General features: G+C 35.0%; 1 non-coding gene and 2 pseudogenes across 1 annotated transcript; 1 reads left to right on the forward strand and 2 right to left on the reverse strand.

Annotated features, from left to right (window-relative positions):
- Positions 1–3,601: 3,601 nt before the first annotated feature.
- LOC101434748 (GPN-loop GTPase 3 pseudogene) lies at positions 3,602–73,250 on the reverse strand (annotated as a pseudogene).
- LOC111765298 (small nucleolar RNA SNORA38) lies at positions 71,358–71,486 on the forward strand. The gene has a single exon (XR_002797683.1). It is a non-coding gene; the product is annotated as a small nucleolar RNA SNORA38 (small nucleolar RNA).
- A 40,026-nt stretch (positions 73,251–113,276) lies between the features above and the next one.
- On the reverse strand, positions 113,277–113,375 carry LOC111765302 (U6 spliceosomal RNA; annotated as a pseudogene).
- Positions 113,376–144,179: the final 30,804 nt, after the last annotated feature.

A 144,179-nucleotide genomic window follows, 5' to 3' on the forward strand; every position in this document is an offset into this window, starting at 1 on the left:
GTTATGAACAGTGTTGTTCAAATATCTGTTTGAATCCCTGCTTTTAGTTATTTTAGACCTAGTGATATAGCATGCTCAAATAGTCTGGCCAAATTGAAGTGATATCTTTTGACACCGTAAGAGTATTTATTCTCCCTTTTTGTTCTACTTAACTGAGAATTAAAGTGATACATTCACAAATTGCAAGTGTGAATTAAAAGTAAGAAAAATAGTATTATTATCATCAATTAACCTCAGTCTTCTTAAACTGGTGGGAGTTACAGTAGAGAGGTAAAAAATGACTGAATAAGTGATTGTGGGAGGAAGGACTAATTTCCCATTTAAAAAGCTTCCAAATAAAATGTAGACATACTTCCTCATTCAAGAGGTGAAGCTTAATTCCTTTCTTCTTGAATGTGAGTTAGACTTTGTGATGCTTCCAAAGAATGAATGAAAAAGGAAAAATAGTAACTTTACAATGGAGAACTGATAGACACCATCTTAACCAAGGGATCAATGTATATATCACCATAATAAGTCACACTGATGTCATGTACTCACTAGATAATGTTATAAAAAAGACACTTTCTCTCTGTGATGGTTTTTCCAAAAATCTCATAATGTCAATCCAACCATGAGAAATCATTAGACTAACTTAAAGGGAAGGATATTGTATGAAATACTTGACCAGCACTCTTCAAAACTCTAAGGATCATGAAAACAAGGAAAATACAGAGAAACTCTTGCAGACTAGAGGGGACTACATAGACCTGATGACCACATGTAATGTGGTATCCTGGATAGGATCCTGGAACAGAAAAAGTATATTAGTAGAAAAACTGTCTTAATCTAAATAATATCCTCAGTTTAGTTAGGAAAAAACAACAACACCTTAATTGTGGATATCTTCCTGCTCAGTTTCCTTTTAAATTATTTTTCCAAATGTAAAAACTAAAGGAGAGGGTGTAGTAGTTTGGTATTATTTATTAATTCCAAAAATTGATATTGGATTATATTTGTAAACTGGACTGTTTGCACATTAGATTATATTGGATTCAGAAGTTTCACTTTACTTGGTTAAATAATGATTAAGGCTTTGACTGGGCCACATCAATAAAATGTTGAGTCCCTGCCCTCTTGGTGGGTGGGGACTCACATATAAAACTACACAGCAGAGCTGAAGAGTTAGTTGGAGTTTTGATGCTTGAGTTTTGATGTGAAGCCTGGGGAAGTAAAGACACAGAGAAGGAGGACACAAGGGAGTTTTGAGCTAGGGTCCAGGAAGTAAACACACAGGAGAAGAACACAGAGGAATAGAGACAGCTCTACAGACATGGTGAGAGAGACAAAGCCTAGAGAGCCTGATGGCCTACAGGTGACACTGGAAGAAGCTGGGACCATGGAGCCTTAAGAGGAAGAGGAAGGCTGAATGTCAGCAGCATCTTGCTCCAAAATGTGGCAACAGACTTTGGTGATGGAGCTCACTTATGCTTTATAGCCTGGTGACTGTGGGCTTCTACCCCAAATAAATATCCTTTATAAAAGCCAACAGATTTCTGGTTTTGCATGAGCACCCTTTTGGCTAACTAATATGTTGGGGAGGGGGGTGAAGGAAATAATTTAGCTGATTTAGTACCAAAAGCAAAAGCAGCCTTTCTTGAAACACTCAATTTATCACCATGATTGGTCCACCTGCCTCAATATTTCGGTAATGCCACCATTTTTTATAGTCTGTGTATATATGGATAACACTTAGTAAGCAGAGAAGTAGAAAGTGACCATAGCTTTAAGTTATTATTCTATTTCTCTGGAAAACTCTACTTTGGAAAATGGCCAAAAAGAAAATGGAGATTGTGAAGTTCAAGAAACAAGATCTTTCTTTCTCCTCTTTTCCCCAAATGGCTAGAAATCAAAAAGGACAAACACCTTCAAGACCAAGACTCACTGATGAGGCCATTAGCAGCTTCTCCTCCTGACAGAGAGGTGGGTGGCCTCTCTGATCTTCTGTAGCTTAAAGGATGATGTATCTGTTGATCTGTACTCAGTCTTAAATTAACTCTGACAACAAACAGACATTTAAGTTAATGAGAAAAATGTTAGAAGCTTTTCTCTGTGTGTGAGTATATGATTGCAAGATAATTTTATCAGTGTTCTTTTGAGAAACTTCTTAGGTGACTCAATACTTCGTTTAGAAGGTTAAAGGAACAAAGATTACTTCATATGTAAATATCCACAGTCAAATGTCATAGTGATATCTGTGCAAAATCTTCCTCATGTTGATGAATATATTATGATATTTTTATTCCTTATATTGGGCAGCAATTTTACTGCAAATTAAATCTAAGTGATGTAGTAATATTCTAACATTTATAATCTGTGCATTTTTTTTCTTCTTTATATTTTTCCTAATAGTCTTTGGAATAGCTAAAATATAAATTTCCGAAATGAAAACTTGCATTTTGGATCATTTCTATTTGCTTTAATTTATCAATAAATTATTAGACGATGAATATCATGTAGAAATAAAGTGAATTGGAGAAAATGGCTAAATGAAAACCTGCATTTTTGAGTAAATGTATTCTTTACACATAAATGTAACTCACACAAAGTTTCTTTGATATCCAATTTATAGTTAAGAACATACAAAATTGTTTAATTTTAATTCTAAGGTAATACTCTGAAATTCTCTTGATGCTGACAGAATCTATGGCACCTTCTCATTTTACTTTTACATTTTATATTAGCCAGTTAGTTGTGCACAACAAATACATGTAGCTGGGTTTAGTCTATAATTGTTTTACAGCCTATTTTTAAGCACATCTAATGGAAAATGGTCTGCTAAGTTCTGAGGCAACAGAGGAAATTGTTTTGATATACCCAATTATTGAAAATTTCCTCTTTAATTATCTAAGTTCTACTCATATACTAGTATTGAAAATTTCCTCTTTAATTATCTAAGTTCTACTCATATACTAGTTCTACTTCTCTAATACGAATAAATGCTGATTAATTATAAAAGGCAGTATGGTAACTGAATATAAACTTGTGAAAATTGCTTTTTCACAAATATGTTATATATTTTTCCCAAATTGGTATAATTGTTAATATATCTGGCATATTTTTTAAACCTGCCATAAAAATATTGTCATGGGACAAAATATTTTAATTTTTTCAGATAAATATTAGCATTTAATTAGAGTATTTTTATGTAGAATATTTAGGTGTGTAACTCACCCAAAAGTTTCTTTTTACACTACCATACCAATAGATGATTATATGTTTGTATAATGTAGGTAGAAAGATCCTGACCTTTTTCTTTTTTTTTAACAGTAGCATTGGTGCTGATTTATATTATATACAAATCTTTGTGCATTCATTTCAATTTTGACTTTTAAATTCTAAGTTGATACTGATAAAATAATACCAAACGATTCCACTTTTAACAGCAGCAGTTTCAGATTAACTCAGAACTTGATTCATGCATGCTGCTGGTAAAAAGCCAAGTATTTTTTTCATTAAAACACACAGGTTTCTACTATTGCATCCTTCTATAAGAGAAGAATGTTCTGCAGTTTCAGTCACAAGCTCTTCACATATATACAGTTACATTTTAGCAAAATCTTCATTCATTCTGGCATGCTTGAAAATATTCGTCAACATAGAAGATGACTCATCTTCATGTTCCTTTGGTTCTTTACATTCCAAATCTTCTCCATACTGAATGGCAAAATCAATATGCTATAATACAATGTTCATGCTTTCTTCGTCTGACTGATAGTAAGGTAAAAATCGAACCGTGCTGTAGTCATCGATCAGTCCACGAATAGCATTTGGTAATTTTCTGAATTTTGCACTTCTTAAGCCACTTGTAGAATCTCTAACAAACTATATACATCATGTATCTAGAAACTTTTCAATCTCTTTTTTAGCTTTCTCACTCAGAAGATCCATTTTCGTCATGATGTTAATTTGTGGAATTTCTAGAGAGATCCTTGCACTCAGGGCTGCCAAGATGCCAGAGAGAAACTTGAATGACTCCACCAGAAACTGAGAATCAACAAAGAAAACACCGAAGACTCCGAACTCCCACCGTTCCAGCTGCTGTACCAGCTGTTTCATCAAAGGCAGGTGAGTGGACAACTCAATCTGACCTGGACAATCAAAAAGGATGTAGTCATCTTCTACATGGCCAAGACGGTTCCCCACTCAGTCAAAATTATTAACAAAGGACTCCCCAAAACACCAATCCTCCCCTGGCCGAACCGCAGAGTCATCCTCCGTCACGTCGTCGACCTCCGTCAGTTCCCGGATGTCAGCCATCCCGGAGGAGGTGAGGGGTTGAGCTGCGGGATCGAGGTTGACAACCTGGACAGATGGAATGAGGGTGCTGGGCCAGGGAGGCACAGTAGGTGTTCTCTCGCTGTCGGGGCACCGGGAGGAGATGCCCGGCCAGGGTCCGGCGTCCGACTGGGCGGAGCGCGGTTTCTCGGTAGAGCCGGGGCGAGGGTGGCGGTGGCGGGGGAGGCGGTGGGGCGACAGCAGCTGACCCGCGTGGCGCCAAGATCCCGGCCTTTGAAAGGAGAAAAGGTGAGTTCAAACCCCTAATTTTTTCATTTACTATCTATATGATTTGGGGAAATTAATCATTGTACCTCTGTTTTTTCACCTGTAAAATATGGATACCAATGTTTAGCGCAAAGCTTAGAGGGTTTATTCATGACACATGTGCAATGATGTAAAACAATCAGCATTCTTATTTAGGTGTCATCCATTTATTGCATGGAAATTATGAAAACAAAATATTATTTATTTATTTAGTTTTGCTTCTGAGAAATTAGAAGAGCTGTTTAGGGGAGTGGCTGTAGCTCAGTGGTTGTGTGCCTGCTTTCCAAGTATGCGGTCTGGGTTCAGTCCCCAGTACTTCCTTAAAAAAAGAGCAAACAAACAAACAAACAAAATTTATGGACTATAGCAAAGGCAGTGCTGAGAAAGAAATTTAAGCCTATATTAAAAAAGAAGAAAGACTTAAAATCAAAGATTTAACTGAATACCTGCAAGGACTAGAAAAAGAACAGCAAACCAGTATCCAAGCAAGCAGAAGGTAAGAAATAATAAAGATTAGAGCAGGGAGAGGATGTGGCTCAAGCAACTGAGCACCTGCTTCCTGCATGGGACATCCCAGATTTGGTTCCTGGTGCCTCTTTAAAAAACAAACAAACAACAAGCAAACAAACAAACAAAAAAACCAGCTCAGAGGAGCTGATGTGGCTCAGTGGTTGAGCGCCAGCTTCCCACGTACAAGGTCTGGGGTTTAATCCTCAAGCCTGGTACCTAAAAAAGAAAAAAGAAAAAAAAAATCAGCTCACTATTTTTCCCCAAAATTAAATACTCATAAATATTATGCAAGTTTCTAAATTTTGTCTAAGGTTATAATATTGAATTCTGTAAAATTCCCCAAAAGTCCCAGTTATTTAGTATTGCCCTCTTTGAAAGAACTTCCATTGACAGAAGATAGGGAACTTAAGTATAATTAGTATAATTATGCAACCAGATCGATATATGTGTGTGTGTGTATACTCTTACTCCAATTTTAAAGTTTATTTTAAAATTTCATAGTAGCTGCAGTGTCTGCATCTTGAAGATTCTTATTGGGAGATATGACCAGAGGATATTTTTCAAATATCCTCATTTTCAAGAAAATTAATCTAGAATATATTCAGAAATATGTAACACTTCATAAATTCCTTCATTCTCTCTCTTACATTTTTCTCATTATTAAATAATAAAAGAACTAATTGCTGGTTCTCTAACTTATTGTTCTTAAAGATAAATAAAATTTGCGTAACTTTTTTTTTTTTTTGTGGTACCAGGGACCTCACGTGGGAAGCTGGTGCTCAACGACTGAATTACATCAGCTACCCTGAGTTATTTTTCTGTTTGTTTGTTTGTTTTTTGTTTTATTTTTAGGAGGTACCAGGGATAGAACCCATGACTTCATATGTAGAAAGCAGGTACTAACTGCTTCAGCTATATCTATTTGCTAACATGTTTAATCAGTCCTTATTAATACCATCCTAATGGAAAGATTCATAAAGGTAGTTTTTCTTTCAACATCCAGAATCAACTTTATGACAGTATATTGATAAATACTCCAAAAATGCACATTGCAAATACAATTGAAATTCTTTTTCTCTAGAATCTAATTTCAGAATTTATTGATAAGTCCATTTTAAAACAATATTAAATACAACTGAAATCAGAAAGAATGAGGTGAGTATTGGTAGATACAGATTTATAATGTAACATTTTACTTCTCCATTGGAGGTCAAATCTGATTTTATTGATGTAATATATATTGTATGGTTAAATTTTATCTGAAACAATAATTCTTTACTGATTTAAGTGTTTTTCTTCTTTTTTGAGGGAATCTTTTTTTTTTTAAAAAAAAACTTAACTCTGTAACAATAAAAATGTTTCTTTGTAAGTCAGTCCATGAAAAAATCCCATAAGCTATGTCATGACAGATTAATACGCAGTAGTTAAGAGTCAGATTACTTTGAGCCTGCAGTCTGGAAAATAATTAAGCAATATATAGAAACATTCTGTTAAGGAATTCAAAGATTCAGTTGGGTCTGTGGATTAGTAATGACATCTTTACTACCAGTTTAAGTACAGGGAGCCTAAATTCTCAGCCATCTGCTGTTTTGGATCTGTTTTCCAAGAATTGCTGAAATGATAGCTAACAGATTTAGAAAATATATTCAGCATGTAGTGACCTAGTATGTGACAGTATTCATATGCCCCACTACAAAGTGGCTTTAGAAAAAATCAGGACATTGCAATGTATATCAAATTACACCTGTGAGAAAAAAGTACTGAAATAATAATATTTCAAATAGTATTTTCTTTATTTTCAAATATGTTTTTCCCTAAAACACAGATGCAATAAATCAGGTAGTTTTCAATAATTGTTTTATGTTTTTTCTTGTGTTGTGCAAAAAACTTGTTCTCTAATAAATAGAAAGCTAAATTTCTAGAACCTTACTTTTTAAAGTGTATAGTAGAATACATTTTACTTATCTCTTCAAGAGTAGGTTTCAGCTAAAGGCCTTTCGACAATTCTAACTGTAACTTCCATGGAAAATATAAAGAGGATGTTTTTGGCTAAGTTTCACCTGATTGATATTATGGAACAAAGTCGGTCCTTATCATTAAGTTAAGTTGAACAACTATCATTGGTTATCTGAAAAAGACCATAGAATATGCTAATTCATAATGGTCAGCATTTTCACCCAGCTAAATCAAATTAAGGATGGGGATTAATAAGTAATAAGAACTAACCCAATATCCAAATAATCGACTTGTATATTAAAAAAAACAACATGTTCTTATCCACAAACATTCACAGTTCTGTACTTTTCATTTATCAGAAGACATGACAAATATTGAAGCCTCAGTGAATACTTGATAAATGAATTAGCAGTATACGGAAGACCCATAGTCAGATATTTTGACCGCAAAACCAGTTCTCTTTCCCTCATTCTGTATCCATTAAGCTCTTTCGTTGTTGAAGACATGGTAGGTTGGTTTGTTTCTATATGTATTTTCTTAAGTCTACAAAGGGAGCTCTGTACACAACAGGAAATATTGTTCTTGCTAACTGTTTTCGAAAAAAGAATTTACATAGGAATCATAAGATGGGGTCTTAGCTCTGCCATTAAAAATTGAATGTTACCTGTTCTTCCTGGACTTATGCTTATACCTTTGGGCCTCTATTTTTATACCTATGAAACAGAGACAATAATAGTAGATACTTAGCAGAGTTCTTGTAAGGACTAAATAAGGCATCACATGCAAAGGACTTTTTACAAAGTAAGTGCTCACTAAATGTTAATATATCAACCTAATCATTATGTGCATTTCGAGATAAGAAAATTGTGATCTGGAATCATTGAATACTATTTCATACTGAGGTATTTCTTTTGAAGTTTTTATACAACCCTGTCATTACAATTTTGTCATTATAACACTACTGAGAGGATGCTATCACTATCCCGAGTGCATAGGCAACTTCTAACTGTGAGTCACAGATCAGCTGGTGAGTTCTTAGAACTCCTGAGGACAGAATGAGAACTCTCCCACAACTGCCGCCTCCATATTTGTCTGTTTTATCAACTCCTAACAAGTAAAATATTTTACAGTTCTATAACGTATAATTTAAAATAAACACATATTTCTGGTTATATTTTATTTTTTAATAACTGGTAAAAGTATAAGATCTGACCTAGCTATAACAAATGTATATGTTTAATGAAATGGCCAGTTTTACCTTTCCTGACTGTAAATTTGTAAGCTGACCATTTAATGTGTACATAAAACTCTAATGCCACTGCAGTATAAAAGAAAAATCTGTTAAAATTCTATGTGCCTGCTAAGAAGGAGTTGAAGAAGGACAACCACCACACCATGGAGCCTAGAGTGCTTACAACTGAAAGTGGGAGGATTGCATCCAGCATCCATGTGGAATCTGAGCCTCCTCTTGACATAGAGGTGCAATGGACACAACCAATCCAATGTCCACATAGAAAAGGTGGCATTGGATTGGGAAAAGTGGACATGGTGGCTGATGGGTATGGGGAAAGGCAGGAAGAGATGAGAAGTGGAGGCGTCTTTGGTACATGGAGCTGCCCTGGATGGTGCTGCAGGGGCAATCACCGGACATTGTAAATCCTCCCAGGGCCCACTGGATGGAATGGGGGAGAGTATGGGCCATGATGTGGACCATTGACCATGAGGTGCATAGTGCCCAAAGATGTACTTACCAAATGCAATGGATGTGTCATGATGATGGGAATGAGTGTTGCTGGCGGGGAGAGAGGTCGGGTGGGGGTGGTGGGGTTGAATGGGACCTCATATATATATATATTTTTAATGTAATATTATTACAAAGTCAATAAAAAAAAAGATGGAAAAAAAATTCTATGTGCCTGAGACATAACTCTCAAATTAATTAAAATATTTTACAATTAATCTGAACAACCTAATATATGTATTCATATAGAAAATACATTTATTCTATAATACATCATGTGCTTAACTTCAGAAAACTCCAATAAAATTATGAATCCAATAAAGTTTCCCTAAGAAAGCATATGCTTATTGTTCAATTTTAAATATCAACTATACACTGCCGCCCAAAATAAAAGACTTCTAACAAGACTGAGTAATAGGGACAAAATTTACTCTCCTGCGTGCATAATTCAGAAACCCGATCAAATTCATGAAACATTTTTCAGGCAGAAAAACTAGCAGTGCAGGACAGTGATTCCTAGGAGAGGGAGATCTAACAGTGTGACCCCTATAATTGCCACAGCTTACCCTGTAGAGGAATTTGCAAGCTCCTGCAAAAGGATTGGGAATGCAAGTGGAGTATACAAATCTCCCTGAGTAGAGAAGTAAGAGATGGAAGACTCTGGAGGCCAGGGAGACTACAGTTCACCAGAAAAATAACAGGAGAGCTGCATAGTAAGAGAGCTCTGGAAATCTGAAGAGGGTCCCTTTTGAAGCTTTCCATGAATACTGTTCAAAACATAGCTATGATGACACAACATGAGACTGAGAAAAGAACCACAGAAAGGTGCCAAAGGAACAATAATCAGAGCCCACATGGGGCTAGAAATAGTTCATATCTCAATCAGCAAGACTGAAGAAACCTGAGCATTTATAGAAGATCAGCTAGAGTACTCAGAATGGTACTGCCTCACTACCTGAACAGAATTAGGCCTAAAGATTTTGAGTTTATCAAAATGGAGGCAAAAGACTCTCCAGGGTACTGATTCCTAACAGTATCTTTGAACAACAAAAATCTGGCAAAACCATCTTATTTAAAACTCCAAAAGAGAGTTAAAGGGTTGCATTAACTGGACAAATAATCAAGAATACACAGCTTTAAAAATGATCAGAAAAGCTCATGGTACACTTGCTGGTACCTCCTCCAACCCTTCCCTAGTGTGGTGTGAAGCTGGCCTCGCTCCCATTGTGGAACCCTGTCCCTGTTCCTGAGAAAACAGAGCACTCCCTAGGAGCATCCTGGGGTGCCTGTCTATTAATGCCAATCTACTGGGTAGCAGTCTGAAAGACTGCACCAGGAAATTCATCTTTGGCTAAACCTCCCAGAACTCTCCATGCAGGCAGAAGCAGCTTGCTTAGAACTAAAGTAATGTAAGAAACAATTAAGTCAGAGTGGCCTGGGACAAGAATTACTGGCTTTAAGACAGACAATAGTGCACCCAGGAGTGGAAAATTTGTTTCACAGGGAATGGAGGGAACATTAGGGTGCCTATAAATGGTGTGATTCCTGAGGCCAGCAGTAAGCATGAGCCCAGGACAAGACACAGGTTTAGAAAAGATGGAGAGGATCCTGCTCTTCACTTTCACTTTGGCTGGTCATCTTGATAGGAGACCTAAACATTGAAGCAGAGCACCAGCCAATGCAGAGCCAATTTGCAAAAACTGCAAAATGTGCTTTTATGCATTGGTTTGTTTGGTTGGATTAGCTTATGACTCTCCAGTGTATCTCTTTAATAGCACAAAATAGTTACAGATTTAAGGAACAGCCAAGAGTTTAAAGCCAAGAGTTAATAAATTAAAATATTAAATGTAAAATATACAACAAAAGGTTACAATACAAATAAGGAAACAGGAAATAATGGCCCATCAAAAGGAACAAGATGGGAAGCGGACTTGGCCCAATGGATAGGGCGTCTGCCTACCATGTGGGAGGTCTGCGGTTCAAACTGTGGGCCTCCTTGACCCGTGTGGAGCTGGCCCATGTGCAGTGCTGGTGCGCTCGAGGAGTGCCCTGCTATGCAGGGGTGTCTCCTGTATAGGGGAGCCCCATGCGCAAGGAGTGCACCCCGTAAGGAGAGCCGCCCATCGCAAAAGAAAGTGCAGCCTGCCCAAGAATGGTGCCGCACACACAGAGAGCTGACACAACAAGGTGACACAACAAAAAGAAACACAAATTCCCGGTGCTGCTGATAAGGGTAGAAGGGGTCACAGAAGAACACAGGGAATGGACACAGAGAGCAGACAACTCGGGGAGGGGGGGGGCAGGGGAAGGAAAAAAAAAAGGAACATGATAAAACATTCAGAAACCATCAACAAAGAATAGACTTTTGACATACCAGAAAAAGAGAAAAAGACTAAAAAAAATGATCTTCAATATGCCAAAGGAAAACATAGACAAAGTCCTAATGGATATCAGGGAAATGGTAAATAAACAATGTAAGGCTCTCAGACAGAGAGAGATATTTTTAATGAAACCAAGCAGAAATATTTGAATTGAGGACCACAATAACTGAAATGAAATTTCCAAAGGAAGTTTCAATAGCAGATTGAACCGGGCTGAAGAATAATCAACTTGAAGAAAAGAAAATTGAAATGACTCAGGATAAGGAGCAGAAAGAAAAAAAAAATTTAAAAGAATGGACAAAGTCTAAGAAACCTATAGGTCATCATCAAGCTTAACAATATAAACATTAAAGGAGTTCAAAAGGAGAAGGAATGGGCAAAAGGAATATTCAAAGAAATAATGCCAGAAAAGTTCTCAAATTTAACAGAAGGGGTAAATACAATAAATATTTAAAACCTCCAACAAATGCCAAACATGATAAACTTGAAGAAGATCATGCTCAGAAATATTGTATTGAAACTGAGGCATGCACAAGATGAGTGTTCTGAAAGCTACATGAGGGTCATGTTCAAATAAGTCCCAATTAGATTAAATGATGATTTCTTATCAGAAACTGTGGAGGCAAGAAGGCATTGGATGAAATATTTAAGTGCTTAAAGGAAACAATTGCCAAACAAGAATTTTATATCCAGCAAGTGTCTTTCAAAAATGAGTCAGTGATTAAGACAAGATAAACAGTAAACAATACCTGAGGATTTTGTGCCACAAAACCTGCTCTAGAAGTAATGCTATAGGAAGTCCCTCCGACTGAAAGCAAAGGACACCCGAGAGGAGACAATGAGGCAAAAAGAAACAAAGATAACCAGTTATGATAAATGCCCATACTATTGTAATGTACTTTCTGGTATATAACTCTACTCTTTATTTCTTACAGGTTATAAAATTCAAATGTAGAACAAGTAATGATAAAGTATGGTTTTGGACAATTAAAAGAGATATACTTTGGAACAAGTACATTGATGAGCAGAGAGGTATAGGAAAAGAGTGTATGTATGGTATTGAAGTTAAGTTGGTATTAAATCAAACATGATTGTTGTCATAGATAAAAATTTAAGCCCCATTGTAACCTCCAAAATACCTGAAAAATATACACAGAGAAGAAAATGAGAAGGTGCTCAAATGGTACACAACAAAAAAATAAAATAAATATGGCAGTACAGTAGATATTAGTAAGATTTGAGAGTAAAAATGGTATGATTTACAAATTCCAAATAGCAAAATGCAGAAGAATGTCCTGCATTATCAGTAATTACTTTAAATGTAAATGGATTAAACTCTCCAAAGAAAGATATTGGCAGAATGGAAAGAAATGCTGTCAATAAGAGATTCACTTTGTCAAAGACAAAAATAGGTTGAAAGTGAAAGGATGTAGAAAAAAACATGCAAATAGTAATCAGAGGAGAGTGGGGCTGTCTATATTAATATCTGATAAAATAGAGCTTACATAAAAAATGTTATAGGGAGGAATAAAAAATTTTCACTAAATATTGACACAGGAATCACATCAACAAAAAGACAAAAATTATAAATGTTTATGAACCTAACGGCAGAGCTTCAAAAATTTGTGAAGCTTGCATTTACAGATTTGAAAGGAGAAATAGACAGTTCTACACTAATAAGAGACTTCAATGTGCCACTTTCAATAATGCACAGAGTCAGAAGAAACAAGATGGTATTGGTCTAAAAGGTCATTCACCAGCTCTCTCACAAAAAAATCTGAGAAGGGGCAAGATCCTGCCTGAGTGAGCTATTTTGGGAACCCACAGAGCAGGAGGCTTCAGGACATTGATCTGGAGGGAGCTGGACAAAGAGATAAAAAGCTCAAGGGAAAACCATGAGTTTCTGGCCCAGGTGGTGGTTGGAAATAGCAGGTGGCTAAGCCCCATCCTTAAGGCAAAAAGCCATTGTGAAACCCCTGGCTCCCACCAGCCACCAAGTGGGAGGGAGTGTTCTCCAAGAGTAAGAGGGTCTTGGCAAAGAGTGGAGAGTGGTTTCCTTTCTGAGGGTTTGGTTACCTGGACCCCCTTTGAACTTTAGGGGCATACCAGCTAGCAAGAGGTGGCCCCTGGGAAAAGGAGAGAGACAAATCAATGCAAGCAGCCTGATTTACCTTGCCTACCTGTGAGGGAGGAATTTGGGCTGTGAAAGGGCTAAGTCAGGTGATTCACTTGTCTGGTGCTGTAAATGAGGTTTGAGAGTCCTTTCTCTGCAGTGAATTAAGATACCAGGGTCCCAGTTGAATTTCAGAAGGGAACTTAACCTCATCAGGAGAGTTGAAGAGAGTATCTGATCATACAGGCTATCATATCCTGCTGTCCTGAGAGAGACAGCAATAAGAATAGAAAGGGGGCAGGGACAGACAAGTTCCTAATCAGCACAGCATTTTTTTACCAAATTGGAAAACTATGAAATTTATTTGGAAGGGCAAGAGGCTCTGAATAGCCAAAGACTTATTGAAAAAGAACAATCAAATTGCAGGAATCACAGTACCTGACTGCAAAACTATAGTGGTCAAAACTTCATGGTTTTGGCATGAGAATAGACATGCCAATGGAACCAAATCGAGAGTTCTGATATAGATTCTCGCATATACAGTTCATCTGCTATTCAAAAAGGCCACTACCCACTCAACTGGGAGAGAATGGTCTCTTCAACAAATGGTGTTTGGAGAACAGGATATCCATATCCAAAAGAATGAGAGAGGAACAATATCTCACACTTTATACGAAAATCAAGTCAGGATGGATCAAAGATCTAACATAAGAGCCAAGAGCATAAAGACCTTGAAAGATAATGTAAGGAAACATCTACAGGACCTTGTAAGGGGAAATTGTTTCATGAACTTCACACCCAAAATATAAGCAGTGAAAGAAAAAATAGATAAATGGGACCTACTAAGAATTAAAAACTTTTGCACAACAAAGGAGTTTGTCAAGAAAGTGAAAAAGCCTATCTGATGGGTGAAGATATTTGGTAAGCATATATCTGATATAGCCTAATATCCAGCATATATAAAGAAATTCTATATCTCAAAAATAAAAAGACAAACAACACATTTGAAAAATGGACAAGTAACTTGAACAGACACTTCTCCAAAGAATAAATACAAATGGCTAAAAAGCACATGAAAAGCTACTCAACATCACTAGCTATTAGGAAAATGCAAATCAAAACTACAATGAAATATCATCTTACACTCATTAGACTGGCAGCCATTAAAAAAAAACAGGACTACAAGTGTTGGAGAGGATGTGGAGGAAGAAGAACGTTCATCCACTGCTGGTGGGATGAAGACTGGTCCAGCCATTGTGGAGGACAGTTTGGTGGCTCCCCAAAAACTAATTATAGATCTGCCATATGACCCAGCAATTCCACTTCTGTATATAACCAGAAGAACTGAAAGCAAGGACATGGACAGATAATGCACACTGATGTTCATAGTGGCATTATTCACAATTGCCAAAAGTTGGAATCATCCCAAATGTCCATCAACAGATGAATGGATAAACAAAATGTGGTATATACATACAATGGAATATTACTCAGCTCTAAGAGGGAATATAGTACTAACACATGAGATAATATGGATGAATATTGAGGATCTTATGTTGAGTGAAGCAAGCCAGGCATTGAAGGACAAATATTACATGACCTCACTGATATGAATTAAGCAAATTGACCAGACTCAGAGGGTCTGGAAGATAGGTATACAGGAAATAAAAAGGGAGAAGGTTGTGACCACTGTCCATACAGGTGGAATCTATAAGATGGAAGTGAATAGTAGTGCAGTGAAGGGATGTGACAGGAGTGTAGTGATACTATTGGATTGGGTGGTGCAAGTTTGACAGGGGTAGGATGGGGAGCATCTGTTGGATGTCCATGGAACTGGGGGAGGGCTGGGGGAGGGAACAGGTGAACACTGGGGATTGGCAGGTATGTGGTTGAAGTTATAATGTTGGAAAAGCTTTTGTGGCAATATGACAAGAAAATGTTACTGATTTAGGGTGTTGGATGGGGAAGCATTTGGGGCAAGGCACACCTGGAACACTCTTCTAGAGAATGTGCTAGTGATCCTTTTGTCATAGTGAGTTGTATTATTGGGTAGGTTTTCCACATAATGGGTGGGAAGGAGTTGGACTCCCATCCTGGGGAGGCCCAATATGTTCTCAAGCAAGGGGTGGGTGTCTCTTGAGTACGTGGGCATTTCCTAATAGGGGAGGGCAGACCGGTGTGTCAAGCTCTAAATGTTGATGCAAGTAACTATGAATCTTGTCCTTCAAGGAGTAAAGCATGGTGGTCTCCATGAGCCCCAAGGGAAGGGGGAGGGAGGAATAGAATAGATGGAAGAGGAGCTATTTAGGGGGCACTGGAAGTGTTCTGCATGATCTTGCATGATGGATACAGATCATGTTAAATTTCATAAAAAATTATAAAAGGGTGTGGTCTAAAATGTTAACCATAATGTAAACCATTAACCATGGTTGGTAGCTCTGTTTCAATATTTGCACGCCAGTTGTAATAAATGTACCATCCATGTATATAAAGGTTATTAATATGGGAAGGGATGAAAGGGGGAGGATGTTGGATATATTGGAGCCCCCTATATCTATATGTGACTTCAGTGTGACCTAAAACTTCTTTGAAGACAAAATGAAAAAAAGTAAGATACTAAGGAAGAAATGGAAGAAAATATCACTGTATGTATAGGACAACAGATATTACAGTAATAAAAGGCTAAACACTTTTTAAAAATAGTTTTCATTTTTTTTAATATCACAATTTTTTATTATATTTTATTTTTTAGTTATAAAAATAAAATTATATTATTATGTATTTTATTTCTTGTGTTTAAACCTATCATTATTATTTCATTTTCCTATTAATTGTATTTGGTGATATTCTTGGCTGCATTTTTTGAGAAGTTTTGGATCATAGAAGGGTTTCAACTGTGGCAGGGGAGGATCATTGGTGTTGGTTGTCAGTGATGGGGGATACACAAGAGGAAGTTCACCTGGGCATACATATAAGGTATATAAATGTGTTCACTTGTCTGTGGGGCATTGTCACAGTGGGTATAGATTCACACAATAACTGAAAGAATACTGAATTCCCATTCTGGGGAGCTCTGCCACATTCTCTAATGCAACAGCAACAATCCCCCAAGTATAAGGGCAATGACTACTGAAGAAGGATGGTCCATTAATGGGCCCTTGATATTGATGACTATTCTTGTGAGCCTTTGTTCTTGAAATTGCAACTCAGTCTAGTGTTGTAGGGTGCCTAAGAGTTGCCTCCTGAGAGCTCAAATGTGGCCTTTTTCTAAGCCAAACTCAGTGTATAAATGCATTACCTTCTTGCCAGCATGGGACATGACTCTCAGGGATGAACTTCCCTGGCACCAAGAGATTATTATCAAGCATCAACTGGCATTGCAACTGTAAAAAGACCTTGAATAAAAGGAGGGAAAGGTAAAGACAAATGAGTTTATATGGATATGAGACCTCAAAGTGAGTTGGGAGGTCATCCCAGAAGTGACATTTATTCACATCTCAGTGGGGAATTAGACTGCCAAAGTGGATACTACCCCAAATAGTGGAGCTCCTGAGGGCTCTGGGGACACCTAGATACTATGGTCATGGCAGATAGCTCCAGAATCTGGTGCCTTGCTAGTGGGTCCTACTTTGGAATTTGTGCTCCTAAATGTGAAAGAGTTGGACTCAGTTGTGGCTTCTCTACACATGCCTCTTCTGTCCCTTCTATTTGAACCCATAGTTGATGCTGGGGTTGGTAGGTGTGTGTCCAAGAGACTTGAATCTTTGGGCTGTCTATGTGCTAGCTGGGCCAAGCCTCAGTGGAGTTGCAACACCTACTTCCTAGTTTTGGGGACTCACCCAGGACAACTAATAAGGAGGTAAGGGTGGACAATCACCATACTAAGGAACTTAGAGAATCTCCAACTGCAAGTAAGAGTCCCATTCATCATATGGAATTGAAGCCCCTTCTCAATTGGAGGTGGAGTGGGCATCACCATTCCATAATCTTTAAGATTGGGGAATAAAATATGCACTAGAGTGGACTTACTAGTATTCTACTATAGACTTACTGTGATTCTAGCAATGGAAGAAATTACTTTATTGATCTGGAGACAGAGGCCTCTGCAGGTGCTGAAGGCAGGGAGACAGAAAAAGAGGTATAATGTGGGGGCATTTTTTAGACATGGAATTGTCCTGAATAACATTGCAATGACAGATACAGGCCATTATATATCCTGCCATAATCTGCAGAATTGAGTGGGAAAGAGTGTAAACTATAATCCATGCTCAGTGGCAATGCTACAAAATGTGTTCATCAATTGCAATGAATGTACCACACTAATGAAGAAATTGTTAATGTGAGGAAAAGTGGTGGGTATGGGGAGTGGGGCATATGGGAATCCCTTATATTTTTTTATGTAACAATTTATGTAAGCTAAGTATCTTTTAAAAATTTTTTTAATGCATTAAAAATAATGCACATAACATCTAGACAGAAAAATCATTAAAAAATAGAGAACTTGAATGATATGATATGCCAACTACATATGTCAGACATATGTAGAACATTTCAGTAAACAGCAGGTGCTTCTCTAGTGCATATGGGCCATTCTCTAGGATAGATAAAATATTTGGTCACACAACAAATATCAATAAATTTTAAAATATTGATATCATGTTTTTTTTACAACTGCAATGGAATGAAGCTAATATTGGAGAAAGGACTGGAAAATGAACGAATAAGTGGAAATTAAACAACACACTCTTTTAAACAGCCAATTAGACAAAGAAAAGAACCACAAAGTAATATAGGAACTATCAAATGAAAACATAAGTCAGTTCAGAGTCATAACCTCACAACTGGAAGAAATAAAAAATGAGTAGTAAACTAAGCAGAAGTGAGGAGTTTGAAGGAAATAAAGATTAGAGTGGAGACATTAAATAGAGGGTTAAAAACAGTAAAGATAATCAATGAAACTAAAGGTTGTTTCTTAGAAAGATTCATAGTCTCAACATTTAGTTAGACTGACAAAGAAAAAAAGAGAGAGGATACAAATCACTAAATCAGATATGAAAGGGGCACATTATTACTGACCTCACAGAAATTAAAGGATTATAAGAGTGTATTATGAAAAACTATACTCCAACATATTAGAAATACACTAAGTAGCTAACTGACTCAAGAAGAAATAGAAGTTTCTTAACAGACACATAAAAAGTAAAGAGATTAAACCAGCAATTGAGATCACCCAGGAAAGAAAAACCCATGAACAAATAGTTTTTGTGGTGAATTTTACCAAACATTCATAGATGAATTAATCTCAAACCTGCCCAAAATCATCCAAAAAAAAAAAAAAGTTGAAGGAGAGAGAACACTTCCTAATTCATTCCATGAGGTGAACTATATAACAAAAACTGCAATCATAAGATAAATAATGGACTAAAGTCAATATTATAATTATAATAGTACTATTAAATCAATTGCAACATAAAGGCCAAACTATTGGAAAATATAAATACTAGGGAAAACTGTGTGCGTTAGCTCTACATCTTTGAACTCTGTATTTTCTGTAAGTTTTCTGTAAACTTAAAACTACTTTAATAGTTATATTAACAAAAACCTTGAAATTTAGAACTAGAATAATGGTTACTTTGCATGAATCTTAAAATCAAGTACCTCAAGCATTGTTATTTTGGGCAAGATATTCTTTGCTGTTGGACTCCCTTGTGTATTGTAGATGTGTAGTAGCATCCTTTACCTCTTTACACCTCTTGCTGGTAACAAGCATTGCCCTCAATGTAACAAACAAGAATGTCTCTGGATATTGACAAATATCCACTGGGTAAAAGAATCACCTCCAGTTGAGAACTACTGCTTTAAGGATAAAACTTGATCCAGAGAACATAGTTATATCCAAAGACAAAGCCCAGAAGTATGTATAGGAATAAAAAATGACCCAGAATCGAACAACTTAAAATTCAATATGTCTGGGATCCAATTAAAAAATTCTCAAGCAAGAAAAGAAGCAGAAAAATTCAACTCAAGATGAGGAGAAAAATAAATTAATAGAATTTGATGCATACATAAAACATATTATAGAAGAAATCGACTTAAACTTTAAAAGAGTTGTTATAAGTATGTTCCAGATACTCAAGAAAGCAGAGGAAATATGAGCATATTATGAAGAGATAGGGAAGATGTAAAAAAAAAAACACAAAATAAAACCAAATGCTATATTTAACTTATAGTGTCTGAGAAGAAAAATACATTGGGTGAGATTAACACAAGAATATACACTGCACAAGAAAGATTATTGAACTTGAAGGTATAGCAAAATAGCAATAGAACCAATATAAAATTAAACTTAGAAGGAAAATATTGAGCAAAAACACCAAAAAAGAACATCAGTAGGAAAACTTCAAGGAGCATAATGTACATACAGTTGGAGCCCAGGAAGTGTGGAATGCAGAAAACATAACTGATGAAATAGCCAAAATTTTTCCAAATTTATGAAAAACAATAAACATATTCTCATAATGGTAGATTTAAAACCAACCATATAAATAATCTCATTAAATGTAAATGGTCTTAAATACCAAATATAAAAGACAGATATTGTCTGATTGGATTAAAAACCAAGACTCAATATACTGCCTTAAAAAAACCCATGTTAAGTGTAAAGGCAGGCGGCAGACTTGGTCCAGTGGTGAGGACATCCGCCTACCACATGGGAGGTCTGCAGTTCAAACCCCGGGCCTCCTTGACCCATTTGCAGCTGACCCACGCACACTGCTGATGCGCGCAAGGAGTGCCCTGCCACGCAGGGGTGCCCCCGTGCAGGGGGGCCCCACACGCAAGAAGTACACCCCGTAAGGAGAGTTGCCCAGTGCGAAAGCAAGTGCAGCCTGCCTAAGAATGGCACCACCCACACGGAGAGCTGACACAACAAGATGATGCAACAAAAAGAAACACAGATTCCCGTGCAGCTGACAACAGAAGCAGACAAAGAACCCAGCAAATAGGCACAGAGAACAGACAACCAGGGTGGGGTGGGGGGGAAGGGGAGAGAAATAAATAGATAAATAATAAATCTTTAAAAAAAAAAGTATAAAGGCAAATCACAGGATGGGGAAAATACACCATGCTCATGCTAAAAACCAGCAAAAAAAATAAAAAACAAAACATGGCTCTAGAGTGACTGTCATAATAACAAACCAATTAGATTTCAGAGAAAATTATGTTACTAGATATAAAGGTCATTATTTTGTAATGTAACTGTGTCAATTAATTAGGAAGACAAAACAATTCTGAAAGTTTATGGACCTAATGAGTGAGATTCAAGACAAAGTTCTACATGATGCAAAACCTGATAGAATTACAAAATTAGAAACAGACAAATCTGTGATCAAATGCACAAATTCTGTGAATGACACAACCAAAAATGTTCTCTCAAACAATAAAATAGAAAAAAAAATAGATAATCTGAAAAGCTATGTATCTACTTGAGGAATTGAATTTGTAATTGAAAATCATCCCACAAAGAAAACACCAGTACCAGGTGATTTCAATGGATAATTGTATCAAATATTTAAGAAATAAGGCCATTTCTGCACAAACTCTTCAAATATTAAATATAGAGAATAACGCTCATTTCACTTTATGAGTTTGCTTAGATATTTCAAAATAAGATGAAGACATTACAGGAAAAAGTAAATGAGGCAACAATATCCCACTTGATATAGGTGCAAATATTCTTAACCAAATTAAAGCAAATCAAAACCAACAATATATGAGATGAATAATACATCATGGGCATGTGGGATACTCCCACAGATTTAAAGTTGGTTTAATATTTGAAATTAAAGCAATGTAATCAATCATTGTAACACACTTAAAAATAAATCCAGCATCATTGTGGAATCTAAGCCCCCTCTTGATATAGATGTGGAGTGGACACAACCATTCCAAGGTCCACAGGATGGAGGAATAGAGTATGGATTAGAGTGAACTTACTGATATTCTATTCATGATCTATTGTGATTAGTAATCTAAGAAAATGTGGCATTAGTGTGGAGAAAGTGGCCATGGTGACTGCTGGGGGTAGGGAGTGGGAGGAAGAAATGAGATGTGGTGGCATTTTCAGGACTTGAAGTTGTCCTGGGTGATGCTGCAGGGACAGTTTCCGGACATTGTATGTCCTCTCATGGCCCACTGGGTGGAATGTGGGAGACTGTGGGCTATGATGTGGACCATTGACCATGAGGTGCAGCAGTGCTCAGAGATGTATTCATGAAATGCAATGTATGTCTCATGATGATGGAGGAGATTGTTGTTATGGGGGGAGGAGTGGGGTGGGGAGGAGTGGGGTGAGGAGGGTGGGGGGTATATGGGGACCTCATATTTTTTAATGTAATATTAAAAAAAAATAAAGACAAAGAGTATGAAAAAGAAAGGATTAAAGAAAAAAATACATGACAATAACAAAAGTTGCAAACATAATAAAAAATGTTTGGCAAAATCCAATATTCATTGTCTCTGTAAACTAGGAATTCAAGGATATTTTTTTAATCAGTTAAAAAAAATCTTAGGTAAACTACAGAAAATTTCATACTTAATGGTAAAATTCTGAATTATTTTCTCTGAGGATCAAGAACAAGGCAAAGATGTTTGATCTTAGCATACTATTCAGCATTGTACTAAAAACTGTATACAATAAAGAAAGAAAAATAAATAAAAGTCACTGATGTTGCTTACAAAGAATTTGTCTTTTTTTCACAGAAGATAGCTATTTCATATGTCAAAAATTTTATGGATTTCATAAAAATACTGCTGGAACTATAAGAGAATTTAGTAAAATTTTTGGAAGAAATATCAATAAACCAAAATCATTTGCATTTGTTTAAAACAGAAACAAACAATCCTTTCAGCTATTCAGACTAATTTCAATTTTCCTGTCTTCAGTGTCACTGATTCTTTCTTCTGTCTTCTCAAATCTGCTGTTAAAACACTCTAGTGAATTTTAAAATTTCTGCTATTTTATTTCTCACTTCCACAATTTCTATTTGGTTCCTTTTTCTGATTTTTTATCTTTTTATCGATATTCACTACTTGTTGATTCATCATTGTCCTGATGTCCTTTAGTTCTTTGCACATACTTTCCTTCATCTCTGAACATATTTAAGACAGTCAATTCAAAGTCTTTGTCTATTAAGTCCCATGTCTGGGTTTCCTCCAGGGTGGTTTCTCTCAATGTCTTTTTTCCTATAAATGGGCCATGCTTTCAAATTTTTTTGTATGTTTTATAAATTTTTGTTGAAACCCAGACATTTTGAATATTGTAATGTGGTATCTCTGGAAATCAGGCACTCTGCCTCTTCCTCCAGGGATTGCTGTTATTATTTGGTGAAAGCCATTGTCATTAATTTCTTTAGTGACTTTGCCAAACTATTTTGCAGGCTGTATATCTTGTCATGTGCTATCAATGAAATCTCTGTTTGTTATCCATTATCATCCAGTGACTTGACAAAAGTGTTCTAAATGGATCCAATAAGAAAAAGTAAAGGAAAAATAATGCTCTATTTAAATCATCTAAACATCCAATGTCAGTTTGATGAAATGAACAACCTCTGTGGTGACCACTCAATATTCAAAAGCTGTGATTAAAATACACAACACCCAATTTTGGATGACAAGGTCCCTTTTGCCCACCCTGACACCAGCATGCTGCACCAGGAACCTGGACCCCCACTTCCACAGCTGTCTCAGGACTGAAGGATAAAGGGTAGTAACTGTTTAGTGAAAATCCAAAATTCACAGAAATTTGCCAACTTCTTTCTTCATCAAAAACTCCCTTAGACACTGCAAGTGGAGGACTAGGCTCAAGAGTTCCAAAATAGTTGTTTCCACAATTATTTCTAGCTCAATAATTGTTTTAGTAGAGGGACCAATTCCTGGCACTTCTTACTCCACTTTCTTCTTTAACATCATTGCTCTAGTACTTAAAAATTTTTTGAACCGTAATTGCAATTTCACTTATGAAAAATGCAAATAATTCTTGGCAATATATCACTATATTGACTGAATTTTTCATTTAAAAATAAACCTGTGAAATTGTATTCACACTAGGCAGAAAAGATAATGGTATTCCTGAATTTTGTTGAATTTTGTTTTTTGTTTTTATTTAGTGTCATATATCAGGGGTAATATTGCAAAGTTCCTTTCTTGGGTGGTTCTTCTAGAAATAATTCTCTTGGCTTTGACCTGCTGAATTGTCATTCAGAAACTAATGCTTCTTACATATTGTTTTCAATTATTATTTTTAGCACTAATCATCAATATAGTATGCATGATAGCCACTGGAAAAAAAAAGAATTCTACTTTCATCATTTTTCCAATAATCTAAGCAAACACACACACATAAACACACACAATGAAACTAGATATAGGACACAGTAGGTGGAATTCAGAATCAGATTTGATTGAGTTTTCTACTTATATGAGTGTAGAATCAATTCATTCACATCTCTTCTTTAATGTCTTTCTAGCTATACAGGTTGAGTTTCAATATAATTCACTGGGTGAAATTTGTTAAGAAAAAAAGTGCATGTAGTACAAGCTATGTATTTGGAAATATGATCTATTAAATTATCAATGTATCTATTTTGAATAACACAGGATAGCTGAGGGAATGTGTTGTGAATTGAGACATTGAGATTCTAAATTGTAAGTTCTTTCAATCAGTTAAACACTTAAAATTTTTTCAATACCAATGTTAACTTGGAGAAAATTTAACACAAGGTCACATATTCAAGAGTAAATTTATTTTTTTGGTTGCTTTTGTTATGTTATTATTTGAATTGATATAGAAGGGAAAAGAGAAGTTATTCTCTAGAACTCCTTGTTTGACCTTAATGAAAATGCTGAAAAGTAATCTCAAGGATTACCTTAACTGTGGTTTAACATTTCCTTTGCTACTCATACTTCTTTGGCTTTGAAGACATTTTATTTTGAAGAAAGTAAATCACATTTTAGAATTTTACCAGTGACATAATATGTTTTGATAAGAAAAGATGTACCAATCTTTCAAAATATTTGAGAAAAATAAATTTGTTGTCTTTGATTTTGTCAGCAAATGAGAGTAGAAGGTATGTATTCTGCTATGAAGAACACTGATCACTAGCTAGCTGTAATCTATAGCTATAACTAGATTCAGCAAAGATATATTGAATCTATGAACTATTAAATCTGTTCCCCTTTGTTTAGGAAGGTGGTACAGTGTATCTATGCTGTATTTTGAAATGCTGTCTTATTTAGCAATGGTGATTTAGTTATCTTGTTCCATAAACAGAGTCTCAATCTATTTGCTTGAAGGGATCCTCAGAGTTATCCTGTCCATGTGATGGGGAAGATACATGGGTGCTAATTCTCAGGAGATCCTTTCCAGCTGTGCCAACTCTGGCCCCAGAGAAAGTCCCACAGCAGAAGGATACAGATGGAAATCTGACCTATAAGCATCCAACAAGGCAGGCCATCACTGAAAGCATCTGCTATGCTTTGTACCACACAATGCTTAACAAGACGTATAGAGGTAATAAATAAATGGTAGTTCTTTGAATGGTGTTTGTTTCTTCATATCCTCTCCTGTAAAATGGAGATAACAATATTTCTTTTAATTTAGCTAAATTATTAGGACATGTTGGTTAGGATTAAATGTTTGAATGCTTATCCATTCATAAATAATAATGATAATATTGATAAAATATAAATAACATAGATAATTTAATTCTATCAATAACCTTTACTAATTTTGGACCAGATACTGCATGTATTCTATCATTTAAATCTGGCAAAAGTTCTCTAGGATAAGTACTATTGTTATTCCCATTTATCACTATGACTCTTATCAATATTGGTACTTTAATCACTCTTATTCTATAAAAGTATAGCAAAGGAGAAGTATAGCAATGTATACCAAAGGAAAAGGTTCAGTAAGCTTTTTCAACAAGGTAGCTTATCTAAAGATTTCCCGTAGGTGCTACCATTTCCATTATGAACTGCAAAATTGCTTTTGAAAATTCATGAACATACTTGTCTTAATTGGTAAATACTATGCACATAATTTATTTTAATTAAAAAACAATCAAATTATCTTACCTATTATTGATTTATTTCTACTATCTTGCATTGAGTTTCTCTTAGTATATTTTTCATGGTATTTAAAAATGTTATAACCAAATACATGTTTGGTAATTTTGATCTTTTGGAATTTCATGTAAAATATTTTGTTCATTTTTCCCCAAACAAAATATCAAACTGAAATCTTTTTTCTCAGACTTTAATGATACCAGATTTAAAGCCTTAGAAGCCATAAAACTGTAAACCCAGGAGGAAATTACCTAGCACAAACACACCATTGCACAGATGAGGAAATTAAGGTCCAGAGGGGGAGTGAGCATTGGGCAAGTTACATGGCTCATTGCCTTATTGAATATCACTAAATCACATCTGGTGATCTTTTCTTTCTAAAACCAAATAATTAACATATTCATTCCCTTACCCTTGTACGACCTGCCTAATATTTCTTCAAGTTAGCGTTCTTAGCCATTATGTATGTGGTAGTAATTTTATTAACATATACTTTATATAGCATTTAGTATATGCAAGGCATGCTTCAATGTATTTTACAAGTAAGTGCTTTACAAATACTTGCTTTGCAAGTATTTAGACATATTTAATGTTTATACCAATCTTATGAAGTAGGTACTATTATCACCAAGTAAAAGATGTGATTAATGAAGTCTAGAGAGATTTTGTGACTTAATCTAAGGTTACACAGCTAGTAAATAGCAGAGCTGGGCTTCAAACCCAGGCAGCCTGGCTTCAGAGGCATGCTCCTAATGATTACATTGGACTGGCTCTCCTTACTCACACTGAAATTGCAATACTGGATGAAAATAAATGGAACTCAGATGGTGATTGACATTATTTTAAAAATGTGAAAAAAAAAAGATCTAGAATTCAGTTTCTTGTATTTGAGTATTGGCTCCATCATTTCTTTGCTGTGTAGCACTAGAGCAGTTTTTGAGTTTCACATTTTTAATAATATGAAGAGCAATTATATTACCATTTCATTAAATTACTTGAGAAAATATTAAGAAGTATGTGGAAGTTCTTTATTAACTTTGATGCTGAAGGAAATGGTTAGTTATGAGTGAAAGACTGTATGGCATATGACATGTTGATACTGAAGCATTATTGAAGAATTCTAATCCAACCTGAATTTTCACAATTAATATTTTTTTCCTACTTAAAAATCGAGTTTTTAGAAAAATGTGGAAACAAATATTGGAAAGGTAAGAAGGAAAATAAAATAGCCACTTATTGTAGAGGCAATGGAAGCATGCCTCTCAGATCAAACTCAAGAGAACATGCTGAGGAAGCAGTTACCTGACAGCCCCAGCAGAGCTCCTTTGGCTCTGCTACCACATTTATCTGAGCTAGGCCATGCTTCCCCCAGAAGCTCCCTGTGATGATTGAGCCAAGCCTGAATAAGAGTATTGGCATTCCTGCCTGATACAGGACCCTGTGACAGAGCAACTTTTGCTTGGGACTTGCCTATGAGCCTGGAAGATTTTTTCAAACTTGCATGGAGGTCTGAGGCTAGAGGCTCTTTCTACCCAACACTTGCTTACCCCTTCCTTTCATAGAAGGAGATGATCTCATGGTCTGAAACTCCTTGCCTTCCCCAGTTCCCTCCCCCTTTATTCTTCAGAGGCTTCCCCACATATGTAAAATTATCTTGGTAATTTCTTATGAGAGGTCCCAGTCTGACCTCTTATCCCACCATCTAGAGATTATCTGCAATTGCATTTAGTGCAAAACAGGAGTGTACTGGAGTCAAATTATACTAGCTTGCAAGAGCCAATTGTGTGGATCTTTTCCCAAATCTGAGTCACTGACTTCACATTGAGAACTTGAAATCAGCCATTTTGGGGGCATTCACAATAAAGAACTTTTTTTTTCTCGAAGACAGCCAATTGTCAAACATTCACCAGCATACTACTAGAGTATATCTTTTATATATATAAAACAGAATTGTGGACATGTTGGATATATTATTTGATGTGCTATTTATCATAATTATAAATACACTGGTAAATAGTTTTCTTATGTCAATAAATATTCTCCTATTATTTTTAATGGTTTCACATTATTCCATCTTAAAGATAAGGCATAATATATTTAACTAATCCTCTACTGCTGAACATTTAAGTTAGTTCCAACCATTGTTTTAATAAAATATATTGCCAGAGTGATCAATATTACATTTTCTTTCAAATTTTTTATTGTCCGTATAGATTAATTTTAAAGACTTTTACGTCAAATAGTAAAAAAAAAACCCTAAAGACTTTAATTATATGTTCCCATGTTTACCACAAAGCAAATTTATGCCATCATAAACAATAGAGTTTAAAATTAGGAGCACAGGCTCTGTGACCAGGCTGTTGTGCTCAAACCTGACCCTACCAGGTATCAGTTCTGTGATGTTGATGACTTTGTGCCTCAGTTATTTCATCAGTAAAATTGATGCTATAATAGTATTTACGTCTGTGTGAGCATATAATAAGTATTTAAAAGGATCAGAGAAAGCATAGCTCATGTAATAAGCACTATAGATCTGTATGTTATTATCAAAAGTGTTATTATTTCAACACATCCCAAAGCATGAATGGAGTTTTCAGGTAGTTTGCTAGAAATTTGCTAGGAATTTCATGTGTTTGTTTTTGTGCTGGGGTGAATAGCTAATGAAATAATACTTATAATTTGTTTAAAATAGTCTTTGACACATAATATTCAATAAACATTAGGAACTATTATTATTCCCACTAACTATATATACATTTTATTGGCCAGAACTTGTCACATGCTGATGCCTACCTTCAAGAGGGTGAGGAATTGTTAGTTTTACCATATCTAGTCATAGTGAAGAACCAGATGTTCTGGGAAATACTTATAACATATATTGCACTCCCAAAGATCCACTTTGCCAAATTAAAGCATGATCATTCAAAGTAGGAAAAATTTTACTGGAGTGTAAATGAAGTGTGATAGTTGTATTTTTTCAGATTATATTCACGGTTAATTTTAATATTCAAAATAATATTTTGCATTAATTCAATATATTTCTAATAGAATAACTTCATTCATATAAATTAAAATATTGAAAACTTGCTTGACTGAGTCCCTCTAACTCTAAAGAACAGTGAATTCCTGATACAGGTTAGATATACAGAAAATGTATTGTCTTTGATGTGAAGAAAGCATGTGCATTATTCCCATAAGTAAGTTCCTGATGATTTTTGTGACCACCGTGGTAACTGATTCATGGAAGAATCATCAACGGATGCCAAAACCCCTGGGTGAATGATTGGTAAGGAAAAAGAAATTTACGTGTTCTTGAAGTATCTCCCACAGATAATTTATTAATTTCAAAAGGTGGAGCCTTATAAATTTCCCATATCCAGTGATCAAAGTTAATCATAAAAAATATTGATAACCTTATTGGAATAATAAATGACCCAAGTACTCTATAAGTTCTAGAAATTAAAATGTTGTATAAATCATTGTCCCCACCCTATAGAATTGCACAAAAGTTAAAGCTGGCTTTGGCAAACTAAGGTTTGTAGATCAAATCCAGCTTACCCCTGTTTTGTAAATAACCCTTCTTTTTTTTTTTTAGAATAGCAGCTACCCTCTTTGTTTATGTATTGTCTGTGCCTGCTTCTGTGATAAGAGTTGAGTAGTTGCAACAGATACCATATATCCTGCAAAGCCTGAAATATATAGCCGGTCCCTTTATAGAAAAAGTTTGCCTACTACAACTCTAAAGAGATAGAAACTAACTATATGGAAATTAACAAACAAATAAAGAACAAAATACAATCGTCTGAAAATTTCTATGCGCAAGAGTAAATTGATAGGATTAGCTCTTAGGAAGAGATTACCTCTACCTGGATGTTGGCATAGAAAATTCCAGTTCTTTTCAGGGACATACAAATAAACAATGTAACTGAATTACAATACTTCTACTTACTTCAGTAACTCTAATTCATAATACTGAGCATTTAAAATTACAAGTAAACACCAATTTAACAAAACCTGGGATACTACTTAAATTAAGAATCCAAACATCAAAGCTTTTTATTTCTTCAGAAAAACATGACCTAAATGCTGCTATGCTGGGATTTTATAGAAAAGCCAAGTGACGAATTAAAGTAATTACGTGGAAAATTTAGGCAAAAACTGAACATTTGCCTCAATTACAAGCAATTTTCAAAACTATTTTACATGGTATAATTTGGTAATATCAGAGATTAAAAGAGAAAAAAAATTCCTCAGAAAAAAATGCCATGCTTTAAGCTTGAGGAAATTTGTGCTATAATGGCTGAGGTAAATCTTGATCTTTAATGCTTGTTAGTATTATCAATGTGGCTTAATTAAAGATAAGAAGCACTGAGGGGGGATGGTGGTGTCAAAATTATAAATTATTTTCTCCCTTTTCATTCTTATCTCATTGCTTTATTTTGATTTAACCTCTGATTAATAAGTTAACTAACTTTGTTTATCCCCAGCTAGAAATAAAGTGGAAAATGCTTTATGAGATTAGAGTGAGGCCTTGTGTTCCACATGGGCCTTTTTTCTTTGTAATACAGACACAAAAAGGAAAGGGCTTCTGCTTGAAAAACTTCTTAGAAGCAATCCTAGAAACCATACATCTCTATATAGTTTTAAGTTTTTATCATTTTTTAAATTAATAAATTAGACTAACTCAAAAACTTTAATCTAGTCCCAATATTGAGGATTGTGCATTTGATTTTTCTGTTTTAATTTCCACAGTGCTCGACATAAAAGATTCCTTTACTTTTCTTTTTTATTTGTTGAAGAGTATTGAGGACCTTAATGCACCATATTGACAGAGTAATAAAAATAGCAAATTGCATTTCAGGCCTTGTGCCAACATCATTAAACTCCCAGTCATACCCAAAACAATACCAAGGACAAAACAAAAGCTGCAGCTCTCCTTCCCCAACACTCCCATCCTTGCTGAAATGCAGCCACGTGCCCCCTGCCTTAGGTTCCTAACGTGCTAAGCAAGAGTCAGGCATATTTTGACTTCATATATGTAAACAGCCTGCTGGTCAGTCTTCCTAGGTGTATTTCAAAAAATGCTTCATTGATAATAGCTGTTCTGTAAGTAGGCCTCTCGAGGGTTTTTCATTGCATAACAACTGAGCGTCCCCCTCCCCTACCTTGCCACTCCCTTTTCAGATTTACATGTGAAGAATTTAAATGTGCCAGCATTAATATCCCTTTAAGTTGAATCAGTGACCCAAAAAACCTCATTCCACAATTTTAATACTGTACTTGTCCATGGCAAATTGAGCATTAGCAAGGGCTGTTTGACCCAGTCTACCAAAATACAACTCTACAAGTTATGAGAATAAATTAAAAAGTAAACCTTTGAAGGGGTATGTCCTGGGTAAAATCAATAAATCAGAAGAGCATTACACTTTATGACTGCATTTACAGATTACTAAAAACCTTTACTCCACGTGGCACAAAATATTTAAGAAATTAAAAATTGAATTTAAAAGAAAGGAGATGCTGTTAAAATATTTTGGTATAAAAATATACAGACCTACATTTAATATTAATAGTTCTTAATTTTAACCCACACTATATTATAAAACAATTGGCAGCATTCATTTAAAATGAGAAAACATTAAATGCTTGCTTTTTTTTTTTTGTAGGAGTTCATTATAGGTAGGAAACATATTCTACTTCTCAAATCCAGAATCATTTTAAAGAAAAGAAATAAGTTCCAGGGGAGATACTTGTAGAAGAGCAAATCTTGAGAATCATGCCATATATACTGAGGACAAAATTTTATCTGTTACTTTTTTAGAAATTCTTTTTAATAGAGAGTGTTTGAGGATAACTGTTCAACATTACACTACACCATCTTCAATTGCTTTATACAATATCTCAGGAAATGGTCCAGCAGCTTTGTGGAAACTAAAATGAGATTCATCTCCAAAATCAATTCGCTTATCCCATGACGGCATTCCCATCTTGAAAGTTCTCAGATGCTTTGAAATCCTCATTTTTGTTCAGTTGACTGTGAACTTTTGCTTGTTCTTTCAAAATTGCAATATGTAGGCAAGCTTTCACTAAATTTCTTCATGAACCATTTAAACCAACCTACATTCAAGGACCTACAGAACTACAAACTCAAAATTCATAGGTACTTTTCTCCCTTCTGATGAAACGGAAATAATTCAAACATACAGGAAAGTGCATAGGTTTGAGAAAATTGGTCCTGCATCTTTTACACAGTATAGGTTGATGTGTCTAATACAAAACTCAAGTTCCAATTCAACACAGTAGAACTGTGGCATGTACCACAGTGTGTAATACATGTGACAGTTGTAGAATTATAAATCATTTATGCAATCTACACTAAAAGGCTGTTTCCATAGACTAGCTCTTCCTACCCCTAAACAATGAGTCAAAAATGGGAGCAAGTTATCCTAGCATAAATCAAAAGACAATTGGCAAAAGAGTTCCAAATTTTGAGGAAATGCGAGGGCAAATGAAAACCCAAAATAAAGCTACCCTTCAGCTAACCATAGAAAAAGGAAAAGAAAAAAAATAGACAAACCATCTGAAGATTGAAAATTAAACTGTAGCTTGGAGAATTAGAAGAAATTATCTATGGGTTTAATTTGAACAGAGAATAGGAGTTGGAACTAAATAACAGCTGTTGCTTACTTTTGCTAAAATAATTAATAATGAGCCATAACTAAGGTTTTAATAAAATTTAGGGCTGGGAAAACATATTTTCAAAGATTAGGAATTCAGAAGAAAACCATTCAGAACAAAGGGGTCAGTAGGTAAGGCTGAAATCCTCTAGTTTAGAAGCTAGTGGTTCTTAGGAACCACACTGAAATATTTTGTTAAAATTAAATTTCTTTCAATAAAGAAGTTGGATAAATGTGGGACGATAGATTAAAGACAATGGAAAAACTTCATCCTTATCTTCTGTCTAGAAAAATGTAGCCCAGAGATGGACTCTATCCAACAGGAGAGGAAAAGCTTTGTGTAATGAACTTTTGTTGATTTTTCCTAGCAACTATTCCGCCTTGTTCTAGTAACGGTTTTACTCTTTTTCCTGAGGTCTCATCAATCCAAACTCTTAATTCCACAGTCATGGTTCAGTTAGGAGCTCATGCAACCAATGGGAGCAGGGGAAAAGTAATGAGTCTTATTGGGCCTATAGAAGGACCATATTTCTCTCCTTTGTATTTGGAGGAGGTGAACTTGGAGTTTCCAGTGGTCAGTCACATTGAAGACTGAGAATTAAGGCAGGCCACAGAAAGGAGGAGCTAAGTGTTAAGAGAAATGGAAGTCTCTGGTCTCTGGGTCAAGACATACCTAGACATAATACTACCAGAGAATTTTTCAATTACTCAAAACAAAATCCTCCCTTTTTATTTAAACTAGTGTATATTGGAATATCTGACTTTTGCAACCAAGAATGTGCTGAATTGCAAAATGATGTCTCACTTAAATAATTTTACTTCTGCTCAGCTCCATGCAGGAAGGCAAATCTAGTGTATATCCTGATGTGCCATGAAGAAACACGTACAATGTTTAAAACCTATATATTTCTGAAGGGAAGCTAAAACTCTATATGAAATGTCCTGATCTAAAGCTAAAATAGCTAAAATATTTAAGAATAATGTGTGGACATAAAATGGTGGTATGAAAATTTCAACTCTAGGCCATACTAGCTCAACAAACAGTTTGAGACCATTGGGGAATGGACTCCCCAAAATTATTTACAGATTCCACTGAAAATAAGGACAGAAATATGTTCCTTGAGGCTGTAGCCACAGGAAGAGCTAAACTCCAGCTTGTGATAGCAGAAGCGTAATCACAATATTTCTACAGTGACACATAAGATCATAGAGATACATAAGAAACAATTCATTCAAAACCCAGAATTAGTTCACTCATCACGATTTTAATTGTATCTTGTTTTATAACACACAATTCCAAAACTAAGTGGCATAAAACAATATCTACTTATTATCTCTTACAAATCTGTGGATTGGGTGGGCTCATTTGGGCAATTCTTCTGCTCCATATAGTTTTGTTTGGGACTGTAGCCATGTGAAGGCTCAACTGGACTGGAATACACCAGATGGCTCACTCACACAGCTAGTAGCCAGTCCCAGTTGTTGGCTGAGAACTTAGCGTGGGCTGTGGAGCAGAGGTTTTCAGTCCTCCTCTGTGTGTCCTCTCTCTGTGGGCCTTTACAACATGGTGACTGGGGTCTTCTGGACAAAGTGAAAGGTTTGATCTCAACCTCTCAAGGCCCAGCCTCAGAAGTTACAAAGTATAATTTCCAAAATATAATTTCTACTATATTCTGTTAGTCAAAGCAACCACAGATATAGGCACATATAAAAGGGAGGAAAATAAACTGCATATCTTGATCTTGATGGGAGAAGTGGCAAAGAATTTGCAGCCATCAGGAAATTTGATCCATTTAATGTGTCATGCCTTCATTTATTTATTTTTTCATTCGCTTAGTCAACATGTACATATTGATCGTCCACAGTGTTTTAAGTACTTCTCTAGATAAAGGGGATACAGATTTAAACAGATGACTCTGGCTATATCTAAAGCATAGCAATTCATATACTTCCCTCTCTTTATCTATAGAAATTTAGATTCTAGATCTAGTATTTCTGAGAAAGAGATGAAACATTAAATTCCTGAAAGAATTGCTAAATTTATGGCATTTAATGAGTTCCTTATTTAAATGGATCCATAACAAATGCTAAAACATAATGTATTAGTTACCTATTGCTATAATAATATGCAATCTATCTGTTAGCTATGTCACAATAATGTAGCACGATAAACTACTCCAACACTAAGTGACTTAAAGCAAGAATGGTTTATTTCTAGCTGATGTGTCTGTGGGTTATCTTGGATTTAGCTGATCTAGGCTGGATATCACCAGGCTTGGCTGCAAGACCGCAGCTTAGTTTCAGGTTTGCTACATTGTCTCTCATGCTCCTTAGACCAATAGGCTATTTGAGACATGTTTTTCTCTTGGCCAATGGCAGAAGAGCAAGAGGGTTAACCCAAATGTGCTAACAAATTCCAAGCCACTGTTTGCATATGCCCCATAATATTCCTTTCATCAATGCCAGTTATGTAGTTAAGCACAACATCAAAAATTATACTCTAGCTCTAGTGGGAGAAAATACAAAATCATGAGGCAAAGGAAGGAATGGAGAATTGAGAATACAGAAATCTGCCAGAAGTGAAAACAATTTGTTAGCTGAAGATATTATTCCTCATTATTTTTTAGTGTCAATGGTCAGAAATCTGCTGATTAAAAGTAATTCTCCTTCAGGTTATTAACATTACACAAGAAACATTTTTTTCTCATTTTATAATTAATTTATGAAGTTATGCTTTTATTTTTGAAGCATAATAAAAACTAGATAGAAGTTTGGTATCAGATAAGACTTTGTTTCAGGTCATTGATTGGAAAATCAAGATAAGGAGGAGTAAAATGGTCTCATTAGCAGCCAGAAATAGTTACTAGAATTTTCTATCTGGTGCTTATATTTTTATCACCCTGGGTTTCCTATTGAATCTTTATGTTGAGACATCTCTAGCTTAATATGCTTGAGATAGTGAGAAATCCAAAGCTATTTTCGGACTTCAGCTCCTAAATTTCTCTATTCCCAATCTCTTTCCAATCCATCTGAATTGACAGAATCCTGTGAAACACACACTTAATTCCCCAGAGGATAAAGATGCTTGAAGCTGATAAAAAATACTGCTCATAAATAAATGTAATTTTGATTTAAGTATCATTTTTAATACAAAAAGGATATGCAATCATAAACATCTCTAGATTGATCAACAATACAATAAAATAAACAAAATCAATATAATTGCGTAGTACAAACATTAGAAATTGCAAAAAGATTCCATCCTTATCAGTTGGCATCCTCACAATTAGGTGAAGTATTTAGTTATTTCTTTATTTATACTTCCATAGATTTGTAAAATCCATAAAAATGAAAATAATTACAATTATAAAAATTATAGATTATGTATAATTATAATATATAAGTTCATTATATAATTATAAATAACAATTATTATACTGAAGCTAATACTTACCTAGCTCTTATTGTGTGAAAAGAACTGTGTTTTAAGCTAGATACTCACTGTATTGGTGCTATTGTTTTCAGTGTTTTACTAATGAGACTACTGAGGCACAAGGAGATTAATCATTTTTCAAATGACCATTCAGTTAGTTGTGAAATCCGAATATGAGCTCAAGAAGTCTGGCTCCAAGCCAATAAAGATATACAGGTATATTTTTCCCCATTTCACTAGTTAGAAGAGTCTCACATTTTCTGCTACTTGATTATTTTTTCCTGTTGGAGATTTTCCCATATAACATGCAAAGATTCCACACCATTTATCACAGTTGCATGATATCTGTGTGGATGTAATGTAAGTTATTCCCCAATTATGGGTATTTAGATTTTACCAATCTTCTCCAAATATAAATAATAATTCAGTAAATACATCTTTATATATAACATTTTACATAATTGAGAGTCAATCTTTTGGATTTGTTTGCTGGATCAAAGGGAATATTTAAATATAATCTTGACCAATATTATCAAATCACTTTGACAGCCTGATTCTCCACGGTTGACCAGCAGAGTGTTTTATCAAAAGTGGATTTATTTTTCTAGTCTTACAGGTAAGAAATGAAATCTCAATATTGGTTTTACTTAAAATTCTCTCATAGTAAGTGAAATTGAGCACATTTTTATATCTTTAAGGGCCATTGCATTTCTTTTCCATCTCATTGTCTGCTCCTATGGTTAGTTCATTTTTCTATTGAGGTTGTCATCTTTTTCCTAAGAGTTATTTACACATGAAGGAAATTAGCCCTTTGTGATATGTTTTCAGTGTTATTTTTTTCCAGTTTTTTATTTGCTTTTGATTTTTCTTACATCTCAGAAGGTTTTTGTTTGCTTCTATCTGTCTGTTTTAATGTAGTCACCTCTATCAATCTTTTAATATATGGCTTTGGATTTTGTGTCATGTTTTGGAAGAAAGATCTTCATCAATCTAAGTTAAAATAGTTTTCCCATGTTATCATGTAGTTGTTTTATGATTTCACTTCACTCTAAAATATTTATTCCTCTTGGCATTTATCAAATGTTTTTTTATTTTACATGTGATATTTTTGGCTAGGGTAAGGTAGGCTGAATATTAGAAACATAAAATTGGCTTTAATATTGAATGTAAATACATGAAATAAATGTAGGCACACTGATCTTAAACAGAGATGTTTTAAAATATGAAGCTCTCCAACTTTTTTAAATTTAGTCTTCAAGTGTGTTCTTAGCTCATTGACATCTGTAGTTGCCTTATATACTATACCTTTACTGGCATAGTAGTCTGCATCCTCATGTCAACTTTAAGTATGATGAAGCACAAACTTCTGCAAATAAATCATGGCTGTGTTTATATTATGCCATATTACTAAATAAATTGCTGCTTTTATATAACGGTTTTATTTCTTTTCTGTATTCTATACCTGACATCTTTCTTTTTGTTCATTCATTCATTATTTCACTCATTCACAAATGTAAGTGAATGCCTTTTATGTGCCAGACACTCTCCTGGACTTTGGCCATATAAATATGGATAGTATTCAGATCTCAAGGAGATCACAGGCCAGTGAACCAATCGTTTCTTCTTGGTTTTTAGGTACCCATAAATCCTACCTTATACTCATATTCAAGATTATATTTTGCTAACAGGATACTAGAAAAATTCCCCAAAAATGTCTAATCACGAGAAGGGTTTGTTTACTCTATGAACACTAGCTAACTAAAAAATTATCAATCACTAAAACACTTTCCCCAGACTAGTATTCAAACACAATTGATAGCAAGATCAAGGGAAAACCTTTGTAATGACAGAGGAATTGCTAATACTTGGTGCAGTTTCACTTCAGTGAGCTATAACTCTGATGTCCTGTTGTAACCTTCTTCAGCACAGAAAATTTAATACTTTAATACTATGACTACCTTATGTGGACAAATGCAGTTGTAGAAGACAAAATCATCACCTGTGAATCTGGTGAACTCATGGGTTCTAGATCTGATACTGTCTGGAGTGACTTTTGAAATCTCAGGCCTAAAATCATTCATTTGTATAAAGGAATTAGAATAATTCCTTTCAGGATTTCACACTCAGCTCAGAAGAAATGTTATGATCTCTGTCTATTTTAAACATTCATCTGAAAACACTGATTACTAAATAATTTGCTTCAAACAACAGAATTTGACCTCAGCAATAAATTGTTTTCAAGGCTGGCTTTCCAGAAATTTGCATTTCTTTTATCTCTTAAAAAAAAAAGTCTAGAATGATAATCATTTGAAATTTTATTCTTTGAGTTGAGGCATAAGTTATTAACCTACGAAAAAAATTGAGTGGAACATTGTATAAATAACAATGGGAATCACAGCATTAAAATGTACTTGAGTAATTTCTTAGCCACAAAAACCTATAACCAAATATCAACTCAGAAAGACTTCGGTCTCAGTTTTGAATCATTCAGGAGATTCAAACTAGCATATTCTCTGAGATCAATTTACTCTGTTTGTAGGAGAGTAACCTTAGTGAACTTTGGCCCATCTATAGTTCCTAACCATCTGCTTCCAAAAGGAAAATGATGCTTTCTTCAATGAAAGACATAAAAACACCAAGCATATGTCTAATTGCCCAGCTGGCTGAGTTTAGAATAAAACACTGAAAAGCTGATTGGTGAATTGATTTTGCCATTTGCTGTGGTTTTCTGCAAGCATCTAATCAATTGGATAGCTTGTGCTGACCCATTTTGGGGTTATTGTGTTCTCTCTGTAATATTTATCTTTAATACTATTTTAGTCTTATATATTTTTGTACATTTGTAAAATGAAAGCATTCTCCTTATGCTGATTTTAGAGCTTTTATATGGCATATACTTATAATTTTTAATTTCAAGGCTGTGTTCAGCATCAAACATGTTTAGGATATAATTTTTTAAAAATATAATTAAGCTAAGGGGCAACATAAATTTGAAATATAAGAATTTGAATATTACATTCAATAATAAATTTGAGGCTTTATTTTCCTATACGTTTGTCCCATAAATTTACAAAATCTAGGATTTGACAGTAACCTTAATTGTCCTCTAGTCCAACAAGCCATCTAATGGCTGAATTCCCATTACAACATCTCCACCGTGTGGTTATTTGGCCTAAGTCACCTACATTGACAGTAAACTGTGTGTTCAGAAGAAATTAATTTTAGTCTTGTGCAGCCTTCACTATTAGAGAGTTCATCTTTATGTTAAACCCAAACTCATCTATCTGTAACCCCTAACAATTGGTTTTAATTTTACACATCAGGGTCTAATATATTAAGGCCAAATCATCCTCCCTGGCATCCAATCTCCATTGAAAAAGCTTCGAATACACAGAGATATGAGTATCCCGTTACCCTGTAAATATCTTAATGATCTCTTCTGAACATTCTACAGTTTGTTCACATTCCTATAAAAATGTGGAGTCTAAAACTGTACATTACTCAACAGGTAGCAGCTGATTTTCAGAGCAGAGACAAATGATTACTTCATCCACCAACACACTTGACATTATACTGCCATTATTGTAACCCAAAGGGACATCTCGTAGAAAGCTCACACTAGTGACCATTGACTAGTACCCCTAAGTTGCTAACAGATATATTTCTGTTCTGCACTTATGCAGTTTGCTTTTGGCTTTCTATACTTAATGGAATACATTTCAGTTTGACCATACTAAGTATAAACTTTGAACTTTCAGCTTTGTTCAAATTAAAAGCTTCATGAATTTGACTTAAAATATTTAATTTATTATTTAATCTTTCATTGAATATTTAACATCCCTAATTCTATTTGTTGGTTCAGCTTCATATAAGAAGAAGATATAATAACTATGGCCTAAACTTTTATTTTGTTGTAGAAGCCATTGAGAAGTATGCCGTCCCCACTGCTACAGTGACTCACAGTGCCACCATGTCCCAGGTTTCCATATTCTTTTCCACTATCTGGCACCTGTCTTCCATCTTCCAGATTACCTCATGTTGCACTTAAGCTCCAGCTATCACTTCTTAGTTACCTGCCAGAAGAAGAAACAAAGGTCAAATTTGAAAATGTAACTTCTTACAACAGACTCATCATTTTGTTTGTTTGTTTGGTTTTATTTTGATTTGTAAAGTCTATAATTGCACATTAATGCAAGGAATGTTAGAAAATGTACTCGTTATTCTAGCTAGCAAAGGCTTCAATTAAAAATGGGTTTCTTTTACTAAGAAGTAAGAAGAGAATATTTGTTGGCATAGACTGCTTGCAGCCCCTGCCAAAACTATTCTTTCAAACTTTTGCTTCAATCTTCACCTTTCATTAAATATACATTAAAGATATAAACATCATAAATATGGGGCTCATAAAGTCTGGAAACAAAGGCAAATATATTGAACATTTCAATGAATAACTGCAAAATATAAAATAATACAGAACCTTTTTCTAGATTTTATTTATTTATTTATTTATTTATTTATTTATTTATTTTTAAAGATTTATTTATTTTTTATTTAATTTCCCCCCCTCCCCTGGTTGTCTGTTCTTGGTGTCTATTTGCTGCGTCTTGTTTCTTTGTCCGCTTCTGTTGTCGTCAGCGGCACGGGAAGTGTGGGCGGCGCCATTCCTGGGCAGGCTGCTCTTTCTTTTCACGCTGGGCGGCTCTCCTCAGGGGCGCACTCCTTGCGCGTGGGGCTCCCCCACGCGGGGGACACCCTTGCGTGGCACGGCACTCTTTGCGCTCATCAGCACTGCGCATGGCCAGCTCCACACGGGTCGAGGAGGCCCGGGGTTTGAACCCCAGACCTCCCATATGGTAGACGGACGCCCTAACCACTGGGCCAAAGTCCGTTTCCCCTTTTTCTAGATTTTAATGACAAACTATACAAATGTCAATCAAATTGACCATCTAAATCAGTGCTGTACAATAGTCCTCTCTGTGAAGATGGAAGTGCTCTGCACAGTCGCTACCTACGCATGCCTAGTGAATATTTGAAATATGGTTAGTGTGCCCAAGGAGCTGATTTTTTTTTTAAGGCACCAGGGATTGAACCCAAGACCTCATGCATAGGAAGCAAGTGCTCAACCACTAAGTCACACCCACTCCCTTGATTTTTTAATTTATTTAAATTTAAATAGCCACATGTGGCAATTGTCTATTTTATTGGACAGTATAGATGTATATACTCTCCTAACTATAAAACTCTCTTGATTCCTGCTGCCATTAACATAGTTCCATACAACATGATTTCCACTTAATAGTATAATAGCATCTGGATAGTGTTGCCTCTATATTTGCTCCTTTGCAAACCATTTGCTTCTCAACAGCCAGATAAATCATTCTCAAATTCAGACTCTTCATGGCCATATAATTATGTATAATGTTATATATATGCAAATATAATATTTGTCATTTTTTAGCATAATGGGGTTTTATAATATACATTTCTTATTGTTTTATTATTTCAATAATACTTCATGGGAGTCTCTGCAAATCATTTGCCATAGTTGGAATTTATTATTATTTTAATTACTACATGGTATTTCATTATGAGTTGTCCCATAATATATTCTATCATCAAATCATTCTGTTAAGGCAAATGATGCCAATAAATACATCCTTATCCCAGTATTTTGCACATTGGATTAATTCTATGTGCTAGATTCCTAGTTGGGGCTCCATTGGGTTGAAGATTGAATGTATTTTACTTTTATAGATTTTGCAGGATATTTTCCAAAATGTTAGATAATTTGCATTTCTACTAGTAAAGTATAGTACCATATTCTTCTGAACGCTTTCCAAGGACTCAATGTTTTAGCTCATGTTTATTTTTGTCAGTCTGAAGGGCTGAAAATAAATTCCTCATTAATACATTAATATTATTTTTTCTGACTAAATGTGACTTCTAGCATTTTTATATATAGTATTTGTTAACCTTTGTATTGCTCTTCAATAACTTGTCTGGTCAATTTCCTTTGATCATTTTTTTCTATTGGTTTTTAATATTTTTGTTGTTACATTATGTGATTTTAGTATTTGTTATAGAAAATGATATTTTGTTACTTTCATTGCAAATGAATTTATTTTCAAAATTATAATTCATCTATTAATGGAGTTACTATTACCTTTTGCTATAAAATAGTTTAATTATACAGAAATAAATGATTGTTTTTAATATTTTATATCACCTAAATTATGAAGTCAGTTCTGTCCATACTTGCTTATATGTATATTTAAATATTTCCTTCACAATTTTTAGTTTTTAATATTTTTTATTTATATATTTTATTTTATTTTATTTTGGACAGAGTTTGAGGTAGGGGTCCAGGTTCATTTGTTTTTAGAAAAATAAAAAATCTTGGCAGCACTATTTTAAACAAATCACTCTTCTCATCAAATGGACACATAATTTTTGTTACATAATAAATTCTCCCATTAACTTGGTTCTATTTTTGTCTTCTCTGTTTCATTCCACAAATTTATTTCTATGCCAAGACTACACTGTTTTGAATACAGTGGCTTTACATATATTTATATTACATTTAGTAAGGCAAATAATCCATCTCAATTTTCCTTTTTTCATAAATTCTTGGTAATTCTGACATTTGAATTTGTTTATTTATATCCAATCCTTACAACTGCCCTCCACCCCGACAGCCACCCCAAATTAAAGAATGCCATCTCTGTCAGTATAGTAATTGAAATAAAATTAATTACATACTTGGATTTAGGGCAAATTTTTATTTTTATAATATTAAGATATTTCCAATATCATGTATTTTTCAATATATGATTATGTAGATTTATGTTTTTCAATGTGTGCTACAGTTTTATGTGCATAGTTCCTGTGTCTTCCCATTATTTTTTTCCCAGATACTTTATGTTTTTGTTGCTATTATACATAGCATGCTTTCAACATCAATTTTTAAGTGTTTATTGCCTTATTGAGAACAACTAAATATTTTAGTAATAGCTCATATCCAGCCATGTTAGCAAATTTAGGTAAGTTCTTTAGTCCTTTAGTCTCCTAGGTATCCTCAAAACACAATATGTAGTCACCAGTAATAGAGTTTCTTTTCTCTCAAGCATTTTATTTAATATAATATGACCTATGTGTTATTATATATCAATATACATTTTTATTTTATTATGCTAATAATTTATTTTTATTGTATGCACTAGAAATGAAAAAAATTCTGGTCTAGTTCCTGACACTATTTAAAATGAATTTAATATTTCTACAGTTTTTAATGATGTTTACTGCTTGCTTTTGAAAACTTCAATCTCATATTTAAATAGCTTATTTTCTCTTTATATAATATTTGGAGTTTTTACTCAAAATGGCTGCTGTTATTTTATTCACTGTCTTTCGTGATCTCTTTATATGATCACGTATTTTGATTTTGCTTTGAATTTGGTGAGTAAAGACATCTTAACGTATTATCATTTGCTGAAATTTACTTATATCCCAGAAATAAAGTAGATTTGGTCATAATATATAATTTTATACATTTTGTATGCTTTTCCTTCTGTATTCAAAAGCCAGAGTATTTTATAAATTCTTTTTTTTTGCTTTTAGTATATATTTATGTAATTTATGCAGTCATTTTAAACAAATTGGAGAACTTTGAATCTTTTTCTATGTTTGGAATGATATGTTCTTAAAATTTCATATAAAGCTTAGATGTGAAACCATTTTAGTCTTGTGTCTCTTTGATTGATTGGTCCCTTCCTTTTTTTTTTTTAAGGATGCCCCAATGGTTGAACCTGGAAGCAGGCGCCAACCACTGACCTACACTGCTCCCTTGATTTTGGTCTTTATTCAACTTTCCAAACTTTTCTAACTCATCTTGAAATTATTATTTTATAAATAATTGTATTTTAGTTCATTAATAAATTTTCTAGTTACTATAGATTTTCATTTAAAAATATAAAATTGCATCTTTTAATCAAATATTCATCTATAGTTATCTGTATTTTAATTTCCCTTAACATTTATATTTTGCCCCTTCCTTGTTTCTTCAGTCTCACAATGAGTTTAACTGATATTTTGATCTTTAGAAAAATTAATAGTTGTAAATTTATTTTTCTTTTTTTCCCATTTAGCCAATTTTAGTTCTTTTCTTTTTAAATTTTCACTTTCTATTTTCTTTTAAAAAATGTCAAAATGAACCTTAGTTTGCTTAATTTTTTTCCTTTAATTAATAAGAAAGGTGATTAGGATTTCATTTTTTCCTCTGATACATTTTGGTAATCATCAGCAATTTGGTATGAAATGTTATTAATTGTTTTCTAAATAATTCATAACAGCAATTTTGATTTTTTCTTTTTTATCCATTGGTTATATAAATGATATTTTCTTATTTCAAATGGTTAATATATTTTTATAACCTTTTTTTTAAATTTATTGGATTATGATAAGAACATTTGATCTTTAAAATCTTTATGGTTTTGAAAATATAGCATGATTTATAGATAATTAGATTTAGACATGTAGGTACAAATGTGTGTATACATATATATATATACTGGAATTATTCATTTCCATTGTGTTCTTATTTAATTGTTTATAATAACCTCCTCTGAATTTAAAATAGCTATATTAAATGTACCATTATAATTATTAGTTCCATCCATTAAAAAGAATTTTTAGTGCCTGTGGGATTTGACAAACCTATTTTAGGTATTGTTGAAACATCAATAAATGCATAAAAAAATTGGAATAGACTTGCCCTCCCTTGACTTCCTAATAGTTTTTGCTTCATTGCCAGTGTTGTCTGACCTATAAAAGCTTAGTTCTGCCACATTCATAAACTGTACCTTGTATTTTTACATAATGTGCCCCCTTAATGCCTTGAATCCTTTAAATATGAAATGTCATGAAGTCTCATATTAAAGTCCAACTTAAATTTAATTTGCATTTATTTACATGTCTTGTCTCTTTATATATATATGTATATATATATAAATTTCCTTAAATCAGAATATACTCAAGATTTTTCCTGGCTTTTATATTATTCAATAAAGGATATTATACATAAGAGAGTATGTAGTTTTAACAATATATGCTATGGTCAACCTGAGATATAGAGTATCTAGGAAAATTCCTATGTTCTCGATTAACTATCCTTTCATCTCCTTGCCCCAGAGGTAAGTTCTTTACCAAATTTTGACGTCAATCACTTTCAATAGTTTTTAAACTAGTAAATGCATGTGACTCTAAATAATGCATTGTTTATTTTCACCTGTTTTATTTAAACAAATGACAGCATATTGTTTATATTATTTTTTGACTTGTATTTTGTCATTATCATACTTTGAAGGTTTATCATTGCAGATATGACAGCTGTGTAAACCAATTTATTCACATACTTTAATTCTGAATGGATATTTTTCCCAGTATAATGCTATTACAGACATCTTAGTGCATGTTCTGGTGAATGTATTCAAGAGATTCAAATAGGAGTAGAATTGTTGAATTAGAAGGTATGAATCTTCAACTTTACTAGATAATACTGAAATACAAGTTATCAAAATTGTTGAACAAATTTATACTCTCACCAGAAATGTAAGAAGTTCTCAATGCTATACATTTTTCCAGGTATTAGGCATTTAAATTTTTGTTAAGTGTGAAATGTCATTTATTTGTGGTGCTCAGTTCTGCCCTAATAGATGTAAAATTTTGTTCATGTTACATATTTATTTGGAAGAAAAAAAAATTCTCTAATTCCAAAAGTTGTATTCTATGTATAACCAATAGATCAAGTCGTTGATTCTTGTTTAAATTTTTTATATTCTTACTTATTATCATCTGCTCTCAGGTGCTGAGAATTGTATAAAAATCTTTTAGAATAGTTGGTTTGTTGCCATTTAATAGTTCAAACATTTTTTTCTTTATGTAATTTTGAAAAGCACTATTGGTTGCATAAAATTAGAATTATTATCCCATTCTCTTAAATTGAATTTATGTTTTATTTTGTTGTAATGATCCTCTATATGTCCCACACAGTTTTCTCTTAAGCTATTATAATATCTCTATCAGTTTTTTTAAGTATTGTGTATTTTTGTATATTATATAACTATTGTATATTTTTTATCTTTTTACCTTCAAAATTTCTGGGTCCTTATATTGTTTTTTTTTTTTTATTGACTTTGTAATAATATTACATTAAAAATATATATGTGAGGTCCCATTCAACCCCACCCCCCCACCCCCCCTCTCCCCCCCCCAACAACACTCGTTCCCATCATCATGACACATCCATTGGATTTGGTAAGTACATCTTTGGGCACCTCTGCACCTCATAGACAATGGTTCACATCATGGCCCATACTCTCCTCCATTCCATCCAGTGGGCCCTGTGAGGATTTACAATGTCCGGTGATTACCTCTGAAGCACCATCCAGGGCAGCTCCATGTCCCAAAGACGCCTCCACCTCTCATCTCTTCCTGCCTTTCCCCATACCCATCGTCCACCATGTCCACTTTTCCCAATCCAATGCCACCTCTTCTATGTGGACATTGGATTGGTTGTGTCCATTGCACCTCTATGTCAAGAGGAGGCTCAGATTCCACATGGATGCTGGATGCAATCCTCCCATTTTCAGTTGTAATCACTCTAGGCTCCATGGTGTGGTGGTTGTCCTTCTTCAACTCCATCTTAGCTGAGTGTGGTAAGTCCAATAGATCAGATTGTAGGTGCTGGAGTCTGTTGAGGCTCAGGACCTGGCTATCACATTGTCAGTCCAGAGATTCAAATCCCCTAAATATATCTTAAACCCCAACATTAACTGCACCTCCAACACATTAGCATGAAAGTCTTATGAAGGGAGATCCTGTCTGAGTCCAGATTCATCACACATAAACACCATTTTCAAAGAGGGGCCATCTGCCCTGGTAGTTAACCCCATCGACCATGACCATAACTCCCATGGGTCTCTTTAGCCCTCAAAGGAACCGTCTAATGTAGTAATATCAGTCTTTTGACTGGGAAATTTAGAAAATCTGCATTAATTGTGATTGTTAGAACATTTGGAATCATTTATACAGTTTTTTATGCTTTCCTTTGGTCCACTTTCTCTATAGGTATAAGTCTGCTTATGTGTTTGCATACATTTCATTCTAGTCTTCTTTTAGAGTGACTATTTTTATTCTTATTCTATTTCCCACCCGTTAATATTTTACCTTACCCATATCATACATGTTGTGTGGTTAGAACTGTTATCTTTTTCTGTTAAAAACCATGAAGATTTGGGGCTTGTGTGTTACTGCAATAAAATACAGTCTGCCCTGTTTGATAGAGTCATAAACACAAGGGGATAATGCAAGCATTCAAAAGACAAATAATGGAAGTTTTCAGCACAGCAATTATTAACCTCAGACTGTTAGAGTTCTATACAAATTATAGCAAAATCCAAATATACCTATTCTTTTCCAGCACACTCACAGGATTTTTGGAAATATATCACATAATGTATCATAAGGAAAGTCTCAAACTATATCTAAATTTCAAAGAATCTTCATTAGACCATGTTCATTGTCTGTACTATAAAAAAATTAGAAATAAAAACAAATTAAAAATTGCATGTGTGTAGAAAATAAAGAAAATCTTAGCAAACAGTATAGGAATTTTAAAGGAAATTAAATGTAATTATGAAATACTCAATGATAAGGGCGAGTACATTAATGTGGCACTTAAAAGCAATTTTATAGTTCTAGGCATATTTTTCCAAAAATACAGAAGATTAAAAGATATTTGGTGCATGTAACTCAAGAATAAAAGCAATAATGCCTATCCAAAAAAAGGAAACAAAAAGATATACTAAAGATAAGGTCAGAAATAAATTAAATGGGAAGGAAGGAGAATAAAGGACTAGTAAAGAAAAAAAAATGAAAATAAGCAAATCAAAAACAGGGAAATAACTATAAACATCTAAGATTATCAATATCTACATGTAAATCATTTCAAAAACATAGATGACATGTAAGCATTTAAGGAAAAATTTTAAATTGAAATTGAAATATGGAAAAATATAAATCTTGAAGAAAAATTTGAAATGGTAATCAAAGTAGTTCTCTTCCTAAAAGTCAAGGCACAGAAAGCTTAAAAGTGCCTTTTATCATAAAATAAAAAACAGATAATTTCACTAACCCAAAAAGCAAATTTAGGAACATTATCAGGCTAGTAAATTTTGATTCAGAAAGAGTAGAGACAATATAAACTATTATAGAATATTTTTCTCATAAACATTAATTTGAATATGCCATTATAAAATATTGACCAACTAAATGGTCAATTAAAAAACAGCAATAAGATATATACTATGAACAAGGATATTTGTCCCCAAAATACAATCATGCTGCAATATCAGATAATAGTACAATGTAATAATCAGAAAATAATTTGCAAGGAATCAATGAATCTTGTTAATAAAGGATCAGATAGTAAATATTTCAGATTTTGAGGGGTATAAATTCTCTGTTTCAATTTCTCAACCCTGCCTTAGTAGAGTGAAAGCAGCCATAGACATCATGTGCAGAAATGGGAATAGCTGTGTTGAATAAAACTTTATTTATTAAAAACAAGATGCATACTGGATATGACCTATGAGGGTCATAACTTCCCAGTCTCTGAACTAAAGAAACACACACATGATATATATATATATATATATATATATATATATATATATATATATATATGTATATGTATATGTATATGTATGTTTATGATTATCTGATATTATACAGAAAATGCTTTTGATAATGTTTAATATCCATTAAAATTAAAAAAAAAAAAGAATCCTGAGTGTATTAGTCAGTGTTCTCTGGGGAAACAGAACCTACAAGACGGAACAGTAAATAGTATGAGATTTTATAAAATTGTCTCACATGACTATAGTTATGCACAAGTCCAAATTCTGTAGGGTGGGCTGCAAGCCAGGGGCTCTGATGAAAGTCCTTGATTAGTTCCCCAGGAGATACTGGCTATCTGAGGTAGAGATGAGAATTCTCTCTCTGAATGCTGAAATCACTTTTCCTTTAAAGAACTTTGTAGCCATTTGGTATTAATTATGAATTCCAAAAATAGATATTGGATTATGTTTGTAAACTGGTCTGTTGGATGTTTCACTTTTATTGATTAAATTATGATTAGGGCTTTGATTGGGCCTTGGTAGGAGGGATTTCACAGAGAAAATGACAAGGTACCGGAGTTAGTTGGAGTTTTGAACTGGAGCCCAGGAAGTAAACACATGGGAGAAAGCAGAGCAGCTGAGCCTGGAGAGAATTGAGCCATGGGGAGAGAGACAAAGCCTACAGAGACTGATAGTCTATAGCTGACCTTGAGGAGAGATAAGAGCAGCTGAGATAAGAGAGTAAAAAAGCCCTGGGAGAGAGAAAAGACTTATCCCAGCCTACAGCTGATACTGGAAGAATCTGGGACCACAGAAACTTAGGACAAAGAGGAAGACTGAACATCAGTAGCCATCTTGCTCTAACACATGGCAACAGACTTTGGTGAGGGAGGTGATTTTTACTTTATGGCCTATTAAGTGTAAGTTTCTACCTCAATTAAATATCCTTTTAAAAAGTCAACAGATTTCTGCTATTTTGCATCAACACCCCTTTGATTGACAAATATAGCCTTCAACTGATTGGATGAGACATTCCTAATTTCTGATGGCAGTCTCCTCAGTTGACTGTAGCTGTAACCAGCCATATATGAAATCAACTCATGGATGAAATGCCCTTATATTACAATTAACCCATTGCTTACTTGAACTGGGTACCAATACCTGGCTGAGTTGACACATTTAACTAGCCATCACACTGGGAAATGAAAAACAGGCATTTATCTTAACTCTGACAAAAGTTACATATCAAAAACTACAGCAAACATTATCTTAATGAAAAAATTTTAGATATATTTACTTTAAAAAACAGTATAAGAATGCCCATTAGTTGTTTTTTAGTAGGACTGTAATAGTTAGCCAATGCTAAAAGAAAATAAATATTTAAGAGGGCTACATCATAGCAATTAATTAGTAAATTTTTCATTTCTTTTAGAAGATATAGCTATCTACATAGAATCAACCAAAAATTCTAGAACTAATAAATAAGGACAACTTTAAAAAATAAACAGTATTTTTATAGACCATAAATAAATAATATTGAAGAATATAGTAAAAAATTAGTCACCTTTAACAAGTGCAACTTAAATCTGGAATACTTGAGTCAATGCAACATGAACACAAAAGACCTCTTTAAAGAAAACTGTGTATCTATACACATAGACTAAAGGACATACAATAGATATAGAGAGTGAAATTTCATGTTCTTGAACAGAACACATTAGTTTTAAGAATCCAGTGCTCCCTAAATCAATTTATAATTTCAATATAATATCAGTCAAAATACAAGTTTCTGCTTATTTCTTTTATACAAGAAATGTATTCTAAAAATTTGCGGCAGAAAACTTTACAAAAGGCTAAGACAAATTGCGCAATGAAGAGCAAAAATGGGGATATGCTTCTAACATGTAAACGTGTAACACAGTGATAGTCATAATCAAGTATGATGCTGGCCAAGGAGATGAATAAATCATGCTTACATGTGAACTTTATATGGTATAAAATTGACCTTCAAATCAATTATTTCAGTTACTATATGGAAAGAAAGAAAGGAATGAGAGAGAGTGAAATAGAAAGAAATAAGCAAATCATAAATAAACACAGGGTGGAAGGAGGGAAAAGTGAGAGAAAGAGGCAGAAGGAGGATCAGAGGGAAGAAGAAGCAAGGAAAAAATATTGAACTTATTTACAGGCACACATTACAGATGGATTAATATCCTAAATGTGAGGGATACAAATCTAAAGTTAAAAGAAGTTACTATAAGAGCACATGTGTGAGTATGTTCTTTCTGGCATTCTTCCAAGTAGCAGAAAGCTGTAGTTAATTTAGGGGTCCATCATGTAGGATAGACAGATGCAATGGGGTAGATGCAGCAGAGCAAGTAGAAACACTGGACCAAATATAAAATCAGCAACATAGATCAATCCTGAAAAAACATTGTATTGGGCAATTAAAAGGTAAAATAACGAAATTATAGCACAATATAATATGTTTATAAATTTTCAAACAGCACAAAATATGAACTATATGTTGTATGGATATAATATGCACAAACGAACAGTATCCAATGCGTTGTAATGTTTCTTAAGTGGTGGGGATTAATAGGAAACTGAAACAGTAATGAATGGAAAGGAATAGAGAAGAAAAGAGGAGAAAATAGGAAAGGAAAACAAAAGTGAGGGCATAGTGCCATAAAGTAGTAGGCTGAGAATTATGATTAATAAAACCCAACATTGCACTTGAGGTACAGAACATTGAAAACACACATTGAAACTTCTGGTTAGATGGAGGTTTAGAAAGTCAGAGGAATTAATTCTTTCCCAGAAATATAGGTAAGAACAGGCAGAGACTGTCTATAGGGCTGCTGTGGAACTCAGGACACCAGGGGAAAGTAAGGCACCACCCAGAAGAGAGAGGGGTGAAGAAAAGTTGTCTCAGCTGGCTGAAAAATTCCATAAGTAAAGCTACAGAAGCAGCAGCAGGTACCCATCCCCCCATCTTCAAGGCAAATAGCAGCCTGCAACCTGCAGTGACTGTGGTCTGAGGGGGTTGCAGGGCTCCTCTTCCCCAAGAAAGGGGAGAGGGAGGGACACAGCTTACAGCAAATTCAAATTTAGGCCAGCAAACTTGGTCTGCATCATTTAAGGGCCCCACACTTCCAGGCTGGATGGGGTCATAACATTGTTTGCACTGAGAGCTGGCAGGGAGCTAAAGATAATTTACCTTCTCAAACACCCTCCCTAATGCTCTGGGCTGGTTGCTGAGGAAGCAGAGGGAAGGAGGGTATAGTCAGCCAAGGAAGAAGAAAAGCTCCTGAGATAGTTTGTTTGTGAGGCTTGGCCAGCCCTTAGGATGTTCCTTCTGACCACTCACCATGGAGTTACCCTGAATGCATTTCCCCTTAGCACTAAGGATTTCAGCTGAGAGGTCAGCTAGAGTGCCATTTGCTGGCCAGACCAGAAAAATTCATGAAAAGGGAAAAATAAAAATAAATTTAAAAGGCAATCAAGTGCCTTTACTGTTTCCCTCTACAAGGCCATTGGAAACTGAACTGTACCTCATTACTGGGTTAAACAAGGGCAATCATAAATATCCAGAACAAGTTGAACCAAGAGACAAAGAACAATGGTATTATCCAGCTACTAAATAGTAAATCCCTAGGCAAGAGAGAGAAACTGAACATCAGAGTAAACTCAGCATCAGAATCAATGCCTAGATATCAGCAATATATCACAAGTCATACTAAGGAAATGGAAGATATGACTCAATACTCCAGAGGAGACACAGGACTTAAATAATCTAATCAATAAAGTTCATACAAATCTCATAAATCAAATAATGGAGTTCTTCAAATCAACAGCACATTTGCAATTATGGGAAAAAAGAATCTGCAACATAGAGGAAAGAATTTCAGTTGAAACTGAAAAAAGAGAAGAACAGAGAGTAAAAAGAAGGGTGAAAATAAGCACAAACTCAGGGAGATGAAGGATAGCATGAAGCACACCAACATATGTGTTATGGGAGTTCAGAAGAAAAAAACGGGAAAAAGGGCAGAGAGAATATTAGAGGAAATCATGGATGAAAATTTCCCAACTTTCTTGAAAGACATAAATAGATGTGCCCAGGAAGCATAGTGTACTCCAATTAGAATAAATCCAAATAGACCTACCTCAAGACAAATAATATTAGAATGCCAAAGCCAAAGATACAGAGAAAATTCTGAAAACAAGGGAAAAGTGAAACATCACATAAAAGAGACACACCATAAGACTAAGTGCAGATTTCTCTTCAGAAACAATGGAGGCAAGACGGCAGTTGTATGATATAACTAAAGTACTGAAAGACAAATAACTGCCAGCCAAGAATCCCTATTCCAGCAAAATTTTCCTTCAAATTTGATGGTGAATTTAAAATATTCAGATGAACAGAAACTAAGAGAACTCAGAAACAAGAATGTAGCTCTGCAGGAAAACAATAAAGGGAGTTCTGCAGCCAGAAAAGAAAAGACAGGAGAGGAAAGCTTGGAAGGGAGTGTAGAAATGAAGACTGTCAGAAAGGGTAAACAAAAAGGAAAAAGGTGGATAAAAATAAGATATGAGATATAAAAGACAAAGTTTAAAATGGTTGAAGTAATTTCTTCATAGTAATAACATTGTTAATGTATTAAATTCCTCAATCAAAAGACATAGGCTGACAGAATGGATAAGAAAACATGAGCCATCTATATGCTGTCTACAGAAGACTCACCTTAGACCCAAGGATACAAATAGGCTGAAAGTGAAAGGCTGGAAATAGATATTTCAAATAAATAATAACAAAAAGAGAACAGAGGTAGCTATGTTGGTGCCAGACAGAACAGATTTTAAATACAAGAGTGTGATAAGAGATGCAGAAGACCATTCTATAGTAATGAAAGGGACAATTCACCAGGAAGGAATAACAGCCATAAATATCTACGTACCTAACCAGGGTGACCCAAAATACATGAGGCAAATTCTGGCAAAACAGAAAGGAGAAATAGATACCTGTACAATAATAGTTGGAGACTACAAAATGCCACTCACATTAATAAAGAGAATAACTACACAGAAGATCAACAAGGAAACAGAACTTGAACATTAGGATAAACAAGTTGGGCCTGACAGATGTATATGAAATATTGCACCCCAAATCAGCAGGTTATACTTTCTTCTCAAGTGCTCATGGATCTTTCTCAGGAATAAACCAAATGAAGGATGACAGCACAGCTCTCAATAAATTTAACAAAGTACCTTCTATGATCATAATGGAATGAAGCTGGAGATCAATAATAGGTGCGAAAGGGGGTAATTTGCAAATATGTGGAGGCTAAACAACACACTTCTCAATAATCAGTGGATCAAAAAGAAACTGCATGATAAATTAGTAAATATCTCGAGATGAATAAAAATGAGAATACAACTTACCTAAACTTATGGAATACAGTGAAGGCAGTGCTGAGAGAGAAATTTATAGCCCTAAATACCTATATATAAAAAAAGAGTTGAAATCAAAGATTAAATGGAACAGAACAACTGGAAAAACTAGAAAAAGAACAGCAAACCACTTCCAAAACAAGCAGAAAGAAATAACAAAGATTAGAGCAGAAATAAATGAAATTGAGAACAAGAATCACAGAGAAAATCCATGGAACAAAAAGGTGACTCATTCAGAAAATAATAAAATTGACAAACCTTTAGCAAGACTGAAAAGAAAAAAAGAGAGAAGATGCAAATAAAATCAGGAATGAAAGGAGGTGCATTATGACTAACCCCACAGAAATTAAAAAGATCATAAGAACATATTATGAGAAACTGTGTGCCAACAAATTAGGTAACCTAGATGAAATGGACAAAATCCTAGAAATGCACAAACAGCCTACATTGGTTCTATAAGAAATATAGGAACTCCACAAACCAATCATAAGTAAAGAGATTGAATCAGTTATCAAAAATCTTCCAAGAAAGAAAACTCCAGGACCAAATGGTTTCACAATTGAATTTTACCAAAGATTTCAAGAAGAATTAATATCAATCCTATTTAAATTCTTTCAAAAACTTGAAAAGGAAGGAAAATTGCCCACCACATTTTATGAAGCCAATGTCACCCTAATACCAAAGCCAGATAAAAATACTACAAGAAAAGAAAATTACAGACCAATCTCTCTAATGAATATAGAAGCAAAATTTTTCAACAAAATATTTGCAAATTGAATCTAACAGCATATTAAAATAACTATATATCATGAACAAGTGGGTTTATTCCTGGTATTCAAGGGTGGTTCAACATAAGAAAAGCAATTAATATAATACATCACATTATAAATAGAAGGGAAAAAACACACGATCATTTTGATTGATGCAGAAAAGGCACTGACAAAATCCAGCATTCTTCCTTGAAAAAAACACTTAAAAAGACAGGTAAAGAAGAATGTTCCTCAACATAATAAAAGGCATATATGAAAATCCCATAGCCATCATCATACCCAATCAGGAGAGGTTAACTACATTCCCTCTAAGATCAGGAAGAAGACAAGGATGCCCACTGTTACCACTGTTATTCAACAATGTGCTAGAATTTCTAGATAGAGCAAGAAAAAGAAGTTAAAGGCATCCAAATTGGAAGATGAAGTAAAACTCTCCCTTTTCACAGATGACATGATCCTTTATTTAGAAAATCCTGAAATATCTACAACAAAGTTATTAGAGTTAATAAGTGAGTTCATAAAAATGTCAGGATACAACATCAAGACACAAAAACCAGTAGCATTTCTATACATTAGTAATGAGCAAGCTGAGGAGGAAAACAAGAAAAAAATTCTACTTACAATAGCAACAAAAAGATTCAAGTAGGAATTAATTTAACCAGGGATGTAAAAGATCTGTATTCAGAAAACTACAAAACACTGCTAAAAGAAAACAAAGAAGACCTAAACAAATCCAAGTTCATGGATTGGAAGACTAAAAAATCATGAAGATATCTATTCTACACAAAATGACTTACAGATTCAATGCAATATCAATCAAAATTAAAACAGCCTACTTTAAAGAAATAGAAAAGTCAATTACCAAATTTATTTAGAAGGGAAAGGGGTCCTGAATAGCCAAAAACATCCTAAAAAGAAAGCAAAGTTGGAGGACTCACACTCCTGACTGTTTTTTATTTTTTTATTTTTTGTATGCTTTTAAAATTTGTATCAATAAAATTGATTTGTTTTTTTAAAGAGCATACTATTGGCATAAAGATAGACACATTGATCAATGGAATTGAATTAAGAATTCAGAAATAGACCCTCACTTCTTTGGTCAACCAATTTTTAATAAGACTACCAAGTCTACTTTTCTGGGACAGAAGAGTCTTTTCAAACAAATGGTGGTGGGAGAACTGGATATCCATAATTAAAAGAATAAAAGAAAACCCCCTCACTCCCTATAAAAGAATCAAATTAATCAAACACCTAAACATAAAAGCCAGGACCATAAAACTCCTAGAAGAAAATGTTGGGAAATACCTACAAGACCTTATGTTGGTGGGGGTCTCTTCAACCTTACGTGCAAAGGAAAAGCAACAAAAGAAAAAATAGATAAATGAAACTTCTTCAAAATTAAACACTTCTGTACCTCAAAAGAATTTGTGAAGAGGGTAAAAGCATACTCAATTGGAGAAAATATTTATAAATCACGCACTTTAAGGGTCTAATATGATACATGAAGCGATCCTACAACTCAACAATAAAGAGACAAATGACCTGAATAAAAAATGGGCAAAAGACTAAAATATATATTTTTCTAAAGAAGAAATACAAATGGCAAAAAAAACCCCACAAAACACGGAAAAATGCTCAACATCAGTGGTTACTATGGAAATGCAAATCAAAGCTACAATGAAATATCATTTCACACCTACTAGAATGGCCACTATTCACAAAACAAAATACTACAAGTGCTGGAGAGGATGTGGAGAGAAAGGAATAGGAACACTCATTTACTATTGGTGGGGACGTAGAATGGTACAGCCATGAGGAAGTCAGTTTGGTGGTTTCTAAGGAAGTTATAGACATACCATGTGACCTGACAATATTACTAAGAACTGAGAGCAATGACACAGACATCTGCAAACGGGTGTTCATACATTATTCACAATTGCCAAAAGATCGAAACAACCCAGGTGTCCATCATTGGATAAATGGCTAAACAAACTGGCATATACACATGATGGAATATTATTAAGCTGTAAGAAGAAATAAAGTCATGAAGCATATAACAACAGGAATGAACCTGGAGCACATTATGTTGAGTAAAGTAAACCAGGCACAAAAGACAAATATAGTATGATTTTACTACTATGAGCTAAATATAATGAGTCTACTCATGGAGTTAATAATAGCTAGAATATAAATCACCAAAGAATACAATATAATTACAATGGAAAGCTGAGGTTTAATCTATGCATAATTGGTAAAAAGTTGTTTGTAAATGTTTGGAAATGAATAGAAGCATTGAAAGCACATCATAGGATTTGTAATTACCAGTACTACCATATGGGTATCATAATGGTTTGTTTTTTGTTTTGTTTTTTTGTTTTTTGGCATAATGAAAATGTTCTAATATTGATTGAAGTGATGAATTGAATGCACAACTCAGTAATTATATCAAAATGCCACTGATTGTGCATTTTTGATAAATTATATGGTTTATGAACAAAATAAATAATAGGGTGCGTTGGGGGGAAAATACACCAAATGTAAAATATGGGCTATAGTTAGTACTAATACTTTGACGATGTTCTTTCATAATTTGTTACAAATGTTTCACAACAATGCAAGGTGTTTGTGGTGGGGTGATGTATGGGAGCACTGTATGATGTTACACTTGTTTGTTTTTAAGTTCACAACTTTTACTATACACGTATTGTTTATGGATGTTCATGTATGAATGGTACACTTCAATGTATTGTTTTTAAAATGAAAAAAAGTATTAAAACAAAACTAAAACACACATGGGAGATATGATAGAGAAATATTAGAGGGAAATGTTGCTGGCAGTGAGACCTACTCAGCATCTTGTGTGCCATGATCTTGCCTATGACAAAAAAGGATGTGAATGAAGAGTTTTGGAAATTAACTCATTAGGTTTATTTGAATATTTGTAATATTTGAACAGTACTAGAATTATTGAAATAGTTTTAAAACTTTTTGTTTCGTATATAGTAATTGTCAGATGCACTCTTCATTATCATTATCATTTTTTTGTTTTCACCGAACAAGAAAACAGTGGGTGTACAGAATATGGAATCTTTCCAGTATCCTGATTCTGTGAACATTTTTTATTCTATTGTGGAAAATATCAGTGGCATAAAAATCAATTTGCTACTTGTGCATTTTACTTTGCAGGCAAATAACATAAGCCAAGTGCTTTGATTCTTTTGATAACATTATCTAATGTGATTTTTAAAAAATTCTCTGCCAGTATTTGAGTTCCACAGGCTAGGGCATATCTTCATCACCAGTTACTAATGTGGAATTTGCTCTCTCAAAAGACATGAGCAGTAGCAATGGTGGATGCCTCCACATCTGTCTCCTCCAGGTGGCAGTTGTGCTTCCTTCCCACTGTTTTCTTCATTAATGCTAATTTAGTCTTTCAAGATTTGGCAACTGTTTTGTAAAATTTGAGCAATTTTTTCCCCTTAGGAGACTATAATCGAGAATTTGCAGGACAGATTAAATTAAAAAAAAAAAAAGTTATGTAGGAAGCCTCATGGCCTCAAAGATATTGCACTCTGATTCTCTACCTGAAGTGCAGTTTACTGGCTTGTGTGTTGTAAACAAAATCCTCATTCCAAGAAAACTTATTCCATGAGGAATTTCAATAAATCATTTGAAAAATAAGATATGTCTCTTCCTTTATAAAAAGCCATGAAATCTGAATGTTATCCCAGGATGCAACATATCCTGCTACCCCTGGAAATCTTTAATATATTTTTAAAAAACTGGCATAAAATGCAGTGGAAATGGGTTGTTAGATGTCAAAAGTAATAACAATCTTGTAATGTTCTTGTTAAGAAATAAAAGTCTTTTAAACTTTGAATAGTATGGGAAAGGCATTTTCTGTTTTCCTTTTTAAAACATAAGAAAGTCAATATTCTATTATTTACATTCATTCACTTATTCAGCAAATACTACTGAGTTCCTTCTATGTGCAAATGTCTGTGCTGGCTGCTGTGGGAACCAAGGACTGCCTTCAGGAAATTTAGATATTAATATGACAGTTTGCATGTTTGTAATAATTCTTAGAAAAAAATAGACAATGATAAGCGTTTTAAAAGGGAGACTGACTAGAGACAAGTGCATTCATGAGAAAATTCTAAGATGAAATGCCTTGGAGTAGGTGACTCCTAAAATGTCTTCATCCTGGTATTCAAACGAATGTGCAAGTTCCTCCCCTTGAATGTGGGCTGTACTGACTTGTTTCTAACCAAAATAATAGAGCAGCCATGATGGGATTTCTCTTCCAAAATAAGGTTATAAAAGACCCTGCCTTTCATATTGCTTATATGGTCCCTCAACCCTTGCTCACACTGATGGTCACACTGATGAAAAAAACTGCAAAGTTATGAAGTGCCCTATGGAGAGACCCACAAAGCAAAGAATTGATATCAGCTTCTGGCCAATAGCCAATAAGGAACTGAGGCCCTGAGTCCATGTTGAATTAAATACCACCAGCCATTTGAGTGACATGGAAGGAGATCCTTCCACAGCCAAGTCTTGGGATGAATATAATCCCACTGGAAATCCTGATCACAGCCTTGTGAGGGGCTCTGAACTAAGTCATTCCTGGATTCCTAACCCACAGAAACTATGAGATAACAAATGCTTGTTATCTTAAGTCCCTAGGCTTTTGGGTAATTTTGTTATACAGCAACAGACAAGATACAACTTAAGCAGGGCTGAGAGGAAAAGCTCATTAATTCAACTAATAGTCTTTGAGAAATTCCTATATGCTAGGCACTAAAGACACAATAATGGATAGAAAGTACAAAGGTCTATGCTCTTTGACCTTAAGACTTGTTAATAAAATATCTCATAATAATTATACAAATGATCACTTAAATTGTGGTAAATTCAATTAAAAAAAGGGCAATGTGCAAGGATTATGTAAAATATGGGTGCCCAGCCTAGGCTAAGAAGTGATAACTTCCTTCAAGAAATGATATTTAAATCAATGAAAAAATTGGGAATGGTGTTTGGGATAAGGAGTAAATAACACCTGGTAGAGGAGAAACAGCATGTGCAAAGGCCCTGAAGCTAAAACCCAGTGAGAAAGAGAGTTTGAACTATTGAGTTTTTTCAAACATAAGGATTTGGGATTGTTTCTTAACAACAATGATAAGACATTGAAGAAATGTAATCAAGGGTATTACATAATCTTATTTGGTATTTAGAGTTATCACTCTGGTTATTTTATGGGAATAGTATGGGTTCAGGAAGAAAATTAGCTGATAGATGACAGTGGTTTCATCTCAGGTAATGGCTATAGGGATAGATAATGGAGACAGATTAAGATTCCATAATTGTATAAAATTATAAAATATGTAGAGACACAAAATTTTTACTAAGTGTGAGTATAGTTTGCTTAAGCAATAAAAAGTACATAGCGATGATTTCCTATGTGTAAAAATGTTTTTCATGTGAAAGAAAATTATACAAAAGTACAGAAAAGTAAGAATGGATTAATTCTACTGTTACTAATTCCACTAGTATAATACTGTTTCTATTCCTCTAAAAATTGATCTTAATGACTTCTTCTAAGGTATTAATTTCTGCCCTCAAATTTGTCTATTGCTGTTGATGTTTAATGTTCATCCTTCTGAACTCTTTTACTTCCTAGCATGGACACAAAGGCTGACATAATTTCAGACATGACTAAAATATCACCCACCACTTCAAGGGGAAAATTTCTTCTCAACCTAACTTTGTACAAAGAAGAATATGGAATATTATAGATTATTCTATCTTATTCAATGTTATACAAAACTATTCTTGTCAGATGAAATGATTTCCAGACTTTATCTTTAATGATAAGACAATATAACAGGGCAGTTATGAGTCTATATGCAGGAACTTCTGGGAAGTAGGTAGGTAGGCAAGGCTCAACTCTCTCATAAAAACAACAGAGGAAGAGCTGCTTTGGGGATCTGCAGATCAGGACAATGCTGTGCATCATCCAGGAGGGAGAGGGACAGAGGGATAAAGCGACTGAAAGGAAAATCATGAATTATTCATTCCTGTGACTGGGAATGGCACTTATTCCCCACCTTCAAGGTGAATAACCTAGGTAAAATGCTTGACTCACTGCAGCCAATTGAGAGGAGAAAGGAGGTCTTCCTCTGTGGGAGGAGGAGGGGTGTTGGGGATACTGAAGAATGATTTCTCTTCAGTGAGTTTGACCAGCAGAGCCTGCTTTGAATCTCAGCTGTAGCCAACCTAGCAAGTGTAGGTTGAAAGAGACAGCTCTGTGGGGTTGCTGCAGGGCAAATAGGTGTGGGACCAGCATCCAGCAGACTCGGGGAGAATACCTGCCTCACATATAGGAGGTCCCTGGTTCAATCCACAGTACCTACTTGAAAAAACAAAAAACAAAAAACTAAACAGCCTAACCAACCTGAGGAATGGGGGGCAGGGAGAGGCTTCATAGGTGCTGTAAGAAAACCAACTAGCCCAGAAGAGAATGGATCCAGAGAGCAATCCAGTTGTTTGTCTGGCACCCAGCTGGCTCCATAGGGAGTGTGAGTTGAGGGACAAGCATCCTTGGGACCAAAAACTTTATACCAAGATACTATTAATTTATTTTAATTTGTTATTTTATATTTATATGTATAAATATTTATCATTTAATCTATATTTTATTCTCTAAAACTGAATACCTTACCTGTGGAGGGTAGGCTACAGGGTGATTGATTGTGAGCATTGGCAGCCTGAGACTGTTGCTAGTGACCTAAGAGGGAACACTATTTTTCCTGGTTTTCTTTTTTTTCCCCCCATTTTTCTTTGTTTCCTTTTTTTTTCCCTTTTCCTTTTTTATTCTCCTTAGTTTCTTTCATTTTCCCTCTTCAATTGCTTTTTTATCATTCCACATTCTATTGTTTGGTCTTAATTTTTTTTTCTTCTCCTCTTTTCTTCTCATCTCATCCTTCCAGTCTTTTTTTTTTTTTTAGAGCATTCCCACCCCTCATGGCTCCCTGCTCATTATTTTTGCTCATTGCTTTTGTTTGTTATCAATGCATTGTTTTTGATCATTGTCTGCTCATTGTTTTTTAAAAATTTTCTCATCTGCTTGTTGTCTGCTTTTTTAAGAGGCACCAGGAATCGAACTTTGTTTCTCCCATGTGGGAAGCAGGCAACCAACTGCTTGAGCCATATCTGCTCCCTGCTCATTTTGTTTTTGGTTGTTGTCTGCTCATTGTTTTTACTCAATGTACGCTTGTTGTTTTTGCTTGATGTCTACTCACTGTTTATCTTTTTTAGGAGACACCAGGAACTGAACATGGGGCCTCCCACATGGGAGGCAGCCACTCAACTGCTTGAGATGCATTTGCTCCTTCCAGTCATTTTATTATATATTTTTCTTGTTTCATTTTTTATTCCTCCTTTTAAAATTCTTATTTCTTTTTTTCATGATTTCTCACTCATTACTTTTTTTTCCTAGATCTTTTTCTATATTTATTATTTTTATTATTTTATATCTTTCTCTCCTTTTCTAAGGTCTTGATATTTTGTGGTAGAGGGGGAACATGGACAGCAACAAGAAAATAGAATAAGTGGAACCAAGTTTCATAAAAGACCCTTAACATGAAATAAAATGAAATGAAACCCTAGAGTAAAAAGAGAAGCTAACCAACTGAATAAGCCTATCAAGATAAATAGATGCTTAGACACCAGCAAAAAATTACAAGCCATACTAAGAAACAGGAAGATATGGCCCAGCCTAATGAGCAAACTGAAAATAGGAAAAGACATAGAATATGGAACAAATAATCAAAGTTGTCCAAACAAATATCATTAATCAACTTAATGAAGTGAAGAAAGAAATAAAGGATAATAAGGAAACACTAGGGGTACATATAGAAGAAGTTGTAAATATACATAACAAGATAACATCTCATGGTAATGAAAGGCACAATGCAAGAAATTATAAATATGCAGAAAGCACATAACAGCATATTTGAACAGGCAGAGGAAAGAATTAGTGACATCAAAGATACAACATCTGAAATCACACAGAAAGTGGAACCAATAGATAAAAAGATAAAATTCAGAAGAGATTCAGGGAACTGAATGACAACACAGAACACACAAACATGCAAACTATGGGGATCCCAGGGGGAGAAGAAAAGGGAAAGGGGGCAGAAAGAATGTTGGAGGCAATATTGAATGACAATTTGAACAACATGGATGTACATGTTCTGAAAGTGCAGTTCACTCCAAACAATATAAATCCTAAAAGGCCTACCATGATCCCTATCAAAAAGTCAAATGTTAGGAAAGTGGACATTGCTCAACTGATAGAGGGTCTGCCTACCATAGGGGAGGGTCCAGGGTTTGATACCCAGGGCCTCCTGACCCATTTGGTGAGCTGGCCTGTGTGCAGAGTTGCCACATGCAAGAAGTGCTCTGCCAAGCAGGGACAACCCCCTATGGGGGTGTCCCATGTGCAAGGAGTGCCCCCTGCAAGGGGAGCCGCCTCACATGAGAAAGAGCACAGCCCACCCAGGAGTGGCACCAAACACATGAAGAGCTGATGCAGCAAGATGACACAACAAAAAAGAGATGCAGTTTCCCAGTGCAGCTGAGGGTGCAAGCGGACACAGAAGAATACACAATGAGTGGACACAGAAAGCAGACAATGTGGGGGGGTGGGGTGGAGAAATAAATAAAATAAACTTTACCAAAAAAGTCAAATGCTCAAGCAAAAGGAGAGAATTCTGAAAGCAGCAAGAGAAAATACATACATCACATGTAAGAATCTCAATAAGAGTGAGTGCTGATTTCTCATCTGAAGCCATGGAGGTGAGAAGGCTATGGTATGACACAGTTAAAGTGATAAAAGAAAAACAAAATGAAATGAAACACCTGATAGCCAAGAATTTTGTATCCAGCAAGCTGGCATTCAAAAATGAGAGAGTTCCAAATATTCGCAAATAAACAAATTAAGAGAGTATGTCTCGCTGGCATTCAAAAATGAGAGAGTTCCAAATATTCACAAATAAACAGAAATTAAGAGAGTCTGTCAACAAGAGACATACCCTTCAAGAAATACTACAGAGAGTGCTGCTGGTTGAAAGGGATAAACAGGAAAGTGAGGGTTGGAGAATAGTGTAGAAAGGAAGATTATTAATAAGAATATCTAAGAGGATGAAAAGAGAAATAGAAACAAAATATGATATATATAAACCTAAAGAAAAAATGGCTAATGTAAGTACTGCCCTGACAGTAATACACTGAATGTCAATGGATTAAATTCTCTAATTAAAAGATACCAAAAGGTTGGCAGAATGGAAAAGGAAATATGACCCATATATATGCTGTCTACAAGAAACTCACCTTAGACCAAGAGATACAAAGGAGTTGCAAGTGAAAGGTTGGAAAATGATATTACTTGCAAACAATAACAACAACGACAACAAAAGGATAGGATTTGCTACAGTAATATCAGACAAAATAGACTTGAAAGGCAAAACTATTTTAAGGGACAAAGAAGGACACCATATACTTTAATAAATGGGGTAATTTTTAAAGAAGAAAGAAAAATCATAAGCATTTATGCACATAAACAGGTGGCCTGAAAATACATGAGGCAATATTTTGGGAAAACTAAGAGGAGAAAAAGATGACTCTATGATTAGAGTGGGAGACTTTAATCAACATTATCACATTAAACAGAACATCTCAATAGAGGGTAACTAAAGAAACAGAGACCTTGAATACTATGTTAGAGCATTTACACCAAATAGACATATAGAGAACATTACACCAAAATGCAGCAGTATATACATTCTTCTTGAGCACAAATAACTCATTCTCCAGGATAGATCACATGATAGGTCACAGAAAAAAATCTCAATAAATATAGGAAGATTGTAATTATACAAAATAATTTCACTGACCATGATGGAATGAAGCTGGAAATTAATAAGGAATGGAGAAACAGATCAGGCAAAATGATATAGAAGCTAAACAACACACTCTTAAACAATCAGTGGATCAAGGAGAAAATTGCAAAAGAAATAAGCTGAAATGAATGAAAATGAGAATATAACCTATCAAAACCTCTGGGATGCAGCTAAAGCAGTGTTGAGAGGAAAATTAACAGCCATAAATGCCATATTGAAAAAGAAGAAAGAACTAAAATGAAAGATCTAACTGCACACATGGAAGAACTAGAAAAAGAACAACAAACTAATTTCAAAACCAAGCAGAAAGAAGGAAATAACAAAGATTTGAAGAGAACTAAATGAAACTGAAAATAAAAAAACTAAAAAAAATTAACAAAACCAAAAGCTAATTCTTTGAGAAGACTAATAAAATTGACAAACTCTAAGTTAGACTAACAAAGAAAAAAAAGAGAGAAGCAAATAAATAAAATAAAAAATAAGAGCATGTATATCACCACTGATCCCACAGAAAAAAAGAGAATCATAAGATGATACTTTGAAAAATTGTATGCCAACAAGATGGATAGCTTAGATGATGTGGGCAAATTTCTAGGAACACACAGACAACCTACACTGATGAAAGAAGAAATTGATGGACTCAGACAAATCACAAATAATGAGATAAAATTAGGCATCTAAAACCTCCCAACCAAGAAAACCCAGGATCAGATGGCTTCACAGGTGAATTTTACCAATCATTGCAGAAAGAACTAACACTGCAGACCAATATCTCCAATGAACTAAACTGCTAAAAGCCTCAACAAAATATTTACTAATCATATTCAACAACACATCAACTGAACTATCATCATGATCAAGTGAGTTTTATCCCTGGTATTCAAGGATGGTTCAACATAAGAAAATCAATCAATGTATTACACCACATTAACAGACTAAAAGAAAAAAATCACATTATCATCTCTACTGATGCTGAAAAAGCACTTGACAAGATAGCACATCCTTTCTTGATAAAAAAAAAAAAATTTTGAAAGGAATAGAAAGAAATTTCCTCAACATGATAAAGGGTATATATGAAAAAACTCACAGCTAACAGCATAATCAATACTGAACATAGCAAGGATGCTCACTGTTAACTGCTCTTATTTAATGTTGTTTTAGAAGTCTTTGCTCAAGTACTTAGGAAAGAAAAAGAAATGAAAGTCATCCTAATTGGAAAAGAAGAAGCAAAAATTTCACAATTTACAGATGACATGATCCCATACATAGAAAGTCCCCCAAATTTCAACAAAGCTTCCAGAGGTGGTGTGGCAGTTTGATATTATTGATGAATTCCAAAAAGAAATACTGATTATGTTTGTAAACTGGTTTGTTCCACTGGGCTTGTGATACCCTTATATATTATTGAATTCAAAGGTTTCACTTTTTCACTTTTACTTGATTAAATTATGACTAGGACATTGATTGAGCCACATCAACAGGATGTTGGGTCCCCACCCCTTGGTGGGCAGGGACTTACAGAGAAAGCAAGGCAGAGGAGAGAGTTGGAGTTTTGATATTGTAGCCCTGGAAAGTAAACATACAGAGAAGCAGAAAAATGAAGAGAGAGGGCTCCATTGGATATGTCTGAGGCCCTGGAAAGAGAGATGAGCCATTAGCCTGAGAGTTTACAGCTGACCTTGTGGAGAGAGCAGAGCAGCTGAGCCCAGAAAGGAACAAGCCCCAGGAGAGAGACAAGACTTATCCCAGGCTACAGCTGATATTGGAAGAAGCTGGGACCTTGCAGCCTGAAGAGGAAGAGGAAGCCTGAACCCTTGCAGATAATGGCAGATATCTCGCTCCAACATGTGTCAACCTACTTTGGTAAGGGAAGCAACTTACACTTTATGGCCTGAAAATTGTAAGCTAGTCCCCCAAAAATACCCTTTATAAAAGCCAATAGATTTCTGGTGCTTTGCATCAGCACCCTTTGGCTGATTAATATATGTGGTAAACAAGTTCAGTAAAGTGGCAGGCTATAAGAGCAATACATAAAACTCAGTAGCATTTCGTACACTAATAATGAGTAATCTGAGAAGGAAATCAAGAAAATAAATCCATTTACTATAGCAACTAAAAGAATCAAGTATGTAGGAATAAACTTATCTAAAGATGTAGAGGACTTATACACAGAAAACTAAACAACATTGTTAAAGGAAATCAAAGGGAAGACCTAAATAAATATTCACGGATTGGAAGACTAAACATCATTAAGATGTCTGTCCTACCCAGATTGATTTACCATTTTAACACAATCCAAATAAAAACAACTTTTTTTTACTGAAGTGGAAAAAACAGTTATGAAATTTGTTCAGAAGGGCAAGGGGCCCCAAATAGTAAAAAACATATTGAAAAAGAAAAACAAAATTGGAAGAATCACATTACCTGACTTTAAAGCATACTACAAAGTTACACTGTCCAAATTGCATGGTATTGGCAAAAGGATAGACACACTGACAAATGAAACCTAACTGACAGTTCTGATATAGATCCTCACATATATGGTCAATTCTTATTCAACAAGGTCACCAAGCCCACTCAACTGGGGCAGCATGGCCTCTTCAACAAATGGTGCTTGGACAACTGGATATCCATATCCAAAAGATGATAGAGTATCACCATCTTACTCACTATACAAAAATTAACTCAAGATTGATCAAAGACCTAGATATCAGAGCCAAGAGCATAAAACTCCTAGATGATAATATAGGGAAACATTTACAAGATGTTATAATAGGAAATTATTTCATAAACTTCACACCCAAAGCATGAGCAATGAAAGATAAAATAGATAAATGGGAGCTCCTCAAAATGAAAAACTTTTGCACTTCTAAGGAGTTTGTCAAGAAAATGAAAAGGCAGCCTACGCAATGGGAGAATATAGTTGGAAACCACTTAGCTGATAAAGGTCTAATATCCAGCACATATAAAGAACTCCTTCATCTCAAAAGTAAAAGACAAACAACCAATTTAAAAAATGTGCAAGAGATTTGAACAGACGCTTTTCCAAAGAGGAAATACAAATGACTAAAAAGCACATGAAAAGATGCTCAGCATCACCAGCTATTAGGGAAATGCAAATCAAAACTACAGTGAGATATCACTTTAATTATACACCTATTAGACTGGTGGCTATTTAAAAAAACAAACAGAACTACAAGTGTTGGAGAGGATGTGGAAAGAGAACCTCTACATTGCTGGTGGAAGTGTAGAATGGTGCGACCATTGTGGAGGACAGTTAGGTAGTTTGTCAGGAAGCTAACTATAGAATTGCCATAAGATCCAGCAGTCCCACTGCTTGATATATACCTAGAAGAATTGAAAGCAGGGACATGAACAGATATATGCACCCCAATGTTCACACTGACACTACTCACTATAGCCAAAAGTTGGAAGCAACCCATCAACACAGGAATGGATTAGCAAAATGTGTTATATACATATAATGGAATATGACTCAGCTGAAAGAAGGAACAAAGTACTGATGCACACAACAATATGGATGAATCTTGAAGATTTATATTGTTAAGTTAAGCAAACCAGTCACTAAAGGTCAAATATTGCATGACCTCACTGATACAATCTAAGCAATTCTGAGCAGTCTCACAGAGCTAGAGTCTGGAAGATAGGTTATCAGGAAACAGAAAGAGAGTAGAGTGTGGTGAGAAGACAAAACCCATGATAAATTGGAAGGGTGTAGTATGGCAGTGGATGGGAATGATGGTGATGCAGGGATGTGAGCAGGGTCAATGGTACTGGAGTGTGAGGGTGAGTATGTGGAACGGTTGGGTTGGACTATCCATGGAGCTGTGGAGAGGTCTGGAGGAAGGAACAGGTGAACTCAGGATTTGTAGGTCTGTGGAAGAAACAACAATGTTGGGAAAGTTTTTCACAAATATGCCATGAGAAGGTAACTGGTGCAGGGTCTTGGTAGTGTTGGGAATATTTGGGAAAGGGTGCACTTGGGGCATCTTTCAAAGTGGCTGTACCATTCTGCATTCCCACCAACAGTGTGTAAGTGTTCCTATTTCTCCACATTCTCCCCAACACTTGTAGTTCTCTGTCTTTAATAGTGGACATTCTGATAGGTGTGAAATGATATCTCATTGTAGTTTTTATTTTCATTTCCCTAATTATTAGCTATGTTGAGCATTTCTTCAAGGGTTTTTGTGGTTTTTGTTTTTTGTTTTTTTTTTGTTTTTTGTTTTTTGTTTTTTGCCTTTTGTATATCTTCTTGGACAAATATCTGTTCAAGTCTTTTGCCCACCTCGCTCTTGTTTTTGAGAACGCTTTTGGCTATTTGGTTGCACTTTCCCTTCCAAATGAATTTGGTAATTGCCTTTTCTAATTCTATAAAGTAAGCTGTTGGGATTTTGATTGGTGTTGCATTGAACCTATAAATCATTTTGGGTAAGACTGATATCTTCATGATATTTATCTTCCAATCAATCAACATGGAATGTCTTTCCATTTGTCTAGGTCTTTTAAAATGTCTTTTAGCATTCTTTTGTAGTTTTCTGCATATACTTCTTTGGTTAAATTAATTCCTAGGTATTTGAGTCTTTTTATTGCTATTGAAAATGGGATTTTTCTCCTGATTTCCTCATCAGATTATTCAGTATTAGTGTACAAAAACAATACTGATTTTTGTGTGTTGATCTTTATCCTGACACTTTACTGAACTCACTTATTAGCTCAAGTAGTTTGTTGTGGATACTTCAGAATTTTCTATGTATAGGATCATGTCATCTAAAAAAGGTGAGAGTTTTACTTCCTCTTTTCCAATTTGGATGCCTTTAATTTTTTTTTTTTTTTGTTATGTCTAATTGCCCTAGCTAGAACTTCTGGTACAATATTGAGTAACAATGTTGACAGTGTGCATCCTTGTCTTGTTCCAGATCTTAGAGGGAAAGCTTTCAACCTTTCCCCATTGAGTATATTGTTGGCTGTGGGTTTTTCATATATGTCTTTTATCATATTAAGGAATTTTCCTTCTATTCCTATCTTTTGAAGTGTTTTTATAAAAAAAAAAAAAAGGATGCTAGACTTTGTCAAATGCCTTTTCTGAATCAGTTGAGGTTATCATGTGTTTTTGTTTCATTCAATTGTTAATATGGTGTATTATATTGGTTGATTTTCTAATGTTGAACCAGTCTTGCATACTAGGAGTAAATCCCACTTGGATGTGATGTATAAGCTTTTGATATGTTTTCAGATTCAATTTGCAAGTATTTTGTTGAGAATTTTTGCTCTATGTTCATTAGAGAGACGGGTCTGTAATTATCTTTCCTTGTAGAATCTATATCTTGCTTTTGTGTTAGGGTGATGTTGGCTTCATAAAATGTGTTGGGTAATTTTCCTCCCTCTTTAAATTTTTTAGAAGAGTTTAAAAACCATTGGTGTTAATTATTTTTGAAATGCTTGGGGGAATTCACCTGTGAAGACATCTGGTCCTGTACTTTTTTTGGCTGGGAGATTTTTGATGACAGATTCAATCTCCTTAAATGTGATTGGTTTGCCAAGTTCTTTTATTTCTTGTAGCCTCAGGATAGGTTGGTTGTGCATTTCTAGGAATTTGTCCATTTCATCTAGGTTGTCTAGTTTGTTGTCTTACAGTTTCTCATAATATCCTCTTATGATTTTGTTTGTTTCTGTGGGGTCAGTTGTAACTTCTCCCCTTTCATTTCTGATTGTACTTATTTGTGTCTTCTCTCTTTTTTTCTTTGTTAGTCTAGCTAGGATTTTGCCAATTTTATCAATCTTCTCAAATAACCAGCTTTAGTTTTCTTGATTTTCTCTCTCTCTTTTTTTTTTTTGTTATCAATTACATTTATTTCTGCTCAATTTTTATTATTTCTTTTCTTCTTCTCTTTTTGCGATTGGTTTGCTCTTTTTTAGTTTCTCTAGTTGCTCAGTTAAATCTTTGAGTTTAGCTCTCTCTCCTTTTTTTTTTTTTAAAGATTTATTTATTTAATTTCCTCCCCCTCCCCCGGTTGTCTGTTCTCTGTGTCTGTTTGCTGCGTCTTGTTTCTTTGTCTGCTTCTTTTGTCATCAGCAGCACGGGAAATGTGGGTGACGCCATTCCTGGGCAGGCTGCACTTTCTTTCGCACTGGGCGGCTCTCCTTATGGGCACATTCCTTGTGCATGGGGCTCCCCTACGCGGGGACACCCCTGCTTGGCATGGCACTCCTTGCGCGCATCAGCACTGCACATGGGCCAGCCCCACACGGGTCAAGAAGGCCCGGGGTTTGAACCGTGGACCTCCCATGTGGTAGGTGGACGCCCTAACCACTGGGCCAAGTCCGTTTCCCTCCTTTTTTAATATAGGCATTTAGGCCCATAAATTTCTCTCTGAAGACTGCCTTCACTGTATCCCATAAGTTTTGATAAGTTGGATTCTTGTTTTCATGTGTCTCAATGTATTTACTCATTTCACTTGCAATTTCTTCTTTGACCCACTGATTGCTTAAGACTATGCTGTTCAGCCTTCACACATTTGCAAATTTACTTTTTTCCTGTCTATTATTGATTTCCAGTTTCATTCCATTATGATCTGAGAAGGTGATTCATATAATTTAAATCTTTTTATAGTTTTTGAGAGCTGCATTCTCCCCTAACATGTGGTCTACCCATGGGCACTTGAGGAGAATGTACAACCTGCTGAGTTTGAATGCAATGTTCTGTATATGTCTGTTAGGTCTAACTTATTTATCACATTGTTAAATTTCTCTACTTCCTTGTTGATCTTCTGTCTAGTTGTTCAATCTAATGCTATGAATGAGGTGTTGAAATCTCCAACAATTATTGTAGAAATGTCTATTTCTGCCTTCAGTTTTCCCAGAGTTTGTCTCATGTATTCTGGGGCATCCTGGTTAGGTACATAAATATTTATGACTGTTATATCTTCCTGGTGGATTGTCCCATTTATTGATATATAATGCACTCTCTTACAAAGGCATGTCTGTGGTTTTCTGTTCTTGGACATGTAAGAATTGGAGGCAAAGTTATGTGGGCTTGAAGAAGTCTGCAGCCAGCTTGCTCTGCAAGCTTAAGATTACTCTTCCCACACAGGGAGAAAAAAAAAAAAAAAAAAAAAAAAAAATATATATATATATATATATATATATATATATATATATAGGCCTTCTGTATCTCCTGTAACATTTTGCATTTAAAGACTGTTTTGCCTTATATTTGTATAGCTTTGCCTGCTCTTTTTGGTTACCATTTGCATGAAGTATCTTTTTCCAACTTTCACTTCCAGCCATTTTGTATCCCTAGGTCTAAGGTGAGTTTCTTGTAAGTGGAGGGTTCATGTTTTTATATCCATTCTGTCAGTTGCTATCTTTTGATTGGGAAGTTTAATCCATTCGTGTTCAATGTTATTACTGTAAATGTACTATTTACTTCCACCATTTTATTCTTTGGTTTTCAAGTCATATCATGTTTTTGTCTGTCTTTTTACTCTTCTGGTTATCCTTTCTGCTATTCTTTCTTCTATATTCTCCTCCAAGACTCTCTCTCTCCTGTCTTTTTCTTTCAGGTTCTAAGGCTTCCTTTTATATTTCCTGCAATTGTGGGTTCTTTTTTTTTAAAGATTTATTTTTTATTTATTTCTTTCCCCTCCCCCCCCCAGTTGTCTGTTCTCTGTGTCCATTTTTTGCTGCGTGTTCTTCTTTGTCCACTTCTGTTGTCAGTGGCATGGGAATCTGTGTCTCTTTTTGTTGTGTCATCTTGCTGTGTCAGTTCTCCGTGTGTGTGGCACCATTCCTAGGCAGGTTGAACTTTCTTTTGTACTGGGCAGCTCTCCTTACGGAGTGCACTCCTTGCACGTGGGGCTCCCCTACATGGGGGACACCCCTGTGTGGCAGGGCACTCCTTGCATGCATCAGCACTGTGCATGGGCCAGGTCCCCATGGGTCAAGGAGGCCCGGGGCTTGAACCATGGACGTCCCATGTGGTAGACGGATGCCCTAACCACTGGGCCAAGCCTGCTTCCCAGTGGGTTCTTTTTTCACAAATTCTCTTAATTTCTATTTGTGAACATTTATACTCACTTTCATATTTGAAGGCCAATTTTGCTAGATAAAGAATTTTCAACTGGCAGTTTTTCTCTTTCAGTATCCTAATTGTATCATACCATTTCATCTCATCTCCATGGTTTCTGAAGAGAAATTTCTACTAAATCTCACTTGATGTCCCTTGTACATGATGGTTTCCTTCTCCCTTGCTGCTCTGAGAATTTTCTCTTTATCTCTGGCATCTGACATTCTGAATAGTATGTCTCTTGGAGTAGGTCTATTCAGATTTATTCTGATTGGGGTATGATGCACTTCTTCAACATGTAAGCTCATTTCTTTCATGAGAGTTGGGAAATTTTAAGCTATTATTTCCCCAAATATTCTTTCTGCCCCTTTTCCCTTCTCTTCTTCTGGAACTTCCATGACATGTATGTTGTCGTGTTTCATGTTGTCATTCAACTCTGAGCCCCTGCTCCATTTTTTCCATGCTTTTCTCTCTTCAAGTTTAGATGTTCTGCCTTTGTTATCATTTATTCTTTCTTCCATCATTTTGAGCTACTTTTTTATGCTTCTAATATGTTTTTTATATCACCTATTTTGTCTTCTTTCCCATGAGCTCCGTTACTTTTCTGTTCAGGATTTCAAGTTCTTCTTTGCTCTTCCTCAAAGCCTTCTTGATGTCACTTATCTCTTTAAGCATATTGTTTTCTAATGTATTAATTTGTTTTTGGAAATTGGTGTGCATCTCACTGATTAGTTCCCTAAAATCCTGCGTCTCTTCTGGGGTTTTGATATATTCCTTTTCTTGGGGCATGTCTTCTATTTTCTTAGTATGGCTTATAATCTTTTGCTGATGTTTAGGCATCTGATTAGGATGTAGTTTACTCAGGGATTTAGTGGCAGGAGGCTGTGTGTTACCATTACTCTTTGATTCTTGGCTCAACCTGGATTGTTAGGCTTGTCCCTGCTAGTTGCTCAAAACTGGGGCCTGGACCCAGTAATTGGTTGTAGACTTGCTTCTGAGGGCCTTGGGGAGGAAGGCTATAGAGACCAGAAAAAGCATCTCTCATTTAATTTTTTCACATGCAATTCCTTCATCTGCCAGCAGATGGCACTCTTTGGCAGGCCTCAGTTCAATGTCTAGTCAGAGTGTATTTGTTCCAACACAGACTGGATCAATGTGATAAAGCTTCTCGTCTGGAAGCTAGGAGCTTTGCAATTCAGACTTTCTCTGAGAAAGTTCTTTAGCCTTCTCTGGCTAGGAAATATTTCTGAGTCCTCAAAAATCAGTCCCACTTAGTAGAAAAGGAAATTGGGAGGGTCGTATATTTTTAGCCCCTTGCCAGCTCCCACAGCAAACAATGACGTGGCTTCACCCAGCCTGGAAGGGCTCTTGGGACACAGCAGACCAAATTTGTGGGTCAGGAGCTGAACCAGCCTTAGGCTGTGTCCCTCTCTCTCTCCTTTCTTGGGGTGGTAGATCCCTGGAGTTCCATTTGTCTGTAGCAAGAGGCCCAGAGTCCTGAATATTCTAAAATGTCTTTAGTGTGGGGGATGGTGAGGGTAGCAGCTGCTGCTGGTTTCAACTGACAGTTCTGGCATAGTGATTTCTCTCGTTTGTCCCTCTCTCTGGTGAGTTCATTTCCTGTCTCTCTTTGCCTGGTATCCTAAACCCTAGAAGATGTTTTTCTTGGCTGATTCAGCCTGTCCTCTAGTAATTTTTCTGGAGAAGAAGAGAGTCACGTGTCTTTGTAATCCATCATCTTACCAGAAGTCCCCACCAATTGGACTATTGAATTCCCTTCCTGGGGAGTCCTGCTACATTCTCTAATAAAGTGGCAAGAATCTCTAGAGTACATGGAGTGCAGACCAGTATGCCAGGCCCTTCGTATTGATTCTTGTACTTATGTACCTTATTCTTATGATACTGAAACTTAACCTAGTAATATATATTGCCTTGTTGCTTAAACATGGCTGTTCTCAAAGCTAAACTTGGCATATAAACTCACTGCCTCCCCCCACATGGGATGTGACTCCCAGGGATAAGCCTCCCTGGAAGAGAGAGATTATCACCAAGTACCAACTAGCAATGCATTTGGAAAAAGACCTAGATCTAAAGGGGGAAATATTAAATACAAATGAATTTATATAGCTAAGAGATTTCAAAGTTAGTCTGAAGGTCATTCCAGAGGTTACACTTATGCACACCTCAGGAGGATTTCCCTGACTGCCACAGTAAACAGTGTCTCATGGAGGGGTGCTCCTGAGGGCTCTAGAGATATCTAGATGCTATAGGCAAGGTAGACAATCCCCGGATATCAGCACCCTGTCAGTGGGCCTTACCTTGAAATATATGCTAACCTACCTCCCCAATGTGTCAGAGTTAGACTCATTTACAATTTTCCTACACATGGTTATTCTGCCCCTTTCATCTGAACATATAATTAACACTATACTTGATAGATCTATGTCCCAGAGACTTAAATCTTCCAGCTGTCCATATTATGGTTGAGCCCTGAATCTTAGCAGAGTTTGTCAATACCTGCTCTCCTGTTTATCAGACTCATCCAGCATAACATACAAAGGGATGATGATGGGCAATAGTCATATCAAAAAACAAAGAATATCTTTAACTGCATTAATCTGTCCCATGGAATATATGCCCCTCTCAATCAAAAGCAGAGTGGCACCACCATCCCAAAATCCTCAAGGTTGAGGAATGAACACATAGAAGGGGGGAATGCAACTATGGACTAAAATAGACTAACTATTATTCTAGTAATGGAAGAACTTTTAACATTGACATAAAGACAGTTGTCACCAGAGGTTCTGAGGGAGGGAGAGGGAAGAATAGGTGTAACATGGGGCATTTTTGGGATATTGGTATTGTTCTGCTTGATATTGCAATGACAGATGCAAGCTAGTATACATTTTGTCAAAACCTATACATGTGTGTGGTTCAAAGTGTAAACCATAATGTAAACTATAGACCATGGTTAGTGTCAATGCTTCAAGATTTGTCCATGAATTTTAACAAATGTACCACACTAATGTAAGATTTTGTTAATTGGGAAAATGTGGGAGGGGGAAACGTGTGGTATATAGGAATCACATACATTTATGATGTAACATTTATGTAATCTAAAGCTTCTTTAAAAATACAGAAAAATGAATAAATAAAAATAAAAGACTATATGTTACTATAAAACAGTATTCTTAACCTTGATATACCTTCTTTTCACCTTATATTCTTCCCCAAATAGATAAATAACAATGACGTATCTCTAGCAAGTGCTATGTTCTGAAGATCCACATATGACAAAGAATATATTAAAATATGCAGAGACAGTACTGCACCTATTATAAAATGTTTTCAAATTAGAATGCACATTCATTCTTCTCCAGAGGACTGAAATTATTAGCTTCCCTAATGCATATACTCTTTACTGTAGTAAGGTTTGCAGAAGCACCATACTTATCTATGACCTCTTAATATTCTAAGGAGCATCACTCAGAAATTTGACTTATATTTTATTTTGAGTTAGACACCATTGTCATTTTCAAATTCTGTGATTCTCTTAATAAAAGCATATCTTGTTTTTGCCAAATGCTGGTTCTTTCCCATGAGTCTAGTTCCCTAACTTCATTTAATGATTATTGGGCATAATTGTTCAGGTTTCACTGATTAGTGTTTGTCACCTTGACAGCAGTTTTAACCTTATGCTGATAAAGGGCAAATACTCTGTCTCATCATCTTTGGGTTATTGCACTTGGTTCATACTCAGTGATTATTGACACTACCTCCAACTTAGATTTAAATAAAAGGCCACTTATACCATATTAGATAATCTGTGCTTTAATTTTATGAAGGTCATGCTATGTCAGGAGCTGATAAGCCATCAATCTAGACTCCAAATATCTGTTCAGGGTTAGCATTAACTAAACCCCCATAAAATCCACAGTAGAAACAGAATAAAGCTGTATATGGAAAAAAAAGAATAAATGTACTTGTTTATCATATCAGCAAATATTGAAAACAAAGCTTTTTAAAATTATATTTGTAGGATTGTATCTAATCACCTCAATTTATGATACATAGACATTGTGTAAATAAAATTCTACTGATTATTTATTAAACAAAAAAAGAGAGGGTTCTATAAACAAGAACAAAACAAAATGTATTTTTTGTTGTTTGTTTCTTTAGCACCTAGGAAAGTTCTTTAAAACCAAAACAGAAAAATAAAACCTGTGATAGGACTCTTTGTAAACATATTTTCCATATTTGTGATGCTGAAAATTCAGCATGTTTACCTACTACCTAAGGAAAAAATGCTTATGCAGTGCTTACCTATATGAAAATACAGTTCTGTAAAATGGTAAATGGTAAGAAAGATAGTCAAACAATATATTCTTCCCCAAAGCTTGGCAGGATATTCATGCTTTATTCTTAAAGAGGAAGAGTTGCTATCAAGATATCTGCCTTCATCATTTTCAGACAGGTCTACTAGTGCACATTGTTTCTTATCTGGACTCTTATCTTATCTGGACTCTTATCTGGACTCTTGCTAATATAAAAAAGCTAAAACAAGCCACTTGTTCTTACAGCTGAGTTACCACTGAATCACTGTTTCTTATTTTGACAAATTTATCTACTATATTTGCCACTTGTTATTATATTAGCCCTAATAACAAAATTAAGGAATAGCTATTTTTATTTTTCTGTATAATAAAAGAAAGAACTATAATAAAATGAAACTAAGACTAGTTCAGAAACTTAATCAGGTAGTAAGGGTTGAAGCCCAAATTTAATTTAGGACTTTTTGGTCTCTAATAAAATAAAATAGGTGAAAAAATATTAGGTGAAAATCATTTTTAAAATTATGTCACTAAGTTCTTTTACTTAAGAAAAAAAATTATATTACTACCCTGACTTGTAAAAACTGAAATGAAATTCTTTTACCCAAGTATTTTAAGATACAGATTACTGACTCAGATTATTTATCAGAACATTTAAATGACATAGGGTAACCCAAACATTTTGACCTCTATAGAAAGCATTCATTGGTATTTTTGGCCCTAGTTTTGGCAGAAATTTAAATCCATTATAATATATAGTTTTGCTCATTTCTTGGGGGTGTAAACTTGTAAATGTGAATTTGGTATATAACTAATTGCAATTATTATAAAGTATTATGCAAAGAAGTGGCTAATCATAGCTTATTAAGAAGATCAATTTATTTATGGGAACTGATATAAAATATATGTAAATACCACAAATCAATGGAGAAAATATGGGTTGCTGAGTAGATGGCATTGGGAAAACTGATTTACTAGGGAGAGAAAAAAGACTAGATTCCAACCTTACGATTTATGAAGATAAATGATTAAAAAGTTTAAAGCCCAAAATATGAAATGTCAAACTCTAAAAAGCTAAGATAAAGTTAAGAGATTGGTGCTGGGAAGTACTTTTTGAACTTGTCATAAACAGAGTCAATAATGTGCATAAACTTAGCGGTCAGATAACAGATTGGTAGACATTGTTTGCAACACTGAAAACCCAAGAGGAATTATAAACTCTACCTTCAAAATATGCCTAGAATTCCATCTTTTCTCACCATCTGCACTGTTACTACCCAAGTCCAAACCATCATAATGACAACCTAGATGTTGTCAGAGATTCCTGACTGGTTTCCCAGCACATATCCTTGCATAATTACTGTCTTTTTTCAACAAAGTAAAGAGAATGATCTTTTTATAAAACGTAAGTCAGAGCATGACACTCCTCTGCTCAACAATCACCACTCGTGTTGCATCTCACTAAGAGTAAAGGCCACATTTCTGCTCTGACTTGATCTCCTACTATATTTCGTCTTTGCCCTAACCTTCCTGCTCTTCTTCAAACACAATCATATTACGACCTATTTTTGTTCTTCGGTTAACTTATACTTGCAATGTTTCTTCCACATTTATTCATGAATAATACTTTCTCAGGTCTTTATTCAAATATCACCTGCTCAAATCCCATCCTAACACTGTTTATCCTATAATCTTTTCCTTCTTGAAATTTTCCCATCGTGTTTTACTTTTCACATTTTCCTAGTACTAGGCTCCTTAACATCTTCTTACATAATACTTAACGCTCTCATTTATTATTCATATCATTAATTGTTTTCTACCCACCATCTCCTTATCTTAAATAACTAGAATATAAGCTCAAGGTCAAGATGATTTGTCCATGAGGTTTACCAATATGTTCTAAGTGCTTAAAACCACACCTAGAACATAGGAGGTGCCCAATAAAATCTAATGACAGAATGAGTGAATGAATAGATGGATGAGATAATGAAGTATAAATTTCTGAATGTCAACCAAATAAAGGCTAGGAATCCAATAGAAGATTGGGAATGGGTATGAATAGGTTATTTATGGAAAGTAAATTCAAATGGCTAACAAACAGAAGATGCTCAAATTCATGATGAAGTACAAATTAAACTATTGTGAAATATCATTTTCCCTGCAAGAGACAGGTAAAATTAGAAAGTTGGATAACATCATGGTTTGGTGCTGTGGAGAGAGGAAAGCTTCACGCTCTCTTAAGGGGTATACGTTGGTATAGCCATTGCGAGATGTTTTCTGGGAGCTCCTTGTTAGGTTAGTTATGTATATCACCTATGGCTAAGTGATTCTTCAGCTTCTTATTCCTCCAAGAGGACGTGCACATGAACATATTTATCACAGCTTTGAACCAGTAGGGGATTGAAAGTGACTTAGCTAAACACAACTAAAGAGATGGATAAATAAAATATAAGGACACCTGCCATAGAATCCTATGAATTAGTTAGAATCAAGGAATTAGTTGTACATCAAGCAAACTGGAAAGTTTATAAATGAATGCTAAAAAATATGAAATAAGAACCTAACTGATTACAATTTTAGTGCAGGTAAATTATTAACAAACTGCATATTTTACAAAGCTACTTATATATTCAAGAATATATAGATCAGTCATATTGTAATGTTTGCCTATTAGGGAAAGAATAGGCATAAGGGAAAAAAAAACCTGTAGCAGGTATTTCCTACAAGAAGAGAATCAGTCTCAGGAAACAGGGGTGTTAGCAGTTTCTGTTGTTTTGGGCCAAAGAAGAAATTACAAGTGAAATTAATAAATATATTGAGGCAAATGAAAACAAGAATACAACTTATCAAAACTAAGGGGATACAGTGAAGACAGTCTTGAGAGGGAAATTTATATCACTAAATGCCTATATTAGAAAAGAAGAAAGAGCTAACCAATCACATTTAAAGAGATTGATCCTGTCATCAAAATCTCCAAACAAAGAAAAGTACAGGACCAGATGGCTTCATAAGTGTGTTCTACCAAGGATTTTCAAAAGAATTATTAATAACACCAATATTGTTTAAATTCAAAATTTAAATTTTTTTCAAAAAACTGAAAAGCAGAGAAAATTATCCAACACATTTTATGGAGCCAATATTACCCTAATACCAAAGTCAGATAAAGACAATACAAGAAAAGAAATTACAGACTCATCTCTCTAATAAACATAGATGCAAAAATTCTCAACAAAATACTTAGAAATCCAATCTAACAGCATATCAAAAGACTTATACATCATGACCAAGTGGGATTTATTCCTAGTATGCAAGGCTGGTTTCAACATAAGAAAATCAAACAACATAATACAACACATTAACAAATTGAAGGGGAAAAAAAACATCATCATCTCAACAGATGCAGAAAAGGCTTTCAACAAAATCCAGCATCCTTTCTTGAAAGAAATCACTTCAAAATACAGGAATAGAGGGAAAATTCCTCAATAAGATTAAAGGCATACATGAAAAACCCACAACCAACATCATACTCACAGGGGAAAAGTTGAAAGCATTCTCTCTAAGATCAGAACAAGACAAGGAGGCTCGCTGTCACTATTGCTATTCAACATTGTACTAGAAGTTTTAGTTAGATCAATAAGACAAGAAAAAAATTAAAGGCATCCAAATCTATGATCTTATATTTTAAAAATTCTGAAATGTCTACAACAAAGCCACTTGAGCTAATAATAGAGTTTAGCAAAGTGTCAGGATACAAGATGAACATGCAAAAATCAATAAAGGTTTTGTACACTAGTATTGAACAATACGAGGAGGAAATCAGGGGAAAATTCCATTTTCCATAGCAACAATAAGACTCAAATACCTAGGAATCAAGTTTACCTAAGAAGAACAGGACCTATATGCAGAAAACTACAAAGCAATGCTCAAGAAATCAATGAAGAACTAAACAAATGGAAAGACAATCCGTGTTCATGGATTGGAAGACTAAATATTGTGAAGATGTCAATCCTACCCAAACTTTATTTAAAGATTCAATGCAATACCAATTCAAAATTCCAAAAGCCTATTCTACAGAAATAGAAAAGGCAATTACCAAATTCATTTGGAAATGAAAGTCCAACTGAATAGCCAAAAAGTTCTGAAAAAGAAGAGTGACATGGGAGGAATTTCACTGACTGATCTTGAAACATACTATAAAGCTAGACTGGTCAAAATAGCATGGTGATGGCATAAAGAGAGACACACTGATCAGTGGAACATAATTAAGAGTACAGAAGTGAACCCTCACTTCTACGGTCAACAGATTTTTGATGAACGTCTAAGTCCTTGTCAAAAGGACAAAACAGTCTCTTCAACAAATAGTGCTGGGACAACTGGATATTGATAACCAAAAGAATCACCTCAAAATGGATCAAACACCAAAATATAAAAACCAGGACCATAAAACTACTAGAAGAAAATGTGGGGAAAAAATCTTAAAGACCTTGTGGTAAATGGTAGTTTCTTGGACCTTACACCCAAAGCATGCTCAGCTAAAAGAAAACATTGATAAATGGGACCTCCTCAAAACTGAACACTTGGCACCTCACTGGACTTTGTCAAAAGGGTGAAAAGGCAGCCAACTCAATGGGAGAAAATATTTGGAAATCACATCCAATAAGGGTTTAATATCCAGGATATATAAAGAGATGTTACAACTCAACAATAAAAAGGCAAATGACCTGATTAAAAATAGGCAAAAGACATGGAAAGACATTTTTCCAAAGAAGAAATACAAATGGCAAAAAGACACATGAAAAAGTGTTCAACATCACCTAAGATTAGGGAAATGCAAATCAAAACTACAATGAGATACCATTTCCCACCTATCAGAATGGCCATTTTTTAAAAGACAGAGAACTACAAATGTTGCGAGGATGTGGAGAGAGGAATTCTTACTCACTATTGGTGGGAAAGCAGAATGGTACAGCTACTGTGGAAGACTGTTTGGCAGTTCCTAAAGAAGTTGAATTTAGATTTGCCATGTGACCGTGCAATACCATCCTGGGTATATACCCAGAAGAACTGAGAGTAGACATGAATGTGCACACCTATGTTCACAACAGTGTTATTCACCGAAAGTTGCTAACAATCAACGTGTCCATCAACTGATGAATCGATAAACTGTGGATTAAACACATGATGGAATGTTATGCAGATGTACAAAGAAATGAAGTCATAAAGCATATGACAAGATGGATGAAGCTGTAGGACATTATGTTGAATGAAGCAAGCGAGATACAAACAGACAAATACTGTATGTTTGCATTACTATGAAGTAAATATATTGTGTAATATATTATATGATTCCATTTATATAAAATGGAAATATAAATCAATTTATAAAGATTGAATTTGATTACTAGTTATGTAGGGCTGGGAAAGGCATGCTAAGGGGTGTAGAGTTTTTCTTTTGGGAATAATGAAATAATTCTAACTTTTTTTGTGATGATGAATGCACAACACTGTGATTATACTAAAAACCACTGATTATACACTTTAGATAGATTAGATGGTATGTGACTATATCTCAGTAAAACTGCTTAATAAGGAAATAATTGTGCAAGAATAGTCAGAAATAGCAACAATGTACAGCAGGGGAAAGAGAGATTGAGAAGTGAAGAATTTTCTTGTTTGTTTTTTCTTTATTATTCTCCCCTGAAATGGCTCCTTCTGTTTGCTTATTGTTTGCGCTTGTTGTTTGCTCTCATTGTCTGTTCATTGTTTTTACTCACTGTCTGCTCATTATCTATTTCTCCTTTAGAAGGCACTGGGAACCTAACATGGGATCCCCCCAGTTGGTATGAGGGTGTTCAATTGCTTGAGCCACATCCACTTTCAGGTCATTTGTGCGTACTGTTTTTTTTTATTATTATTGAAATAATGAAAATGCTCTAATAAAGATTCAAATGATAAATGTACAACTATGTGATTATACCAAATACCATTGATTGTACACTTTGGATGAATTCTGTGCTTTATTAATATGTATCAATAAAGTTGATTTATTAAAAACTGTATTGATGTTAGAATATATTTTATTCAGTATCTTATCACTAAAATTTTGGGTTTGTTGGAGGAATACTGCCCCAATAGGGGAAAACAGCAGGCCTTCACGAGGGAGGGCATAATTTTGGATGACGCACCTCCCTTACATGAGGGTAATTTCTGTGAAGGGGCTCAGCTGTGAGTCCTCAGCAGGTAAAACTGTGAGCAGCTGCAAAATGTGTCTAGGTTGTGAGGGAGTACTGAGAAACACACAGCATTGTTCCATTAACTTCTCCACCACGTTATCCTTTACACCAAAATTCATCCCCTCCCTTATTATGAATGCTGAGATTTAGAATGGGTATGCATCTAGTATAGAAGTTGGAAGAGCATCTCTTCTCTTTCTTCCTCTCTTCTCTTTCTTCCCGCCCTCTCTCCCTTCTTTCTTTTTTTCCTTCATTCCTTCCTTTCTTTTTTGACCTCTTATGGTAGTTTGAGACTGTATGTATCCCAGAAAAGATCATGCCCTTAGAGCTAATCCATTCCTGTGGTTGTGAACCCACTGTATGTGGGAAATTTTGATTAAACCACATCGCTTAAGGGCCTTTGATTATATTACTTCAGTAAAGTGTGACCTAGGGTGGTCTTAATCCCCTTACTGGAGTCCTTGTAAAAAGGTTGAATATGAAGAGACACACACAGACAGAAAAGGCCACAGGAACACAGAGAAAAACTCCCAGATGCTGGAGAGAAAGCCTTGGATGCCAGAAGCTGAGAGAGACAAGGCCACAGGAGCACAGAGAAAGCTGGAAGAAACCAGAAGCTGAAAGCAATGAGACCCAGAAGAGAAGGGAGAAACTGCAGGCGCTGCCATTTGCTCTACCATGTGACAGGAATCCAGCATTGTCAGCAACTGACCTTCAGGGAGAAGAGCATCACCTGATGAAACCTTGATTTGTACATTATCAGACTCTCAGAACTGTAAGCTTATAAGCTAATAAATCCCCAGTGTCAAAGCCAATCTATTTCTGGTATATTGCCTTGGCAGCCTTTAGTAAACGAAAACACCCCCTTTACCAATATAATTCCCCAAAATAATTAAGGTGGCACTTGTGTTTCTTACTGATAGCAGGTCAATTATTTCTCTCCCACTTTCAAAACTTAGAAGAACACTTCATTCTTTAATTCATCCTTCATTGAATACAATTTATCATATAATTACTATTAACTTTGTAGTTAAAAAAATAAGCATTTGCATTAATTTCAATTTTGAAGGAATTACTGTTCAGGTAAACATTTCCCCCATTTTGTTCCTGTAAATATTTACCTTAAAATCAAGATAAAATAAATGCCATGATGACAGTCTAGCCACAGAAATTTCAAAATTGCCAAGATGAAATGAATTATTAGTTAACAAATTATCCAAATCTTTTTTTTCCCTGCACATCTAATTTGCCTTATAAACCAAGAGGAGAGAATGCTATCCTTCAGAAATCAATCTGCAGATTGAGAAGCCAAAACCTTTCTATCTTGTTCCAATAAACATGAATTATGATCTTATTCAGTATGAATCTCAGGATCATTTTAAAAGAAAACCTTTCTTATTAGAGAATTATAAATGAGCATTCAAATCTTAGTTACATTAATCTGACAGCCAGCTACAAATATTAAAGTATCTGGAATCAAGACACATTAGTGTCTTGATTTTTTTCAATGTATGTAACAATGTAAATAATTCATATTTTAGAGTGAAATAGAATAATATTCAAATACTAGCTGAGTGAACTTGAATAATTTAATTTTCTTGATTCTCAGTTTTGTCTTCTGTAAAATGGGATAATGTCAAAAAGAAATTATTATATACCATTCAATCTTGTGTCTAGTGTTATGGTTCAATATGCTCAAATATTCCATAAACTCATGTTATCTCTATATACAGTAGATTGATATCCTTAACCTAATACCCTAGAATTGATCATTTTCTGAACTGTAAATTTACTTTGTTTACTATAATTTAAACTATCCTTATTCAGTAAGACACAGATTCTATGATTTTAAGGAACTCTATCATAATGTAATCTGCATTTCAAATTGTTACAGACCATGTGGGTGGAGTTGGGGGCAGGAGAGAGAGAAGAAAGTATATAAGAAGCCAGTAAGTACACTACAATGAGGGAGACCATACTCACCATTATGCCTAGCTTTGGTAATTTGCTGTTGATGAAGCACTTTTAAACATATGATGACATTGGTCATTAGACCAGAAATCTTGACCATAAGTATAATAATAATGTATAAATGGGAAAATCCATGTGAACTAAAATGGTTAAAGAATTAAGAATGTGGTGTAACTTGAATAGGGCTTATAGAAGATAAGTAGAATTTGATGTGTGAAGACTAAAGAGAAAGAATATCTGTAGAGAAGAAAGCATAAGCATATGCAAAGTCATGGAGTCATAATTTTGCACTAATTGCTTAATATCTCTATTAAGGTTTGGATTACCCTAGAAGCACACTATAAGATAGAGATTAGAGTACTGGACTTTTGTTAGGGAGATCCCATTGAATTAAGAGGTGTAGAAAGGTAAGGAAAGAAGCAGGATTTGGAAGAGGAAGAATTTGAGTTTTGATTCATTCCCAGTGATGGAATCAGCTAACCCTATTAACTCTGACTCTGCTATGGCCCTTCAGAGTTATCTCAAGTTTGGAGTGGGTAATAAGGAACAAGATTTTATACACCTGTATTAATCTATCTTTGGCTTCCATCTGTACATGAAAGGGGGTGTGACGTTGGAAGAAGCTTTACCAATGGAGTCTGCAAAGCAGGCTGATATCTGAGAACTTCTATTGTCACAATCACAGCAGTTGGCAAGTGATGTCTTCATTCCTGAATGGGTATCTGGGTAGCATATAAGAAGTCACCATATTTTTTTAAGGCATTTTTTTCTATTTTTAATGATATAGATAAATTTAAATGAGATTTTTATTTAGTCCAAAAGAATGAATATGGTATAGTATGGTTGAGTTGGATAGGCATTCATACTAGAGAATAATTGGAAATATGGTTTAATACATGGGTATTTGTAAACCCAGCCTGGTATTGGGATTAAAAATCTGGTAGAGAAATTTGAATGTGACATAAATAGGTAGTAGGGGTCCCTGTGTTTCTTCATTGGCTTACTATTAAATACAACCTCAGACAAGCTGGCAGTGGAATACCAGGCGAATTAAGGAAGAGGAGATTGGAAGTAGAGACATAAAATAAAGAACAAGTCAGCTAAAAACACTAGTAATAATACAGGTAGTAGTAAATGTGGGCCTTGACTTGTTAGATGTGGATAATAAAAATAGAGAAAATAACTTGCACAAGAACTTTAAAGAAAAATAAACGAAAGAACAACAGTTAGGCATAGCAAGAAGAAAAAAGAATGAATTGCCTTTTTTGTTGTTATATTTATAGGGAGAAATGAAAACCTTTCCACCATCGAAAGGACATTTGTAATTTTAGAAACTTTCATATTAGAAAATGAAGTTCTAAGATTGGAAATTGAGTTATCAAAACTACATGGAAAAATTTAGTCATTTTGAAAAGGTAAGGAATTTCTAAATAGTATATTGTAGGCAGACTTATACAACTACATATGGCTGGTCTTTCAACAAAAGAATGTTACAATGCATTTAGGCAATGCCTGGATATTTTTTGGCTTTCAGAATAAAGACATCAGTAGATATTAATAACCTGAGCCTTAGCTATGTTGCATCTGAACCATGGGTTATACAAGGCTCAGTAGCTGATGAGGAAACAGCATATCTACAGACCTTTCAGATCTTCCTATATTACAAGACAGGTCCACTAGGCTCTGAATGAGTAAATGATAACAGGCTATGAAAACAACTATTGTGTTGAGACTTTTCCAGAATCTCCAGCTAAAAATAGAGTCTAAAGTTCTGTTATCACCACCTAAAAACTACCAAAATAACACTGTGATACAAAGAAAGAAAGTGACTGTCCACATTGTAATATATTTATTTCACAAAATAAATTTAAATTAGATTTCTTATCAAGGTTCAACCTCTCTTTTCTGCATTTTTAATAGCAGCTATATTGAGATGTAATTCATATATCATACAATTTGCTTCTATAAAAATGTACAATTCGCTGGTTTTTATCCACAGAGTTGTGCAATAATCACCATAATTTAATTTTGGAATATTTTTTCACCTCCCAACAAGACCCATACTCATTAGCAGTCACTCCCCATTACCTCATCCAGCCAATCCCTGGCAACTACCAATCTAATTTCTGACTCTATGAATTTGCTTAATATATTAATTAGGTTGTTCCAGAGAAAAGAAAAAACAGGTGACAGATTTAGATATAGACATAGACAAAGACATAGACATAGATACAGAAAGAGATATAGATATAACTAAATATTAAAATTTTATTATATGAATTAGCTCATGTGACCTTGGCAATTGGCAAATCCAAATTTCATATGCAGGCCACAAAGTTGTACCTGATGAGATGCTGGCTGGCTGAAGTAGAGATAGACTTTCTGACTGCTGAAATCTTCCCTGCAAGGCCTCCAACTGATTGGATGAGGAGACACCTCTCATTGCTGAAGGGAATCCCCTTTGTTGATTGTAAATATAATCAGCCATTGATGCAATCAATTGACTATTGATATCAATCCACATACTACTCTCACAGTCCAATCATTCCAGCGCTTGCTTGAATAAACAATTGGACACTGTAATGTAGCCAAGTTGACACATGAACTTAACCATCAAACTTAATCTTCATTTTTCATGTATACTGAATCTTACAACATGTGTGTAAGATTCAAATTATAGGGCTTTTTAATTGAACATTACTATTTTGGGGTTCATGCACATTGTAGTATGGAGCAGTATTTCATTAATTTTATTGCTGAATAATGTTCTATTGTAAAGAGAAACCATATTTTTTAATTTATTGGTTAATGGATTTGTTCCTACTTTTTGGTTATTATGAATGATGTTGCTATCAACATTTATTTCTATGTTTTTGCATGAACGTATGATTTCATTTCTCTTGGATAGATACTGGGTCATAGGATAATTCTATGTTTAACATTCTGAGGAACTGTCAAACTATTTTTCCATTTCCTTCACCCTAGCAATCTATTTTTAAATGTTATCCTGAGATAAAAATGACATGAGCGCATGAAAGGGACAGTGAGAGTCATATTTAGTGGTTGTAAGGATGAATAAAAGAAGGGAATTTTGTGAAAAGGTGCCGTCAAAATATGAATTTGTAATAATTTTATTTCAGAAATTGATAAATATTTTAAATTCAGATTTTCAAGAAAATATGAGATTAAAAAATTACCATAGAAAGACACTGATGAAAGTAAATCATTTAATGAAGATAAACTTGAATAAATATTGGATGCTAATTCAAATACCTCCGTAAAGCAATGGAAAAATATTACTCTGAAAGTAGAGAAATTAGAACAATTCTTTCAAAGTAATTTGAAAACGTATATTTTAATTCTGAACTGAGGATGAAGAAAAAGTATCAATAATGACCAAGAAAATAAAAAGAAAGAAGCAGCATAAGATTCTAACCAATGATGCATTTTAATATTATCCTGGTAAAGATAACTGATATCTGACATCATTAGATGCATGTAAAGTAGGTTATCGAGCATTCTGAATACACTGACCAACTCAGTCACAACCTGTTCCAAACAGTGATGTTACCATGACTTGTCCTGTTGGCTGACTTTAATGTGCTTTGATTGGCAGAAATATGAATATTACAAAACTCAATAGATTAATATTATAATTGTATGGTATATGAGAACTCTGTATTTTATGTGATTTTTCTATAAACTTACAACTCCTCTATAAAAAAAAAATCCACTCAATAGAGAGCAATGTTTGTGGCAAAGATGACCCTCCAAAATACAAATCTCAGGGAAATGGAACAAAGAAGGGACTTTAAACAGTTTAAATGTGGTAAAACAAAGAAGATGATAAAGAGCATATGGAAATGGTCAGATGTACCAAAGTTATCTAAAGTGGTAATCCACCATTAGGCTAAAATTTTTCATATTTTCATGTTTGAGTGAGAAATTCTAAAATAGTGTGGTTGGCACTGAAGTGTCAATACTGTATGTAGGCCAAATTTGGAAAGGATTTTTTTCCTTGTGCATGTTCATATCATTAAACATTCTAAACTGTCATTTGAAAAAGCCGTCTTTTAATCTTTGTGAAAGGTAATGGTTATTAACTTCCATTTCCTTGATGATGGATATTTGGAAAACTCAGAGCTTTTTAAAATTATTATTAAAGCTCTTTAAAATTAAACTGCTTTCCAATTATAAGTAACTGTTGTTAGAAAGGTTTTGTTTAGTTATTTGTTCTTCAAGTAATCTTGATTTGATGAAACTGGAAACTATATCCTGGAAAAAATCAGGAAAAAACTAACTGGCGATAAATTGAAGATTGTATGAATTTTAGACAATGTGATAAAATCAAAAGCATTCATTTTATTAAAAAATATAAAATTTTAATAAAATACTGTCCTTCAAAGAAGGCTCAGATAAATCATTAATTTAAGAATGTTTAATTGAAAATAATTATTTCCCCATCTTGAGTTTTGTCAACATGATCTACTGATTACTTTTCATCAGCATTGTTGAAAAGTCTTTGTTTTTAAAAGATTTAACAGCATCTGCATTAAGATTTACCATTTGAAGTGTAAATGGATGCTGTTTTTAGCCTACAGTACAGTATTAATCTAAGTCACTCTTTGGATTCTTATTATTGGCCACTCCCACTTCTTTCATTTATGCAAAGAGAAAATGCCCTCTCTCCTTCCCTTCTTATAATCCAGTTCTCAGATTCTTCTTAGTAAAATATAAATGATGGGGAGCATCTTAAAAGATATTCTTCCTCCTGTTTTCATGTAATAATAATAATAGTCTTAGCATTGAAAATACTGCAGGCATGTGTCAAAAACCTTACATTATTCTTCATTTAACTCCCATTCTGAAAATGCAAAAAGAGGAACAGAGAGGCTAGTTATTTTTTCATTTATTTTTCTTCGTCTCCCCCTCCCCTGCCCTGCTGTTTTTGCTATCTGTGTCCATTTGCTCTGTGATCTTCTGTATCTATTTCTCTTTTTGTCTTTTCTCCTCATCTTTCTCCTCTAGGATTCACCAGGATTTGATCCTGGGGACCTCTGATGTGGAGAGAGGTTCACTGTCAATTGTGCCACCACAGTTCCTGGTCTCTGCTGTGCTTCACCTTGACTCTCCCCTTTGTCTCTCTTTTGTTGCATTATCATCTAGCTGCATGACTTACTTGTGAGGGTATTGGCTCACCATGTGGGCCCTTGGCTTGCTACATGAGCACTTGGCTCTCCATGTGGGCAATGGCTCACTGCCTGGGCACTGACTTGCCTCATGGGCACTCACATGGGCACTCAGCTTGCCACACAGGCACCCATTTGGACATTCAACTCACATTGGCATTCGGCTCACTGTGTGGGCACTTGGCTTACTGTGTGAGCACTTGGCTCATCACACAGCTATGCTTTCTCTTCTTTTTCACAATGGGGGTCCCAGGGATCGAACCCAGGTCTTCCCATATGGTAGGCAGAGGCCTTATCTCTTGAGCCACATATACTTCCCAAGACAAGTTATTTTGAACAATTATTAAGAACTCATGTAGAGGAAAATTTTAAAACCAAATCTGTTTTATGCTAAGACATCTTATTTTTTCCCCTATAATATCTTCCTGATTCAATTAAAACATTTGACAATACAAATAAAAAGGTTAACTTTCATGTAGCCCTCCCCTAACTTTCACAGGGCTGAGGTAAGAATATAAATGGAGGCCAACATACTATGTGTTTAAATATTTTAAAGATTCAAATCAAGTTGTTAGATAAAATTGCTCTATGTTCCTCCTACCCTAATTAAAAAAAAACATCAATAACAACCCCAAATGCCAGGCTCTTATTTATTGGTCTGAGATTCCCTGGAGCTCTATGTCTCAATGAAGTGGGTCAGGGACATTTGGCTCTTGACATACCTCCCTCCCTCTTCCACATCCTTCATTTCCTGTCCACAGCCCATTCCCTTTCTCTTCAGCTTGAGTCAAGAATTACAAGGATGGTAAGAGACTCCCCTACAGTCAAGCTCTGTCTTTCCATTCCTAATAAATCCTCTTGGCCTCTTTTACATTTTAGAAGTATATGTATCTTGGCACAATCTTCCCTTAGCAGCTAGAGCTGCTACAGAGCAGTATAGTGCTAACTTTGCTCTCAATGTGGGTTCTCAGCCAATAGGCTGGAAATTCTAAAGTCCCAGGTGATTGAAGTGCCATGGATGGGGATGTCTGAGTGCTGCATGGCTACATGCCTTCAACATCTGCAAGCTCCTCTCCCCATTGTGGTGGGCACAGCAGAAGAAGGCCAGAACAGCGTCCTCAGACACATTGGCTCCAGAAAGTGTCCCCTTGCACTCAGCTCTCAGGACAGTAAATGCAATAACACAATTATGAGACAGGTTTTAGAGAAAATCCCACCTTTCTAATTACCTCTTAAGACACTTAAGGTGCATGACTCTGTCCTACTTCAGGCAATGCATTAAAAATATTTTCTTCCTTCATTAAAATAACAAAATGCACTCACCTTGTATTGAATGTATTTTCCTCATCTTCCATTTCTTGAAAGAAAAATGAGACACAAATAATGGAAATCTTGTTACCATACTTAAGGGAGTTCAAGGAAGATTTGCATGCACTGAATAAAGTTTTATAAAAAACAAATGAAACTTAATTTATTTTCTAATTCTCCTTACTCTGTCCTTAAAAAGAAAATATTTACAAAAAGCAAAGAAAACCAAGACCAAACCAACACAAAACCCTCATGATTCATTCATTTTTAGGTTAATTTTAAATCGGTGAAGACAGATGAGTGATAAGTTCTTAAAACCAGGTGCTAATATTACATTCTCCTCAAGTATATAAGGTGAGAACCAAGCACACCTAACACATATGTCAACAGTGAAGCAGTTCACATTTTTGTATCCCTACAGCCGTACTGAGACAATGATATATGAAAATGTATTGACTTGAAAGAAGAAATTAATTAAAAAGGAGAAATTCATAAACATGGAGTTTAAGGAATTCTCTGGGGTCACTGCCTCCTGCAAAATAAAGTTTCTTCAGGTTCTCACTCTGAGTAATACTCCCTCTCTGCCATCTTACTGTGAATGAAATGAATGGAGAATGTCCCAGTCAGCTCTGTAGCTTGCTTTTTTTTTTCACTACCTGTTCAGGTAATCAGTCAGAGAACAATGTGAGCAATGTTGCCTATGTCAATTAAATTAGGTCAAAAGTGTAACAGCAGTAGGAAAAAAAAAAAATCAGACAGTTAAGGAAAAGCCCAAGACACTGGAGCACCTTATGGTATGAGCAAACAATTCACTACACAATTTCTAGAGAGGGTAAGCTCACAAACTGCTGAATACTGTTTTCCTTTGGGTAAAATTTTAATTAAAAAAGCAGCATGGATGCAGATTTTAGATCGTCACTATTCAAATGGCTGAGAAAGCTGTTTGAATTTTAAAACCTCATAGTATATCATTTAAAAATTATTTTGCATGTACTTAAATATGACTTGATCAAAGTTTGTAGGGTCACAGAACAACAGGACTCCAGGAAGTTTAATCCCTTGTGTGATGCATGATGGGGAGCTATTAGAGGTTTGCTTGCTTAGGTCTTAGTGAGATTGTTCATCTGAGATGATGTTAACAATAGGTATGTAACTTAAAAATTGATTTAAAATAACCAAATCAAATATTGTGATTCCTTATAAAGCCGTTATTAAATGAAATGAAATTTAAACCCCAGAAATCAGTCTCAAGGAGTTCTTAGGAATAAACCAAAGAAATAATTAATATGGAAGAGGAGAAAACAAAATCAACAACAAACAAAACAAAAACACAAAAATTGACAGCTTGAACTGCTTTCTTCATAGCAGTGATTATATATTACATTATTTACAAAAGCAGGAATTAAAAAGCAACTCTCAATGCTACAATTTCTTCCATTACTAGTCACAATAGTTCTATAGTAGAATACCAGTAAGTCCACTTTAATCCATATTTTATTCCTCCATCCTGTGGACTCTGGGATGGTGTTTCCACTCCACCTCTATATCAAGAGGGGGCTTAGATTCCACATGGAAGATGGAAGCAATTCTCCTGTTTGCAGTTGTAAGCATCTCGGTTCCCTGGTGTGGTGGTTGACCATCTTCACCTCCCTGTTAGCTGACCTGGGTAAGTCCAATGAACCAGAGAGGAGGCCATGGTAGTTGCTGAGGGCAGGGAGAGGGAAGAAGAGAAGTGATGTAGGGGCATTTTCGGGACTTGGAGTTATGCTAAATGATATTGCAGGGACAGATGCTGGACATTATATATCCTGACATAACCCACTGAATGGACTGGGGGAGAGTGTGAACTACAATGTAAACTATTATCCATGTGGTGCAGCTCCAAAATGTATTCACCAAATGCAACGAATGTGCCACAATGATGAAAGAGGTTGTTGATGTGAGAGGAGTCAGGTGGGGGGGGGTGAGGGGTATATGGGAAACCCTTACATATTTTAATGTAACATTTTTTGCTATCTATGTATCTTCAAAGAAATACAATTTAAAAAATGATAGGATGTGGTGGTGGGGAGTGGGGTATATGGGAACCTCTTAGGTTTTTTAATGTAACGTTTTGTGTGAAATATTTACTTTAAAAAAAGGTAATTTTAAAAATTTTAAAAAAGCAACTCTCATTGAATGATAGATAAGCTCCAAATGAATTTTTTCTAAAAAAACACCTGAACATTTGGACTTAAAATTATAAAGTTTTGCTTTGTTCACATTAATATGGTTTTTTACAAATAATATTTCTAGAAATAAATAATACAACTAGCCAATAAACATAGGTTGTATATTTCTGTTTTGAGAAGTTTCACTAATATGCTCAGAGAAATATTTATCATTTCAAAAAATGTAGAACATAAGCATTGAATTTAGAGTAAATGTAGTATAAAACTTTTCTTGTTATTCCTTTGATATCATTGCTAACAAAAGCATTTTCCACAGTGGAAAATGTAGGTAGTCAAAATTTTATTTATATGAATTATACACATACATAAACTTGGCATACAGATTTATGTTTGGTATGACCCTTTTAATTTGCTGCACTTGCTGTTAAGTTGTATATTTTTCCATAGGAACGCGTAACTCATGATAAAATGGCTAACATTGAAAACTCAGTTTAGTCTCAAAAACAGGCATTAGTTCTCAGACATAGCTCTCCTTTTGGGAAATCAAAGGTTTTATTGCTGGATAAATTAATGTTTCAAATGTATGAATACAGATGCTGTTTGCAAATTTGTCACAATCTGTCTTTCAGCAGAAGAATTTATACTGTATACAGTAATAGAAAACAGAAAACTGCATATTTCACTAAATTGCAGTTGTGTGTGGAAGATTTATGTGATTGGTTTTTGTCAGTGAAACATGTAGAGAAACACCCATGTATTTCACTGGAGTATTGTAAATGGACCTTATATATTTAATTTTAAACTTATTCTACATTTATTTCACAAAATATATAGTGTCCTTACACATTAAAAGAACAAGTATATTAAATCTGTTCAAAGTAATTTCACTATTTCAAGAGCCAGTTTATATTTAAAATATAGAACAGGATTTAACTTCAACATTAGAAGTGAAACCCTTATGATTTTCTATCCAAACATTTTCTTAGACCTTGAAACTAAGTCCATACCTAACAAATTGAATTGCCAAATTCATCCAATAAGGCATAAACGTGATTATCATTGGTAACTAAACTTAAGCTTTGTAGGTTCAAAGGCAATAATTATATGGAGAATTACTTAATTATCATTGTTATTGTGTGTGTACCTGTGAGCATATGTGAAACTCATCAAGTCATTTTTTCATGAATTGGCATTATTTGTTTGTTTTTTAATTGGTATTATTATTGTGTGGGGTAAGTTTAATATGCAGCATGTTTCATGGTGCTGGATAAAGAAAAATCTGTTTTATGCCCAGATTCCAAACTGAATCTGCTTCCAAAGAAATGTGTAAATTACACCCACATCCAATCTCCCATAACATTAATCTGTTGGTGAAATTGACGCCACTAAAACACCTTTTCAACATGACATCATATCCAAGAGTTATGGTGCATTCCAGCAGGAAAGCCAGTAATAAAGTCATTTCCAGAGTTGAAAAAAATATGTCAGAATTTGTACTTCAAATTAGAGTTCAGTTTTCCAAAAAATTAATTCTAAACTTACAGTTTGAGAGGAAATTTCCTGGGAGAACCAAAAGAATGAATTGGGTCATAACTGTTTTTTCTACAACATTTAACAGAACAAATTAATGTAGTAATAAGCAGAAAGAACTTCAGAGACATACAAACAAGGGATGGTGCAATCCCATGCTATAAAACTTCAAAGGCAGCAGCAGCCAAACAAAAACAGAAGATTCTTGTTTCAAGAGGCATGGCTCAGGAGGCGGATGTGGCTCCGAGGTTGGGAACCCAAATTCCCAGTTCAATCACCGGGCTGATACCTTACCAAAAAAAAAAAAAAGTGCATTGCTCAGCATACAACTCAAAGCCCCTCCTTCAGAATACAGAATAAAGAATCAACAAAATCTTGGGAAGTTTAATTATGGTTCTTTAATTTGGAAAGTGAATCAACAAAACAATCTTATTTTTTCCTTCTATAAACTTGAGGCAAGAGGGAAGATGGGGGCATTGTCGGGACATTGAAATTGTCCTGAATGACGATGCAATGACTGATACAAGCCATTTTATATCTTGTCATAACTTACAAAGTTGTGCAGGGGAGAGGGTAAACTACCATGTAAACTATAATCCACGCTTAGTGGCAATGCTCCAATATGTGTTCATCAATTGCAACAAATGTACCACACTAATGCAGAAAGTTGTTAATGTGGAAAAATGTGGGAGGGGTAGGAAGTGGGGCACATGGGAATCCCCTATATTTTTTATGCTACAGTTATGTAAAAAACTATCTTTTAACAAAATTTTTAAAAGTATATTAAAAAAAAAAAAAAGAAGGAAGGGCCAGGTAGAAGAAGAGAGCAAGAAAATAGGGGATTTGATCAACCTAAGTTTACTTTCTCTGTTGGAAACAAGGGATACAGTGTTTCACAAGGAAGAGCTTGGGTGGAGGGCGGAACCAATAATGACAACAGAACCCTAAGAGTCCCTTAGGGAAATAGGACACAAACCCACCAGTGGAATGACATTTAACACAATATCAGAAGAGAAAGTAAAATCCAGGACCTCAGTGGAAGACTTTACTCAGATGGTAAAAAAGTGGTTTATACAGAGAAATCAGTTTCAGAAACACGTAAAGGAAGCAAACAGATTCTGAGCAATGTGCGCTCATTGTTAAGTATGAACAAGATGCGGGATATGATTTGGCAACTGTGAAAAAAGCAAAAAAAAAAGAAAAGTAAAAGCAATAAGGGAAAGATGACTATTAAAAAGAAAGGAGGAGGAAAGGAAGAGGATGGGAGAGGAGGAAGGGAGGGGGAGAAGGAAGGAGGTAAAAAAGGAAGAAAAGGATGGAAGAAAATACATAGCCCTGAAAACACAGAAAAATTAATTCTCCTTGACTAAACATGACCCAAAGTCATAAGAAATTTTCTGATGAATGCTTTATAATAAGGATATGAATGAAAATTATATGATAATTCATAAAACAAAACTCAAAGATCATATTATTTTTTAAAAACTGGAAAAAAAGGGAAGCTAGCAGAGAAAAAAAGACAATGGGAAACTAATATCAAATTAGTAAAACTATATAATCAATATAATGAATACATTAAAGAAAGCAAAAGGAACTAAGAATAAATTTACTGACATAGGTTTGAGAAAATAGCAAAGAATATCTGGGAATATTTTCAAGAAATTAGAGTAATTAGAGTGATACTATATAGATAGGGAGGAAAAAGATAATTCATTGTAAAACTGGGAAAACCTAAATAGAATAAAAGCTTATTCAAAATTCTAATAGAAGAAAATTTAGTTGCACTGTAAAACAAATGGATTGACACTGTGAAAGAAAAGTAATAGTACACAGACAGGTGAGTTGGGAACACAGAAACTACTATTTTAGTTAAAATGGTTAAGCATTATTTTGAATTCTTTTCTCATAATTCATTGCTGATAAAATTTAGTCAACCAATTGCAGCTTTTGATTAACAAAGAGAGCAGTGAAAGATGCTCTAGGATACTGTTTTCCCACAGAATCTTTTAACAACTAGCAAAAACCGGCAAAGCCCTCTTCCTTAAAACTCCAAGAACAATTAAAAGGTTGCACTGAGTGTGCCAAGGCTGAATCAGGAAACCACAGGAGGGACGTGGACTTGGCCCAGTGGTTAGGGCATCCGTCTACCACATGGGAGGTCCGCAGTTCAAACCCCGGGCCTCCTTGACCTGTGTGGAGCTGGCCATGCAGCAGCGCTGATGCGCGCAAGGAGTGCCGTGCCACGAAAGGGTGTCCCCCGCGTGGGGGAGCCCCACGCGCAAGGAGTGCACCCGTGAGGAAAGCCGCCCAGCGTGAAAAGAAAGAGCAGCCTGCCCAGGAATGGCGCCGCCCACACTTCCCATGCCGCTGACGACAACAGAAGCGGACAAAGAAACAAGATGCAGCAAATAGACACCAAGAACAGACAACCAGGGGAGGGGGGGAAATTAAATAAATAAATAAATCTTTAAAAAAAAAAAATACAAGAATTTCAATAAAGTAGTAGACATTTTAAAAAGGAACCAAAAGGAACCAAATGGAATTCCTAGAGTTGAAGACCATAATAACTGAAATGAAAAGTTCCCAAGAGAGATTCTACAGCAGATTAGAGCTGGCCAAACAAAGAATCAGTGAACTTGAAGACAAGACAATAGAAATGATTCAGGTTCAGAAAGGAAAAAGAATGAAAAAAAAAGAGAACACCAACTAAGAGAGCTGTACGACACCATCAAGTGTACCATTAAATGCATTATGGGATTCCCAAAAGGAGAAGAAAAGGAGAAAGGGGCAGAAGGAATATTCAAATAAATTATGCCAGAGAATTCCTAAATTTAATGAGTGACATGAATATAAACATTCACTTAGTCCAGTGAACAATAAACAAGATAAATTTAAAGAGAACAAGCATTACACATAATGGTCAACTGTCAAGTGCCAAGAACAAAGTGAGAGTTCTGAAAACTGCAAAAGAAAATCAACATATTATATGCAAAAGAATCACAATTAGATTCAGTGTCAATATCTCATATAAAACCATGGAGAAAAAAAGGCAGTGGGACAAAATATTTAAAATGCTAAAGAAAAAAAATTGCCAAAAAATAATTTTATTTCCAGTGAGACTTCTTTCAAAAATGAGATAGAGATTAAGACATTCTCAAATAAACAAAAAATAGTTCATCAGCTCTAGGCCTTTGCTACAAGCAATGATAAAGTAGTTCTTCAGGAAAGGATACTGGACAATGTATTGAAGCAGCATAAAGAAATAAATACCTCTGGTAAAGGCAACCATATGGGTAATAATAAATGTCAGCAATCTTGCATTATATTTTTCATAGATAAATCCACCTTTTACTACTTACTTGGTTGTAAATTGCATAAAACATTATGAAAAATCTATGATTTGGGTTACAGTGTATAGTGATATCATTTGTAACAAATGATGGGGAGGTAAGAGGATATAGGAAAATGTATTTTTATGCAATTAAAATTGCATTAGTATCAAATCAAATGTGGTTGCTACAGATTTAAGATTTTAAATTTATGACCCATTGTAACTGCAAAGAAAATAACTGAAAAATATATACAAGAAGTTTGATGTGGCTCAAGTGATTGAGCTACTGCCTACCTCACAAGAGGTCCCAAGTTCAGTTCTTGGTGTCTCCTAAAGAAGACAAGCAAGACAGCAAGCTGATACAATGGGCTGATGCAGCAAACTGATGCAACAAAATGATGCAACAAAGAGACACAAGGAGGAAAACACAATGACAGATTCAACAAAGCAGGGAGCAGAGGTGGCTCAAGTGGTAAGCTTCCTCCCTCCCACATGGGAGGCCCCTGGTTCAGTTCCAGTACCTCTTAAAAAGAAGATGAGCACACAACAACAGACACAGTGAGTGCAAAAAGGGGTGGGGGGAGAAATAAATAAAACTTTATATATACACAGAAGGAAATGAGAAAGCATTCAAAATGATACACAACAAAATATCAAATAAATATGAAAGTAGGCACTAAGGAAACAATTTACAAAAATGGTATAAGATTTACAAACACCAAATAAATATCAAAAGGCAGAAAATAGTCCTGCAATACCAGTATTTACATTAAATATAAATGGATTAAACTCTCCCATCAAAAGGCAGAGATGGTAAAATGTATAAAAAAAATAACTACATCATCTCAAGAGACTGACTTTAAGTCAAAGATACAAATAGGTTTAAAATAAAAGAAAAAATATGTATCATATAAGAAGTAACCATAGACAGCTGGGTAACTATATTTATATCAGATAAAATAGACTTAGTAAAAAAACGTTACAAGGAGGGACAAAAGAAGGCCTCTATATTCAGGATAAAAGGGTCAATTAAACAAGAAGACATGACAATTATAACTACATATGAACATAATGGCAGAGGCCCAAAATATGTGAAACAAGTATTGTTAAATATGAAGGTAGAAAAATTAATTTTGATACTTCAATTTCAATAATGGGTAGAATATCTAGACAGAAAATCATTAAGCAGATATACTATTTGAATGGTAAAATAAACCACCTAGACCTGATAGACATATATAGAACACTTCACTGAACAGCAGATGAATACATATTCTTCTCTAGTGCACATTGGTCATTCTTCAGTATAGACCATATGTTAGGTCACAAAACAGTCAAAATAAATTTTAAAATACTTCTATCATGCATTTTATTTTCTCCAACTACAAACAATGAAGCTAGAAATCAAGAAGAAGAACTTGTAAATTCACAAGTATGTAGACATTAACAAACTATTAACCAACCAATGGATTAAGGAAGAAATCACAATCAGGAATCTTAAGATTAATGAAAATGAAATCACAACATACCACAAACTATGAGAAGCAGCAGAGGCAGTGCTGAGAGGGAAATCTGTAGCTTTTAATGCTTCTTACATTAAATAAAAAAGAAAGACCTCAGATCAGAGATCTAACATCACAACTGAAAGAATAAGAAAAAAAGAGCAGACCAAAGCCAAAGCATCAGGAGGAAGAAAATAACAAGGATAGGAAGAAAAATAGATTTAAAATATAATAGAGAGAAACAGTGAAACCAAAAGTTTATTCTCTGAAAACATCAATAAAATTATCAAATCTTGAGCAGACTAACAATGGGGAAAAAAAGAAAGAGGATACAAATACTAAATTCAGAGTTGAAAGGGGATCAATTACTACTGACCCTACAGAAATAAAAAAGATTGTAACAGGATACTGCGATTGAGTCTACATCAAAAAATTAGTAACTTAGATGAAATAGACAAATTTCTGGAAACACACAAATCATCTACACTGACTCAAAAAGAAATAGATCTTAAAAGGCCAATGATAGGTAAAGAGATTGAATCAGTAATCAAAAATTTCTGAAGAAAGTAGAGCCCAGAAGTAGATGGCTTCAATGGTGAATTTTACAAAATAGTCCAAGAGTTAACACCAACACTGCTCAAATTCTTTCTGAAATATACCATGAAGGAAAACTTCCTAACTCACTCTATGAGGCCAATATCACCCTACTACCAAAACAAGATGAAGATACCACCAGAAAAAAAATACAGATCAGTATCCCTTATGAATATATATGGAAAAATCATCAACAGAATACTAGCAAATTGAATCCGACAGCACATTTTAAAAACTATGCATCATAATCAAGCGGATTTGGCCAAAATATTCAAGAGTTGTTCAACATTAGAACATCAATTAATATAAAACATCACATTAGTAGAATGAAGGAAAAAGCCACATTTTCATCTCAGTTGATGCAGAAATGGCATTTGACAAAATCCAGCACTCTTTTTGATTAACACACTCAGAAAACTAGGAAAAGAAGGTAAGTTCCTCAACATGATAAAGGGAATATATGAAAAAAAACACAGCTAACAGCTAATAGTGAAAAACTGAAAGCTTTCCTTCTAAGAAAGGGAACAAGATAAAGGTGTCCACTGTCACCACAGTTATTCAACATTATACTGGAAAGTCTAGCCAGAGCAATTAGTCAAGAAAATGAAACAAAAGGCATCCAATTTGAAAAGCAAGAAGTAAAATATTTTCTATTCACAGATGACACAATCCTAATTATAGAAAACCCTGAAAAATCCACAAGAAAGCTAATGGTGTACCCATTGTGGAAAACAGTTTGACAGTTTCTCCAAAGTTAAGTATCACTATATAAGCAAGAAATCTATATATCCACTAGAATTTAAAGCAGGGAATCAAACACATATTTGCACACTGATGTTCATTGCAGCATTATTTACAACTGCCAAAAGAAGGAATCAACTTTGTTTTTCACCTGATGACTAGATAAACATACTAGGATATATACATACAATAGAATATTATTCAGCCATAAAAAGGAAAGAAGTTTTGATACATGTGACAATATGGATGAACCACAAAGGCATCATGTTGAACAAAATAAGCCAGACACAAAAAGATAAATATTGTATAATCTCACTCATCTGAAATAAAATAAGCAAATTCCTAGAATCAAAAAACTAGAATAGAGGTTACCATCAGCCAGGGAGGGGATTAGGAATAGGGAGTAATTGCATAATTGGTACAGAGTTTCTGTCTAGGTAGATGGAAAACTTTGGTAATGGAGGGTGATGATAGTACAACATTGTGAATGTAATTAACTCCACTGAATTACATATTAGAATGTGTTTAAAAGGGAAAATTATAGGTTGCATACATGTTATTAGGATAAAATTTTATTCCATTGATTTTTGTTTTTAATCCCCCCCCATCCTCCAGTTGTCTGCTCTCTGTATCTGCTTATATTCTTGTCAGCAGCACTGGGAATCTATCTCTCTTTTTATTGCATCATCTTGCTGTGTCAGCTCTCCATGTGTGTGGTCCCACTCCTGGGCAGGCTGCACTTTTTGCACTGGTGGCTCTCCTTACTGGGTGCACCCCTTGTGTGTGGGAGTCCCCTGAAGAGCACAGCACCCCTTGAGTGCATCAGCACTGTGCACGGGCCAGCTAACCACATGGGTCAGGAGGCCCTGGGTTTGAACCTCCCACGTGGTAGGCAGATGCTCTATCCATTGAGCCAAATCTGCTTCCCTGATAAAATTTTATTAAAATACAGAATGGTACAACACAGTGAACCCAAATGGTTCTAAGGTATATATTCAATAGTATAATTATAATAAAATTATTTCACCAAGTTTAACAAAGGTATCACACTAATCCAAAGTGTTAATAATAAGGAAAACTCTGTGTGTGTGTGTGTGTGTGTGGTGGGGGGTAGGTTATAGGAAACTGTTTTTTCTGCATTATTTTCCTATAAACCTACAAGTTCTCTAACAAAAAATAAATAAAATAGTCATCATAGAGAGAATCTAAATAAATAACTAAGGTAATGGAGAAGCAGTACTAGTAGGCACCAAATCCCTTCCCAAAAGAACTAACTTAGTGACTTTGGGAATTGTGGTTTCAGAACTCATTAAGAATGTTTAAACCTTATCAGTAAATAATGGAATTTTATGTAGCAAAAAAAGGTAATTTGGGAAGATTGGATAATATGAACAAGTCGAATTATCTTTCCTTTCCTAATAGAAATCAACTGACATTGTCTAAACTTGAAATAAGTATTTAGTAATCCTCTCTAGCTTTTTATAACTTTTTGCAATTTCTTTTCCTACCCACAATTGATAATTTCAGAAAATTGTATTTCTTGGATCATGAAGCATTTTTTAAAAATGTTTTTAGGAATTCCTTACATAAAAATCAGCTTTTTAATTTTTTAACTTTGGTAAAACTTAAGAAAAATCATATTTTCATATTTTATGAGAATATGTAGAAAATTTAGTATCTTTCTATTTTATGTATTTCTATCATTTTAAAAAATAATGTAACATGCCTATTTATTTATTCCAATGGTTTGCAAATATTTTGGTCTCAATAAAAACATTTAGTTGAATAAAAACTATTTTGATGATTAAAAATAACCATATTTTCCATAACAACAAACTTTAGTGAGCAGAGTAGCACTGTTTTACACTTTTTGCTATTTCCCTGTGATATCTAATTTAACAGAAAATAGCTGATTTCTCTTAACTTCTTCTGCTGGCAATGTATTGCAATCTATATCTGCATCTGAAATAGATGAAGAAAATTCAACCTTATGAACTTGGAAGAGAAAGAGAAATAAACATTGCTGGTACTATATAAAAACTCCACAAGTGGAAGTTTCTTAAACTAGTAAGGGGAAATCCTGTCAATGAACTTTCATACTGTTACCTTATAATCCACTGCTCTATCCTGAACTTTGAAGAATTTATTTAGCCAGTCACAATTTTGTAACACCAGACATTGATCATTTGGAAAATAATAGTTTCACAGAATAATATAGACCTTACATATTGACATTTCATGATACAATTTAAAAATATATCACATTAATTTCTTCTTCTCTCTTATCTGGCATATTTAGAGTACTAAGAAGCTGTTAGTCTCACAGAGGCAGATGTAAGTTTTCCCCGATTCTAATTTTTACTGGAAAGCTGGAATTATATCACTGGCAATGAATATTGTTAGTAGTTTTCCTTAAAGTGTCAGATCCTTGTTGCCCATTTCTGAGAAAATAACTGCCAAATACTTATGTCTGAATAACCATACTTTGTCAGTGGTTCTTTGTGTTAAAATATGATTCCATAGAAAATGTAGCTAGGTTAGCACACAACTCTGAAAAGTCCACAATAGCTTTTATTGGAAGCAACCAATAAAAAAGTATTTAATATTAAGCAGTTGTGCTCTATGTATAGTTCCTATTTGTAACTGAGAATATTGTAAATAGGTATATACAGGATAGAGATTTTTAAAATTAATAATTTTTACTCCTTTATCAAGAACATTCTTAAGTGGCTGCCTTTTTTTTTAAACTGCTGGTGTATTGTGGTGAAGAATACAGTGGCTTTAAATACTGTTGGGTGACAATGCTTTAATCTGTGATAAAGAGGCAGCAGTTTTATCTACTCTTGCTTTAGCATCATCAATGCAAAAGTTCACACAATGAAAACGGCAAATATTGTCTTAATATTACTATGAAAATAGTATGACCTTGAACACTCCCTGAAAGGATCTCAGCTACACCCAGGGCTTTGAGGAACAGACTTTGAAAACCTTTGATCTAATTTAATTATCCATATCTCAATCTATTAGGCATTAAACATATGTGAAATTGTATCATAAATTTAATGTCAGTTACTTCTGGTTGGTGGGATCTGGGGTGTCATTTTCTTTTGTACTTTGTCATACTGCTTCATTTCTATATGATGACTAACAATTTTATAAAACAGTGAAGTCACATCCTTAAAAGCCAAGAGAAAACATGGGAGATTCATTTCTTAAAATGACTCTGAATAATGAAAACCAAAAAAGCAGAAATGTACTAAAAAAGTCATGGTAGCAAGTATTGATTATCTTAGAAACAACAAAACTACAAAGAAAAGGAGCACTATATAATGTGCAGAAGAGATATCAAATCAAGGCTAACATAAAGGATTCTCTTGCATACACCAGGAATGATTACTGCTTTCTTACTGAGGGAAGTAGAGACCGATGTCAGAACTAACTGTATATCACTTATAGTTTGGTGCACAGTTATTTGTCGATATCTCTTCTTATAGGGTGAGACATCAGTCCTGCTAAACAGAGAGTTTTTGTCATTTTCAAAAATATTCTAACAAAGAATCATTTTAAAAGCCAAATTCTTGTGCCCAGTGTGAGCAAATTCAGGTAAGCTTCCCTTCTCACTTTCCTCCTCTTCCCTAACCTCCAAACCTATACACACAATAGACAAGTATGTTTTAAATCATGCTCTGTGTTTGAATGTGACACATATAGCATAAGGATCAGTATTAGATTCTTTATTTTTGGCCAAATAGAATCATGCTACTCTGTCGAAGTAAACTAGATAGATAACATTCAGAATTCATTGTGTTTAAAACAAAAAAGTACCATCATAATTGATTTTTCTAATTGTCTTTATCACATAGAAACATGAAACTCACAAATGTAGTAGAATATTTTTACCCTTTACTTGAACAATTATATCTTATAGAGTACTTACAGCCCTCTTTTTTCCTAGTGTCATCCTTCTAGTAACAAAGATTAAAATTTGAAGTCAACATTTTTCAACTGTAAAATACTACATCCAATTACTCACGGCAACTAAAAGCAGAGTTTATTATAATAGGATTTTCAATAAAACAAGGCATATAAAAATCAGATGCATAAGCAAAGACTTTTTCATCTTTAATCATTAAGCTACCAGTACAAATTGAGCCCTGAAGTTATTTCATTCCCAAAGGAGAACAGAGATTTAAAGAATTCAGGAGGATTAAACATTCGTTTGAGTGAACATGCTAAGTGTTTTTGTGCTTGCGATCATTAAAATTGCATTTTGAATACTTCAAGTTAGATTCATGTAACATATTTTTCCTTATCTCTTATACAATGGCTTGTAGCTCTTTCTACCACTTGTCATTAAGTCCTGGTAGAGTGATTGTTGTATCACTGACTCACCCTAATATTATTACCCTAGGCATTTTTAAAACAAGGTGTCTTTTTTCCCCATGGCATCCTTTTTCTTTAGCTATCTCTGAGCTGAGCTCTAATTGTCCTGTTTACCTTTGTTCTTATAATTTTTATGTTAGGGAAGAAATGTCAAGAAGCACAGGAGAAAAATTTGCCATTAGGCTATAGCTTCTGTTTCAGTGTATGACCATATAGGATTCTAAAAACTAACTTTTATAAAGCTTCAATGTTGTATGATAAAATATTAGAATGTGAAACTTTCTAATCTGTCAATATTCAATTCATTATGCAATTATTTTTAATTTCCTATAAGGGATAATGTGCTCTAATGAAATATTTCTCTGTAGGGGTCTAATAAGTCAGATGTACAGGGAATGTAAGAATCACCTTTATGTGTTCTTGGAGTCAGATAGGGAGATTCATTTCTTCAAAATATATGTTTTAAATGCTTTCTTTCTGACAGGTACTATTTGAACTACTTGGCTATAAACTATAAACAATTGAATATCCTTAACAGTGTTGTTGGTGAAACAAAATATGTATGGGAAATATAAGAACTGAGGAAAAAGAAAGTAATGATTTATAAAGATTAGGTTAGTTGACAGATGCCACTTACCTAACATGCTGAAGTAATGTGTTGATGAAGGAGGCATAAGGGCCAACCTGTTCTAGAAAAAATGTCCACGTTTGGGCTCTGTGCAGGGTGGATAACAAATTTTATCTCATTTATTTTTACCATTCAGTATATGAAATAGTTTGTCAAATATTGTGTTCCTCTGCAAGTAACAGAAAATACCAAGGTTTGTTGGTTTAAATTTTAAAGAAATTTAATGTCTCACAATAATTGGAAATTTACAGATAAGACAGGCTCTAAGTACAGTTCTCTCTGGGGCTCACTCATATCAAAAACTCAGGATCCTTCTGTCCTCTTCTCTGCTTTGTTAGCCCTTCACCTTACTTCTGTTTAATTCCATTCATGATACAAGGTGGTCACCAATGGATAACGAAAGCAAATGATAGTTTAATTCTATTTGGAGGAGAAAGAAGAACTTCAAGCATTTAATATGAGATTTTCCTGCAGTGTTATTTAGTTGGCTTTGATCATATGTTCACGCATGGATCAATGATAGGGTCTAGAGGAATACCATAGGTTGACATAGAATAACCAGTATTCATTCCAGGACCATGTAATGAGGTCATCTTTCTCTGAATCATTTGGTGAGTAGGTGGATACTTGAACAAAATTTTGGGAACAAAGAAGATGGGCAAAATCATGAATGGAAGTTGACCAGGACATGGTCCAATGAAAAAAAGATACTCTTGTACTATTTTACAACGAAAGAAACTGGGCACAAAGAAGCTAAGTAAATTGCAGAGGAAGGAATAGGCAATAAATATGAAGACATGGGTTTCAAAGTCAGGGAGTCTGGTATCAGAACCTATGCTCTGACTCATCATGACAATTGCTAGATGACAGCCACCAGGTCAAGAGCCCATCCTCAGAAGGCTCTGGATGCCAAGCCTCCAGCAACCAGAGCAAAGCAATCTTAACTTTTTTAGAGAGGAACAGAATAATTTTATAGGTGCAGAACATGTTTGATCTGCTCTGATTATCACAATATGTTACAGTAAAAGCACTAAATCAGTTTTGTATCTTATGCTCCCAAACATAATGCGTGCAAATTCTTAGCTACTAACTGAATACTTGTTTTACTGATAAAATATTTCATGAACACAGGAAAATATAGTGAACATTCAGCCTTCTTAAATCTTAACTCATTTTTCTTGGTTTGCTTCAGATATATAATTTTTAAATACTATGATCTTAAGAGCCTGTATTATCCCAAAGCAATTCCAATCATCCATCTCCCTTCCCAGCTAAAATGACTTCCCTGAGTTTGTTGTTTCTTCTTTCACTCATCTTGAGATTTGCCTCTGTTGATATATGTAGCCATTGATCATTTACATGAACTATATTGTGGTATTTTACTAGGTGAGTATTTTACAATTTATTTTTTTCTCTTATCCTGATGATAAGCATTGTTCCACATTCTCACAATCTTGATATTTTCACACTTTACAATTTGCTAAACTGAAGAATGAGAAATAGTGTCGCATAATGTCAACTTTCAATTCCCTCAATTACTATTGAGTAAATCTCAGTTACTATTGAGGTTAGAAAACTTGGAAAATATTTATTTATTTATCGATTTATTTATTTATTTTTGGCAAATATATATTTACCATTTGGGTTTCCTTTCCTTACCCTTTGTCCATTTTTTCCTATTTGTTTATCTTTTTCTTATTGATTTTTAGGAATTCTTTATTTAATGCTGGCAGTAAAGCTTTGCAAATATTTTTACGTTCTGTGTCTGCCTTTTCACTTTGTGGTATTGTTTATTATATAGATTTTTTTAAAGCTTAATGTATTCAAAGTACTCCCTTTTTAAGGCGGTATAATATTTCACTGTATGTATATATCACATTTGTTTATACATTCATTGGTTGCTGGACATTTAGGTTGCTTCCATCTTTTGGCAATTGTGACTAATGCTGCAATGAACATATGGATACATATCTAGCAGCAAGATTGCCAGATCATATGGTAATTCTATACTTAAGATTCCTAAGGAATTGCCAAACTGTCTTTCATAGTGGCTGTACCACTTTACATTTCTACCAGCAATCAATGAGTGTCCCTATTTTTCCACATTCTTTCTAACACTTGTAGTTTTCTGATTTTTTAAAAATAGTGGCCATTGTAGTAGGTATGAAACAATAATGCATTGTGGTTTTGATTTGCATTTCCCTAATGGCTAGGGATGTTAAGCATCTTTTAGTGTACTTTTTAGACTAGTATTTCCTCTTTGGAGAAATATCTAGCTAAGTCTTTGCTCATTTATTAATTGGTCATTTGTCTTTTTATTGTTCAGGTGTAGGATTTCTTTATAGATTCTGGATATTCACCATTATTGAATATGTGGTTTCCAAATATTTTCTCGCATTGACTAGGCTGTCTTTTTACTTCCTTGCCAAAGTCCCGAAGCACAAAAGTTTTTAGTTTTGAGGCGGTCCCATGTATCTAATTTTTTCCATTGCTTGTACTTTGTGTGTAAAGTCTAAGAAGCTATCACCTACCACAAAATATTGAAGATGCTTCCCTAAATTTTCTTTAAGAGTTTTATGATCCTGGTTCTTTGATCCATTTTGGGTTAATTTTTGTATAAAGTATGATATAGGGGTCTTCTTTTATGATTTTACATGTGCATATCCAGTTTTCCTGGGATTCTTTGTTAAAGAGACTACTCTGTGCCAGTTGAGTGGAGTTGGCAGCCTTATCAAATATCAATTAGCCATAGATGTGAGGGTAATAAGCCATTACCATGCTATGTTGACCACTGTAGCCTTGTTACATGCTTTAAAGTCAGAAAGTATGAGTCCTCCAACTTCAATCTTTTCCAAGATGTTTTTGGCTATTTGGGGCACCTTACCCTTCCAAATATATTTGGCAATTGGCTTTTCCATTTCTGCAAGTATGCTGTCGTAATTTTGATTGGAAGTGAATTGAATCTGTATATCAACTTGGGTAGAAGTGACATCTTAATGATTTTTAATCTTCCAATACATGTACAAATAACACCCCCGAGTATGATGTTAGCTGTGGTTTTTCATATATGTCCTTTATAATGTTGAGGACATTTCCTAATATTTCTATCTTTCAAAGTGTTTTTATGAAGAAAGGATGCTTGATTTTGTCAAACGGTTTTTCTGCATTAATCAAGGTGATTATATGGTTTTTCCCCTTTAATTGGTGTGGAGTATTATATTAATTGATTTTCTTGTGTTAAACCATCCATGCATACCTAAGGCAAGACACACTTATCATGATATACAATTCTTTTAATGTGCTGTTGTATTTTATTTGCTAATATTTTGTTAAGGATTTTCATCTATATTCCTTAGAGAAGTAAGTCAATAATTTTCTTTTCTTGCAGTATCTTTATCTGGTTTGGGTATTAGGGTGATGCTGGCTTCATGGAATGGGTTAGGTAGTGTTCCTCCCTCTTCAGTTTTTTGAAGAGTTTGAGCAGGAATGATAATAATTTTTCTTGAAATTATAGGTAGAGTTCACCTGTGAAGCCATCTGGTCCTGGCCTTTTCTTTGTTGGGAGGTTTTCTTTCTTTTTTTTCAGGAGGTACTGGGGATTGAACCTAGCACCTCGAATATGATAAGTAGGTGCTCAACCATTAAGCTACATCTGCTCCCCAGTGACAGTTGGTTTTTTCATTTGTTTGTTTTTTTTAGGAGGTACTGGGGATCAAACCCAGGACCTCATACATGGGAAGCAGGTACTCAACCACTTGAGCTATACCCACTTCCCTGTTGGGAGAGTTCAATGACCATTTCTTTTTTCTTTTTTTCCTTTATTTCTTTTAAATGTTACATTAAAAAAATATCAGGTCCCCAGATACCTCCCACCCCCCTATCCCACTCCTCCCACATCAACAATTTCTTGGCACATCATGGCGTATTCACTGCACCTGGCGAATACATTTTGGAGCACTGCTGCATCACATGAAGAGTGGTCTACATTGTAGTCTACACTCTCCCCTAGTCCACCCAGTGGCCATGGTAGGATATACAATGTCCAGCATCTGTCCCTGCAGCACACCAAGGACAACTCCAAACCCTGAAAATGCTCCCACATCATATCTCTTCTTCCCTCTCCCTACCATCAGCAACTACCGTGGCACTTTCTCCCCATCAATACTACAATTTCTCCCCTTACTCATCACAATAGTTCCCCAGCAAAATAGCAGTAAATCCACTATAATCCATACTCTATTCCTTCATCCTGTGAACCCTGGGATGGTTATGTCCCATCCCCCTCTACATCAGGAGGGGGCTTAGATTCCACATGGATGATGGATGCAATTCTCCTGCTTGCCCTTGTAGACACTCTTGGCTCCCTGGTGTGGTGACTGATCTTCTTCACCTCCCTGTTAACTGGCCAGGGTAAGTCCAATAAACCAGAGGGTAGGAGTTACAAGTCTGCTGAGGCTCAGGGCCTGGCTATCACATGATGACAATTTCAATCTCCTAACTTGTGTTTGGTTTGTTGCCGTCTTCTATTTCTTCTAGAATCAGTGTAGGTTGCCTGTGTGTTTCTAGGAAATTGTCAATTTCATCTAAATTTTTGAAATCCAGTTGTTCCTATTATCCTTGTGATTGTTAATTTCTCTGGGGTCAGTAGTGATGTCTCCCCTCTCAATTATTATTTTATTTGATTTTATTTATTTCCTTTGTCAGTCTTGCTAAGGGTTTGTCAATCTTATTGATTTCCTCAGTGAACCAACTTTTAGTTTTGCTGGTTCTCTCTACTGTTTTTTTTTTTTTTAATTCTCAATTTCATTTGTTTTTGCTCTAATCTTTGCTATTTCCTTCCTTCTGCTTGCTTTGGGGGTAATTTGCTGTTCAATTTCTAATTCCTCCAGGTGTGTAGCTAGGTCTTTGATTTTAGCTCTTTCTTCTTGTTTAATGTAGGCATTTAAGGCTATAAATTTCCCTTTCAACATGCCTTGACTGCATCGCATACGTTTTGATATGTTGTAGTCTCATTTTGATTTATATTTAGTGGTTTCTTTTATAATTTCTTTTGGACCCACTGATTTTTTTAAGAGTGTGTTGTTTAACCTCCATATATATATGAATTGTCCAGTTCCAATGTATCATTGATTTCCAGCTTCCTTCCATTATAATCAGAGAGAGTGCTTTGTGTAATTTCTACCTTTTAAAATTTATTGGAACCTGTTTTGTAACCTACAGTATGATATATCCTGGAGAATGATCATTGAGCACTTGAGAAGAACATAAACCCTGTTTTTGGGTGCATTGTTCTATAAATGTCTGTGACGTCTAGTTCATTTATCATATTATTCATGTTCTCTGTTACCTTATTAACCCTATTTTTAAATGGTTCTATCTATTGATTTGAGTAGTGTATTGAAGTCTCCAACTCTCATTGAAGAGATAACTATTTCTCTTTCAGGCTTCCCAGTATTTACCTCATGTATTTTGGGGTTAAGTGCATAAGTATACATGATTGTGATTTCTTCTTGGCAGATTGCACATTTTATTAATATACAATGTCCCATGTCTCTTATAACACTTTTGCATTTAAAGCCTATTTTGTCCAATATTAGTAGCGCTACCCTAGCTCTTTTTTAACTATTATTTGCATCTAATATTTTCCAACCCTTCACTTTTAACCTATTTTTGCCTTTGGGTCTAATGTGAGTCACTTGTAGACAGCATAGAGATGGCTTATATTTTCTTATCCTGTCAGGTTGCGTCTTTTGACTCAGTGTTATTACTACAAAGGCATTACTTACTTCAGCCATTTTATCCTTTAGTTTTTATGTCATATATATATATGTGTGTGTGTGTATTCTCCCTTTTTACCCTTTTAGCTACCATTACTGATAATCTTCATTTCTTCACACTAGGCCAAGTCATTCTCTCCTATCTTCCTTTCAGCCTGCAGAACTCCTATTAGCATTTCTTATAGGGTAGGTCTCTTGTTGATGAACTCTCTCAGTTTCTGTTTATCTGTGAATATTTTAAACTCTTCCTCATTTTTGTGGATAAAAAATTTTAGGCTGACAGTTTTTCTTTTTCAGAACCTTAAATATATCAAAACACTGCCTTCCCTTCCAGGTTTCTGATGAGAAACTGTCACTTACTTTTATTGTGGATCCCTTGTATGTGACAAAATCACTTTTCTCTTGATGCTTTCAGAATTTTCTCTTTATCTTTGACATTTGACATTCTGATTAGTTTGTGTCTTAGTGTAGGTCTATCAGGATTTACTCTGGAGTATGTTGTACTAGGACATCTACATGTGTGTCTTTCATAAAAGATGAGAGATTTTTGGACATTATTTCCACAAATATTGTTTCTGCCCAGTGTCCATTCTCTTTGTCTTCTGGGACCCATGGTACACGTTTGTGTATTCTGTGCTGTCATTCAAATCCTGGAGACACTGCTAAAATTTTCCAAACTTTTCTCTATCTGTTCTTTTGTCTGTAAGATTTTGATTTTCCTGTCTTGTATTTCATTGGTTCTTTCTTCTTTTTGTTCAAGTCTGCTGTTTATACCTCCAGTGCATTTTTTTGAAGTTTACAAAAAAAATTATTAACAGATTATAGGTTTATGTCAATATGCAATAACAACTCAACCCTTTTTGTACAACACTACTACTCCTCTTATAGTGCAAACAATATTCAGGTGATTTTGCTGATAGTTGACCAGGAGTTTTAGACCAGCAGTTTATTCAATCTTGACCCTTGATTGCATATCTATTTGATATTCTAGGTGATGAGATAAGATGAATGCATAAAATATTACATATTGAAGTCCAATGGTAGTCTTGAAGAAAAACACATGTGCAGTTGGTTGAGCTGTCAGCTGAACAATTGACTTCTTTTCCCCCAAATGTTGTTCTTACTTTAAAATATGGAACACTTCACAAATTTGTATGGCATCCTTGTGCAATGGCTGATCTTCTCTTCATTCCAATTTTAGTCTATGTGCTGCTGAAGCAAGCACACCTCTAGTGTATTTTTAATCTCTTTTTTTCTGTGACTTTCTATTATAATTTCTATTACACTTCTTTTTATACTTTCAAATTTTCCTTTATTTCTTAATATAGCTTGGAATTTTTTCTTGATATCTAGGCATCTGATTATGTTAATGATTTTCCTCTGAATGTCAGTTTCTTTCTTTTGCCTAGGGTCTACTGTTGATTGGCTTTATGTTAAGGCTCTTCTTTGAGGATTAGTCCGCCTTATTCTTGGATCTTTAGAATGCCCCATGTTTAAGTGATGATTTTTTCAACCCTTCATCATCTGATTCTTGTCCTTGGTACATAGTGAAGTGTTTAAAGTTGCTCATTTTGTGCAATTGTTTCACTTCCAGGAGAAAACTGCCTTCCCCTGTTCCTTCTCCTGGCATCTTGATTTGTTCTGTTTGGTTTGGTTTTGACTCTATAGTTTTTACACTCCTTTCATTGTCTTTAGTTCATATTGCCTAGAGGACAAATTCTGGGAGAAGAGTTAGCCTGGAAAGGACTTTACCAAGTCAGTATTTCCCAACCAAAACAGGGTGGGAGATTCACAATGGGCGATGTACAGTGGCTCCAAAGTGCTCTGGGGAAGCAATCAGGATGCCCACCTATATCTTCTTTAACTGGTCCCCAAAGCTGTGCTTCTCTGACCTGCCCAGAAAATGAACCCTTTTAGCAAACTGTCTCCTGTAGTTCTGAGGAAGTCTTGTGTCTTTAAATCTCCACCACCTCTGCTCCTGTCTAAGGTGGGGTTGAAACAATGATTCCACTGCCTTTGTCTGGGGCGGTTTGAAACAATAGCTTAGAGTAAGGACTCAGTGATCTGAATTCACTAATCAAAAGCTATGTTCAATGAGTGGTGGTGCCCCACCCCTGTTCATGAGCAAGACAACTTTTTACATCCCTCTATGTCATCACTCAGTTAGCCAGGGTCTGGACCCCAAGACAACCTGCTGCAAGAGTGGGGAATGGGCATTAGCAGCTGCCACAGCATGGCGAGAGCAACTCACAGTTTTTTTGCCATAGTTTATCAGCCTCTTCCTCGTTCTCTTCCCTGGATGCTGTGGAGCAGGTAACCATTTTTGTTTCACAGACCCCTTACTAAGACCACACTATACTGTGTATTATTTAAAAATATATCACACCCTCACCAACAGATCCCTACAAAAATAATGATTTTTTGAATTTCAATTCAAGCTCATTGACCCCTTGTTAATAATCCCTGTTGTAGAATGTTCTGGCTTCCAGAGCCCAAGAACAGTTGTTTCAGACAGTTCCTACCTGCTTAATAGCTATTTTGGTTGAAGGACTGACTGTTTATGCCCCCTACTCCACCATCTTCCCTGGAAGTCTTCCCTTTGATTTCTTTGTGAGTATTTATTTAGTTTCTTCTATGTTCTGTACAAAGATTAGTGGGACAAGGCAATCCACCATGGGTCCTGAGCATTCTTGTGTATGTGCTTAATGTATATGCCAAGAATGCAAGACCTGATTGTTCTTTCCATGAGCAATTTCTTAGGATTGTGTTCGCAGCAAGCAATTTTAAGGGATGAGGTAACTTCTCCCTCTGATGAATGTCTTCACTATTGCATAGCTTTAACTGACTAGTAATTAACCCCTTAAACAGATTTACAGGAAAGTCCAGTTAATAATGCAGATGTTATTTGGTATATGGATCATTCCCACCTTAAGGAAACACAGGAATTTATTTTGTTAAATTTGCTATTATCTCTAACTGTGAGATCATAGATGCTAATTCCTTACCTAATCCTATATAATTGCCCAGCAAGCTGAAATTGCTGCCCTCAGAAGAACTGTATACTTGCAGAAGATAAAAAACAAACAAACAAACAAAAAAGCAAATAAATATACCCATAGCCAGGATGTTATGCTTTGGGAGTTGTTCAAGTTTTTGGGATGTTATATAAACAAAGAGGTTTTTTAACTGCTGATGTAGGAAAAACAAAAACAACAGTCCTTAGTTAAGGAATTGCTAAATATTTTTGTCACCAAAGGCTTTAGCTCTACTTAAGACTGCTGGTTAACTTCAGATAAATAATGGAGGCAAGATGGGCAACCACAGGATAGTTTTAGCTGCAAAAAAAGTGTGACCAATTCTAATCCTACCTGCATTTCTCTAATGATTTATTTCTTCCATTGCTAGAATCACAATAAGTCTATAGTAGAATACCAGTAAGTCCACTCTAGTCCATATTTTATTCCCCAATCCTGAGGATTCTGGAATGGTGATGCCCACTCCACCTCTAATTGAGAGGGGGCTTTGATCTCATATGGCTGATGGATGGGACTCTCTTGCTTGCAGTTGTAGACTCTCTCAGTTCCTTGGTGTAATGGTTGTCCAACCTCACCTCCCTGTTAGCTGTCTTGGCTGAGTCCAGTGACCTGGAGAGTATGTGGTGCAACTCCACTGAGGCTCAGGGCCCAGTTAGCACATGGACAGCCTAGAGATTCAAGTCATTTGGACATATACCAACCAACTCCTGCACCAACTATAGGTTCAATAAAAGGGACAGAAGGGGCATGTGTAGAGAAGTCACATCTGAGTCCAACTCTGTTACACTCAGGAGCAAGGTAGGTTTATAGGAACTAGAAAGGGAGAAGAAGTTTGTGAGCCAATGCCCACCTGTGCCCGAAATCTATGATAAGGTGGAAGTGAATAGTTATGCAGTGAAGGGATATGACAGGGGTGTAGGGATACAATTGGGTTGTGCAGTATAGTGACTTTTGAAACAAATAATTCTATTGAAAAATGTAAAAAAATTATTATTTCTTGATACTCAAAAAAATATACCTTCTTGAAGAAAAAAAGGGGAAAATGCTGGCTACTTTTTAAAGTCTGCAATTAAATCATGATTTGGCTTTAATGGTAAACCAATCCTCCTTACTTGTATCCATGAAACTGTTTTGGAAATTATTCATAATATGTGCCACTAGAATACTGATAAAATGATAAACTGAGGAGAATAATATTTCTGGAAACCGTCCTCTAAAATAGCTATGAAAATATATCACAATTGTTCCATTTATCCTAAGCATAAGCTAGGAAAACTTTTCCATAGCACCCAAGGACATTTTCCCTTACCTACAGGGCCTTTTGAAATTTAACTATTAGACTTTATTCAATATTCCCCCATCCTAAGGCTATAAATAAAACTTAATAATGATTTGTATGTACTCTTAACGGTCTGAAATCTTTCCAGTAAACAAGCAATGCAACTACCACTGTACAGGTATTATCAGAAAAAAAAATTCCAAATTTGGGAATTCCCTAGGAACTTCACAGTGACCAAGGAATCCATGTTGCAGGACAAATTATGAAAACAGTATGAAAAATATGGCCTATTTTGCAACATTTTCATTGTGCCTATCACTCCTAATCCTCAGGCTTAGTAGAAAGAACAAATGGTATAATTAAAACTCAATTTGCTAAATTCATGGAATCCTTCAATCTAGCATGGCCATAAGCCTTACCTCTAGTCTTACTAAATCTAAGATCCACTCCTTTTGGAAAGCATAAATTAACCCCATTTGTAATTACAACAAGGAGACATATGAAAATAAACTCTAGAATGTATGAGCTTTGCTTCATAGAAGGAAATATGCTAACCTATTGTCAATAACTAATCAAAACCTTAAAGAAAAATGAAACCATGACAGAAAAATCCTTTTATAGTGTGCTCCTAGGAGGGGATGAAGATGTTCAGAAACACAATCTTCAGCCTAGTGACTTTGTATACTGGTCAAGACACCTCCATAAAGATGCACTCCAACCTCACCACAAAGGATGCTATCAGATATTTTTAATTAACTCATATGCATTTAAATTAGAAGGTATGGCTTCTTGGATTCATAATTCTCATTTAAAGAAATATCCCAGCCCTGCCTGGAAATCCATTTCTACTGGGGACCTAAAGCTTAAAATTACCAAGGATGAGAAATAGACAGCATCTGATGTAGACAGCTATCCCAAGACCCAGGACCAGACCTGTATAATTAAGACTTACTGGTGGTTTTAAGTGTAAGTTATCCTGAAGCAGACAGCATGTGGTATGAATGACTAACCCAGGAAACAGGAACAGATCTGATTAGCATAAGATTGAAGGAACTCAATAATATCTACTCTAATCTTCATTTTTTATTCTTCTTCACCTCTTCTTTGTACCCCAGTCCATCCCTGTCTCTCCCACAATGATTTCTACCCCTTTTAAGCTCCTCATTCTCACCTATAACCTCTCTACCTTGTCTCTTGCCATTCACCATTCTTTTATCCAGCTATACAAAAGTCTGCTAACCTAGGCAATCTGTCAAATTGCTGGGTCTGTGCTAATTTAGACCTTTTAGGAAGGGCCTCAGTTATTGGCTGCACCCACAGACTTTCAAACCTGGAAACACAGAAGGTATATTTCATATAGACCCAAGTATGGGACAAAAAGGATGGGCACTCAATAGTTAAAATATGAGAAATGGTCACCCATTGGACATTCTTAATATTGAAGAGAAAAGGGTCCCTATAAAACAAATTACCCAGACTATAGTGAATTTCTTTCTTTGCATAAACAATGATAATGGCACAGGATCTTATCGCAGTACTTCCCAGCTAACATCTGCAGTCAAACCCTTTCATACGGCCAAGAGGATGACAAATGGTATCCGGTCTCCAATGACACAATAATCAAACATGACTCTGATAAAGATGAATTTGACAATACTTCAACTTAAATGAAACAGCCTCTTTTACCATAGGAAGTTTTCTGACATTGGATCACCAGTGTTGTCCTTATGTATAACTCTGACAATCATACTATCTATCTAGACCAATTATCAGACATCACTTGGACATAAGTTCCTAACTTCCTTTCACTCCAGTATAACCATTTTCCACAACTTGTTATATCAAATACACCTGAATGTCTATTATTCATGTTCTACCAGGTCCCACATTTTTATTTTTTACTTTGCCTGTAATGACACAGATCTCTCCATATCAGGAGATCAAGTAAGGCAAGAATCAAAACACTGGATTTATGGTGATGCTTTAACTCTCAGTTCAGCTGGCATAGGCTATTTCTTCTTATAAAAAAAATGCCTATATAGGCACACCAGCCCAGAATGGGACCAGCACAGCAACAGGGTTATTCCCTGATCTAGAAATAAAGGACCTGTTAGAAACAAAGGATATAACTATTTTCGGATCTTATCAACTCAAAAATAATTTGAGACCTCAAAGAGATAGTACAGAATCCAACACACTTGTCAAAAGACCTGGTACAGGCTAGAATTTTCTAAAATGTTTTATTTGGTTCCATGGAATTCCACAATTAGAGAAAACCATTTGAAACATATCTAGACATCCTGAGGACATCTTTAATGCTACATCAAGGCAATAGAGAACTTAAAGTTTGAGGTAGATAGCCTAGGGAAGGGTGTCCTACAAAAGTACAGAGCACTGAAAAGGCTCACAGCTCAGCAAGGTGGAACATGTGCTCTCTTAGGAAAACAATGTTGCTTCTATGTAAAGGAACTTGGTAAAGCTCAGGAAACATTAAAGATATCAAAGAGAAAATACAAATATTAAATCAACTAGGGAACTCTGAGGCTTGGGACTTATTTAGCAACTAAGTCTTAGATTCTAGGAAGACTGGATTTTAGGCATATTTCAAACCTTGCTAATCTTTTTTTCTTATTATAGCCATTACACTATCTCTCATTCGCTGCTTCATCTACAGAATAGCAGCTGCAGCTACTTCCCAAGTCATGCTAATACACAAAGCCCTCAATCCTGAAGCTTGCACTTATGAAACTTATTTCTGTAATGGTGAAACTAAGCCTAATTATTTAAAACCTAAGAGTCACCCACTAAAAACCTCCTTGTTGCTCAAGTAGGGGCCCTCTAAGATTGCAAATAAACTCGCTACCTTGCCCACTACATGGGATAAGACTCCCAGGGATGAGCCTTCCTGTAGTTGAGGGATTAATATCAAATGTTCATCTTTTTAGGAAGATCTTAATCAAAAGGGGGAAATGTTAAAAGAAAATAGTTTCTATGGCTACGAGATTTCAAATGGAGTTGGAAAGTCAATCTGGAGGCTATTTCAAAGCAAATCTAAGCCTTATATCAAAGCCTATCAAAGCCAAGGTATGCAAAGCCTCAAGCAACAGTGTTCCTTAAATACCCTAAAGACACCAGAAACTATAAACAAATACAAGATAAAGAACTTAGTTAACTATCTAATCCAGGGGTTGGTAACCAGGGGCCATTAAGCTTGAAGTGAAATTCATTAACAAATTATTCTTGTGGGGAAATGTTGGTGTGGGTGTAATATATTTACTAAATAATTGATAATATGGTGTGGACTTAGGGGTCCACTGACAAAGAGGTCCATGGAACAAAAAAGGTTAAGAACCCCTGAAATCTGAAGGAGTAACCCAAATATTCACCAAGCACAAACCTGTTTATCTTATTTTCCTTTAAAAACATTTTCTGGAAATGCCAAAAGGACATGATTTGGATTCCTACCTGAATCTGTGCTGCCTGATACAATTCTATGGCCCCAAATAAATGTTATTTCTAGGTTGACAGATTTTTAACTTTTGCTTGTTGCATTTAGGTTTATAATTCATTTTGAATATATTCTTGTGCATGCTTGGAATCAATTTTATTCTATTTTTTCATGGATGTAACCAATTGTCTCAGTTTTATTTATTGAATTCTTTTAGGTTAGTTTAAACAATGAGGATAGTCTTTACTCCACAATTGGAGACATTTTCAAAAATTTAAAAGACAACACTAAGTGAAGTGATGTTTTGGTATAATTTGGTTTCATGTTAAAAATAATCATTCAAAAAACCTACAGTTGACTAGTGACAAGAAAGTTGTTCTTTTCTTTACACAAAAGGAGAAAAAATTTAAGAAATGATTTAATTATTCAACTACTATCTCTAGTATCCAATGATGCCAACACTCAGCTAGAAAATTAAAAACAAAATTTGTCCAAGTGGGATCAAAAATAGCTAGATATAAATGGGATAACATTTAAGTGGAAGAAAATGGCTACCATTTATTTAGGGTTTACTATATTCCAGTTTCTGTAATGTATAAATTGATATGAACTCCTATATACCTTGATAAATTAAAGGACCAGAATATACAGTCCATAATATAAAATTTTTAAAGTCAGGCACTCATACATAATGTATACTGTGAACAAGGGAAAAGAACTTAACCCTTCCACTGGCCCATTTCCAGTGACCTTAGTTGCCATACTGACCTTGCTTCATAGGGACATTAAGAACTAATCTTTTCCTAGTCTCCTTCCCTGCTGATGATCTTCTGAGTATGCATTGTGTGTGAGAGTATTTCTGCTGTCCTTTTATTGAAACTTCCAGTCAAATTTCGTGAAGTGAGCAGCACCTTTTTGAATACCATGTGGTAAAGGGGGAGTTTGGTGGTGTCCTCCAAGTGCATGAGCTAGTATGCAATTGCCTTGGCTTTAATGCTCCTTTTCTGGGTAGAGTTCTCATCACATTTAATAATGCTGTTACGTTTTGGAGGTTTAATTTCTTTTTAATAATGAAAGGTAATAACTTTGTATTATTTATTTGTGCCCATTGCAATCTACTCTCAAGATAGCTCATTTGTTTTAAGTATATTTTAAGACACTCTCAGTAGGAAAAAATTCACTAATCCCCACACTTTAAGGCTTTTTGAACCCAGAGAAAATAGGGCATAGTGACTGACATCTTCTATCCACATCAGAATATCACTCAGATACTTTTTCTTGAATCACACAATCAATGCATAATATTTCTTGTGGTTTGCAGCTCTGAATTGATTATAAATTGGTTGCTGTAGTTGCCAGTAAAACGAAGGTACTGGATACAGGCAGGTTTTAAAATTTTTCTAAATCTTGGGTCATTTGGGCCACAAGAGTTAAGCACTCATACACCTGGGTTTCTATATTCTCCCCAGTGTCCATAGACATTATGGGTGAGTATTTTTAAGGCAAAATCAATTTCCTCCAAAGATCTGATCAGTAAGTATCCCACAGTGCTCCTACTATCACATTGGTGCCCTCTCCTCCAGATTTCCAAACTGGCAGTAATTAATTTGAGTGGTTTGATGCAGACTACAAAAGCCAACATATAAACATTGATCTTGTTCATCAGCCAGGCTCTACTTCACCTATTGTTTCCCGAACAAAACACCTCTCATAGCAGTTAGGGAAATGATAAACATCTGTGAAGTGGCCACTGCCCAGCCCTCACCTATTCCCCTCTCCTTTTCTGGGAAAGTCATAAACACCTGCTAAGAGCTGAGTGGTCAGCCACAGCCTTCCTTCTGTTACCCACACCGCCTTTCTATTGTGTATCATTCAACAACCTGGGGGAGGTGTTCAGTCTAATTAAAAGGGCTGGCCAGAACTGAAACCCAGGAACTGGGAACAAGTAGCCCTTTATGTTTCTCAGTGCAGAGCCCCAGAGCTCGTAGGTGGATGAAAACCACACTCAAGCAATATAGATTAGTCCCTCTTCTCCAGCAGGAAGTGGGGCGTGCAAAACTGCCATCTATGGATCCTGACCTGTAGCAGTTTTGGGCCACCCTGGGAGACTGGCCTTGATGGGATTTCTTCCCTTGGTCTTTTGGACTTTCTCTTCTGTGTAAGTGACGAGGAGATTATTTGCCCTTTCTGTTTTCTGTACTTCCTATTCTCTGCAAGTATTAATGAGTCATTTGCTGAAACCTTCTTTTGTTCCCTGAACCTGAGTTCCTGTGAATTAACATTGTAGCAACTCTCTCCACAACAATCCTGCGGCTCAAAACACCTGTAATTCTCTTATGGGGACATATTCAGATGGAGAGGTTGAGAAAATATGTGCTTCACATACTTTTAAAAGTGTCAGTTTTAACCCTCTCTTTTCAAGGCTATTTACCTTTTTAAAGAGTCATTTCTCTGGTTTGAAGTCCTCTAAAAGAGAATGAAATCATCTAGATACATCATCTACAAACTTTCGTACCCACAATCACTCACCATTCCCATAAATCAGTAATCTAGAGATGCCTGGGCTATTCTCTCCAATGGGAAAAACAGATGAATAAACAAACAAAAGAACAATTTACACATTACCAGAAAAACAAAGCTTGTTTTCACCACCTTCTCACCTAACACACTCACTCCTTAAATATAACCCTGAAAATCACAAACTAGGAGGTGCTTATCCTGGCCAGGAAGTCAGTCCATTAGTTCAGGGTCCTCTATTTCACACAATCCTTGTTTCCCAAATATGTTACTTAATAACACAATCATGTTTATGTATAACCCACTAACACCATTAAGTGAAAATTCCAAAAATGACCTCAACTTGGTTTCCACACGAAGCAACGTGCTCTCTTCAGCTGAGATCAATATTAAGAGACCTACATTTCAACTCAGATGTTCTCACTGATCAATTATATGACCAGGGACACTTATTCCATTGTAAATTCCCTTAAACTTGGAGTAGATATATTAATTAGCCTACATGTTGGTAAAGTTATTATTAGATTCAAATAATGTATGATTGTTGAAAAACAGTGAAAATTGAAAGATATAAATATGGCAAGTGTTATTACCTATATTTGTAAACCACAGTATCTGTATCACTTGAGAGCAACTGAGTTGCAGAAGCTCAGGCACGGACCCTCTAACCCAAAGTGGGCTGAACAAAGTAAGTCCAGGAGTTTTTGTTTAAGAATGAAGCCACAACAGAGAAGAAAGGATCAGGGAGATGAAGAGAGAGACAGGGAGAGAGAAAGAGAAAGAATTACAGATCCTGGAAGACATGCTTTGAGTGCCTGCTTCAAATCAGATCCTTCTTTTGAACTTTCCAGTCACATTAACAAATCAATAAATTCACTTTAGTTGCTATTTATCTAGAGTTGGGCATTTATCTAGAGTTGGGCATTTTTTTTAATCTTACTTTCCTGTGGGAGTTGGGTCAAAGATTGTTGCCCTGAATTTTTTTTTTCCTTAGGAAAAATAGGCCCATTTGTGGAAGTAGACATCAGCATTTCCAAAGGCTATGATGATTTTGCTCAACTCTTCTCATGCAGGATTAGAAGATACCTCTCACCTAGATTTGTTGACATAATATTGCACATACCATTGAGAATATTATTCTGCCTAATACAGATAGAGAATGCTACCAAAAAGTGAGGGTATTTTTGAAAAAGATGTACTCCAATATTATAGGAATAAGTTGTGTGAGCATACTGGAGTAAGAGCAATGGCTATTACTGGAGACACAGAAATGCAGAATATAATGGCATTTGTGAGAAATCTCTCTTTAAGGTTGAGTTCTTGATAGGTTTACTTACTTCAGTGACTGTGTTTAGGTATACAAAGGCCAGCTTTCAGGACACTTAGCAAGAGTCTGAAATAATGTTTTTGCAAATATTTTAAGTTTGAGAATGTTTAGAGAAGAAAATGCCATACCATGATCCATGAATCCAGGAAGTATGGATTGCACCTGCTTAGAGCACATTGGGCTTGGGGCTACTCTGGCTTAAATTTTGTCCTAAACTTCCCATGACTTTTTCCAGTCATCTAAATCTATATTAAAAAGAAGAAAAGAGAAAGGGAAACATAAAAGGGGAGAAGTATGGCAATGTCATTAGGTGAAGATATGGTGAATAATGTAGATGTGGGTGGCCATAAGCATTCAAAGTTTTCCATGTCAATTTAGAGGGTTTTGGAGAACTGATGACAGCCATTTTCTTACAGACCCTTGAAGAACTGCATGCTGAGGAGTGTGAATTCCACCCTTACATCTCTTTAAAAATGCATTTATTCTTAAAGTGTAAAGAATTTTAAAAATTTGGATGTTACCTTGGGCAGAGGCCATAGTAATCTCTGCATCCACTCAAGGTTTAGTTAACATTCTATGGAACTGAGGTATCTTTTCCTCATTTTAAGGCTAAGGCAACTAAAGCATAAAGAAGTTCAATATTTTAACAAATTTCACATGGCTAATAAGTCTAAGACAAGCACAAGAAAACAGACACCCCAAAATATATAACTTTCAAGTCATAAAACCCTGGGTCAACTGGTAGCTTGTCCATAGAAAAAGTAAAAGAAAATATTTTCCAGCCATTTGAGTGTTCAGTGATCTCATTCTCAAATACTTCTACATTGGCTCCATATCACTTAATTGTGCAAGTCAGAATTAGTAGGGGTCCAGGTGTCTCAGCTTAAGTATAGCAGGGTTGATGAGGAGGAAAGTTAGAAAGTGCAGCATTTTAAGCACAAGAATTTAGTGGCGCCAGGTCTATTATGAAGCACAATTGAGTAAATATGAAGTCATTGGTTTTATCTTATTTTGAAAAGTTATTCAGATTAATCTTCTGCATTTATGTGCAAAAAAGTAATTCCTGAGAATTTTATGTGAGAAGCTAAACAGGCAATATGAACCATAATAACACCCCGCAGGGTAGCACTTTTCTGGCCTTTTGCAGTAATTCATGAAAAGGTTGTCTCTGTTTGCAGAACACTAGGAGAAAAAAAACCTATAAAAGAAACTTAAGGAGAAAGAAGAATTCAGTGAAAAAGTCAGTTACAATAGTTATTTGGTTTAGGATTAAATATAATTTCAGGGATATCTTCAGTGTTCATGAAAGATCCAAGGCCAGTGGGTAGAAGACATAAAAAGGCCAATTGAAATACAATATGTTTCCTCTGCATTCAGAATTGCCCAGCAATGTAAGGAACTGCTTTCCCATCACTGAGTTTAAGAATGTTGGAATTGGGATTTATACAATAAACATGAGATTGTACAAGATATCTCTAAAAACACTTAATTCAAGGTTATGTTGGCAAGTTGATTGATTTTGTTTCCTTGATAAGACTGCAGCCTATAATGCAACTTTTTTTTAATTGACTTTGTAATAATATTACATTAAAAAAAAATATATATATGAGGTCCCATTCAACCCCACCCTACCTCTCCCCCCCCCCCTACCTCTCCCCCCCCCCCCCCCCCCCCAGCAACACTCATTCCCATCATCATGACACATCCATTGCATTTGGTAAGTACATCTTTGGGCACCTCTGCACCTCATGGTCAATGGTCCACATCATGGCCCATACTCTCCCCCATTCCATCCAGTGGGCCCTGTGAGGATTTACAATGTCCGGTGATTGCCCCTGAAGCACCATCCAGGGCAGCTCCATGTCCCAAAGATGCCTCCACTTCTCATCTCTTCCTGCCTTTCCCCATACCCATCAGCCACCATGTCCACTTTTCCCAATCCAATGCCACCTTTTCTATGTGGACATTGGATTGGTTGTGTCCATTGCACCTCTATGTCAAGAGGAGGCTCAGATTCCACATGGATGCTGGATGCAATCCTCCCACTTTCAGTTGTAAGCACTCTAGGCTCCATGGTGTGGTGGTTGTCCTTCTTCAACTCCATCTTAGCTGAGTGTGGTGAGTCCAATAAATCAGATTGTAGGTGCTGGAGTCTGTTGAGGCTCAGGGCCTGGCTATCACATTGTCAGTCCAGAGTATAATGCAACTTTTGTTGGTAAAACTAAAGCCACCTGTCTATGCTGAAAGCTAGCTCCAGAAAAATAGCAATTGCCAGAGTAAATGATTATAAGTGGAATAAAATATTCTACTTAACTGAAAGAGCTAGTTACCATTTAATAATGAAACTAAACCAATATAAGATCATTCAGTGCAGTCTGATTCCAATTAAAATGAAGAGATAGTAAAACAGTTCTTTTATTAAGAATATTGAGCTTTTAAAATTTTCTTAAGACTTTTCTTTGTCTTTGTGTTTGATTGTGAGTGATATTTATTGGTTCCATAAAAAACTGTGCAGAAGGAGGTCTTAGCAAGTGTATTATAGTCTTTTCATGTGTATAGCACTTCACAGTTTTCAACATACTACCTTATTTGCTATCTACAAGTGGTACAGTCATGGGCTTGAGCAACAATTTGTTGGCAGGGATACTTATACCTAATCTGTCTCTCTAAATCCTATCCGTTCTTTTGTTTTTCTTCATGCATTAAGCCAATAAACATTTACTGGCTTTGGTGCTTCTGAGGATACAAAATAAGTGAGAACAAATATATATGTTTTGCTCCTGAGGAACCTGCAATATGGTCGAGGGAGCACCATTAAATAAGTGAAATTAAGGTTTATGATATATTCTGAGAGAAATAAGAAAAATGTACATTGGAGACATGAAGCTTAGAGTCTTTGCAAATGGAAGGTTACAACTGGAAGGACTTCACAGAGATTACACTAAGGTGTATCTTAAAAGATGGGTATTTGGCATTATGCAGAGAAGGTTGGATTAAAGCAGTGGTTCTCAACCAGGAATTTGGCATTGCAGAAGGTAGTTGACACTGTCAACATTTTTGTCACAAGTTTTGGTTGTCACAACCAGTTTAGGGGTTGCCACTAGCATCTGGTGGGTAGAGAGGCCAGGGATGCTGCTAAACATCCTACAGAGCTTAGGACGGGTCCCACCCCACCCCCATCCCCATTCCCAGCCAAAGAATTCTCTGACTCAAAATGTCAGTAGAGCCCAGGCTGAGAAACCCTAGGTTAGAGGTAGAAGAAATACAATTAAAAAAACATTAAGTAGGCTTAGAAAAAATCTAAACATTTTGATGTGCCTAGAGGGATAGGAGACAGGAGTAAGAGTACAGACTGGATCATAGAGAGGAAGAAAAGAATCTGTATTCTGTGGGAGCATGGATATGAATACAGAAACATCCTTCTTTCTGTATAGAGCAAAAATTTGTTTTTAACAAGACATTAAAATAAGCATAGGCCTTTAATTCTTCTACTTAAACAACAACAAGTCAACAGATACATAGGCAGTTCAATGTAATGGTCCTAAGATCTTAATATGTAAAGAAACTAAAGGAGAAGTAGTAATATGTTATAGTTAAAATTTTGGTCAAACATTTAAAAAGAATATATGTGTGTTTGTGTGTGTGTATCTAAATCTTGTTTTATTTTTTATCAGAAATAACCTGGGAGCTCTTTACTTCACAATAGCATCTTATTTCATTTCAGAATATTCAGACTTAGAAGATGGTTTCATGTCAGGTCCCAGGTAAAAAGATGGCAGTTGTGGAATACATATCACATTTTTATCTATAAAATTAAAACAAAAGAGATTCTGGGCATGACAGGTGCACACAAAAGGCTATTCTTCTGCATAAGGTATTAATTCTTAAGTTAGTGCCTTGTGCAGTGTCTGGCAAACAATGGGCAAGACAAGAAAAGAAAAGGAAAGAAAGAAAATGTAAGGAAGGAAAGAAAAGGGAAGGAAAAAAGGAAAAAGAGAGAAGAGAGATTATATCTGTTAAAATCTCAGAATGGAAGCTCCATGAAGGTGAGGATTTTTGAGGATTTTGATCACTGTGGAAAGCTCAGTACCTAGAAGTATGTAAGACACATAATACTGCTCCACAATTATTAGTTGTTGAATTAGATTATTTTTTAAAATCTGAATGCTTTATATTAAAGTTAAAGAGAACATCATTATGCTATGTATATTAATTTTATGTGCTAGAGTTTGTTTTAACTGTGTGTATTTGGAAGACCGCAGTTTATTAATTTGAAAATGCTCTATAAAATTTTGTGATTCATGAACTACAGAGGACTTTAAATGATTTTTTAACTGGGAAGCTTTTAAAAAATGACTGTAATTGCATTTTCAAGGGAAATATCTAATATTGAAGATGCAGTAATAATTCTGGATGTTAGAAAATCAACTAGGAAACAGGCAAAGAGGGTGTTAATATAATTTTTACTCAAAACCCTTAAAATTATCCAAGAGGTCATTTCTAATGGAATTTGGTATTATTTTTCCATGATTTCCTATACCTGCAACATTCCAAGAATAAATTATTGTCATAAGACTTAATATGATTCCCATCTACTTAAATTTACTGGTTTGGTATAATAATTTTACCTTAGAGCTTCTTTTGTCTCAGCATGAAATTTTATTAATGGAAGGGCTAACAATTCTGTTTGGTATCTCCTTTTATTTTAGTTGTCACTACAATACACATTGTGAATAAATGTTTAGGAGTAATTTTGCCTTTTAAGTATCATAACATTAGCAAATGCTGTTTGATTCACTTACAAATTACACAAGAAGAGCCTTGAAATTTTCTTAACCTTTTCTGTAGCTCAATAAATCACAAACAGACAGGAAAGTTAAGCACTACTTTGGTGGAAAATCAGCAGACAGACGTAGCACACATTCCTCTCAAAATAATTCAGAACCTGTTTCAATTTATCAAATGCCTACTTTATCTGTCAAAACAATGTCCTTTTTCAAATAAAGGGCATTGTTTCTGTATTGAGAAAAAGGTTCTGATGTATTGTTATCTGCAAATGGATGGCGGAATAATGGAACAACAGGCAGTGTTTCAAACTAAGAGATCAAAGGCCAGAATGCATTACAAATCTTGTTAAAATAAATGAGGGTAAGAGCATAATTCCAATAAAGACATTTATAGTCTTAAATAATCTCTCTTTCTTTTGAAAAGAAATCTTTAAAAGTGAACCTAAATCTCCCCACAAACACCAAAGGATTTTGCTGCTTCTCTCAAAGTTCAGAATTCAAAGGAATGAAGATTTACAAAATTCTCATGCAGGCCAGATATATGCTGACATTGCAGAATTTGACTGATGCTGATAGTCCTTCTATTTGTTGCATTTATCCATACACATAGGAATCAAGGGGGAAAGCTTTAGATCGAAATCTAAAACATTTTCTTGTGAAATGCATAATTAAATAAATATGCTTAATTTGTAAAACTAAGCTCAAAAGGTAAATTGTCCTATTGTAAGCAAGCATACTTCTTATTTCATCTTAACATTTGAATAAATAGCTACTAAAAAGAACATTTTAGTTCTAATTCAAAATGAAATATTTCTTCAACAATATCAAGAAAATTCAAATGATCAAGCCAATACTGAGCATAATGCTATTCTTTACCAATACACAATTAGTTGTTACTTCCTAGCCACTGTCATGCTAAAACATTTGCTTTAATCTAAATATATCAGATATCTATGATGATTCCTGCAGGTTGGTTGATCTGGAACTGAAATATGACAATGTAACCTGATGTATCTGTTTTCTGCATGATTGCAAGTTGCTCTCCTTTTCTTTATTCTAGCTCTTTGTTTTGCTCAGTTTTGCTTTTAAGTGCAGCTATGACCTTTGCCAGTTGTTGGAGTACCTTCTTAACACAAATCTATAACAATCATGTTCTGAAAAGAAATTCTATATTCAGAGATGACCTTTGGGATTGATGACTATAAAATGCATTAATTCATGATCATCTAATGCTAACACAGGCATTTGTGACCATCTATAGCCACACAATCCTATAGCTGAAGAGTCTTTAAAGACTGCCAGGGAGTTATTAAAATCATATTGACCAAACCATGAGAACTATTCCTGGAAATGAAAAACTTTGTTTTAGATAATGGAATATAGGTTGTGATGTTTGCTGCTTATATTAATGTTTGTATGTGAATAATAGTCTGACAATTTATAAACACTGTATATGAATTGTTTATTGTTATAATTGTTGTAAAATACTATTTTATAACCTTTTTTGCAGAAACACCGTGTCTGCATTAACCAATGAATTAAATATTCCAGTTAAAAATTGAACTGCTTATACTCAATACATTTCAGGAAAATGGAATTGTTTTATGGCTGGACTGTTTTAATTTGTGAAAACCATCTCTTGATTTACCTCTCAGTTATGTGAAATGTTTTCAAAGTTCAGGAGCAACTGAGGGCATATCTTTATAAAAAGTGTTTGGATCAGTGAAATCAAACATTGTGAACATCCACCTCCAAACAAGAACCTCCCCTCTCTGATCACAGTGTTCTTCTCTCGAGACACATGCATAAGCACAAGCCTGGTGGAGGTAAGCAAAGGGCAGTTGCCAAGGCAGGGCTCTCCCCCGGCAGGGTGGCCTCCAGCTAAGCCAAGAGCCTTCAGGCTTCCCTCCTCCAGTGTCAGGTCTGCCCCTGAAGGTTCTGGAAGGCGTTCCAGGGCTCACCTGGAAGGCAGTGTGTGCACCAGAGGTGGTTCAGCCACACTGGGTCATGCCGAGAGCTGAGATCACGCAGGTCATTTTTAACGGGGAAGGGGAAACTGGATTATCACCAGAGGCCGCAGCTCCCAGCGGAACCACCTTTGCCCCCTGCGTGGGAACATGTGTGGCTCTGACCAGAGGCAGGTGACGAAGTTCCAGCCACCTGGGGTCATGGGTTCCCTCCAGGGGGTTGGCTTCATCCTGGGTCCTGGAGGGCGTTCTCACTGGGAACTTTCTTCATAGCGCCTCAGGCTGGTTGGAAGACCAAGTACAATTTTGGGGAGAATGTGTTTCAGCTTTCAATCTGTGATGGCCTTTTTTGATTGTCTATTTCTAATCTATTTGCAGCCTTGAGAACTATCCTATAAAATGGAGATGTTACAGAGTTGGAAGAACATTCTTTTTGTTCAAGTAAGTAATTAAATTTTCAATATTTGCATGTAAACTTTGTCACAAATTTATGGCATCTTTTGGATGGGAAGTGGGATCTATGTTTTCTGGGTGCATAGTGCTACTGTGTATGTGTGCATGAATACAAGTGGTGAATGTGAGGAGGCACAATTTACTGTTTTGTTTTGTTTTTGGTGGGCTGATTCTACTGGCTTTTGAGGCATTTGAACATTTCCTACTATCTGTGTGGATTTGTGGGTTTTACACACATACACAAAATGGCATCATAGTTGCCCCAATCAATAATTTACTCTTAGATCTTATGCCTCTTCTAAATCTTCAATCTCTCACCTATATTAACCACCATAGAGGGTCTCAAAGACTTTCTCTTTTAAGTCTTTCTCCAAATCATGATGACTGCCATGTTTGAGTTGACCCTTGTTTAACTGATTCTTTCAAAGTCAATAATATAGACATTTCCCACTACTCTTATGTTCCATTTTCTCATATCTGAAATATTAAAAAAAAAAAGATATTAACTCCTCTGGTTTCAGCCTTCTGCTAGGACTTTTCTGAAAGTCTGAATAATTCTAAACACCCACTTATTATTTTTTCCCACTGAACAAGCAATTGCTTCACAAGGCCAGGGAAGTTCTAACCCTTTTAATTATACATCCTGGAGCAGAAGTGGTGGCTCTGGTCACTTTTGCCACTAAAGCCATTCTATGACAATGTGCTGAGGGGTAAGCGCAACAAGTCCCACTTTCTTCTTCAGAAACACTAATTTCTGGACAAGAGAATTTCTCACAGGAGCTTTGGAAAATATATCACATTATGGTAATAAGTGAAATTTGTCATTTGGAAAGGTGTGTACTGATCTTTGCCTAATATATTCGGTTAATTTTATTTATTTTCCAAAAGAAAGGCTAACAATTTTATGGTGAGGGTCAAAGAATTGTAGGTCTATAAAAGTAAGTTTGACCAATGATGTATCAATATATGCCTCTATGTAACAAAATTAGTTGAAAGAAGGACTGGACTTTCATTCCCACTACCATAAACAATGAAGACAGAAATCTCTTTTGACCCACTTACCAGGATCTGTTCTGTGCTTAAAACATGTTGTTTAAAGTAGAACTATATGTGAGAGGGCTGACCTAGATGAAACCTGAGGTGGGAGAGTCTTGATCATGGTGACATTTCTATTTTGAGAACTTCCCACAGTGCATTTGCATTTCCATCTTGAATTTCTGCTTTTGGAAAGAGGTAAGCCCAGCACTGGTACCAGTAGCTCCAAGTACCTGACTATGGAGTAGGGATTAGTTGTAACCAACCGCCTTCTAAACATTTCTCCTCAGAGCTTACCTTGATTATATACAAGTCCTAAAGACCTGTTAAAACACAAATATATTACCTATTTCAATATGTTAGTCCATTATAAACATTAACATTGCAAAAACATAGACAAGTTTTTCCTATTCATGATTAAAATAAATTCCAAGAGAATTCCTATTAATATGATGTTAAGAAAAGTCAGTCAGAGGAAAAAAACAATACCCCTTGGAAGACTAGAATTGGGGGAGGGCTGGTACTAAAGTACAACACTGAAGGGGGAGGTAGGAAAAATGATCATTCAGGGAATAACTTTTGAAGGGAGACCCTAGTTCATACTCTGTCTACAAACTGAACAGGCAACCTTGAGTTGAATTTAAACCCTACATCATCATCTGGATCACTTATCCAGGTTTTTTAAATCTTAGGGACCAAATTGAAAATATTTTTTAAATCTTAAAAGAGAAGTTAATAGTGTTAAGAAATATTCACAAAAGACAAAACTGTGTGCAAATACAAGGCTTTACTAACTGTAAGGACATTTGATGATAAAAGTATATATCATTCAAACTTCCAATTAATATGAAGGAAACATGAAGACTAAAGCAGCTGTAATAGCACGGTTTAAAACACCAAAAATGCCTCAGTAAATATTAAGTCAATAACTTTCTTCTGAAATAGAAAATGTGCTTGGCACAGAAAATGAATATGATTTCTTGCATGTAAATTACCATATTTTAAACAAAAGATATCTCCAAGAACCATTTTCATCTTTGATATATTTTACATATAGTACTTCCAAATTCATATTTCAGTGTTGACATATTTCAAATAAAGAAAATGGGCTGTTGTAATCCTTTGTATGGTGTTTTCATTCAATTAGCTCTATCTTTCTTTTTCTAAGCAAACAAGATGGCAATTTACTCAAAGTCAACCCATAATACCATATATCAGCTGGAGTCGAAAAAACACAGTGCTGCTCATAGTACACCTTTTAAAAATCAAACAACTTTAAATAAAAGCAAACATGAACATAAATAGTGTTTCCCTCTGGAATATGACTGTTGACAGAAAAATGATAAAAAACATAAAAATGGTTTGAATTTGAAAGGAAGTTAAATAATTCAGGAAATGTTTTATTAACTGATAGTGGGAAGAACAGAATTTTGGTCTTTGCATTATGCAGTAATGAAAGAATAAGCTATATGATATGTGGCTTGTTTTAAAAAAAAGACTTTCTAACTGAATTAAAAATTTCACAAGGTAGTTGAAAACCACATTCTTATCAAGACCTCACAAAAATATAATTCTGTTTAAATATCTGTTTCTTTTTTTGAAATGTTGGTTGCAACATGTTCAAAGGTAAAAGAAAAAGTTATGTGTCAGTACATTGTTTTAAAAAAGGGGCTTGTGGTTTTTATTTTCAACATACTTTAACAGAAATTCAAAGGAAGTAGAGTCCAAAACCACAAATAGATACTTTAATACATTTTAATATTTTCTGTTTGTAATCTTTGGAGTGTTGGCTGCTTATCTGTTCTTCTTGTCTTATATGAGTAAAATAGAAAGTATCCCCTCCAAATATTAATTGCCAAAGGTATTGTTTACTCTTCATTTAGATGAATTATAAGAAAATATAAAGATTATTATGCAAAATGGATTTTTAAATATTTTTTCATAATATATTCCGATTTTAAATTCATTGTATTTAAGAACAAAAGTAAAGTTTTTATAACGTTTAATTATTTGATATAATGATGTACTAAAAGAAATGTAGACTTAACAATTACATTAAAATGTAAAAATTTATTAGTTTTTCCCATACTGCCTTTAGCAACTCCAGTGGCCACTGTCTACACATCAATGACATAATTTCTTCCATTGCTAAGGTAACAATAATTCTATAGTAAAACACCAGTAAGTCTATGCTAGTCCATATCATTTTCTTTCATTTCAGAAAGAAATGTCCAAAAAATGAACATAAAATCTACTTAACTTGTGATGGTGAGAATCATAATGAAATGTATATAAAAGACTGAACAAAAGACAATATTATTAGTTGTTCAAGCTGTATTCCTCATCCTGTTTTGCCCTGCATCCTACATATTATTTGCTTATGGTGGCTTAAATCACATTATCTGAAAAATATGAAGGAATGATGGAAGAAAGGAACTAATTATACAATAATTTTGGCAGAATGTATGCTTTCCTTTCAGTGACTTAAGTATTCTCAATGGATTCTTTTATCTGAATTGCCCATATATCTATAGAACTTTATTCTTGAATTTGCTAATCGCTTTTGGATTACAACCTAGAAATTCTGAAATGAGTACTGTCATATAAAGCTGTGTTATTGTAATTTGGTACAAGTTTTTATAACACATATGTACAAAATATAATCAGAACCAAAAACACATAAATTTTGAAATGGAAATTTTGCTTCTGGTACTTCACTGTCAAAATATAATAAAAAAATAATACAAGCATAATATCACCATAGTGTTATTTACTATAAGGAGGTATTGGAAATGATTCTTATGTAAACTAAAGCATAAGAGCTCTTAGTCCAATGCCTAGCACTATAGCTGGTGATTAATAAATATTTAGGGAAAGAGAGAAAATAGTACAACAATATGTTACTTTGATTATTCTCTGTATGGAATATAACCACTATAGTGATGAATGCATTTAGGTGAAAACAGGCTCCTGACATAATATTAAATGTACCTAGGAAGGTATAAAATGGCACTGGCATAACAAACATCATAAAAAGTAAGTATAGAAAGAAATATATTTTTAAAAAATTCAGATGGATTGGGAAGGTTTTTCTTTTCTTTCATTTTTAAGTGTTTATATGCTTTTATTTTAAAAAATAAAGACAAAGCATTTCCAAATTTTCCAAAATAAATATAGGTGTACAATTTCATTGTACAATTTATCTTAATTAGGAGGAAAAGATGTGATAAATCTATACTTAAGCTTATAATTGCCCATGTATCTACCAACCTCAAGGGCCAATGCTATAGATACCCCCATCTTCCTATCACTCATTTCTTATCTGGAAGCATTAGTTGACAGTCACACATAAAAATAATATTGGTGTAAAGACATTAATTATAAGAATACTTAAGGGAAGGTAATTGGAGTATAAGAATTAGATGTGGGAGCAACTACAAAGTTGCCACACCACTGTTCAAACGGGTTCACCTGAGATTGTGTGTGTGTTTATTACACAGACCTGGATAAAATGACCCAGGACCTAGGCAGAACCACTTGTGTGAGCAAGACCTTAAAAATCAGCACACTTTGAGAACTGCATCGTAACCTTTCTGTAGTACAATCTGAGCAAACTCGTTGATCTATCGTAAGCATGAGAAGATTTCATATTAATGAGGGTACTTCAAGGCCACTTTCAACAAATATCTGGGGGATTTCATTTTAATCATCTTTTCTCAGTTGTTATTTTCTCTTTTCTGATGGTATTCTCAGGTAATTTTGTAAACAACTTCGTATTTCCATACTTATAAAATGATGCCAGATATGTAACTAGTTCATGCACTGTGGGAAAATGTTTCCAGAATCTGATAAATTTTCTTACATTTAGAGCAAAATACAAATTTTTACACAGATTCATGAAAAGATAAATAGATGTTGCAAATCATGTTTCATTTTTCAAAAACGTTGCTCATCTACTTAATCTCTCACCCAAAATACCTTTCCAGGTTTGCTTTGGCCATGCACATCTGTACCACAGATCAGAAAGCCAAGCAATAATGTTAGAAGTACTTGAGATGAATTTCATTGTAGAGTATTGGACAGACTGTCTCCCTCCACATAGTCTGTGTTTGCCAACTTGTTATTACTTACCCATAGTCTACTCCAAATTATTCCAGATTAATATAAAATTATTTTTGTAGTAATTTCACATGCTAAATTTCTGGGTAAAAAAATAGCACTCTAGAGATTTAGCTAGAAATACTGGAAACATTTGTAAGAATGATAATGAAGAATCATTGAATAAAGTTCAAAGAGGTGAGCATGGAAATAATTGTTAAGGCTTGACAATTTTCCAGACACTGATAAATTCATTCATAAATATTATTTCATTTCAAATGCATTTCAAAAAACATATAAGGAAGATTTGCATCTATTTTTCTGGCAACCTCTCATATGGAATATAAAGCTTAGGAGATTTAGAAAAAATTTATGTGTCTTGGGCATTGAAAACCTTGGTTGAATTGGAAGCTACAGATAAAACTTTTAGCATAAAATCATTCTAGCATATGTAAGTGGTGCACATTGTCTGTGGGTGTACTAGGTATACTAAAGCTAAATACAAATGAAGAAAGCAGAAGAAAAAGAATTTGATTAAAAATGAAGTACAGATTGGTCCAAAGTATCTGATATTTTCAAAATTTTCAGTCTTCAATAGATATAGAAGATTCTATATAAGTACAAAAGTGATAATAAAGTAAAATATTTTTAAATAATAAATTCAGGGAAGTAATTTGAATAGACCCAGGTTTTTACCCTGAAGTTCAGAAAATGGAGAGAGTCAATGATTCTTTGAAGAATTTGTACTGGCAACCATACATCTTCCAAAGCAATAGTGGCCATGACACTAAGTACTGTAGTATTTGGAAAGATATACAGTAGAAGCAGTTGCTTAATGATAACTTTTAAATGAAAAATTTCTTGTCTAATTAAAACCGTAATAGTTAATGTATCTATATTGAACTCTTCTGGAATTCGTATCCACTTTGAGTTACAAATCAAAATCTAGGAATGTGTTATGCTGATGTGTGTGCTTCAAGACTAACATCAGGTAGTGATATATGTGTTATGCAACTGAGTTTTCTCTAAAACGTATAGAATTATTTTGAGATTATGTGATGCACAAAGTTCTATGTGTGATACCTGAAGCCATATTCAGATATGGCTAATGGATCAGGCCCAACAATTAAATGATGCCTTGCTAACTTTTTGATTAAAAATTGACTAGTGACTTGACAAGGCAATCAGGATTAAGATAGATAATTCTTAAGATATACAATTAGTGCTAAGATAAAATTAGCAAAAAAATCCTCGGCTCAAACGCATATATACATTTAGTCAGCAAACCTATGTAGCATCATGAGATAAGGCAAATGAGACATGATCTTTCAATTCCACGCAACCTTCAGAATGCTTATTGCCCTCTGATTTATATTCTTCGTCAAGATTTCCTTTAGTTTTACTTTAACAGAATTTTATTTGTATTAGGCCATCAGATGGTATCAGTCCACATTACTGAAAGTCAAAAGAATAGATAATGTCAGTAGTAAGCAAAAGAAGGAATCCAGCAATGCAGGTGTCAGCCAGCAGGTATTAAATGATTTGCTGGGACACAGGGTAAGTCTAAGGAAATCAGCTGCAGCACAGAAGAAATTGGCCTCCAGTGGTTTACACAGAATTCAGAGTCCTGAGAATAAGTATTCACATGGCAGTTGGCTATTGCAACTGCTAAGGGAGAGAGGTATGTAGTTCTGACTCATTTTACATTGCTTGCTACTTGTAGGCATCCCTGAGCATGAAAGTGTTGACCATAAGCAGAAAACAAAATAAAAAACAAACCAAAAAAACTACAGGTTAATCTAATTCTAAGCAAGGCAGGGGAAAGGTTACATATCACAGCTCAGGGAGGGGTGGGGACAGCCCCTTACCCTGTACCTCCCACAAATGCCTAGTAATAGGTCTGGTGAAAAGGCTCCAACAAAGTAGCTTGCTTGTGCACATTTTAAACTGATGGCCTTATTTCATCACATGAGTCCATATCAAAGAAAGAAATTTTGAGTTAAACTATGTCTAAATCTTATTAATATTTATGGATGGTTAAGCTAAGCCTTCTATAATGTGTTTCAGTAAATAACAATGTAGGGTACTTGTCAGCACTAGCAAAACCATATTTGACAAAATCACATATACATTTTCTAAAAGAGTCTAGAAGACTCTATGGGAAGAAAACTATTGCTTCTGTGCAGTGAAGAAAAGCATATTTGGAGTGGAATGGGAAGAATGACATGAAGCAGACACCTTGTTACTTGTCCCAAAGAGTTTCTGTTTTCTAGGAACTGCAGAGGTTGTAAATGATCCATGGTGCCTCAAACATGTTCTAAAATACTATATTTTTCATTTTCTCATTAGGTGCTATTTATATATCAGAGCTCTGCTTTTTGTTTACTCTGGAAGCTTGCATAGATTCTCAGTCTGGGTTACAAAGGCCAGAGATAGAAGAACCTGAAGCACATTGTAACTGGTTTTGTTTTTTTTTTTAACTTTTGAAAAACTAATTTATTGAAATATATCACCCACACACAGATATACATACATAATAAGTGTACAGTAATAGTTGTGAACTTACAAAACAAACATATATAACATCATACAGGACTCTCATAACTCACCCTACCACCAACACCTTACATTGTTGATAAACCTTTTTAACTAAAGATTAAAGAGCATTGTCAAAATATTACTACAAACCAAAGTGTTTTCCCCAACCCTCCCTATTATTACTATCTTTATGTCATTTATATATGAACATACATAAACAATTAAGTGTATAGTAAAAGTTGTGAACTTACAAAGCAAACATGCATAACATCATATGGGGTCCCATACATCAACCCTCCATCAACACTTTGCATTTGTCATGAGAAGTTTGTTACAAATTATGAAAGACTATTGTCAAAATCTTACTAATAATTATAGTCCTTATCTTATATTTGTTGTGTTTTCCCCCAATACACCTTATTATTTTTTTTAAATATATTTTTTATGACAGAAATTATAAACTTATAAAACAATCATGCAATATGCAGAATGTCCAAGCAATACCCCTCTATCAACACACCACACTGTGGTGGCATATTTGTTACAGATAAGATAATATCATCTAATTGTTACCATGTCCATAGTGTACATTTGGCTCACATTTTCCGTACTGCCCCATTATCAACACAGTACATCTTTGGCATAGTTGAAAGAATATTATATTATTACAGCTAACCACAGTTCATAGGTCATTCCAGTTGTATTTTTCCCATGCGTTCCCACCTCCATACAGTAGTGATAAACATTTGCTCTAGCTCACAAAGGACACTCTTGCATTTGTACCATCAACCACAATTTTCATCCACCTCTTGGTTTACTGTGCTATTCAGTTTCTAGATTATTCTCTAGCATTCTGTCAATTGGCATTTACATTCCTAGACTACCATTTTCAGCCACATCCCTATTTATAAACAAGCTATTACTATTTTTACCATCCATTCTATACATTTCCACACTTTTACAGTAAAGCTAATTAAAATTTCTACATACATTAAACATCAGTAGTCCATCTCAGTGCTCCTCTTATCTCCTTTAAGAATCCACCACCTACCACCAGGTCTTGAAGATATTTTCCTACAATTTCTTATAGAAGAGTTATGGTTCTTTTATTTTTAGGTTTTTGATCCATTTTGAGTTAATATTTGGATAAGGTGTGAGATAGGGGTCCTCTTTCCTTCTTTTGGCTCTAGATATACAGTTCTTTCAGTGCCATTTTGCTGAATGGACAGTTCTGTCAAGCTGTGTGAGTTTGACAGGCTAGTCAAAAATCACTTGACCATACATGTGAGGGTCTGTTTCTGAGCCATCAATTTGTTTCCATTGGTCTATGTATCTGTCTCTATGCCAGTACCATGCTGTTTTTACCACTATAGCTTGGTAGTTTGACTTAAAATCTGGAGATGAGGGTTTGCTTTTCCTTTTATGATGTTTCTGGCTATTCAGAACCCCCTAGCCTTCCAAATAAATTTGCTAATTGTTTTCAATTTTTATTTTTAAATGCTGGTGGAATTTTTATCAGGGTTGCATTGAATCTGTATATCAATTTGAGTAGAATTGACTTCTTAATGCTTTTTAGTCTTCCAACCCATGAGCATGGAATATTCTTCCCGTTATTTAGGCCTTTTTTTTGATTTAACATTGGGTTGCAGTTTTCTCAATATAAGTACTTTACATCATTGGTTAAGTTTATTCCTAAGTTTATTTGTCATATTTTATTTTCACCAGTTTTTTGATACTTTTAGTTACTTTTATTGATATAATCTTCATTTCTAGACTCTCTTCCAGGCCTCTCTCTCCTGTCTTTTTAGGCTCTAGCACACCCTTTGGTATTTCCTGAAAATCTGGTCTGTTGTTCAGAAATTCTCTCAGGTTCTGTTTATCTGTGAATATTCTAATTTTGCCCTCATTTTTGAAAGACAGTCTTGCTGGATATAAAATTCTTGGCTGGAAATTTTTCTCTCTTAGTATCTTAAATATAACAGACCACTGTCTTCTTGCCTCCATGGTTGCTGGTGAGAAATCAGCACTTAATCTTATTGGGTATTTGTTATATGTTGTGCATTGCTTTTCTCTAGCTGTTCTCAGAATTCTCTGTCTTTGGCATTTGACATTCTGATTAGCATGTGTCTTGGAGTTGGTCTATTTGGATTTTTTCGGATGGGAGTACATTGAGCTTCTTAGACAGGGATATCTACATCCTTCAATAGGGTTGGGAAATTTTCTAGCATTGTTTCTTCAAAGATTACTTCTGCCCCTTTTCCCTTCTTTTCTCCTTCTGAGACACCCATGACACATATTTGCATGTCTTTTGTTGTCATTTAGTTCCCTGAGACCTTGTTCAATTTTTTCCATTCTTTTCTTCATCTGTTCTTTTGTATGTTCACTTTCAGAGGCCATTTCTTCAAGCTCACCAATCCTTTCTTCTGCCTCCTCGAATCTGCTATTATATGATTCCAATGCTTTTTTAATTTCATTGATTGCACCTTTCATTCCCATAAGATCTGCTATTTTTCTATGTATACTTTCAAATTCTTCTTTGTGCTCATCCAGTGTCTTCTTAATATCCTAAATCTCTTTAGCCATCTTGTTGAATTTATTAAAGAGATTTGTTTGAATATCTATAATTAGTTGCCTCAACTCCTTTATGTCATCTGGAGGCTTATCTTGTTCCTTTAACTGGGACATAGCTTCCTGTTTCTTGGTGCGGATTGTAATTTTTGGTTGGTGTCTTGGCATCTGGCTTACTAGAGTATTTGTTCTGGGTGCAGTTTTGCTGTTTAGTTTAGGGCTTCCTGCCCTTTCTCCCTTGCTGGTTGTGCAATGAGAGCCAAGCATGTAGTTGGTGCTATAAGCTGTGGAGCTCAAGCTGCCCTAATTGCCCCAGGAATAGACGAAACTTCTCCCAACTTTCTCCTTTCCCAGAGGTAGGGACAGAGTCATAGTTGTGTGGAATAATTCAAGTCATGCAGGCCTAGACTGTAGTTGCCCAGAGAGACTGATAGAGCTTCATGCCCCTTTCTCCCCTGCCTGGGGCATGTATAGAGCTGCAGGTATGGGCAGCAATCTATGCAGTGTAGGTCCAAGATGACTGCAGTTGTACCAGTAGACTTTTAATTATTCAGTTTGTGCCAGCCAAATGTACCCTTAGTTACCTGGATAGTCTGGTGCTGAGCTAGCCAGCCTCCTCCCTGCCAGAGATGGGACTGAAGCCTAGGCTAGGGCTGCAGGCTGATCCAGGTAAAAGAAACCAGTTCTGGAGTGGGGGGAATATGGGCACCTCATATTTTTTGAATGTAACATTTAAAAGAAAATAAAGAAGAAAAAGAAGAAGAAAAAAAAAGAAACCTGTTCCTGCTGTCACTGTGATATTTGGCAGTCCGGCTTCCCCTCAGGCTGGGGGTGGAATCAAAATGGCAGACACTGGCCTTTTTCAGACTTGGACAAATTCAAACCCTAGCTGTTCCTAGGGTTATTCCTTAGCCATCCAAGTCTACCAGCCAGTAGCTGAAATCGGCAGCCAACCATCTTCTCCTTCCATTTCTGGGAAATGGAGCTTCCAAATCCAGTTGCAGAAGAGCTCCTGGGGCAGCTTGCACCACCACAGTAGGACAATCACTGGCCTCCACAGCTTGGCTGGCAATTTCCCTGAGAGGCTGGTGCAGGTCCCTGCAGCTTCCTCCCTGTCGGAGGTGGCACTGGGTCTTAGGCTAGACCTGCAATCTGACCTGGATGGAAAGAAGCCAATCCCCACCAGCACTGGGATTTTCAGTCCATCCTGCTTCCCCTCGTGCCAGGTGTGGAGTTAAGAATGCGGCTCCCCGCCTCTTTCTGACTTGGACAGGCTCAAACTTGAGTTGTTGTCAGGATTATACTGTAGCCCACTGAATTTACTAATCATAGCTGAAATTGGTGCCCAACCTTCTCTTACTTCCCCGTTTTGGGGGAGTGGAGCTTTCAATTCCAGCTGCGGAACAGCTCCCGAGGCGGCTTGTGCCTCCAGTGGAGGATGGGCACCAGACTCCATGGCGTGGATAGCTCTACTTATGAGTCTTCTCTGCAGATGGGCAGTCTCCTCCTTCCGCTCCTTCAAGGATGTTGCAGAATGCCCTTCTGGCCTCCTGAAGCCCCCAAACTGATGCTTCAGCTAGCTCAGAGAGCTCTGGGTGTTTGCTAACTGCCCTGTAGCAGGAGCCGACTCTAGGAGCTCCTTACTTTGCTGCCATCTTGCTTTAATCTCCACCATAACTGGTTTTGAAACACTTGGTAATAGTCATAGCAGGTGTCTAAGAGGTGATTTTTCATGATCAGTGGAAAAGGATCTGTGGTATTTTTGTAGTTTTTGCTCTCACCAATGACTTACTTGCTGCCTTTATAGCTAAGGAAATTTACCCACAGTTGATTCAATACTAATATCATTCCAATCTACCATCACCAACTTATTCTGCAGCCTAGTCAAATTACGCTACCTACTTTCCCTCAAAACATGTTCCATTTTTCTTGTAAGTATGATTTTATTCCACTTATTAAAAAAAAAATAGGAAATACATAGGTGTAATTATTGTATACTGTGCTATAACTTCTTAAGAACAGTATCTTCTATAGCTTTGTCTTTGTGGCCACACATGATAAATAATCTTTAAAAATGTAGATGCTCATCCAATACACTTTGAACTAAATTGCAAAATAGATTCCTAAAAATGGCTTAGAAAAATAGTACAGTTGGTTTAATATTAATCAACTAAATATAAATTATTTCATTTAAAATTTTAAAAATAAGTCACTTATAAAATACAAAAATCACCTTTTCCCATAACTATTAGACTGGAAAATCTTTGGCAGAATTGTTTTAAATCAATGGACACCATTGTAAGCTCGTGAGTTTCAATGTGAATTTTAATTTTATAAGAGTGCAAAAATGGTTCTACAGACAAATAAATTCCTGATATAAAAGATATAAAATGAATCATATATTACAGAGTGTTTTAATGAAATAAAAACCATGACAGTCATTTAATGAATAACTATTCCTTAAATAACATATCATGTGTCATAAACCTTATAGTTATATAAATCTTGTTAGTATTTCCAGCTTAAAATTGAGAAAAATGAGGAACCAAAGTTTCTTAACTTTCCAATGTCACACAACTAAGGTGCTAGAGTTGTGATTTGAAACAAGGCTCTCTAGCTCTGGAGTCTATACTCTTAACTCTTCCAATTTATTAAAAACAGAACAACCATAAAAATTTAGTAGTATATATACATATCCTTGAAAATGTATGCAATGGTTTTATAGACTGCTAATAATAATTTAACTATCATCTTCTGTAACAACCCCATCTATTTAAAAGAGATGCCATGTATTAAAATATGACAAAAATCACTAAAGAGACAAGTAATCAGCAAATAGATCTGTATAAATATGAATACTTGCCGTTAGAATATATTCTTTATATGCACAGAAAATTGGCACTGTATTTATTATGTTTACCTCTGCATTACTCACTTAATGTATATTAATTTGTGTTTGGAACATATTTAATACAAC

The sequence above is a fragment of the Dasypus novemcinctus genome, chromosome 15 (genome assembly GCF_030445035.2).
Source record: "Dasypus novemcinctus isolate mDasNov1 chromosome 15, mDasNov1.1.hap2, whole genome shotgun sequence".
Lineage (NCBI taxonomy): Eukaryota > Metazoa > Chordata > Mammalia > Cingulata > Dasypodidae > Dasypus > Dasypus novemcinctus.